Genomic DNA, 144,179 nt, shown 5'->3' on the forward strand with positions numbered 1-144,179 from the left:
ATCCATCATGAGTGTGCAAACGCTATTAGTTGGGCAGTGTTACAGCTGCATAATTAAGTGCTGGAAAGGTTATCGTTTTGTCATTTGCAGTTCCAGATATTCACCCGGGGCAGTTTAAATGCCTCCGTTCTCCTAAATAGCAACACCTACGCCAGCAGGAACATGTGACAAGAGCAAAGCTGGCTCATAAATGTAAAAATACCTGATGTGACAAAGTAAAGACATGGTAAAGGAAGTGAAACACGATGCTAGGACATAATAATATAAGCTGTGAATCTGTTTGCACAGCGAGAAGCTGCTCTGGGACTCTGTAGCTGATTTATCCATTCCAATAAAGTGAGAGATGAGTTTACCCTTAATGGGGCCTGGAGACGTGCCTTTTAGTGACAAATCGCTGATCAATTCCCCACAGGATGCAGCTTTTCAGTACAGCTGGTGGCGTTCTGTTAATCTCCTGCTTAATGTGTCATGTGGAGGCTGCACTTGCTGATTTGCAACCTTAATACAGACACTTTGATGGACCTACAGCTTCAGCTGTATTTCCAATGAAGAAACATAGATGCAATAAACTTCTCTTTGAATGAACTCTGAGATGAAAATGGGTCTCAGTTGTGACCTTATCCAACTGTTTAATCCTCACGTTGCAACACAAAGATCCCAAAACACTGTAAAAGTGTTATTATTGTTGAAAAAGCTGGTGTAGATTTCAGGAAACTAGTCCCGCTTCTACGAATTTGTTTCAAGTAACACAAACCAAATGAGCAATTTTTCATCCAACAGCAATATGAAGAAGAAAATATAAAGCAGAAACACAACTTTCCCTTATTGTACTGAGACTGCCCTGATTAAGATGTTCAGTGACAAACATACAAATTTAAACTCTGGAAGAACCTCAGTGCTGATATTGTTGGACCACAGTTTAGCATTTGATACTGTTGACCACTTGATTTTTTTAAGTTGTTTGGAAAACTGGATCAGCCTTTCTGGTATTGCACTGGACTGGTTTGAATCCTACTTGAAGGACCGGGACTGCTATGTTTCATTAGGGAACTTAAAATCAGTGCATCCTCAAGGCTCCATTCTGGGACCCCTCCTATTTAATATCTACATCCTCCCCTTGATTCAGATTATAGTAACAACAAGATCAGTTACCATAACTATGCAGACGAAAAACAGTTTTGGCTAGATGCATAGAACAGATCAACACGTAAATGTGCCATATTTTCCTCCAACTGAATAAAAACAAAACTCATGTAATAATTTTTGGACCAAAGGAGAAGGAGAAATCCAGAGTTTAGCCCACAATTTCAGCTACTACACCTAGAAACAACTGATTATGGCTAAAATCTTGGTATCAGGATGGACAAGATGGACCTGAACCTTCAGAGGCAGATAAAGACATTTACTAAGTCAGCTTTTTATCACCTGAAGATTTCTAGGATCAAAGGACTAAAGTCCAAGCAGTATCTAGAAAAACCTGTTCATGCATTTATCTTAAGATGTATGAAGTATGATCTGGTGAACTGTAAAGTGCCTTGAGATGGCATGTTCTAACTAGAACTAAGAAAGTAGAGCACATAAGCATAGTTGATGTCCTTACACTGACTCCCTGTAGCTCAGAGAATAGACTTAAAAATCCTTCTGTTAGTCTCTAAAACGGGTGCTAGAGTCCAGTCCCCAAGAGCTACCCTGTAAATTTTAGATGTAACAAACCTGAATCTAAAGGCTCAATACCCTCATTTAGCTCAGCAAAGGCATGATAACGAGCCATCATTTGATTTGGGTGTGTTAAAAATGGAGTGCATCAAAAAGTTGCAGGATAGTAGTTTTTGAGGACTGGATTTGAGCACACCTGAGGTCCATTTTAAGAAGTAGGTTTACAGAAAACTCTAACTTTTCTAAACCTGAAAAATGGGAAACTGAGTTTCACAAAGTGTTTATTTAATCTTTGTTTCAGTCACCATGGTAACGTTCTCCACAGAGCTAACCCGGTCAGCAGCAGGTTTTGTTCAGTAAACTCGGAGTGTTTGGTTTCATCAATCACACTGTTTTATTTCCTGATTCAGTGAGATTTCTGATGTAGTTTAGTGCATTAAAAATAATAAAAATTTATTCATTAGGTCCATTAAAATACATAAGGTTTTAAAAATAAACATTGCATGTCCGTTCGATGAGGACCTTATTAAAGAATGATGAATTTTTTCAGAGAAAATTTAATATTTATAGGAAGAGGATTCTTCAAAACAGTTGACAGAATATGAGATTTGTTTTTGGTTTATTTAATATGAGATGCAGATAATTATACATGAAGAACTGCTGATTTTTTTTTTAGATTTCACAAATAGATTAATTAAATCCGCAGGGAAAAAGAAATTACCTTAGGGTTAGGATTAGGGTTCACTCGGTGTTAACAATCTACTGAGGCACAATCTGTAGGTTTGATAAACTCTAATAATAGCCATTTATTGGGATGAAAACATCCGAAGCAGGTGCAAATAGCCAGTTAGTATTTATTGTGTAATGGTAGACAGAATCAACATGAGGAGGAACCCCATGAGATGATGCACAGGTTCTATCTGCTAGAAAAAATGTTTTTTATCCTTCACCTTCACCTGCTGTCAGGTGATTTTTCCTAAATAGATATATACTGACCCACTACCATTCAGGAAATCAACCCGTTGTGTCATCTTGGTCACAACAGGCTTCGGCAAGCCATATCGATGTAGGTTTACAAAATATTTATTTTTGATATCTGAAAAAAAAATATTTCCCTGTCTAAATGACCATTTCAAACAAAATGACATTCTTCACATTTAGAATAAACATGCTGGATTTCTAGAAATTAATTTCTGATCCCCATATTCCTATTTTTACTGGTCAGCATTTGTATTATTTTGACGATAAAGAAATGTATGCCATATATCATTAATATATATTAAGTCAAGCTGATAAATAAAAAAATGGCCACTTAAAATGTGTAAACATTTCTAGGTATATAAAACTTAATTCTTACTAGAATGCTGAGGCATTCTTCTTCTGTTCTGTTTAACCAACAGTTTAGGGTAGCAGATCGACATCCCCAAGATGGCGCCCGAACTTTCTGCGCAGCGATAGCTAATATTGGGGTCTACTCTTATGTCTATGGTTGAGAGTGAGGCAGCTCACCGTGGTCCATTACTGATTTGCCATGCAGGCTAATGCAGCACAACATTGGTAAAAAAGTCAAATAATGCCTTCATTCAAAATGTAAACGTTTAGTTCCTATCAGTCTGAGAAAAACTCATATAACTGGCGTTGTTGCAGCTAGATTACGTAGGGTTTTAGCTGGCAGAAAACCAGCTTAAATCTTTCTGTTGAGTAAAATAAAGAGAAGCTAATAATCCAAAAACAGATATCTCTTTCCTTTATCAGATCTCATTTGGCATCAAGCTGGTCCAGCTGGAGGCTTTTTAATAACCGTTCTTGGCAACCTGATGATAAAAAATCTATATATAATTGTTCACCCTAGAAGCAACACATTTATGAACTGTAATATTAATTTTGTAATATTTCACATGTGGGAAAACAATATAAGGAATAAAATGCTTATCATATTTTTCATAGTACTTTGTAAATGACAAACCAGAGAAATTAATGCCCCAAAATAGAGATACTTCAGTTTTTGGGGTCTCTCTACAGTTAAGTGATGTTAAACATCTTCACAATCAATTCACGATGCATTAGCCAATTGGAGAAGCAATTTTAGCATTCAGTAACAGAAATGTTAAACCTTTGCACATCACTCAGATTTAATTCCCTGTAGCTAACAAACTGTACTGCTCCTATCTGTGATGGCTCAAAGTGCTTTCATGTTTTTTTAAACTACTATGGTGATTTTAAGTTAAAGCTACAGTGTGTAATAATTACAGGGATATACAGTCAGAAATGTAATATATTATACATAACTATGTTATTTATCATCATCTACGAGCTCAGCCTTTTAACCTTAATATTTGCGTTGCCTTAGAATTCGTTATTTATAATTACATAGGAGCGGGTCTCGCAGCCATGGAGGCAGACATCTTTGCGCTACGGCAGCGCAGAGCCAACAAACTAGCGATTGCGAGATCGCCCATTACGCTCGAAAGTAACTATTTAAAGTAAATATTTATTATCTTAAGTCTACATGAAATCTATACCCTACACAGAAATACTATCTGTAAAATTATCTATGTAAACAAACCTCATCACTTGAGAAGGTAGGTGATGCGGACGTCCTGGAAGACATTTTGTCCCGTAACGCTCGCCGTACTGTTGGGGGGGAGAAGCGGTGGGGGGAGATGTTCATGTTGCTGCGGTCTGCAGTCTGGACGTTAGATGTCGCTGAAAATTACACATTGTAGCTTTAAGTATTTGTTTTATTTTATTTACTTTATTACTTATTTTTCTCTTACGGATCACTTAAGCAAATAATTTCCAGTTGGAACAAATGTAGTACAACTCCATTTTAACCTGGTCACCTTAAAGCAGGCATCCCCAAAATCGGCCCTCGAGGGCCACTGTCCTGCAGGTTTTAGAGGTTTCTCTCCTCCGGCACAGCTGATTTACATTAATAGTTGATTAACAGGCTTTTGCTGAACTGCAGTCATCTTATCTTGTTCAATTTGCAAACTGTCTCACTTACCTCCTCAATCCAATAACGAATCCACTTATTTTAAGAAAAATCTTCCTGCTTCAAAGTAATGATGATAAAAATGAAGCTTTTAGAGTTTAAATAAGAGAAAACCATTAGAAAGAGAGGAAATGCAAAACAATATATCTGATTCATTCAATTAAACCAGCACTTTTGTAACTCAATCATTCCTCTTACTGCAGAAAAGAAAAAACCTCAATTTATCCTTTCTTAATGTAACACAGTTTAGATAATGTGTCTTCAAATCCTTTATAGTTTTACTTCTAATATGGGGCACATGTTCCGCTTCATTTAATCGGATGACAAGTGGGATTAAGCCACAGCATAATGTCAGCCTGCTTAATTCAGTCCCCTAGCAGTTGTGAAGAGAGCTGTGGTTCATTTTTTTCTGAAGGAAGACCCAGCTGTCTTCATGTCTCTATACATCTTAAACATGGGAAGGCATGCAAAAGGGGAAGAAAAAAAAAACATCATATAAAGATGGGATCACTTGTATAGTCAAACACCATACAGATTACATCCAAATAAAAATAATAAAAAGCATTAAAGATAATGGCTGTGGTTTTCTGCTGTGTATGAAAATGACCATTGTGAATAAATCTTTGGTTAACACACCCTGAGTTAAGTCTGCTCAGGCACAAATCATGAAGCCGATGGACCTGAACTCCCACTGACAGATGCAGGAGTTGATGAAAGCAGGTTGGAGCAGTAATTGTGACTGTTACCTTGGGATCAGTCTGCAGCTGTGAGGCATCACTTTATGAAGGCTGAGCATGGATGTGGCTGAACACTAAAACTGCTACTGCTCTGATTTTAAGCCCTATCAAGATGCTACTCGCCTGAAAAGTATCAAGGACAAAGGAAGGCCTTAACAGTCAATTGGTTATAAAGAAAATGTAGGAAGGCAGAATACAGACTTTTAAATACAACCATGCTGCAACGGCAATGCATAGATTATTTAATTCATCCATCTATCCATTTTATGACACGCTTATGTGGGGTTGCGAGGGGTGCTGGCTGTCTACAGGCAAGTAGCGGGATCCACCCTGGACAGGGTCCATTGCGGTTATTTAATTCTATGTCCCTAAATATATTAAAAGAAGCAAACATTAAAGCCGTTTACCATTAACATGTTATGATGGTCAAAGTGGATGTTATAAAGGAAAAGACAATGATTTAAGCCAGCAGTAAAGAGTTTATCCAATTTATGATCTCTGGACCTTTAGTGCCACTATTTGAGCTGTGCTCGGTGGTTTACCATTGCCCCATTATTAGTTCACTTCAGCTTGTTTAAAGGGCTTTAAAAAAAGGAATAAAAAAGTAAAAAAAGATCATGTAAAAAACAATCTCATCTAATAATGCTTTAAGAATGAGCTGTGCGTTTTATGTAAGCACTGCATCAACTTTGCAACAATCATTCTTTCTACAATAATATCTATTAAAAATGAATTAGAAACAAGTACAAAACTAAACAAAACATGCATTTTAATGTTTTATCTTCTAAAAAATTATAAGGTAATTTGTAACTTCATGGAAACTGCCTTTATGCTTCTAAAGAGAAAGCTTTGGTTACTTCTCAGTTTAATTATTTGACTAGCTTATGAAGCCAGAAAAAATCGTTTAGAGCATGACATGTGAGTTCTTTAAAAATGATCTGAGGATCATTTCCTGAAAATCTGCCTTTTGAACAGTTTACCAGAAGCACTGCCCCCTGACAGCCATTATTGTTCAGTTCAGATCAGAATGCATTAAAAGATGGCCAGACACTTCTCTCTGCAACTGGATTAAGTCTGACGGTAGAGGACAGTCCACCAAAAACAGAACACACATTTTAGCTTAAGTTTGCTTCTCCCTACTAAGACCAAACTTTACAGAGAGTGTTGCATTGATTAAGATGTACGTTGACTCTGAAAAGTAGCTGTAAAATAGCAAACTTAGTTGAACAAAATAAGGTACCATAATAAATAACGTTAATGAACTCCTCACCCTTAAAAGGGAAAAAGTTTGTGAGCAATTCAACAAAAAAAAACCAAACAAACTATTTTTTACAGCATTAAAGGTTAAAATAATGATTTTCTAATGCTTTTCCCACATGCCTATCTTATGCCTGTCATAGCCTGTCTCTCCTTGCTGTGTATGCATTTTTGCCCAGTTAGCTTCAGTCTCTGCAGGTCATTGTACTTCCACTGCACTCACTGTATATTTCAAAATGTACTGAAAGTTAAAACAAACTAACAATTTTTCAATCTTATGAGAAAAAGAGGAAGGTCCTAGAAGAGAGAAAGACACGAGTTTATTTGGGAGATGTTTTTACAAATGGCGGAAGAAAAGGGAGGATAGTCTTGTACATGCACAGTCATTCAAAAGTGACTTTGGTGTTTCTTACCAACATTTCCAGAAGAATAACCCAATTACTGTATCTTTAAAGCAAAAGGGTCCACAATGTTCTGTTATTAATCTTCACACATCATCACTTGATAAAAACTGCTCTACCTCAACTTCAATCAAATCAAACCAAAAACAAGGCACTTAAAACCTTGGACACAGTCAGGTCTTCCTGCAGAAAAATTTTGCCAAACATACATCAAAACTAATTTAACAGGGACAAGGGTGGTGGACTTTAACTTTTAACACTTTTCAGCTTTTTATCCTATCAGGTAAGTGCCAGAAAACAAACTAATGAATAGTGAAAAGAGTGGTTAAACGTCCAACTAGTCCCGGTCATGCAAAAAAGCCTGGGGGATCGTCAGTAACAATTGAGCAATGTGACGGTCTAAATGTGTCTTCATTCTGTTTTTCTATCTACATCTACCACACACCTCATAAATTAATGTCTCAAAGATATACCATGAGGAAGATTAGATTTATCACCATACCAAACAGTATTTTTTTCATTTGCAGTAGTACGAGACCAAATAAAAAAAGTGAAAAATCTTTTTAAAAATGAACTTTAAACTACATGTATTACAGGTAAGAACGTCTTTTTTTTAACAATGTTTTATTTTCTGAAGCTATATGGTAAAGTGTATTCACAGCTAAAAAAGGTAAAGATCTCTATGCAAATGATAAAAAGCCAAAAGGTGACTGTGCAATTCTGAAAGTTGCAATTTAGGGTAATTTCCAAGAACTCATATTTTTTTCCTCTGTCAAAGCTCAAAATATGCTTTTACAGTGGAATCAACACAAGTTTTCTCTGCTGCTTATTGTAATATTCTTTGTAAGTTTCAAAGTAAACAGAAATTGGTAATAAATGGCCCAATGCTTAGACTTCCTTTAAACATATCTAGTTTACCCGTTTACTTTACTTTAACCAGGTTTGAATAAAAACATACCTTGTTAGGTGGTCTTTGCATAATTGGAGAACTATCTGAAGAAATTATATATTTGTTTAAAAAAAAAAAAAGAAAAAAGAAAATGTGCCTTGCAAACAGGAACAGTGCCATGCAAAATTATTTATAGTCTGGACTGAAACCTGAAAATTTTATAATATAAAAACCTCAATGTTTTTCATTAGGATTTTGAGTAAAAGATAAACACAAAACAGTGCATAATGTGAAGTGAAAGTAAAACTAAAGAGTTACATTATTTTCTACAAGCAAAAATCAAAAAAGTGACTTCAGTTTACAATAAATACGTGTCAAGATCCTTGCTGCAGAATTTTGTACAAGCTGCAATTGAGCTAGGCCTTTTTCATTCAGACAAGTGAACAGACTATTTCAGTAGCCCAAACGTGATGACACAAATGCATGGATGAGCATCTCATGGTCATTTTCCGAAATAAATTCCTGATTCTTGCGATGTTACATAGTTGAAAGAAACTGTTTTTTTTTTATCAATTTGTTTGTGTCCGCTTTCAGTTTGTGAACTTAAACTCAAGTTAACATAAATCATGATCCAAACTACAACTGCAAGTACTGAATGGCTCAAAATAGCAAAAATGAGAGTCCAGTGAAAGAATCAGTGGAAGTTTTTCTCAAGTCCCTTTTTTGCCTCTTAAAATAAATGAATCTTCCTCCCTCTTTGAGATTTTCCTTGTTGCAAGGGTTATAATAATTGTTTGTAGTATGTTCTTGTTCATGCTGAGGTATCACTGTGGTATTACATGATTATAATAATTCTGAAATTACTTTCTGTCATTCAATTGATTTGTGTTTAATTGCTCATCGCATGGATAACAGGGGGGCTGTTATTTATGAACAAACCAATATGCTTTAGCTGGCCTAAAAGTGGACCATTTTACTATTTCCAACATTATAGCTCGTCTTGACACTGATGAAGTCTCAATCAGTAAATGATACGTGACAAATTGGTCCCGGACATTTCCTCTGTAAATACATAGAATCTCTTGGAGCTGCGTGTGGACATGCAGCTGCAAACAGCAGGTGTCCAAAGCTGACAAAAAGCAAACACACAGTGCACTGGAATGTTGTTGTTCAAAGCCTTAATCAGCCAACATAGATGGAGTAAATCTCGACAAACAGGGAAGCGGTCAACTATGGGTTAGAGGTTAAAAGACTCACAAAAATTTGTCCTTTAAATCTGTGGACACGTCATTTGAAAGACCCACATTTAGAGCTCATATTTTTTTTTAAATTATATAAATAACAAAAATATTAGTGAATGTAAATTACTTATTTTCGGTGAAGCTTCAATAATCATCGTACTAAAAGAGAAACATCAGAAGCCCGCCTTGTTGAGCTCATAGTCTTTTACTTGCAGCAGCATAGTCTTTTACTTGCATACATAGTGTATACAAAACCTACATTTGTTTTTTTTACAGCTTTCAAGACATTTCCATTTCTTAAAGTGCAGCAGTAATCAAATGTAAACAGTGTGGGAGAAAAAACATGGTGCAAAAAAAAAAGAAGCAAAAAGCAATAGAGTACGGTCTGTACAACATTTCCCCAGATAGAGCTAAAGTTCCACCGCTTATACAACAGAATGGATCCTTTTTCTTCAATCTCCTCTCCACTTCCAGGTTCCTGGCCACGTTTAACATAAACACTCCCCGGTAGCATATAGATTAAACATCATATGGTCCTAGTAAACTGCCTTTTGAATTTATACAGAGCCAAATTTAATTAATGCATGAAGTAATATAGCATAAATGTTTAAGATTACAAAATATAAAAGATCTTAACAATATTTGTCCAACACATTTTATTTCTTAGATTAAAATATTGTATTAGACCAATTAAAACCAAATGGATAATATACGTTTGGCCTTGATGAACAAAATGTCAGCCACCTACCTAAAGGTTTTTCTTCTATGCAGGTTATTGAATGTGATGATTTGTGCATTATGTCTAATATTATCATTTGTGTTCCTGCATTCAATAAAGTACATTTAACTAAAACTGGTTAATCAAAAGCACTTTCATTGCCACATAGGGATTCGTCTGGAAAAGATATGTAAGGACCTTGAAAAGAAAATGCATACAAAATACTAAATCTAAAACCTCCAAAGGTTGCACCTTTTATTTGTGCAAAAATGTTCAAAAATATGATCATATAATAATAAGAAACTAATCTTGACAACATCAATCGTGCCACACTTTTTACTCACTATCCAACAAATGATGTAACAAAAGCATTGAGATCTTACTAAGTTGGAGAGACAAATCAATATGCAATTGATTTTAGAAGTTGTGATGAGGAAGAAAACTGGTAACAATCCAAACATAGGTGCGCTTTTCACCATGCAAAGTGAGCATTAGAAGCTATCTATGCAAATTGGCTTTTTAGGTTGTCAGGAAATGCATCCCTGTACTCCTTTATAGAATAATAAATGCAAAATTTCTTAAGGACTTCCTCTAAAATTTGGTCAAATGAGACCAAGGCTGGACTTTTCTACAACAACCAATTCAGGTGAATCTGACCTGAAATAAAGGATGAAAATATAGACAAACAGGTCTTGCCCATTGGCAAGTGTGGCAGAGGTCCTGTGGAGTCTGTTTATCATCAAAACTCTCTGAGAACAAAGTTAGATAGTTAAAGTTTGTTATTTAATAAATAGCCTGTTTTAATTTAAATTTTCAGTTGTCTGGTAGTCTGTTATTTAACTGGGAGGTAAGAGTAGGTGTCTGTGTTTGTGTTCCTGTAGCATTTAGTTTCACAGCAAAACACAAAAAGCTGTGTTTAGATCTATTGCTGCATGTTCACGTGACCTGAGTCTGCCAGAGGGAAACCTTGTGAAATGAGTGTCCTGGATCATGCGGACCTTTCTGGCCGTTGGAAGATGACTCCAGCACATCTCCTTTATTACTGAGAATCCAATGATCCATTGGCAAGCAACAAGTCGGCAATGGATCGACTGCTATAATTGTTTCCTCTGGGATCTAGTTCAGCTGGCATAACTGGCACTCTGTACATCTACAGGTCAAGAGGCTCTCTATTGTGAAGCGATAAAAGGTTTTTCAGCAAAGTGGAAGATTTGGTTGTTCATCTACAGGGTTTCCCAGGAGGAACCGACACCGGTGGATTTTTTAACGATGTGGGTGGTGTTCACAGTCCAGCTCGGGTCCACTGAAATGTTTCTGTTGATGCTTATGTCTGAGTGCAGTTATCCAGCAGTGGCAGATTTGTTATCAACTATTTCATTTTATGGCTTTGATCAGGCTTGCCAGATATAAACAAATCTTCCAACCAAAGGGGACAACATGATTATGAATCTCATTCCATCTCTGGGATTCTTGAGCTCAGTATTCATGTAGTCCGGATATAAACGGAACCCAAAGTTCTAATCACTGCATGATGTGCAGCAGAGCCCCCTCTGTTTTCTTAAGGTGGTGATGTCAGTGCTGGTGGTCGCATAGACCTGCTAAAACTGCAGTAAGTCATCACTCATACAATAACCCTCCAAAATACGCATACAATGTTGCTCTATGGGCAGCTATCCATTGTTTAATCTGTTCTGTTTGTATAAGCTGTCCTGTGCAGTGGAACAACTCACCAAAGGCATGTACCCACGTGGCACAACACATACACACATCCAAGCACCTTTAGCTTTATGTAATCTGCTTTATCTAAAATATAATCTTTGGGCCTTGTTCTGAAAAAATGAGTAGAGGGCAACTTGTTTTTTGTTTTTTTTCTTTAAAACTAAAATAATTTGCTGAATCTTACAGTATGGGGATTTAGCTACATTTTTTCCATTGATCTCTTCATCAGTCCATCCATCTATCGTTTTAAATGGTTTTATAGTTGCACATTGTTTCAACCCCTCATTCAAACTATTACAATTTAACTCCATGCACTGATTGGTACATATTTTCTTTAAAGTAGTATGGCAAGAACTGCTTTTGGAATTATAAAAACCTCCTATTCTTTCAATCACTTGGTTGAAAAACAAATAGCTCTTATAAAATAATTGACAATAGTATCTTTCTAGCTTTAAACATACTGTAACACATAGATCCTTACATCAACCAAGACCCTAACTTTCAGAATAAAGGATTTATTAACATGTTCTCTAACATTTCGTTTATATAAGATTAGCATAGCTTGCTTTTGTATCACAATCAGAGGTATAGTGTTTTTTTTCTGTTACCCAATACTTCTGCAAATAAATTAAATGTGAAACAGTGAATTAATAATATGTCTGAGCTGTTGATATTTATCAAACATTTTTTACTTTTCTTTAAACTTGAGACTTTTGAATACATTTTTGCATATGTACAGTATTTTATGAGATTTCAAGTTGATGTCTACATAGAAACGTGACCCGCTCCTATGTAATTATAAAAAGCTATTTCTATGGTAACACAGGCACAAAGATTTAGATTTTCAGTTTATAGATTAAAACATTTCTGTAAGTTAATCCCTGTAATGATTACACAATGGTGCTTTAAATGACTCATTAAGCTTAGGCATTTTACAAGCAGCATGTTTTCAATCCCAGAAAAGAAGAAAACTTTAACATTCTGACAACTCACAAATGTCAAAAAAATTGAAATATTTCTGAAATGTTATTTTCAAATTTTTAAATTATTTCCTGTTACTTATATACCGCAATAACTTAACCAGTTACAAACTGTTCCTCCTAGTAATAAGCTATAGTCGGTGGATTGAAAAAGCTATTTTAAATGCACATTCTCACTGTTTATCACTTCCTTAGATTTTTTTTAGTTTGAGTGTTTATTTTTTATTTTTATTTTTTATTATTCCTTCTTGTTCAAGGTAGGGTTATTTCCCAGCATTCAAACTAGGCTACTTGACTCCTAAATATTTATTCAGTCTGGACTCTGATGGGGTCAAACTGAAAGGAGCTCCTTGAACTTTCCTTAATATATTCCTCGTTTATCATGATTCAGTTTATGTTTTCCAAGCACATGGTTAAGAGTAAAAAAAACACATTTCCGATTCCCATCACCCAATGAAACAACCAACTCATTGTACATTTTTCTGATAAAAATTATGTTTTGGCGGCATACTCAGCAGTACAGCTGTTCCTATAAAATGGTTTGTGCAGAGGATGATCAGCTGAGTCCGTTCTGTGTTGTGTTGTAGTTTTCCATAGTTTAAAAAGTTTTAAAGGGGAACACCGTTTTTTTACACTGGCCCCTTGAATTTACGTTATTACATCATGTTCCACTCACCCATATTAGTTTTGTGTCTATTGGAGCTGTTTTGGAGATATTCCGTTTTGTAATCCAAGTAACGTCATCCGCGCACGGCGGCTACCATTTATTCATCCTGTACGCTGAACTGCTGCTAGTTTTACTCACATACCTGGAAGATGTCTAGTGCTACAACCACAGATGATCTCGCTCTCGAAATCGAATAGAACGACTCAGATTAGCTAGCCGAATTAATAGAAGGGGTAGAGCGTAGCCGCCTGTGGCTCGGGCTGCCTGTCACAACTCTAGTCCGGCGCGTGGATGATGTCATACAAGTATATGGGTGGGTGAGTAGAACATGATGTAATAACGTAAAATCAAGGGCCAATGTAAAAAAAAAAAACCGGTGTTCCCCTAGCCCCCCATCTAGCTCCGCCCCTGGACCTCTGGTCTAGAAGAACCCATTGGTCAGTTTTAAGCTATTTAAACTCAACATACAAGACTGGAAATAAGTGAAAATGTATAAACAGTCCAAAGAACAAAAATGGTTTTGATCACTTCTAAAGAATCAGACGATAAATAGCACTTTGAAAGCCGAATGATGCTTAATAGTAAGTGTTTTACAGGATTCAGCCTGTAACCCCAGCAGCTGTGGTCCTGTATCCCCACCTCCTCCTCTTCCTCCTCCTCCTCCTCCTCCTCTGTCTCCGCCTCTGAGAAGGAGAGGTGCGGAGAGTCGCTCAGCAAATTGCGGTTCTGCACCTCGCGTCATGCGGACATCCTCATATCACCCCACGCACCTTCCAGGGAGCCGCTCACCTCCAACATTTAATAGTGAAACATAGATTTAGTTAATTCAATTCTTGCACACTTATGTAAGTACTTGGACAGTTTTTTCCGCTTTATTTATTTTTTAAAGAATACTTTCAGAGGCGTCAATAATCCCCCGGGTCAGTTTGCTGATTCCTGCAGTTGGAAAAGGATGAAGAGTTTCCTTCACCTGGCTCTGCTCCTGCAGCTGGCGCTTTGGGACCAGGTGAGCAGAGGCGCCTGATTGTCATTTACTAATCTGATTACTTTATGCATGATGATTATTATTTCTCTAAGGTTAATTTCCCTGGTAGATAAAAAAAAAATATATATATTTTGGAAACACTTTCAGGAAATAAATAATTAAAATCCCAGAGGAGACGTTAATAGGAAACGTTTTATTTTTTCAGTATTTCCATTAATCACCTAATTTTTTTTGTTTTCACATTGCGAGAAACAATAGAGGGAGGCATTGCAAATCTGAGCGGTTTTTCTAAAGCTGAGATATTTCATTTAAACAGAGGATACATTTTTTTTCTCAATTATTTGTTAATTTATGGACTACCCTAAAGCACCTGTTGCCATTGCGTGTGTGTGTGTGTGTGTGTGTGTGTGTGTGTGCGTGTGTGTGTGTGTGTGTGTGTGTGTGTGTGTGTGTGCGTGGGTGTGTGTGTGTGTGTGTCAGCTTGGCTCTGATTTAGAATCACTATTTCCTCTTTTGGTGTCTCACTGTATCTCCGGAGCTGTTTCTCATGGGATCAGGACGTCTAATAAAAATGTAAAGTCTTAGACCTTGATAATATCGAACTTGTGGTATTTATGATGCGTTTGATTATTCCTGTTTTAATTGATTTGTATAAAAATCAAGATGCTTTTTTTTTTTACACACACATTTAAGAAAAAGAATGAATAATCTCCCCTGTGGCTCCATTAATGTTGGGTATTCTGCAGATAGACAGATGCAAAGGGAACTCATGAATATTTTCCCTGCTCCTCTGAAGATAAATATTCTTTTTTTTCTTGTTAAAATTGTCTTTTTTTATTATTTAGTCGTCTGAACTTCAGAGCTTTTCCTCTTAGCAGGTGTGGTCAGACTTAAACGGCAATGTCTTTTTGCATCTTGAAGGCTGATATATTTTTTATCTTTAATTTATTTTTTCTTTCACTCCCCTATATCAATCACTTTATTTCGGGATAATACATTTTTTCGGATCTTGGTGATTTGTGAGAGGATAGCTGCTAAAACAACTAAAAAAAAAACAAAAAACTTTCACACTTCCTTTTAAGGAAGTGTGAACAGTCACAAAGACATTAAGCAGTTTCAAAACTGAAATGAATATTCCAAAAACTCTAAAAGAGTCACAAGATCTTACTCAAAGTGCTAACACAAACTGAATTTCTCTGAAATATACTTAGTTGGTTATATCTCTTCTGATTCATTCCAGTGATTATTAAAGATCTCTTAAACTCTGACATCAAATTACCCGCTGCCTCTAAGCCTCAGGCATGTTGCGTCTTACAAAACAACCTGCAAAACCTTAAAATCAAACCTAAAGGCCACAGGTAGTTGGAGGCTAAAATGAGGAAATATGCTCTCCTCTTTTTTCGCTCTAACCTGACAATGCCTGCTTAATGCCAGTGTGTATTATTTCCCCACATGGAAGGAAATCGATAGATTTTTGTTGCCAAATAATGAATGCTAGCAATTTACTTTTCGGAAACAGATGCAGGAAATAATTTAGACTCAGAGGACAGATTTAGAGGGCAGTGTGTGCACAGCATCTTTCCCAAGGACGCTCTGACATGATGTTTACCCTAAAACTCAGACTTAATTGTAGAATCCAAACACATATACACACCCACACACTGCTTAGTTTTCATGACATATGAGACATTTAATCTTGCATTATTTTACATGGCCCAACCCAGACCCTTACCCTAACTATTACCAACATATACCTAAACTGAATTAACACCTTAGTCCTGCACCTAACCCCAACTTAAATAACATAACTTTACTATATGGGGACCAGTTGAATGTCCACATATGTACCAGTAAGTCCCTGCATGTAGGATATTTTACAAAATACTTCCTCCACATTGTAGTAAAAAAAAAAACACACAGCCATAGTGTGTTCCATTTCTTTTTGGGGCTTTTATTGACTTCCATTCATTTGTATGGCCTAAACCAGGGCTTTACCAAAATCCATCATTACCAACGTATACCTAACTAAAATTCAACAAACTAAAACCTTAGACCCAAACCTAACCTCAAACCCAATTAAATACGTTTTCTTCGTGGGGACCAGTTAAGGGGTTCTCACAAGTGTCTAAGTCCCCAAAATGTTGCACATTTAACAAAAATTGGCCTTACAGTAGCCCCAAAAAGGTCACAAAAAAACAACAACACAAAAACAAGATACTCATATAAAACTCTTGAAATAAAATTGAAACAGTGTGGTTTGTTTGGAGGTTTTAAAATAGGAAGACCATTCTCTTTTAAAATAGGCAGATTTAGGTAGAAACAAATAGCCATGTGAAATTATTTTGTTTGGATTGCAGAGGTAAAAATGTTTGCCCATAATGAAAAGCTAAATATTTAGAAAAACATACAGCGCATGTGTTAAGCGCGGTGGTGGAGGAGTGATAATTTGGACTAGAGTGGATCCATTGAACTTGCAGTCCTTATTTTGACTCCTTTGTAAATGCCAACCTTTGCTGAAGTGATATTGTCAGTCAGAGGGAGGCCCCAAACACACAGCAGAGGAAGAAAAACCTGTTTTGATAAAATGCAGTGAAGAGTGCTGTTTTCCAAGATATTTAATTACTTAGGGGCAAATAGAATAAGTAACAATCACTGATATTCCACTAAGAGATCTCTTATCAGTTTGACTATTAATGCCTCTTAAGGGGCATTAAAAACTTTCTGAGTGGAGTGTGTTACTCAGCTGAAATAATAATATAATGAATGCTGTACTAGTAAGAATAATCTTGCATGTATGGATATTGCATTTATCAGGCCCTTTAAAGAACGCTACATTAACAATTGTCTGCAAATCCCAATAAACTGATGCCAAGCCCGGGGGAAAAGAATTCCCTTAACATTGTGGGAAGAAAAAAAGAACTACTGAGTTACTGTTGCTAATGTTTTTATTGTCCTTTACAGACAATTTTTATGGCCCATGTTTATTCAAGCCTGTGTATTCGGTATTCAGTGGTTTTGAAATGAAATGACTGGAAACTGTAGCTATATTTTTTGAAGAAATACCCCCCAACCCCACCCCTCAAAACAAAAATAAAAAATTAAACAAGAAAACATATTAGTAGGATAAGTACGATAATTCTTTGCCCAAACACCACTGGCATCAGTTTTGATTTCAATGAGCCAACAGTTAAACTAGAGCTAGGAGAGGACTAGGAGAGTTAGACTAGGAGCCTTAATGTAATGAAATATGGTACAAGAGAATAAAACTATTCAAAGTAGGTCATACAATAACAGGAAAGCATCTCAGTGTTGTTTTATGGAATATTTTAGTTATGTTATATTTTGCAGTTGACTCTATAGACATTGTAAGCAGGTAATGTTGTAATGAAGACTTCAATTTGATTTGTTTTGCGGCTCTGGATGACAACTTTTATTAGAAATCTTGAAATTGTCAATATTTGATGAGTTAGAAGTAAGACTGTAATGAATACAGACACACTTAAATAGAAGCTAGATGTGATCGAAAGCAACAACAAACATACTCTTAACTAAAGTCTTGAGAAAACAATAATATTTTGTTTTGGGTTTGCTTTTGAAGTTGGATATGGCTGATACTAAGAAGTTGGGGGGGTGATTTCCAGAAAGGTGGGACGCAACAAGTGATGAAAAGGCTGAGGAATCTAGTGTAGGAGTAACAAGAAGATGCTTGTTAGTACTCACCTTGATTATTAATTTTGATTGAAGCCCAACTCCATGAATTCATTTTAATATACACTTTCCGGGTTTTTTTTTTGGGAAAATCCCAAACATCTGCAGAGCATGGCTGGATTAGATGACCAAAAGTTATATCACATGCTATTTCTGTATTTCAGTCAATACAAAATTATTCAGATATAAATAATTTCAAAGCCTCAGAAAAACTTCCAAGGAATCCCATGACCGTAAGCTGAACAAAATTCTCAACATTACTGTGCAAAGTCCAGTGAAAAAAATATTTTTTTTCTCTTTGTTTTTTGGATAACATATCAGATGAGATTCAAGTTTTAACAGGTGATTTTCTCTCCTTCCTCACATTCCTCAGTCTAAGGCTTCTTGTCTTTTTCAGTTTCTTCTTTTTTTGTGATTCACTTCATATGTCGAAAAAGACTCACAATTAGTTATAATAAAGTAACAAAACAGCTCATAACTAGCATTGAAAAATCTAAAGCTTCCTAATTAATTCTCAAAAATCATTTGGGGAAGATTGCTCCCCCTCTCTCTGTCATACCCTATTCTAAACCATACTTTAGTCTTGATTTATGGTGCCCTTTTTTTCTAATGAAAGCCTGATTTAGTTCGCACTTCCAATCTTTCGTAAACACAAAACAGATTCTCTATTTTGATCCTCTTTTTTTTCTTCTTTTTTTTTACCTGGACTATGTTACTATTAATGTTTGAGCCAAACCTTTATCTCAGCTAGAATCAGTTCAGTCAAAATAAAATGAATCAATTCACACATCCAATAATGTCACAGAAAGGTTTCTTGTCTGTGGTGACAAACTCATGCTGGCTTCTTTTTTAACCTCTTTGCTCACCTTTTCTACCCTGACAGTGGCTTTAAGCTGCGTGACCAGCTGATCCTTTACAAGCAAAATGATTTGTACACTGTCTGCTCACATCAATCTTTTCCTCATTTACCAGACGCTTAAGTCGGTGACATTTTCAGGGACCTGGCTTTTGTCAGCTAGAGGTAACTCAAAGCCCGACGTTTGGTGAAGTAATCATGGGTGCTCGTTTTGTAGAAAATAGTTAATGTATTGGACCACAATATACAACTGCAGAACACACAATTCCTGTCTGTTGTGTATGTCATCAATCATGTACAGTAGCCAATGTGCAGCAGCTCTTTCTGTAACTATAGTGTTTATTAAAATGACATAACATTTATATATTGCAATAGAACATTATTGAATATAATCCTTTTTGTATTGAGTAACATTCTGTTGTCATACAAATTGATATTAAATTATTATCCAGCCCTACTGCAGAGGTTTAATACAGTTTTTGTGCTGCTAGTTCCAGACTTTTATATCAAAAATAATTGGCCACCAAGAAAACTGCCCTTAAGGAATGGTTTGATAGTGGAAGTGTATTGGGTTTGTTTGAGGCTTGGTGGTCTTATTCAGTCTGCCAAGTAGACTACATTTCTTTTAGGACCATAAAGCAGAAGTGAGTGGGTTCCTGCAAGCATATGTGAGGCGAATATCACCAATACGGATTTGGCAGATTAAAATTTCTTTCCTATTTAGCTGTGTCAAAAGCTGCTAATGCTATCTAGTGCAACTATATATATATATATATATATATATATATATATATATATATATATATATATATATACACTATATTGCCAAAAGTATTTGCTCACCTGCCTTGACTCACATATGAGCTTAAGTGACATCCCGTTCCTAATCCATAGGGTTCAATATGACGTCGGTCCACCCTTTGCAGCTAGAACAGCTTCAACTCTTCTGGGAAGGCTGTCCACAAGGTTTAGGAGTGTGTTTATGGGAATTTTTGACCATTCTTCCAGAAGCGCATTTGTGAGGTCGCACACTGATGTTGGACGAGAAGGCCTGGCTCTCAGTCTCCGCTCTAATTCATCCCAAAGGTGTTCTATCGGGTTGAGGTCAGGACTCTGTGCAGGCCAGTCAAGTTCATCCACACCAGACTCTGTCATCCATGTCTTTATGGACCTTGCTTTGTGCACTGGTGCACAGTCATGTTGGAAGAGGAAGGGGCCAGCTCCAAACTGTTCCCACAAAGTTGGGAGCATGGAATTGTCCAAAATGTCTTGGTATGCTGAAGCATTCAGAGTTCCTTTCACTGGAACTAAGGGGCCAAGCCCAGCTCCTGAAAAACAACCTCACACCATAATCCCCCCTCCACCAAACTTTACACTTGGCACAATGCAGTCAGACAAGTACCGTTCTCCTGGCAACCGCCAAACCCAGACCCGTCCATCAGATTGCCAGATGGAGAAGCGCGATTCGTCACTCCAGAGAACGCGTCTCCACTGCTCTAGAGTCCAGTGGCGGCGTGCTTTACACCACCGCATCCGACGCTTTGCATTGCACTTGGTGATGTATGGCTTGGATGCAGCTGCTCGACCATGGAAACCCATTCCATGAAGCTCTCTGCGCACTGTTCTTGAGCTAATCTGAAGGCCACATGAAGTTTGGAGGTCTGTAGTGATTGACTCTGCAGAAAGTTGGCGACCTCTTCGCACTATGCGCGTCAGCATCCGCTGACCCCGCTCCGTCAGTTTACGTGGCCTACCTCTTCGTGGCTGAGTTGCTGTCGTTCCCAAACACTTCCATTTTCTTATAATACAGCTGACAGTTGACTGTGGAATATTTAGGAGCGAGGAAATTTCACGACTGGATTTGTTGCACAGGTGGCATCCTATCACAGTTCCACGCTGGAATTCACTGAGCTCCTGAGAGCGACCCATTCTTTCACAAATGTTTGTAAAAACAGTCTGCATGCCTAGGTGCTTGAATTTATACACCTGTGGCCATGGAAGTGATTGGAACACCTGATTCCAATAATTTGGATGGGTGAGCAAATACTTTTGGCAATATAGTGTATATATATATATATATATATATATATATATATATATATATATATATATATATATATATATATATATATATATATATATATATATATATATATATATATATATATATAATTTGTTTTGATAAGGACCTTCATTCTACTTTTATGTCTGAATGCTTTGGCTACTCCATGCATCCCTATTGCTCCATTCACAAAACCATATCCTTTTACCTCTCCTGTTTATTCTCCACACCAGCTTCTTGTAAATTAAATTCTTTACAGACCCATTATTGTTCTGCATTTGTACTTACTTACATACAAATTGAAGCATTCATAGAGGAGTGCAGAAACAATGCCCTGAACATCAGGTCGAAGGAAAACAGTCACCAAAATTAGACGTTATTTAACAGGCAGAATGGTCTAAGCAAGAATTACATTTGAGAGCAAAATTAAACAGAGCATTACAAGACATTTGCTCCATCTTTAAATGCCAACTAAAATTGTTCATGCCCTAGTCAGGATATCAGACACCAATCTATCCCCTGCATTGCTGTGAAACTCTGAATGCAAATGACGGCGGTTCATCGAGGAATGGCCGCAGGCTCTGGGAGCCCTGTGAAAATGACCTCATTAAGACAGTGATTGAATTTAAATGACACCACCGCTGCAAAAACGGACGCTGTTCAGGATGTAATGTAAAAATAACAAAAGTTCACTCTCAGAGGGCACTTTTCACTCTCTCGCACACAATGGGATTTCATTCTCCTGCATCTGATGATGTTATGAAAACATCTGTCAGTCTGCTGCTCATCATGTGAGCTGCTCCAGATTCACTGCATACTGATAATCTGTAAAATGACTCCTTGTGTGGCCTCAGGAGGAAAATCTTCTGCTACTATCATGTTGTATAAAGTAGGTCTGTTCCATAAACCTTTCATGATATTATTGGGCTATATGTAACCACAGATAGACTATGCTTCTAGCTTAGACCTTTAAGTAATCAGGGAGCTTTTCAGACCACCAAGGTAAATTAAATCGGGGAATTATTTAGCTTTTTTTTCTGCTTACTGATGTCACAAATGATTATGGTTAGTTGACCCAAAAGCAAAGGCAGGGAGGCAGATGTGAATTTCTTGTGGATTTAATGATTAGTAAACTGAGAACAGAGGCAGGTAATCCAAAAATCCAAATAGGAAAAACAAAGTCCAAAAACAAACAGGAATCCAGGAATCCAAAAGTGAAAAAAAGAGTCCAAACTAACTGGAAGCCAGGAGTCCAAAAATCAAAAAATTAAAACAAGAAAACAAGTCAAGACGATCCAGATATCATGGAGACATCAGGGGGATCGCTATCACAAGGAGGAAGTCTCAGAGAGATGAGTGGGAGGAAGTTTGACGAGGACTCAGCAAAGAAGAACAGAACAGAGAGAGTACCCATGGGAGAGTTAAACAAAGGGCTAATGAGCAGACTGTGAGCAGGTGTGCACAGAGCAGGAGAGGAAAAGAGCTAGGGAAAAAGGAGAACACAAGAGGGCAGCAGAGGGTAGAAAACTGAAAATAACCAGAAAACACAACAAAATAAGAATTAAACAACTAACCTCTTACACCCTAAGGGGGTATAAATAAATTTCTGCCTGACAAAAACACAAAAAGGAAATAACTTATAGCCTCAAAGCTATTAGATTTAAGAAGAAACTTTTGGTACGTCTGTAAAGGTAAGATGTCATAGAATGGTTTTCTGGTGTCAGCACCATTGTAGCTTTGACCCTGCCTGAAATATTAGGGACAAAATACAAAATATTTAGCATTTTTTGAACCTCGCCAAAATTTTCTTTGAAATAAACATTGCAAAACACTACCAAAATATTATTTATAGCACAAAAAAGTAGTACAGACTTTCAAATCTAAATGTTGTGTAAAAATATACCAAATTTGGACTCAATCAGATGAATCATATTTATTTTAGAATGGTATTAGTGAGAAATTTCTTAGGCGGAGAGGCCATTTTGGCACATTTATCCATAAATGTCACCAAACTGTGCCAAATATGTTTTTTACATCAATACTGGGGGTTTGGTAAAATTACGAGGTCACGTAGCAGCTGGACCCGCCGGTGGGTCCGTAGGGTTCAAGGGGCTAAGACTATTAAACAAGGAATAAAGCAAAACTGAACACTCAAAAGAAAACAGAACAGAACCAAGACTGAGACAGTAGACTGAGAAAAAAACAAAGAACACAACAAAATAGGACTTAAACCATAAAAAACTAGAAAATAAGGAGCAAAGCAAAACTGAACATCCAAAAGAAAAACATAACAGAACCAGAACTCTAACAACTGAATTTTGTCGGGAAGCAAAGAAGAGCAATGGAAATACACTATATTGCCAAAAGTATTTGCTCACCCATCCAAATTATTGGAATCAGGTGTTCCAATCACTTCCATGGCCACAGGTGTATAAATTCAAGCACCTAGGCATGCAGACTGTTTTTACAAACATTTGTGAAAGAATGGGTCGCTCTCAGGAGCTCAGTGAATTCCAGCGTGGAACTGTGATAGGATGCCACCTGTGCAACAAATCCAGTCGTGAAATTTCCTCGCTCCTAAATATTCCACAGTCAACTGTCAGCTGTATTATAAGAAAATGGAAGTGTTTGGGAACGACAGCAACTCAGCCACGAAGTGGTAGGCCACGTAAACTGACGGAGCGGGGTCAGCGGATGCTGACGCGCATAGTGCGAAGAGGTCGCCAACTTTCTGCAGAGTCAATCACTACAGACCTCCAAACTTCATGTGGCCTTCAGATTAGCTCAAGAACAGTGCGCAGAGAGCTTCATGGAATGGGTTTCCATGGTCGAGCAGCTGCATCCAAGCCATACATCACCAAGTGCAATGCAAAGCGTCGGATGCGGTGGTGTAAAGCACGCCGCCACTGGACTCTAGAGCAGTGGAGACGCGTTCTCTGGAGTGACGAATCGCGCTTCTCCATCTGGCAATCTGATGGACGGGTCTGGGTTTGGCGGTTGCCAGGAGAACGGTACTTGTCTGACTGCATTGTGCCAAGTGTAAAGTTTGGTGGAGGGGGGATTATGGTGTGGGGTTGTTTTTCAGGAGCTGGGGTTGGCCTCTTAGTTCCAGTGAAAGGAACTCTGAATGCTTCAGCATACCAAGACATTTTGGACAATTCCATGCTCCCAACTTTGTGGGAACAGTTTGGAGCTGGCCCCTTCCTCTTCCAACATGACTGTGCACCAGTGCACAAAGCAAGGTCCATAAAGACATGGATGACAGAGTCTGGTGTGGATGAACTTGACTGGCCTGCACAGAGTCCTGACCTCAACCCGATAGAACACCTTTGGGATGAATTAGAGCGGAGACTGAGAGCCAGGCCTTCTCGTCCAACATCAGTGTGCGACCTCACAAATGCGCTTCTGGAAGAATGGTCAAAAATTCCCATAAACACACTCCTAAACCTTGTGGACAGCCTTCCCAGAAGAGTTGAAGCTGTTCTAGCTGCAAAGGGTGGACCGACGTCATATTGAACCCTATGGATTAGGAACGGGATGTCACTTAAGCTCATATGTGAGTCAAGGCAGGTGAGCAAATACTTTTGGCAATATAGTGTATTTCATATTGATTCTAACATGTTAATCCACAGCATGCTAAAGAAATGTGTATTAATCACCTCTCTCCGAAGTGTTGTAAGTGTACAGTAACTGAATCGTTTCTGTCCTTTAGACAAAGGCCATCCACCCAGACTGCGCTGTGATAGTGCAGCATATGAAGGCTAAAGAAGACTGCTATCATATGCTCGAACAAGAGGAAAACAACAACTCTTCCAAAACAGGTTGGTGTATTTTTATTTGGCTTTTGGGAAGCAGAGCTTATTCAAAAATAATAGAGAACCTCTCATTTGTTTGTCACGTTGTAGATAAGTAACAACAAGGAAACCAAATGCAAAGTTCCCCTTTTGACTGATACACATTTAATGTAATTCAGTTCAACCAGTTGCTTTCTGTAGCTGGCTAAACCCAGACAACCTGTGGCTTTTTTGGGGGTATTTAAACAGCTGTTATATGAAAGTGTCAAAGGAAATTGGGGAACAAACAGCATCATTAAGAAAAACACCAACCATACTTTGGAGTGGGTCATGTTTTAAATACTGTATTTGGATGATTAGTAAACAAAGAAAGCTGCAATTATTCTTTGAAGCAAGATTTGATCTTACTTTGAAAAATAATATAACATCATATAATATTTCTAACATTTAGACATTTTTTTACATTCTTACAATACATAAATCCAAAATCTTTTGAATAAGAAAATATTGAGGATTTTATTTAGCATAACTTTAAATGCAATTCATAACAGATCCATATAAACCAACTGATATCTCAAAGAAAGCAACAGCTTGTCAGTTGAATGAAGTAATGAGCAGAAAGTAATTGGAACCACTACTACTTGGTAGTGGCCAGAACTATAACAATCACAGGGTGTTTTGTGAGTTTGAACAAGATGAAACAGGATATTGGTCAGATAATATAATGATGCCTGAAGTAAGGCTTGGAACTGTTAGGGAAAGGGAACCAAAATGGCAACACACGGATAATCCCCCAACCTGAGATTCCTCATGTGACCTGCATTGCTATTCACAAGCGAGCTGTTCAGTCATTTGGGACCGATTAATGGTAACGACCGCGTATAGCTGTGTGAATTTGGCTTCTTTTTGGCTTCCCCCAAAGTGATTTGGAAGTTCTCCACTGTGGGAATGCTTCAGCTTACAGCTATAACTCCCCCACCCCCCACCCCCCCAAAAAAATGTGCATTTGACCAGAATGTGTGTTTGAAGTTGAACAATGATAAATGAAAGAGTGTGATCAGCCTTTAAAAAAACAAAGAAAGTTTTAAAGAAACTTTCCACACCAGTAACTTTATACGGTGTTCTGTTTATCAGGTTATTGATTCACAGATAGATGTCTTCCTGTATACAGGGTTACAGCGTAAATATGTTTACTTGCTTTCTGCTGTCAAATTATCTTCCATCATCAGGTTTGATAGGGAAGAGAAATCATTAGACCTCTTGCTCATATCTTTTTATGATGTGCTGCTTGGGTAGGAGGTGAATTATCCAAAGCAATTCCACCTTCATATTTATAAAAATCTTCAACAGCTTTTCTATATTGGGTTGGTTGGTACTTCATTGTCCTTCTGAAAGGTTGTCTGAAAGCATGATTATTACACCTGAAATGTTCTGTTTTGGAGTGTTTCCAGTTCTGTGAAATGCTCATTCCAGTCAGTAAAGCTTGGTGCATACTAGATAAGGGTTGTCTGCTCAACAGTGGGACTTCCAGACTACACTGCAGTTGTTAATTGCATCATTTGCATTCAAGCTTAAAAAATATGTGACAATCAGGAACTAAAGTAGCAAGACAGAAGGTCTTCATGTTTGAAGAGATGAAGTAGATAAAGGTATAGTGGAGGATGTTCATTTTCCAGGTGAATCATGTATATAAGTGGTCCTCCCTTTTAATTGTCAATCATTCTGGTGAAATGTTTACGTAAGGCCGTCCTTTGTGCTCGTCTCCATTTTCATTTACCAGTGGTGAGTCTGACATATTGGAAAAATTGCAAATCTTGTTTTGTATGAGCAATGCAAACACCTTAAACAGAGCGTGCATGAGTAGAAATGGGCTCGTGCATGCTCTCACATTTGTTTAATATACGTTCCCTCTTAGGAGCAGGGTTATGCAAGTGCATTTTTTTTAAGTGGAGAGGGCAGGTCTTTTCTAAAATACCTTTAACTATTTTGGAAACAGATTTTTGTCTATTTGTGGAAATTAAATGTGTCTGATTTATCAAAGAACTATTTTATCTTAAACACATTTAAATGTAAACACAATTATAATCCACTCAAATTCTGAAGTTTATGTGAATCTCTTAATGAGATTGATGAATGAAAATGAAAATGTTTTACTGAAAAATATTGTCAAATCTGCAATTTAATATCACCATCATCTATCTATCTATCTATCTATCTATCTATCTATCTATCTATCTATCTATCTATCTATCTATCTATCTATCTATCTATCTATCTATCTATCTATCTATCTATCTATCTATCTATCTATCTATCTATCTATCTATCTATCTATCTATCTATCTATCTATCTATCTATCTATCTATCTATCTATCTATCTATCTATCTATCTATCTATCTATCTATCTATCTATCTTAAACAAGACATAAAGTTGACCTCGATTGCAAGAACTTCTCAGTCAATCCACATCACCTAATAATGTTGTCACAGTTACTTCCTTCATTCATTGTATTTCAAATTAAGTTCATAAGGAAACAACGGCTTGCTCTAAGGGGTTTAGTAAGTCCACTTGAAGTGGTATTAAAACAAATAATTGAGAACAACGACTGAACCACACAGCGGTAGGGGTTATAAAATCAATGAATATGGTCATAAGAAAGTTCACGAAACATTCAGTGGTAATGCATGGAAAGGATTTCCATGGACCAGCAGCCTCATCCAAACCTTTCATTATCAGGTGCAGCCTAAAGAGTTAAAAGCATCGTTGTAAAATGTGCTTCCATGCATTACAGTGTAGTAGGGATGTGTTGTCTGGAGTGAAAAACCAGGCCACTCTGTTGAGCAATTCAAAGGACAAGTCTGGATTTGACAGATGCCATGATGACACTTGCCAGAAGGCGTTAAGCAAAGTGCAATATTTTGTGCTAAGGGGATTATAGTGGGGGGATATTTCTAAGAAGTTCAGCTTGTCTCCAGAGTTCTAGTGAAAGAAATCTACATTCTTCAGTAGATAAAGACATTTTGAGGAATTTCCTAGGCCAGCTTTTTTCGAAACAATCTGGATTTGGCCCCTTCATGTTCCAACTTCACTGGAAGGACAGGAAGAACTTAACTAGCTTGATTAGCATCCTTATGTCAATGGGGTTAAAAAAAAACAACAACATTTTAAATGAACTGGTGCAGAGACTGTAACCCAGGAGTTCTTGTCCAACATCAGTGTCTGACCTTAGGAAATTTCTAAAGACTTTCTCGAACCTCCTGGAAAACCTTCCCAGAAGAATTCAATCTGTAATCACTATAAATAACAGCAAATTACAAAATAAATGTCTCTCATGTCCTATATCTGTGTGTGAATTTACAAGAAATGTAATTTTGGAAATAAATTATATGGTCCCGAAGCTCCTTCCCTTGAGAAAAAAGACATTTTCCACTAATCCAGATAGACACTCTGTTTTCTTGTATTAAACCATTGCCTCAAACTCAGGGAAGTTGGCTTCAATCCCTGAACCCTACACTGTGTAGCAAACAATTTTAGTGGCTGTGAAGTTCATGGCTCTGAGCTTTACAGTCCAGACAACTCTGTCATAAGATTCTATCCATTAAACTCAGAAGAGACTGGTGAAATATGGCATTCCTGTTCAGCCAAAACCAAATAAGTAAACTCTTGAACTTGTGCGAGCAATGCATTCTCAGGAGAGCTTTTATTAAATAGCCTGTAACAGCAACCCTAACGTGATTTATTCCCTCAGCACTACCCTTCAAAACATACATCGGCTCGATAATCAGAATCAGGAAATTATTTTCTTGCAGTGCAACCATTTACAGAAGAGAAATACAAATAAGATATAATAACAAAATAAGGATCACATTATATACAATCGACAGTATTTACATTTTACAATGCCATTCAGTACCAAATTACAATTATTGCACATGACCGTGTTATTGAGAAGAAATAAAACAAATAAATAATAAGTAATGAGATGAAATGACTGACAGAGAGATGAATTACACAGTTTGATGGCCACAGGTAGGAATGACTTCCTGTGGTGCTCTGAGGTGCAGCTTGATGAAATGAGTCTCTGACTGAAGGTGGGTGACCAGCACATCATGAAGAGGATGTGCAGAAATTTGAACTTGGAAGACCCCATTAGGAACATGTGTTAAGATCTACTTCTCTAGCCTAAGACCTGACTCAAAGCCACATGAAAACGATTACAAAAATAATCATTTGGTCAATTCTTTCCTTTAAGGTACCCGTCGCTACAATGTATTTGCTGAAAGGACAGAAAAAAGAATTATTGTAGGTTTTTTAAACAATCCCCTGTAGAAATGCAATAAAAGAAGCAATAAAAGAAGCAGTATTAAAGTCCTGAAAGCAAGGCCTGCAGGCAAGGCAGGTTTATTTTTATAGCACAATTCAGTACATCGACAATTTAAAGTGCCTCACATGAATTAAAGAATTAAATAGAACAAAAATAAAAGCAGAAAAAGAGCAAATAAAGATAAAAAACATGTAAAAAAAATAAACCAATTGGATCACAACCTTAAAATAATAATACATCAGTTAATAGTTAATGGGAATAGTTCATAACATTAATAGAAACATAATAAAGTATTGATACTTTGATAAATCAGGAAAGCACTGTTCTTTTGTTTTTTTTGTTTTTTTAATCTTCGCCTCCATTATTTCACTCACCAGAGCCTCAGCTACCCATCTGAATGTTTGTGTGTTACTGTCAGCTTCCATGTGGCTGTTATTGTCTGCTGCTGTCCTTTTCACGGATCATTACATAGCTTGACCGCTCTGCTCTCTTCATCTTCTCAGGTTAGTTACTGCTGCCATTTATAAGATTAATGATTAGTAGAGTTAATTATTAGTAGAAAGGGTCCCTGCTTAGAACAGAAGAAGAATGAAATAATTTTCATATTCAGTTTTTATGTTTTTTCTCCATTTGGAGTTTTATGCCACAGAGGTGTCAAGAAATGCAGATGTAAGACATATTTTGGATAAAGCATTCAATTGCTGATAAAGTGTGTTTTTGCTTTGCAAGACATACGGTGCTTAGTCTGGGACTTTCTTGTGGATGAATTTTCCTATCTGTAATAATTACACTTATTTAGATTTGCAGATCTTGATTTCTGCCCCACTATTATAAATTCCCACTGTAGCATTTCAATCAGGTTAGGACCATGCCTTGACTCACAATGCATCATGATTTACTTACTAGTAGCTGTTTTCTTGTAGATTTGATGCCATTTTTTGTATATTTGTTTAATCACCAGGTTTGTGTCAGACTTCTGCTTCACAAAACCCTGAAATCCTTTCATAATAGAAGACTTAATTATCAATTTAGTGATTGTAAGTTCCCAGGTCCTGGAGTAGCAAAAAAAAAACCCTAAATGATTATCCTGATTTTATCAGGTGTTTTAGATGCTTTCAGGTGTTTTCATTGAAATCAAAATGCAGCAGTTTTATCAATAGTGTCCCTCTTGCAAAAAACTTAATGGATTTAATGGAATGATCACCTTCACTTCATTTGGTGATTACCAAAGAGGCCCTCACTACTTAACACAACCACTGCTTATGTTTCCTTTTAAGACAGGAAAACAGATGATGAGTAATTAATGTGGTCTTTATTAGTAGCACCTAGATACAACTTTCTCTCTTACATCAAGGTCGGACAGAACTGACAGTCATTTTAGTTTCCATATGAAATTCTTTTTTTATATTTACAACACACATCATCTCACAACACACTAGATAACTAGCTCAAATAGATCATACAGACAGATCAAATTGCACAAACTGTAATTATGAAAGTACATTGTTCAATGGAAACATTGTAATTATTAATAACACATTTTTGATAAAATGTTTTTATGGTTGGATTAGGTGTTTTTTTTTCGGTCGAATAGCTATTCTTAGATTTTGCAAACCTGCAATTGAAACATTTTTCTTTTCCCATAACGAGTAAAGTTATATGCAACCGACCTTACTGCCTTGTAAAAAGACAAAGAAAAAGACCAGAAGTAGTTGGAGGATGATGACACTGTATATTTGGAGACTGAGCATGTTTTACATTTACTTTAGGATGATGAGCTTGATGAATAGTAAAGCCATGGCTGAAATATTGATATATCTTATGTCTTTACATCCACTGCTGCCATGTTGTTTTTAGTGTTATCATAGTGAACAACTGTATTGTGCAATTTTTTCTATTCACAGTTTTAATTGTATATAATAATTCATAGAAATATCAAAATTGCTTATCTTTGCATTTAAAAATTTAGCAGAAAATTAAATATTTTTGTTTGCTTTGTAATGCAAACTGTGCTATTGTTTTATCTTGTGAAAAATTTTATTGTTTTGATTTGTTAAGGAAAATAAGATTTCGAACATTCTAAAAAAACTGAACATTTTTATTAAATAAAAAATTTACGTCACTCAAGATCTGACAGATAGATTACAGAAGTGATAAATTAGATCTCTACTGAGGCTTTTTTCTTTAATACATCCCACCTATCTGTTGAGCCACTGTTTGTTTCACATAAGGGAAAGAGATTTGACTGTTTATCAATCCTAGTAAGGCTTCACTATTGTAATATTTGTAACACTGTTAGAGCTGATAGTGTACCTGTGTTTTATTTAACCAAGAATAGACTGGGAAAGGAAGCGTTAAGTCAGACAAGGGATAAACTAGTAAGACCTTGAGGAGAAAATGAGGGCCTTCCATTTAGGCTGACATTTGATCGATATAATACTTGTTCCTCCTTCATTTCTATCCCAGAGAATAACATATCTTTCTTCATAAGGTGTGGCAAATGTTTTTTTTTTCTTCTCTTTTTTTTTATCGGATACGGAAATGTCAGACAGGTGAATCCTTGAATGACACAGTAAAGCGGGTGAGACAAAGAAATTGCTTTAATACTGAGCAGCTAGGTTTGACCTTTCACAGCCATCTGAAAGAAAAACAAAACTCCAAGTCACTTCAGATGTCCTCTGTTCCTTAAAAAGACAAGGACACATCTAGGTATAGCCTGATGGCACTTGCTATTGACACCAGGCAGATGGTGGATCATTTTATTTGGATTTGAACGTAATGTGTGTTTGTGACAAATGGACTAGTCTGAGTTCAGCAGCTGCTGATTAAGAGGAAGGTTTACACATTAAAGTCTTTGTTGTACATTGGTCGGAAATGGAGAACATATAAAAAACAACAGATATGTGTAGGGCTGGGTACCGAACATTAGTTCTTTTATGGTACCGACCGAAATGCTTCGGTTCTACAGAGTATCGAAACATGCCTCGTCTTTCAGTACCAAGTTTCGGTGATTGGCTGTAACACTTAACGTGATTGCGTCATCCAGGAAAAATACATAGGTGGTCACGCCTACAGCCAGGGTTCATGTGTATCTGTTGTGAACTGGTTGCGAGCGTCGTGGAACCACTTTAAAATGCCCCCCAGGTCAAAAGTGTATATACAATACATCGTTCACGGAAACAATTTAAGAGCAGAAAGTTGCTCTGTGTTTGACTGCAAGAAGAGCGGACCGCAGCCGGCGCAACCATCCACCTCTCAGCAGCCTATGGGCAGTGCAAAGCCAGAGCGGAGTGAGTAATGCTGCTTTCACACCGGACGCAGCAAGAGCAGCAAAATCGCATCTGCTGCTTCCTTTTTGCTGCTTGTACCAGCTTCTGACGCGAGGCTGAATCAGCTTTGCTGCTCTGGCTGTGCGGTCGAAAAGTGGCTCTGAAGCGCGTATGATGGAGCAACTCTATCCTTTATTTGCCTTGCAGCTATATTTGCTGTGATCAGTGGGAATAAAACTTAAAAAACTTAATCAGTGCAGTCATTTCATCCAGATTACCATCCTGCCTTCCAATATTATTTCTGTCGGAGCCGCTCAGACCCCCACATACCGGCGGTGCGCTGTCAGTAGGATTCCCATTCAACGGGCTTGTTTGTCTCCTGAGAAAGCAGACATGTTAATTTTTCTAAAGAAGAACTGCTAAGTAAAAAGGTCCTCACACTGTAACAGTGAATATTAGACACTGTCTTCTTTGCAACTGTTCTTCTTCACTGAAATTTTTTTTTATGTAAGAGTAAAAGTGTAAGATTTGTACCAAGATTTGTACTTTATTATGTTGTGTAATTTTCTTTTTCTTTGAATTGATATTATAAAACTGGTATCCAAAAAAGTATCGTTTAGGAACCGGTATCGAAGTGAAGGTATCGTAATCGGTACCGGCACCGAAAATTTTTTAACGATACCCAGCCCTAGATATGTGAATTAAAATGTTTTGGAGAGTGGAAAAACGGTTCAAGATGATGGTTGACAACGGAATCACACTGAGGTGAAGAAAATGGACTGCAGCAGCAGACGGCCACACCAGGCATTAAGACTGTCAGCTAAGATTCTGCAAACTAGATTATGATAGATTGGAACATGTTTTCTGGCTCAATGGGCTTTGATTTTCCAGTGTGGCATGCAGCTGGCAGGGTCTGAACTTGTAAAAGGGAAACTACTAATTTACTGTGCTTTTGTCATGTTGATAAGTAACTTGCAGAATCAGAATGTTAATGTTTTATTTTAAAAAGCAGCAAGAATCTGGAAGCAGAGAACTGCAGTAAGTCAGTTGAACTTTCTGGTTGGTCTGAGGGGAGAAAGACTGATTGGGAAGGAGTTGGTTGATGACAACTGATGCCTGATTGATTTGCTTGCTTGAGAGATAAAGGGGAGGAAGCGTGGATGGATCTGTAGGGGTTTGATTCAGCTGGCTTTGCAGTCTGTGCCCCAGAGGTGCAGCAGAATTTCAGTAAGATCTGAGCGTGTTGGTACCTGCTGGAGACATTGTGCTGGAGAGCGGACAGGCAGGTGATGGAGATTGAAGAAAAACGGCAAAACCCCAGAAACCCTAACAGCTTTTGAATGGTTTAAGCTACTGAATATGGTGCGCCTTCCCATTATTTGCTTTCACAAGGCTTTCAAAAAATGTTTGTGAGCTAATTCTGTTCCAGCTGCCTGTTTTGCAGTGCTTATTTTGTTCACCAAAGTAAAAAAAAGCATATTTCAGTAATATTCTTAAAAACTCATTTAGAATTATGACTATGATGTTTTGTCAATTAAAAAAAAAACAAGTTTAATGCTCTTTAACGATCGATGCAAACAGTTGCACATGTCTAAAAGAGATGAGCAGACATGTTGGAACAATTCTCCCAACTTGCTGCTTTAGGGGTGGAATGTAACAGAACATTTAAAAAATATTTACAGTCAATATTTTCTCTATTTCCTTTTTGTCAGTGATATCTGCTTAAACCAACATAATGCCACCAGGAATAAGCAAGGCAAGGCTCCCACCCTCACCCATCATGCATGGTATCTGACCCTGTCATTCCTCTTTACAACTGCTACTCCCACAAAGCAGCAACCTCCAGTAGCTCTTTCAGGCTGAGGCCAGCTCGGGAGTCAAAGCTTAACCAAACCATCGCCAGGCGGCCACATGAGTAAGAATTGATATCTGAGACATAAGCATTCTGAGAGTCCTTCTTTACAATTTGGGAGAGTCCCACAGGAGGGAAATCCTTACAGCAATCTAAGGACTTCCTGCAGCAGTTTTAGCCAATATCAGGCTTGTATCAAGACCGAGAAGCTGCAAAAGCTGATGTTTTGGGTAATTTTATAAAGTTACTGAAATAAAAAAAATAATTATTGGACCTAAAAGCTTGTAAAAGTTCATTCATGCTGAGGTCAGCCCATAATAGACAAATTAGGAAAGAATCCATTTCCAATAGGATCCTTCATGCAAGATTTTCATGTATGTTTAAACAGTCATTTCCATTCAGAAAACTGCGTTATGTTCAGATCACTGATTGTCAGCATTGTGCCTCCTGCAGTAAAATTGAATGCCACTTTGCTCAGGTATATTCAAGGCTAAAAAAAACTAGTATGACTATATTATGAGATGCACGAGACCATTCACTCATTGTTAAATCCCACTGCAGTGTTTTTTCCTGTTTATCATCAGCCCCCTACACTGTTATACAGCATTCTACAGTCCTAGCTACTGTATTCATTTAAAAATGATGTCTCAGTTTGACAACATTGCAATACTTAACCATATAAAATGACTACATCGTAAGGTAGTGTAGCACATTCAGTAATAAATTAAGATGTCATCTGCAGCAATGATGGAGAAAAAAACTAATAAATGAAAAAAAATGTGTTCAAAGCCTCATTTATCCTGTGAGATGTCTTCCTCCTCACATCTCTGGCAGGCGAACCTGCCTCTGCAGCCAAACTCTGTGTTTCATTATGAATGAGTGCAGCTGCATCTCTCCGTGCGGCCGTTTTTAATTGACGCAGGACCAAGGAGCTTTGAAGTATGAGACGATGAGATGTCGGATTGAGTCCGGCGCCTCATTAACACCATCTCTTATCACAAACACACTCTCGACCCGAACTCCAGAGTCCGCAGGGAGAAGCTCCGTTGGCCATGTGATACGGGAAGTAGCGGAAAGAGAGCGTAGGCTGAGAGGAGGGCTAACAACGTCACAAAATCAAACAGCCTTTTCCAGACTGAGGGAAACCCCTTGAAAACTAACATCAGAGAACTAAGTTTCTCATCCAGGAAAATGATTTATTAGTTGGTACTGCAGGATTAAGATGCATTCAAAGTCAAAAAAGTATGTTGCTTACAGTATTTTAAATGGGTTGTTAGATTGACCAGGCAGACCTTTACTGGAGTACACCACATACAGTTACTTGCTAAAGTTTTCACCCTTGAACTTATTTATCATTTACCTTTTACAAGGCTTCAAAATATAAAATTGTATTTTTTGTAAAAAATTAAGAAACAAGTGGGGCATAATCATGAGGTGGAACGAAATTTTTGCATATTATAAACTTTTTTTTGTGTATTTTGTGCATTGGTTATAAATAAGCTAAATCCTTTGGTTTAAATCCAAAGGGTAGTTTGGTTGGTCTCCCAAAACCAGAATATTGAGGAATGTTCCGAAAAGGGTTAATCCCACCAAAAAGCAGAAATTTACCTAAGTAGCTGATTAAAAAAAAACCCCACATACATTTAGCTGATGTTTTGCTTTAAGAATAACAAATAAAATGTCTTTAAGAAGAGAAAATGAAACCATGTGCAAGTTTTCATTTGGGAAAATCCCTGTTAATTTGTTAATTATTTTTATAAAGAAAGTACTGTGGTACAACAGTTTTGTAACCCCTGCTTTTAGCCTAATGTCAACAGCTCTGATTTTGAATAAGACTGAAACCTTTATAAAGTAGGATTTATATAATTCTCTCCTATCCTTTAATGTATAAAACAACATGTACCACTCTATTATTCTGTTTTTTTATCCGAATACTCACATTTTTGAGCCACTTGTTGAGAGTAAAGATGAATCTTAGGGCACGTAAAAATCCCCTTTTCCTAATTGGGCTAGTAATAACATGCATAGCTGTGGCTTAGATCAAAATGTCCTCAACTTTTTGTCCTGTTTAATTTAATGAGAGGAACTTGAACTCTTAGATCAAACAAAAAAATGCAGAAAACACAAGTGAACAAACTGGAGCTGTCTATAATTCTAAGCTGTTTTTTAAAAATCTTTTTTATAATGTCCTTTTAATTAAATCTGTCCTTATTTATAAGCCAATGCTAACCCACATGTCTTCAGCGATTTATCTTGAGCATCATACTCTAGATTTATAGCTTGAAGCTCCTTTTCTCTGCAGCGATACAATATGAGTGGTATGTAGTAGTATGTCGATTCTGAACACATTGGTGGAGTTATTTGGTAAATGTGTTGCTTTGTTTTGACAGGTTGCCCAACCTCATGGGATCATATGTACTGCTGGCACCAGGCTCAGGTGGGAGAGGTGGTCAGGATCTTATGTGCTGACATCACTCAGCTGTTTGCTGACAACCAAGGTAAATCATTTCCTTAAAACTTCAGCTCTAACATAGAAACCTTAGCTAACATTCTACTATTGGTCAAAGTTTAGCTTTTTTAAATGCTGTAAAATAAGTTTTGATTATGTTTAATCAGTAGAGAGCAATGGCGTTGTGTTTTTTGTTTGTTTGCAATGGTGCTGTGTGTGTTGTATTATAAGGTTATTGTTTTTTTTTTGTCTTTTTTTTTTTGCTCCAAAACAAATTATTTAAGCAGAAAAAAGCAGCTTTTTTCTGCTTCAGTTCTGAGTCCTGCAGAAATGCAGCAGTTCAAAGTTCAAATGGATATTAATGCCAGAAGCTGTGCTGATCTTTTTATCCTCCTGTTTTTCTTTTTGTTTTGTTTTTTTGCCTTCATGATTATCTTAAGTCCATACTGTATTTTATCCTAAAGCCACAAAGATTTGTCATTGCTCAAGATAATATAATATCTATAAAAAAAGAAGAAAAAAAAAAGTAAAATGAGAATCCAGTTTAAAATTTACATTATGGTGAGTTCTTATCGTTCATTCACCAGAGCAAAAGCCCGGAACAGTGGAACATGTTGTTTTGAAGGTCCCCCAGGACTATGTTGTGTTTTTGTTGGGTGGTTTATGAAGACTACTCTGATGTTTTTTTATGCACTTCTGCCTTTCTGTTTGCACAGACTATTTAGATTATCCCTCCTGTCTCCCACTGACCCCTCTCTCAGCTATGGTTTGTTTAATCAAAACTATAAATGAAGTTGTGCAACATGAGGGAACCAAAGTATTTTAAATAAGGGGGAAACAAATATCAAAATATACGAGTGTCACAATTTGGTTATGGTTAGTTGACCCGAAAGCAGAGGCAGGGAAGCAGAGGTGAATTTCTTGTGGATTTAATAATGAGTTTACTGAAAAAACAGAGGCAGGTAATCCAAAGATCCAAAAACGAAAACAGAGCCAAAAATTAACAGGAAACCAGGAATCCAAAAATCCAAAAAGAAAACAAAGTCCAAACTAACATGAAACCAGGAGTCCAAAAATCAAAAACAGGAAAACTAGTCAAAACGTACCAGAACACATGGAGACATCATGGGAATCCCTATCATAAGGAGGAAGGCTCAGAGTGAAGGAGTTGGAGCAAGTTTGATGAGGACCGAGCAAAGAAGAGCAGAACAGAGAGGGTATATATAGAAGACTGAAACAAAGAGAGGGCTAATGAGCAGACTAGGAGCAGGTGTGCACAGAGCAGGAGAGGAAAAGAGCTAGGGAAAAAGGAGAACACAAGAGGGCAGCAGAGGGCAAAATAAAAAACCTAGAAAGCTGAAAATAACCAGAAAACACAACAAAAGAATTAAACCACTAAGATTATTAAACTAGGAGTAAAGCAAAACTGAACACTCAAAAGAAAACATAACAGAACCAAGACTAAGACATTAATTGAGAAAAAAACCAAAGAACACAATAAAATAAGAATTAAACCATAAAAAAAACTAGAAAACAAGAAGCAAAGCAAAACTAAACATCCAAAAGAAAAACATAACAAAACCAGATTTCTAACAATAAGGATTGATGAAAAAACATGTTGAGGATATTGCTACATTATCCTTTAACTGATAATCAACTGTGGGTCAAGTTTACAGTAAAAAACAGTTTTTGGTTTCAATGGAAATGAACAACTTTATACATTTATTTGCTCACCTGATGGACTGAAGTAGTGTGGACTCATGCGTAAACTGGAAATGAGGATGATTGTTGCCGCGGAGGAGAACGGCTATGTTTAAATAAGTTTCACTTCTTTATACCCCTTTTAGACATGAAGACTAAATGACACATACTATAAGGGCTTGACATTAGCACTGCTATACCGCCAAATGATGGTAAATTTCAGCTACAACACTAGCCACTTTGATGGGTTAGATTCTATTTACTTTTTTAATTGTGGTTTTCTCAAACGTCCTCTGAAATAATAAGCAAATCTAAATCTGACTACAAAACTGCATCTCCCATGAGCACCAATGAGTTTGCTCATTGATCTGTTAGTGATCGATGTCACTTTAGAAAGGTGGTCTCAGTGGGAACAACGGTGTAGCTGTTAAAGCAAATTCAAACCAGCAGTCCACAAAGTAATGAGTTACGCATCCACAAAGCTTCAACTAACCCCACTTAAATTAAAAAGTAAGACCTAAATATAATATTTATCTTTGAAACTGTTGCATCGCCTCATCCACTGTTTGCCTCTCCTGTTTTTGATTTGGATTTCATAAAATAAGATTGATTTATGCAGTTTGGTTCAGGTGAAATATTACTGAATGCTTAATTATTTTTATAGAATCATCTTTAGTTTTAAACCTATTTTGGGTGTTTTTAATCACTGTATTGCTAACATTGACATTTCTCTCTTATTTGGATGAAAGTATCACATACCACGTTCAGGACATAACAATAGTCATCTTTAATCATATAAAACATCATTTTCTAACAACAAAATAGTGACTAGTAAAAAATGCTGAGTGGCTAGTCACTTTGGAAATCCCTCGGCCTCAGTGGGCTGTGAGCAAAACGTTCATATCAAGTCTTGCATACAATGTAATGCAATTATCCATTATAATATCATGAATTATACATTAGAGTCCTGCACGGGTCGAGTTTTACCAACCCGCACCAGCCCGAACCTGTTAGGATGACTACCGAACCCGACCCGTCACCCGCGGATATCTTCAATTCAAATCCGAACCCGACCCGACCCGTTGATATTTAACCCGCAACCCGACCCGTTAACACATCAAGTAATAGGCTATAGTACGCTGCGCTGCAGAACAGCGCCATTAACACTGCAGCAGACGTGTATGCACTGACTGTGGCCTTTTTGGAGGGAAGCCCACACTGCCGGCAGGGCTTTAAGCTACAACAAGGGTGACCCCAGTGCCTGATTAATATAACATTTCTGATGTCCATAACAACACACATGCATAAAAAAAAAATCACCAACTACCCGCCCGCACTAAAGAAATATCCGCCCGACCCCCGACCCGTTTATTTTTATTTATGTATTTTTCACCCGCAAAAGAGCATTTTAGCGGGTGACCCGTCGGGGACCCACGGGTACCCGACTCGTTGCAGGACTCTATTATACATGTTTATGTGTGTTAAATTTCATTACATTAGATACTCTGAAATAAAGTTATTTATTCATTGTAAATCTACCTAGATACATGGTACCCAGCTGTGATTTTGGTTTAAAAACACAGCTGTCTGTTATATATTGGCACCACACTGAGTATACCGTGTTTATGCCTGAATAGTTTATAGACCAGGTTTAAGCATCTTAACAATTAACAATGACAACATTTCTGAATACAGTTAGAAACAAGAATAGTAATAGTGTAAAGATATGCCATAGTGAAAATAAAAAAAATAAATAAAACTTTCCTGAAACAGGAAAAACCTTTAAATAAAATTTTACAAGAATGCCACGCTAATTATATGTAACCGAATGTTAGTTGACTAAGAACCTTTCCCTTTCATCACTTTGGTGATTTTGCACATTTTAATTGTACTGAAACATAACATTTCTATCACGTCATATAACAGATAGCTATCAAAGAAGAAACAGTGGAATGATCAGAGTGTTTGCTAAAAATACACTGACATTTCCTGTAGGAAAAAAAAAACTAAACTGATTATGAGTAAATGTTAAGATAAGGCTATGCATAGAGGCATCAGGAGGTGAAGGTTGTGGTAAATGACCTCATAACTCAATGTTAGTCAGTTCCAGGACCTTGCTGGATTTCCTCCTCCACAGGTTGGTCCAGCCTTTCCAATGGGACCCTGCAGAAAAAAAAAATAATGAAATGAAAAATCAAAGAGTGTAGTAAAGAACCAAGAGCATGAGTAGGGAGCTGACACTGCTTGTTAAAAGCCACGGTATCAGTTTTAGCATTGTCCCAGGAGCCGCAACCTTCAAACCTCAAATCGCATCCAAGCATTTCTTGCGGCTGCAGGGTCTACTTGCTGCACTGTACTGCAGTTGGATATCGGTAAATCCACCCACGACTCAAACCCCCACACTTTACTGTGCTGAGAAGCTGGACAGCATTTTCACTTCATGAAACCTGACATTTTACTGCAAACTTTGTCTTCTGTAGAGAGTAGGATTTGATTCTGAGTACCTGAAAACCTTTCCATGTACTGTAACATGAAACTTCAAGAAGTTTTAATCTCATCTCTATCTGTGTAACTCCAAGCCATGGTGGGAAAACAGAACTGTACAGGAATTCAACTCATTTGAAATTACCACTTAGATTTCTACAGTAGCTATCCCAGCTACATTCAGACTTCAAGATTTTTGTTTTTATGTGCATATATTTTTGTTTATCCTTGATAATTCATGTTTTGAAATATTTTTTAGAAAAAATGTTTTGTTCAACAATACAGAGGCAAGAAACAAGCACATCGTTTATGGACTAAATCTGTGATTACCTTTAGCTTCTACACACATTTAATGTTCTTTCATGTGAAGAACAGTGTAAAGAAGCTAATGGAAAACAGCTGATAAAAGACACCAAGTATATTAATGCATTTTTAAAAATTATTATTATTGTCACCAATGTCACTAACGTTGGAGTTTTGATAGATTTGAATGGTTTTCTACTGTTAGGTCTTATTTGGTTTATGTTTGTGCTTTAGTTTGACCTACGTTCTTTATCTCTCTGTACCTGAGAGTCTTTTTTATACTGTATATAAACATCAGTGCTTTATGATTTACATTGTTTGCTTATCATGATCTTCTGATTTATAAGGTTTTCTTATTCCCTAATTGTCAGAGTTTGTCACCAATTGCCACCCACAGACTTTGTTCACCAGTAATTACATCTATATTTCTTAATAAGCTGTCAAACCAGCATTTTATTACAGTTTGTAATAATTTTTTTTTACAATTTTTTTAATTAATTTCATGGTTATTAGTTTTCCTCCTACACTTTTTTTACTAACCTTTTGATTTGACATTTGATCCATTATAATCACACCTAAAATTTTTGCTCGCTCTCTCAACTGCTGCTTGTTAATAAAATGTAGTAACTGTGCACTATTTGCTGTCTCGCCTGGACCTAGTCTAGAAACTGCAACATGTTTTAACAGTTTACTAAAGCACACATCCACGGTGAACCAGGGGTTTAAATACATAAATTCACAGCATATGTGAAAATTCCTGCAAAACACAAAAACGAGACTAAAACACTTGCAAAGGGAAACTTCCGCAAAGGAAAATGCTGTAATCAGAGAAAATAGAGGGATGCAAAGTGAAAAGATGCAGCAAACACAAAAATGTTGCTAACACACAAATGAAACACATGTAAAGAAAACTTTCTGCAAGTGGCAAAAACAACTGCAAGTTAAGACAAGCTGAGAAGAACCTCTGCACAGCAGAAGTGCTCCAGACCAATGGGGGAGACGTTAATATAAGCTGGTTTTGTGCTTGCAGGCCGTTTCATTTTGCCATCTTTTTTTAATGCAGCAATTTCCTTGGGCATGTTTTTAGTGTTAAGTCTATTTCTTTGGGTTTGTCCAGGGTTTCAGCTGGTCATTAAAAATCATTAAATGTCATTAAATTATTATTTTTTAATTTAAGGCCTTAATTGGCATTAAAATTCATTAAATGTTATTATTGTGGCATTTAAAATGCTTTCTTTAAAAAAATTTGTATCAATTTCGTCAGATAAATTATAGCCGTACGTTCAGAAAAGAACCTCGAGGAAGAGAAAAAAGGGGAATTCGGGACGTTTCAGATAATTCAAGTTTTTTGTTCTCCCTAAACTGGGCGACTTATACTGTATGCCCAAACATCTTACCAAATACTTTCAGTATTTTAATACAATAAGTTTATTACGCTGTTATTTGCGTTAGTTGCTGTTGTAACATAATTCTCAGTTCAGATGAATGGCTGATGATTATCCAGGGTCTCACTAACCCAGTGATGTAAAACTGATCGTTTAGTCTGAAAATTGCACCTTTCTTCATTAATCGTGGTAATCAATATCATTACGGACAAATAAAGACAAATAAGATTTATCAAAGGTTTCATTTAAATAACTTAAATAAAAACAGTGTATCTACATTTACAATTATTATTATTATTATTAATTGCAGAGGTAGTATGCTTAATACATTTGACCACATATTTGTTTTTCTTTGGCAAAGGCTGCCCTCATTCACAGTAGTCAGACAGGAAATGAGTAAAAAAAAGATGGAGGTGAGACATGCAGCCAAGGTCTCCAGGTCGGCTGAGTCTAGGACCAATGGCCTCTGAAAATGGCGCACCTGCTCTGCTGCTACGACACACAGCCCCCACCTCCACAGCCTATTATTACATGATAACACACACAAATCTCACCCTGTACAGCTTGTTCTTATGGGTTCCTGACTACCTCCTGAGGTGGATCTGTAGCTGAATAACAGTGAATTGGCTTTAACCTTTCATTTCATGTTGGGGGTTTTTAGCAATCATCGAGTAAAGACCCCTTTCAGGAGTTTTTGACATTGATTTCATTACAGTACTTCCTTTTTTTTTTTCAAAGCTTTATATTCATACCCTCAGTTCAGAATCTCCAATTTCAGAGCAACAATTGTGAATGCAGAATGCTGCTGCACAGCTTTTACCTGGATTTCTTAGATTTGACTATGATCTCCAATCCAATATTCCAAAGGCTTATTTACTTCCTGTTTAAAAATCTCTTAAAAAAAGGACACTTTAAATCCAGGGTGAGTTGTCTGAGTATTAGATTTTTTTGTGTGTCTATGTTAATTTATCTTTGGATTCTTTAAATTGTTATTTGTAATATTTATATATTTTTTACGGATTTTTTCTTTTATCAGAACTTAAGTAATAAAAATGAACTTTACAAAAACAATTTGGTTGACTTGAAAAAATTGCTTTTTTTTTTTAAGTAACCATATCTACATATATATCTACATATATATTGTAGATGTAAATACATTTACATATATTTTTATATAAAAGTATTTCCATTTTATAGATATATATAACAGTAGTCTGGAACGTCTCTTTATAGAGTACCCGGATGAGCATTGACGTTCGTCTTAGTCTATTTGCAAACCTGCCAGTTGATGTTTTAAAGGTTGCTTTTTTCCCCAAAGCATTTTCACTCCCTTCAGTCCAAGTCATTAAATGCTCTGCCTCTCTTAGGTTTTGTTTCTAGAAACTGCACTGAGGAGGGTTGGTCTGAGCTCAATCCGCACTACGAAGATGCCTGTGAGTTTAAAGATGATGAAACGGCAGAACCAGAGGTAGGTCAATCTTATCATGTTGGCAGCATTGTTATACTTAGGAAAAATCCTTCGGTTTTCTTTTCATTTAATTTGGTGGGTCACTGTTCTCTATATAACTTTTTTTATTCTATCGCTTTTTGTTTCCCTTTAAGTTCTGACCATTTTTATTTTGAAATTATCTGACACCTTTTAGAGAAACTGTTGTGTAGCTGTGGAGTGCTGACTTATTATTCACTGCACTTCTACAATTACAACCTGCTGTTTCCGATTAAATTACTGGTTATAAAGGTCCGGGTCTTATTATGGTCATAATTAGAACAAGTAGATGACATATGTCAAAAACATGACCTTTTTTTTGCAGCAATCCGAGCCTTTATAGAAAAAAATAAGCGCTTCTATTTTACATTATAATTAAGCCCCCGCTGTCAACTCAACATTTGTCAAAACTGAACTTAGAAAAAAATAAATATGATTCATGGAATATGGACTGTGCAAGATGATTCTGGTGAGGTTGTAAGTTTTAAAAGTTCCCTCAAACTATGAGACAAAATATATATTCTTTCAAAACTTAGCTAAATAATAAAACCTATCTTTAAAAAAAAATTAGGTACACCAAGTGATCCTTGCTGTGGCAACTTTTAATTTACCTTCGGTATTTGGTGTTCCGAAATAGAACTACTATGTCAGAATGCACATCTTATTCTGCTATTATTTGCAATTTTTGTTTTGCCATTTGTTCCTAAACTGAAGTTGTGAGGTCACTTATCTAATGTCTAAAGTCTGGTACAGTTATTCTACTTCAACACACCAAACCCCAGAGGTGAATAGTAACTAGTAACATTTCCTCAGTTACAATCAATTACAGTAAGTAACTCTTTTTTAAGTACTTTTAGGAGCAGTGTAGTGTAATATATTTTACCAATCATCACTACTCTGCCTTGAATAAAAATTGGATCAAGTATTCTTTCTTCAACGAAAGCTTTAATGTTTGGTAACATCTACTGTATTGGTTGAGGCCATTGGAGCAAGGGCATAGCTAGAATGGGGGTCAACCGTTCTTCGTTAAATGAGAGGGCAACAATGGCAATAGTCTCAGATCATATGTTGTAGCCGGCTGCACGGTGTTACAGAAATTATAACAGAGTAACAGAAACAAATGGATGCAAATTAGTAGCCTGAGCATGCGTAATGAAGCAGCGTAGCAAGCCCCGTTTACCGAAAGCGTTGCTGCACTTGGAAAAAACTGACAACTTAAGACTTGATAAGACTCAGTTGGAGTTAATGACATAGAAGCGACTTTGCCTCCAATAATAATTTAACTTTTATTGACCTCACATAGGAGAAATGTACCTCTGTATTTAACCAATCCCCTTGGGGAGCAGTGGGCTGCCATTGTGCAGCTCCTGGGGAGCAGTGTGGGGTTAAGTGTCTCGCTCAGAGACCCAGACTGGCATTCTGTAGGAGTGGGACTCGAACTCAGAACCTCAGCATTCCAAGCTCTATGCCCCAACCACTAGGCCGCCACTCTCCTGGGTGTTGTGGCCTAGTGGTCCAAGTGATTCCACTCTGCCATTTTATATATTTTCACAATAACATATAAAAAAATAAACTATTCTTGACTATTCATCAAATAAGTTTCAGCTTTCTGAAAATAAAGAAAAGTTGCATATCTGAGAAGATCCAATGAGTTAGTGAAGAGTTGGTCTGATGTGCTAATTTTATTTATCTCTTTCAGACGACATATTTCTCCAACTTTAAGCAATTGTATACTGCTGGCTATGCTACCTCACTCATCTCACTTATAACAGCTATTTTTGTCTTCACTGCTTTCAGGTATCTATTTCCAATTTTCTGCTGTCTTAAGTTATGCACAGACATGCTGTGGGGGAACACAAGGTGTTTTAAGCAGCTTTTTATTTTTGTCTTTGCAGGAAGTTTCACTGCACCAGGAACTACATCCACATCAATTTATTTTTCTCCTTCATCCTGAGAGCCAGTGCTGTCTTTATCAAAGATCTGGTTCTTTTTAATGATGAAAATATGGACCACTGCTTTATGTCCACAGTGAGTGTTGCTTTTTTAAAATAAGTGCATCAACTGACCAGTAGTGAGTTTTAGAGAATAAGCATCAGCTAAAAATGCAGGTATAACTCCTGCAAAAAAAAAAGAAAAACTAACTGATACAAATTGTATGCCTTGTTTGAATGTAATAAGAAGGAAAGGGGTAAAATCCAGAGAATGTCTTGGTTACTGATGAGGGTTCCCGTCCTGCTTTTCTGCTGACAAAGCTGCTGTGAGACGTGTAAGAGTCCCCCGCTGATTGTCAGTGAGGAATAAGAAGCACTCTCTGTGACTAATCTGGTGGGGAAGTAAGGCTTAAAACCTCAGGGTAGAAGTAGGACCAATTTTAGTTCTACTAGTTCATTGGGTGTAGTAATGAAACATGGAATTTGCTAGTGATATAATCCCTGTCTACATAAGAATGGAAATATAGAAAAAGGCATAAAAGGACAGTCATAGCCACACTGAAAGCCCCAGGATTTGTGTTGCCCAGGTAATAGGAAGCGTAGCTTGCTTTCCCATTACTCTGCAAGCTCATACACAATCCACACGAATGAAGTTGCACTGCACCTTTAATCCAGCGGTTAGCATTAATGACAATATACAGGTGCTGGTCATAAAATTAGAATATCATGAAAAAGTAGATTGATTTCAGTAATTCCATTTAAAAAGTGAAACTTGTATATTATATTCATACATTACATACAAACTCATATATTTCAGATGTTTATTTTGTTTAATTTTGATGATTACAAATGACAACAAATGAAAATCTCAAATTCATCATATCAGAAAATTAGAATATTACTGAAGACCAATAAAAACAAAGGATTTATAGAAATGTTGGCCAACTGAAAAGTATGAACATGAAAAGTATGAGCATGTACAGCACTCAGTATTTAGTTGGGCCTCCTTTGGCCTGTATTACTGCAGCAATGCGGCGTGGCATGGAGTCGATCAGTCTGTGGCACTGCTCAGGTGTTATGATAGCCCAGGTTGCTCTAATAGTGGCTTTTAGCTCTTCTGAATTGTTGGGTCTGGTGTATTGCATCTTCTTCTTCACAATACCCCATAGATTTTCTATGGGGTTAAGGTCAGGAGAGTTTGCTGGCCAATTAAGAACAGGGATACCATGGTCCTTCAACCAGGTACTGGTAGCTTTGGCACTGTGTGCAGGTGCCAAGCCCTGTTGGAAAATGAAATCTGCATCTCCAAAAAGTTGGTCAGCTGCAGGAAGCATGAAGTGCTCTAAAACTTCCTGGTATGTGGCTGCGTTGACCCTGGACCTCAGAAAACACAATGGACCAACACCAGCAGATGACATGGCACCCCAAACCGTCACTGACTGTGGAAACTTTACACTGGACTTCAAGCAACGTGGATGAAGTGCCTCTCTTCTTTTCCTCCAGACTCTGGGACCTTGATTTCCAAAGGAAATGCAAAATTTACTTTCATCAGAGAACATGACTTTGGACCACTCACCAGCAGTCCAGTCCTGTTTCTCTTTAGCCCAGGCAAGACGCTTCTGACGCTGTCTGTGGTTCAAGAGTGGCTTGACACAAGGAATGCGACAGCAGAAACCCATGTCTTTCATACGTCTGTGTGTGGTGGTTCTTGAAGCACTCACTCCAGCTGCAGTCCACTCTTTGTGAATCTCCCCCACATTTTTGAATGGGTTTTGTTTCACAATCCTCTCCAGGGTGCGGTTATCTCTCTTGCTTGTACACTTTTTTCGACCACATCTTTTCCTTCCCTTCGCCTCTCTATTAATGTGCTTGGACACTGAGCTCTGTGAACAGCCAGCCTCTTTAGCGATGACCTTTTGTGTCTTGCCCTCCTTGTGCAAGGTGTCGATGGTCGTCTTTTGGACAACTGTCAAGTCAGCAGTCTTTCCCATGATTGTGTAGCCTATAGAACTAGACTGAAAGACCATTTAAAGGCTTTTGCAGGTGGTTTGAGTTAATTAGCTGATTAGAGTGTGGTACCAGGGGCCATCAATTTTGAACCTTTTCACAATATTCTAATTTTCTGATATGATGAATTTGAGATTTTCATTTGTTGTCATTTGTAATCATCAAAATTAAACAAAATAAACATCTGAAATATATGAGTTTGTATGTAATGTATGAATATAATATACAAGTTTCACTTTTTAAATGGAATTACTGAAATCAATCCACTTTTTCATGATATTCTAATTTTATGACCAGCACCTGTATAAGTAAATTCTTAAGTTTAAAAAGTTTATTTGACATTTAACTTGTTGATCAACCTGCATCTGGCCAGAGCTGTTTGTAAACTGTACAATGTGTTTAAAATAGCCACTATTTTAGGCTATGTCTTTTTTTTTGTTTTTATAATTTAAATTAATTTATCTCACATTGGAGCCCATCCCCTTGGGGACCAGTTGGCTGCCATTGTGGGGCGCCTGCGGAGCAGGTTCAGGGTCTTGCTCAGAGAGCCAGACTGGCATTCTGTAGGAGTGGGACTCGAACTCAGAACCTCAGGATTCCAAGATGCATGCGCTAACCACTAGGCCGTTTTTTTTTTTTTTTTTGCTTAAAAGGATCTTGAAATGTAGTTTGTGACAAGTGTAAGCTATGAAAAGCAAGATAAACAAAGTAAAGCCATTGGTTACTGCTGCTGCTGGTGGAATAAAGCACTTCAGCTGTAACCCCCTAATAAACCAGCCCTTAAAAGACTAAAAGTACTGGGTCTCAAGAAGGTACCAAGCCCCAGGAAAGTAAAGCCCTGGGAAAGTGAATTTACCTGATAAATGTGTATGGAGATGCTACCCAGGCTTTCAAAAGCTCCATGAGTTTGAGGGGTCCTACCAGGACTTTGACTGGAAAAGTATTCTTAGATCAAGTTAGCTAAATGCTGTAAATTATCTGACATGCTCTTGACCTGTTAAAAAGTATGCTATGAATGGGATCATGATCTCTAAAACAGCAGGATATTTTGAATAACAATATGGTCTCTGCCAAACAGCTGAAAATGGATCGGCATTGTGTCTTAGCCGTATGAATATGCAAAACATATGACTAATTAGCATGAAATTTAAAACTCAGTTGTCAATATACCATTAAAAAAGAAAACACAAAATTCTGATGTACTCAACTATAGCCACTGAATGATAAATTAAGTTAATGCATGAAAGCCACCGTAGCAAAAGAGATTTGCATGTATGGATTTAATACTTCACTAGCTATTATGTGCAGTAGAAGTTAATGAAATAAAGAATGTCTTGCCCATTAACGCTAACAGACTTTAGTCATTTTAATGAGCTATTTTAGTCAGAATGAATAATATGAATAGCTTTAGGGTTGAAGCTGTCCCGAAATGCTCTATCTATTGTGATGGATGTGTTACATTTTCCTGAGCAGGTATTCAGCCAGGTGGTGGGCAGGATAGAGCGAGTCTGTGAGAATATTGCTAGCTCTCTGCAGGCAATGTGAGTTGATGAATTGTCCACAGTAGGAAGCTGTCGCTCAATTATTTTCTTGGGAGTTTTTATAATTTTCTGTAGAAATTTAAATTTTGTTGCAGAGCAATAACATGCCAAAATACTTTGAGAGAAGATGCTTTCTGTAAGGCAACTATAGAAAGACATAATGAACCATTGTAACAAGTTAACTCCCCAGAGCATTTTAAGAAAATACAGCTACTCCTGAGATTTTTTTCAGATAGTACTATGGTTTTTGTTGCAGATGAAAGATTCATAACATCACTTAACAAACTCTTCAACCAGAGGGCTGTGACAAGTCTCTGATCTATTAAGCTGAATAAAAACGATTAAATCATCTGCATACTTTAAAATAGATCCCTCATTTCATATGATATGACATATGCTTGTATTTAACATGTAAAGAAAAGGTGACAGAACACATCCCTGTGGGAAACCGATGGAGCAGCAGACCTGTTCAGACACCGAGCCAATAATTCTTAATTTTTGAATTTGGAAACCCATCGCAGTGTGTGTAGCAGTGTGAACATACACTTAATTTCATCATGTTTTTATGTGGTATTTTCAAATTAAGAGTAATCTATATCCCTTTATTGTTACTCAAAGAAAATACTATGATAAGATTTACACATAAAAAAGTTCTCAAGGTAAATTTCAACCTATGGAATCACATTTATTTTTACAATTACAAAAATTAACGGATGTATAGCTTTACTGCGTATTTAATTTGCTTCTGTAATGTGTCCCTTAGTTAAATGTTCTTCTTTCCTATTTTCGATCGCTTTCTCATCACTTAATGATGCTCATCTGCAATGATGTTACAAACAGTAAATATCAGTGTGTTAGGCTTTGACAACACTGAGTTTGGGCATTGCTTTATACTGTAAAACCAATTAAGTTGGTGATGCACCTGCAGCATTTTTTCCTGATATACAATTTTAGTATTGGGTTTGTTGAGCAAACATGGTAATTATAAAAACAGAATCCGCCTTATATTAATACATAAGCTTTAAGATTAGGTATAGCTCAGTTGAATTGATTTTATGTTTCTGCTCTTAGCTTTTCCATAGTGACAGCAATTATTCCTCCTGGCTCTGCTTTTTATGGCATTAAATCAAGCTGGATTTATTTTTCATCTTAATTCAGTCTGTGATCTTAGGGCACTTCTTAGGAAACAAGATATACACAGTATCATTCATCTTGTACTTTATTAGTATATTAATTCATTAAGAAATCCTTGCCCGCTTTGAGGTGAAGTTTGTATGAGGGATACTGGGTGCAGCTGCTGCTGCGATCATGCAAGTCACCACTTTGAAGAATCAAAGCGTCTAAAGTGTCATGACAACAACATGGTATTTGTAAAGTATGTATTTTGTAGATTACCTGGTGGAGTCTAACATCACTGGCATAGTGACAACTTTAAATATAAAGTCACACAAATGTTCAATACCATGATGACTACTGTAGTGCAAAAAAAGTATTCAACTATTTGCTCCAGTTAAATAAACGGAGATCAATGGATTTCACTCAGTCGGCACATTTATTTTATCTCTTTGCAAAGAGAGAACAGTTCATCATACAGCCCTTATTGCCTGATAATCCGCCCTGTTCTGCATGGGCAGCGTTCGTTCCAACCTTACTTGCAATAATGGAAAGTTGTCAGAGTCAAAACAAATTACAGACACTTTGGTTAAACAGTAACAGGTTATGAACCTTATGAAAGAATCTGGTTTGTTATGAAAAGAAGGTATGTCTTGTCTAAAAAACACCCTCATATAGGGGAATTGTGTGGCCTTGCAGGTGAAATAGGCTGAGTGAAAAGTTTTATAGTGAGTAAATAGCATAAGTTAATATATGAAACAATAAAACAATGCAAGGATTTCGCAGTTTAGCATAAATTTTATGTTTTAGAACGGAGATCTTCAACAGGGGTCCGCGACCCCTTGGGGGTCCACAGAGGTACTGCATGGGGGTCATGAAAGTTTTGGTTGATTAAACTTTTACTTATATACCCTCCTGCAATTTTTCCCACTAATTGAAATGTCTTTAAATACACATTAACATGAATTCAACAGACTGTAGTAACCAGATAAAATGAGGCATGAGATGTCTTTCAGTCATCAATGTACACATTCAGCGGCACACAGGAGCTCTTTCAAGCTGGGCACCGTTTCATTCACAACACCTCTCCCATCAAACAGGAATAAGAATCAGAAATACTTTAATAATCCCAGGACGAAATTACTTTTGTTACATTCCTCCATCTGTTATAGAGTGACTATAGGACCAGTTTGATATAACACAATTTCATACAATATATATAATAAGGGGGTCCCGGCTCCATCTCCCCATCAGTTTGGGGGTCCTTGGCCTGGAAAATGTTGAAGACCCATGTTTTAGAACCAAAGCTTATCTTTAGGAGTTTGTAATGAGGTAAAATTAGCGTTTAAACACAATTAGAGTTGTGTTTAAACACAACTAATTAATTTAGAATATTTTCAAACCATTTCACAATGCAAATCCAAGAGCTGAATAAAACATTAAAATTGTACAATTTCTTTTTTTATTATTAATCAATATTGTTAAAGATTTGCCCAATTCAAAAGTCTGAATTGCAACTTGGAGTTTGGAAAGAAAAACCTACAGGAAAATTGTTCCACCAATGTTAAAAGTGTATATAATAGCTTATGGCACTATAAACCACTGTTGTGGCATCCACCCACAAAGCTTGCAGCAAAACACACAATTTTTTTTTCTTTTGCATGCATCCTACACCATCAACACTATTCTGGCATAGATAAACCCTAGGCAGATGCTTGTGATGGTCTTTATTATGAAGCATAAAGCAGGCTTTCAGGGCCATTTCTACTAACCAAACTGAAGTGCACATTGAGATTTGGTTAATCCAGCCAACCTTTTATTTAAATATGTCTAGTTATATATATATATATATATATATATATATAACTAGACATATATTTATTTAATTTTTTTCCTTTTTAAAATCTAACGCAAATCAAAGTTTTATTTCTGGTCTAATTTCGAGCTTTTTCTTTAAATCATCTACTTTTAGCCTTCAAAAATACTTTAAACCCAGTTCTTTATTTACTTGACTTAAAGGAATAGTACACCCAAAACATGATTAGCCTTCATTTTCTACTCACCCCCATGCTGAACAACACCCTGGAGTACTTTTTTGATATCTCAAATGCATCTGGAGATCTGGGAGGCTTCTTGCTGTCTGCTGACATTCAAATAATGGAGGTCTATGGTGCCCGAGACAGAAAGGTAAAAGTCTAAATGACTTCGTTTCGAGTAAATTCTGGATGCTACCCACTTAGGACACTTGGAATACATTGGACGAGCAGTATGGAGGAATATTGAAACGTTTTTTGTGGACTTTTATGGACCTTTCTGTCTCGGGCGCCATGGACCTCCATTATTTGAATGTCAGCAGACAGCAAGAAGCCTCCCAGATCTCCAGATGCATTTGAGATATCAAAAAAGTACTCCAGAGTGTTGTTCAGCATGGGGGTGAGTAGAAAATGAAGGCTAATCATGTTTTGGGTGTACTATTCCTTTAAGCTAAGGTGAATGGATTTTATCTGACTTCAAAAAATTCCTGCAGAGACTGACTTCCAGCAGTTGGTACCAACGTCTAGCAATTCCATTAAACTTCAATGTCTACCTCCACCATTGGTTGTAAAAAAGTCTGTTGCAACCAATATAACTCTTAGCAATTTGCTAAATTGTCTGATAGTTGTTCTTGTTCTCTTCTGGCAGACAGCCTGCAAGTCCGCCGTGGCCTTTTTCCAGTTCAGCATCCTGGCAAACTACTTCTGGCTTCTTGTGGAGGGAATGTACCTACAGACGCTCCTTGCACTCACCTTCGTCTTTCAAAAAAAATACTTTTGGTGGTATATACTAATCGGCTGGGGTGGGTGTCTTTGTTACTTTATCAGAGTTTCTTGTTAGCAAGGTATCATTACTCTTTTTCTAATGTTTTTGCTCCCGTGGTCTTCCATCTTTTCTTCCCAGGATTACCAACTATAATCATAACAGCCTGGATTCTGTCCCGAAACTTTTATAATAATAAAGGGTGAGTTCCTGCTGTTTTTAAAAACAAAGAATTAGGCTTCCTTTTTTTCTAAGAATAAACAGGCACACTAAAACATAAAATCAGGGTTTATATAAAAAAAAAAAAATTTCTTTGTGTATCCCATCAAAAGGAACATAAATAATATATTTAGCTGTAAATTTTTTTTTTGTAGGAGTGTGATGCATTTGCATGCAATTCAGAATAAAGACTTTTTTCATCAAAGCATTTTATTCCAATACGGAGTTCTTAAAATTCTAAACTGCTTGGACAATTTCTAAGGATTAAAAAAGTCAGATTTAGAGAGATACCAATTAGTATTTTCTGACGTCACCTATGGCCGGGGGAAGTGGGCGTGCTGGGGGTGCTGCAGCGATAGAAAGATTTTTAAAAAATGTATTAAAAATAATTTACACAATTTATACATTATTAATATTGGGAAATGATTTTTCCTTTTTTATTTTACTATTGCATGTATTAGAATTTTAATTTCATTATTTTGAGTCCTAATCAACACATGTTCACAAAATCTTAATTAATTGATTATTGTATAATTGTCAATTGATTTAGTAATCGATTAATCGTTAACTGGAGTGTAGAGACTGCTAAATATGCCTTTAGGTGACAAATCAACAACCTTTAATCAGCAATTATACCAAATTTCTAAAAGAAATATATAAACATTTTGCATTTAAGATCAAAAAGCTTTTTCATCTGTCAATATGCTTTATCCTGAACTCCGCAAGTGGAATTATTTTACTTTCACCTGGTTTAATTTTGTACAAAATCTTCTTTAAGGAACCTTTTGCTTTCCGATTTTTAATCGATTTATCGAAAAAGTATCTACAGATTAATCGATTTGCGAAATAATCATTAGTTGCAGCCCTAGTTGTTATAGTGTTATTTTAAAGTTTGATTATTAGCGCCAATATTCACCTGAGAACTGATGACATCTGTGTGTTACAGAACCTGGTTGTGTGCACTGAAGTGTAAACGTTGAGAAAATGTTCCCCTCCATGTCTCTTTACACCCTGTGATGGCTTTTAATATTGTATTTTCTTTTTATAAACATGACAAAATATTTTAAACAAGCTATTTTCTTATTCCAGCTGTAAATGTATAATTTTAATATGTGTTGATCTGTATGTATATATATATATATATATATATATATATATATATATATATATATATATATATATATATATATATATATATATATATATATACTGAATTTGTAAAAGCAAATCACTTTGAGTCCACTTTAAAGATCTGCACTGCACATACAAACACAATTTCATGTGTTCTAATACAGAAAAACCCTGTGAAGATCAGACCCTTGGGGTTGAATTTCTAGCATTAAGATTCTGGTAACATATTGCATATTTTGTAATGAGACAAACTAGTGTGGGTTTTGAAATTGTTCTGTTTATTATATCACTGACTGTTATGTATCCCAGGTGCTGGGATGACACAGATGTTGCCTTCATCTGGTGGATCATAAAGGGTCCAATAACTGCCTCCCTACTGGTGAGTACACTGCTGGTACAGCACTTGCTATTGAGGGGTGATAAAAGTCCTCAGCCTTAGACCTTGGTTGATATTTAACTCTAAACTGTCACTGTTTGTTGGAGGTTTTTGAGGACCAAATGCAGAGATAAAGGCAGGAGGCAGAGTTTTGCTGATTTAACTGAAATCCCACAGGCAACAGAAGCAAAGTCAAAAAACAAAAAAATCCTGAAAACCACAAATGTAGGACAAAATACTGATAATTAAAAAAATCCAGGAAATCAACATGAAACCAGCAATGAGGAACTGCAGAGGTGGTGTATATATGAGGAACAGAACAAAGAATGTACTAATGAGCTGATATGGAGCAGGTGTGAATAGAGCTAACTAGAAGGGAGCCAAGGGGAAAGCAAACAGGCACAAGGGACAACAGAGAGTGACTCAGTAAATACAAAACTGCATACATATAACAAAATAGAAAAACAAATGAACTAGAAAACGCAGATGAACATAAATCAAAGTGGAACTGAAAACTTAAAAAGAAACTCAAACAGAAGTCCACAAGGGGAGAACCATAACATAAACCTGTGTCAGTGAGTGGCAACAATAATTAGTCCCAACAAATGGTTTAATTTCTCCTACCGAAATGATATCTTATGAGAGAAAATAATAGAGAATGTTTGAAACAACTTTTGATATTTTGTCTTATTTGTAGGCAGGGTTACAATTTTATTGGATTTTCCCGTTTTTCCACTCTCATTTTTTTTCAAATTTGTCGTCTGTTAGATAACTTCATTTTGGGTGGATGCTTACTATTTGCATCATGATTAGGAATTTGCTGTAAGCAACTGAATAGTTGCTTACAGCACCGTCTTTCGTTTATAGGGCATACCAGGGGTTCCTAAGAGTGATAAGTGTCTGTCTCAACCGTATTTAAAGGAAAAAGTGAAGCCAAGAACTGGATTCATAGATTTTTGCTGGTTGGATAACATCTATGAAAGCTAGGGCCTACTGTAAGTATGCTGCTCTGGACCATACTGCCTTGTGTTAGCGCTATGCCAGGGTGGAAAAAGAACCAGCTATAATCTTGTGAAAAGTAAACATTGCTACCAATCAAGCTGGGAAGAGTCTCAAGGTATTTTCCAAACTATTTGAGTGGTAAACATTTAAGGCTGTGTCCAAGATTTCAAGGCATGGATGTCCAAGCAAATCTCCCCCTTGGGTAAGATTGGGTACTTCTCAGTTGAATAACTTAAATCCCAAGGGCTCCATCTCAGACTCTGCGGTACTGGCAAATAAAAGTATTTTACAACTGTGACTTGAAGCATCAGATCCTATAGCTGCACGATGGCAGCCCTCTGCTCCCCAAGGGGATGGGTCAAAATGCAGAGAACAAATTTCCCATTGAGGGACAATAAAGGGATTTACATTGTTTATTGTTTTTTTCTTATGTAGGTTAACTTCATCATCTTTCTGAACGTGATCCGTATTCTGGTTCAGAAGTTGACTTCTCCTGGAGTCAGCGGTAACGATACAAGTCATTTTAAGTAAGAGAGAACAAATCCTTTTCTATGAGCATCTAAAACGACACATGGCTGTATACCCATGTAATCTTTTTGAGCTGCATGTGTCTGCAGGCGACTGGCCAAATCCACACTGCTGCTCATCCCACTGTTTGGGATGCACTATATGGTGTTTGCCTTCCTGCCAGAACATACAGGAGCAGAAGCTCGGCTCTTCATTGAGCTCGGCCTGGGATCCTTCCAGGTACAACTAGAAGCACACTTTGAAAAATAGATTAAAAAAATAATGTTTAACAACTGATATGATGATTTTCTATTACAAAGGGGTTTGTGGTTGCCTTGCTGTACTGTTTCCTAAACGGAGAGGTGAGTGCTCATCATCCACTTTCTATTTTAAATCTGTCAATCACTTAAAAATAAGTCATGTTTTACATAGAGTGAACTAAATCTCTTTTTTAAAATAATTGCAAAAACGATGTTGGAATAAATGTTCTAATATCAGGACAAGTTTGATCATTCATTGAATAGGGTGTTATTGCCATCTAGAGGAGATCCTTTGAAATTGGTTTGATGTTCAGTATTTTTTATCTTATGCATAGCCTTACAGTTTGTATGTTTTGTGTAGTCTGACTCGTGGAATTTTTGGTTTTAAAATATGCTCATACACTGTATGCACATTTATTATTTAGGTTGTATTTTTACCATATCATCATTGTTATGCATGAATAAGAAGGCTGCTAATTGCTGTTGAAAGAATTAAAAGGAAGAACACTTTTTTTGGTTTAGTTTATTGTCAAAAGTTTTCTTGTAAATTTTTTTTTTATTGTTTTTAGGGGTCATAGAATGATTCTATAGGGTATTTGTTTCTGGTCCTTAAAAGGTCTCAGAATAGGGTGTGTAACATTGGTTGGGCTGAAAATGGCATATTTGCTGTTCTATCAGCCCTAATTCAAGACTGGTTAAAAGTCCTAAAATGAAATGACAGGTTTTCTTCCTTTTATGGTATGCTCATGAATAGTTAGATGAGCTGTGTGCTGATTGGTTGGTTTACAACGAGCGAAGCTGCTGAGCAAAGAAGTATCATAGCAACAAGCACTCAATCACTGAAACATCAGATTGTTGATAGGGTAGGGTGACCAGATGTCCTCTCTTTCGCGGATTTTTCATACCTAAAAATTTCAAAATCGTCCGGGATTGACTACAGTGCAGCATGTAGTTGAAACACACCGGGCACTCATACTGCGACACGACCCAGTGACGGTAGCCTGGACACAGACAGCCCAGTGCTTCCCCTCTGCCTGCCTTAGCGGCCCCCAGCCTCCGGGCGGCTCATGACTCTCTACTGAGGTCCGGTCCAGTCAGCGGCCCAGCAGTCAACACTTCATACCCACTCACCAACCCACCCCTCCCTTGGGGCAGTGAACCAGTGAGCTGGTCTGTATGTACATTTCGGGGCGTGACAAAAGTACAGGCCAAAACCAAATAAGACAACATCCCCGAGTTGACGTCTATTCGGTGCTTCGTTTGGATTCGCCCATTTTATGGTGGAAGTTTAGAATAGTGAGATCTGCAGGGAAAGGAGGAGTTGATTGGGTTTGACCTTCTCTGTCCGTCCATTTCACCCACTGAACTATCGTTATTCATCTATGATAATGTAAACTCGGTTTTGCGTTCTATGACCCCTTTTATATTCTCACTTTAGCTGATAGAAATAAACTGGTAAAATGTATTTTTTTGTTTGATAATAATACAAATAATAATTTCAAATAAAAAATCTCGCTTTTACTTTGCTAATTATTCAGGTTTTAGGTAGCTGCAGTTGTTCAAAATGACGATTAATCCTGAAAAATACAATTTTCATAATAATTGTTCCCACTCTACACGATTATGTTTAAAGATTGAAATGTTTACTGAACTCTTTATATTAGTTTTAATTTGTAAGACTTTCTTTTTATTCTTTAAAACCTTAAGTTTCTTTTTTTAAGGTCTTTTACAATTTTTAGGGAACCTTTGTTTTTGTAGCTGAGATCTCTGGATCGTTGTCAAATCAAATGTATCCAGAAATATTCTCCAAAACCATGTTTATATAATAAACTTTAAGTGCTTTACTTTAAAAAAAATAAATCTGTATTTCTTTTTTTAGGTCCAGGCTGAGATGAAGAAGCGATTTTGGAAGTGGCAGACTCAGAGTTACCTTAGCTACAGTAAACAACGGCGTACGCTGTTAAACGAAAGCAGTACAGTCACACAAACATCTGTCCTGGACAAATCCAGTCCCTTAGAGCAGCCGGGCTCAGAAGGAACCGCCCTTACACCCAACAATGCGTCTTAAGTGTGAAACCATCAGAGAAGCCCAGCAGATTGCTGTTTTTCTTTTGCCTCCTTCAACGTACCATTCTGGTACATCACAATGTGTAGAGACTAAACATCAGAGTCTGATCGTTGGAGGTTGTTTTTATTCTGAACAAATGTTGACCTCTTCTCTGTGAGAAGTCAGCATTATCCCACACACTTTTAAAGCACATTCAGATTTCCCCACAGACACCAGAGTTTACAATGTTGGTGGGAAAACATGTCATTGTTTGAATATTTGCTTTGGGGCTACTCCTCCACATCTTACATTTATACCTTGATAAAAACACATTCAAGCAAACTTTTATACAAAATAATGAAGGATTATTTATTACATAATGGAAGTTGGAATATGAATGGAAATATTTACACATCATTGCAACACAGTTCCCAAAGTGTAGCCTCCCCAGACCGATTTTTAAAGACACAATATTTACTGAAAAATACCGGTATCTATAAAAATAGCCTTTTTATTTGGCCCTTTATGACTAAAACATTATTTGATGAGCAGATTGGCACTTTAGTAGTTCACCACCACTACATCTACAAACCTGTAGCCTATTGTGCTGAATTTACTTCGAGTCGGAGGTTCCTGCGCTGTTGGATGGATGTGACGTCAAGCGCGTCCATGTTAAATTGCTCCAACCTAGCAAAAAATTGAAGCGTTATTTTCCAAATGGATTTTGTGGCTTCTCAGAAGCGACCAACATCCAGCTCAACTCAGACACCAATGGCAACTCCATGTTAGGTGAAAAAGTAAAACCCTGTTAAAGGTATAGAGGAGGATGTACTTTTTCTAGGTGGATCATCTCAATAAGTGGTCCTCCTAACTGTCAATCATTCTGGTGATGTGTTTACGTAAGGCCGTCCTACATGCTCGTTACCATTTCACTTAGCTGTGGTGAGTCTGACATAGTGGAAAAATTGCAAATCTTCTTTTGGATATTAAGCTTGCAGGAGCCATGCACATAGCAACTTTTAAACAGAGCGTGCATGAGGAGAAATGGGCTTCTGCATGCTCTTGCGCACGTTTAATAGGCGTTCCTTCTCTGGATCGGGTACAGGGTTGTGTATGTGCATTTTTTTTTTAAGTAAAGAAGGGGGGTTTTTTCAAAAATTCGCAAAAATCCTCCACTATATCTTTAAGTGTGACTGTGAGCTACAAGAACAAGTACAGTAGTGTTGCAGTTATGTATTTTGGCCCCCAGGTGGCAGTATCATTAGGAATTTCCATAATGCCTTGTTAATATAGCTGTAATCTTATCACACAGAAATTTTACTTTACAAAAGAACATCTTATAAAACTCCACAAGAAGCTGACAAACTAGACTCATGAAAAATTTTGGGATTTTGTAAACAAAAAATAATTTTATGTCAGAAGTTTACATTTAAATAAGAGATACACATGTCATACAGGCATTAGGAAAAAGCTTGTTGCATAATCTAATCCCATTATAAAGTGCAATTGTTATGTATCCTCATGTAAATTTTCTAGGTCCATACTAACCAACGATAGAAAATGGAACCCTGGGCATTCGACAAACAGCCATCTCACTTGTCTGCATTCTGCTTTAATACACGTCAAGCCTAAACTACCTAGTAAGACCCCTTGAAATTGGTTTTAGGAGCGGATGGAATTTGAAGGGTTTCTGTTCCTCTTTTAGTATTTTCAGCCTCCCTGCAAAGAAGAAAATACCCCAGATATTTTTTTATCCTACCTTTAACTTAAGTGGAAGGTGAATGTCATTTGTGAGCAAAGCCTTACTTACCATGTCATTATGTGCAATAATATTAACTTAATGTATTTGTCCGTGATAAAATTATGGGTGTGGTAAAATCATGCTTGCACAAAAGGATTATAGATTTTAATTTTTTTTATTTACCATTCAAAAATTGCATAATCATATATAACTAACTAAATGTATGAGCTACTGTTCTTCAAACAATGTTGCATATTTAGCATTTTATTCTGTTGTGGGACATCTGAACCCTGCTGACACTCAGGAAGAATTCTGACTTGGATTTACTCAAACAGCATTTTCAGGCTTAATTGCTTTTACTTTCACGATTACCTGAGTCGGTAAATTATTGTGACAATAGCAATGTACTTAGATAGCCCGTTTCCAAGATGATTACCTTATTGCCACACTATATGAAACCCTCAAAACCTGACTTTGCACCCTTTAAACAGTAGGGGAACATTCATGTTAACAATGAGTGCCTGGATTTGGAAAGTGTTATGGAAAATGACACAGTTCTGAATAGAACAGCTTGAAAAAGGTTCACCATCAGCCATTATGGGTTATTTATAGAATATAATAGGATATTTTGTGATACCCGTCTTACTCCACTTATTAGCTTTGTACTTCCCACTACAGCATGGGAATCACTTTTAATTATGGCCCAGATGACCTTCTTTAGGCTAGCCTTTTTTTTTTTTTTACAGTTGCCCCACTTTTTATGTAAAAAATACCTCTTTGCCACCTGTAGTCTTAAAGATCCAGGCTCACTTTTTTCTTTAACTTTTGTTATTACCGTGTTACAGCACCTGTCTATTGAGGGGATAAAAATCCATGATTCAATCCATGGCTATGTCTGCAACACATTGCACAGTGCATTGGCACACATCTGGAGCACAAGACTGTAAACCCTGTTTGTCTTTACGAATATAAATATATATATATATATATATATTGGTTGGGGGTATTGTTGATGTTCAGCCATACAGTGCTTTTTTTGTAACATGTTACATGTTGCTGTTGTGTGAAAATTTGAAGTAAAGTTAGGTTGCCATTCACAATATGAGTCACTGGATAGGATCGTTCTATGTTATTAATTTGTATCAGTGTAAAATGTTGCGTGTTTTGACACTATATATATTTTGCAAACTTGTATAGACCATAGATGCACATTGTGTGTATATTCATACTCTACACAAACACATGTATGTCTATATCCCTCCATATAACTATTTATTACACATAGACTAATGGTCGGTAATTGAGTCAATTTATATATATATGTATATATATTAATATATACATATATATTTGAAACCCTCTCAGTTTGTCTTTTAGAAGGATATATGCCTCTATTACAGACCACAACTGTACCTTTTCCACAGTTTATCTTAGTTTATCATCAGTGCAGGTAAATCAGTCATTTATTTATCTGATACATATTTTCATGCTGAACAAATCTGCCTCCGTGTTCTTTTGGAATTTTAGATAAGATAAGGATAAGAATATTGTGATTTTGTGTCATTTTTGTTCTTGTAATACTGCCATGACAAGTGTGTGTACTCTTCTGTTACTGTATGGTGATAAAAGGATCATATATGTATTAATATTAACATGCTGAAATACTTCTTCACTTTATTTATAAAATGTAGATAATTGTAGAGTATTGGAAAAAATACTCTGTGAACTTGTTAGAACATGTTAGAAACATAGTAAAATACATATTAGTATACAAAAAGAATAAAACAAAATAAAACCTCTCAAATTGTGCCAAAAGCCAAGGAAAAAAGATAAGTCTTAAGAAGGGACTTAAAAACAGCAAGAGAAGAGGCCTGTCTTATGCTCAGAGGCAGATCATTCCACAGCTTAGGAGCTGCCACAGCATGGTATGAACTTAAGTTTAGCAGCGTAATAGTACAGAATTTTTGGAACACCTGGTTCATGTTGGCATCTGTGGCATCTAAAGGAGATGAACCCTGAAAAACAGTTCTGGTGGTTTCTTCTGACCTCAGTGATATCAATAAACCATGTGTCACATGAAGTTGGTGTCTGTCTGATAGGGTATGACATTATGTGATGTCCAATCCCTGCGTTATAAGTGGCCTACATCACATATGTCATCTTTTATAAATGCTGGCCTTTTAGAGGAGTAACTGTATTATTACTAATATCTATATAAGCTATTATATCTGTATAGACTCTCCCGTGTTTTCCCATTCTTTTATCCTAACCTTGCGATGAAATAAAAAAAATACAATTTATATATTATACAGTGGGAAGGAAAAACAATCTATACTGTAGTTAGTGTAAATAGTATTAAGCAACTCTTTTTATGAATTATAAACAATATTCCTCCTGACACAAGCTTTAGATATTTCCCAGAGCTCTATCCATTATTAAGCATTTAAAAACCTACCAAAGCATGACCAGCTTTACAGTGGACCGCTGACCAATTACAACAGCAGATAAGAGGCCTGCAGAAATTACCCCTAGAAAGAAGCAAATTGGTCATAGTCGTAGGTATGTTAAACGTTATGGCTGTAGCATCATGCTGTGGTCATTTTTATCTGCACAGACCAGACAAAACCTGCAAGAAGATTCAGAAGACTGGAGATTGAGGCTTATTTTCACAGGCAAAATGACTAAACATGCAGCCAAAGCTACACAGTAATGGTTTGAATCAAAGCATATTTACGTTAGAGAAATCACAACCCTAAATTCAATTAAGATTAAGGACAAGACTTGTAACTTTAGTTATTTATGCTGCTCTGCCTTCTAAGGTACAAAATCTGAATCAGTTATAGCTTTACGGTTACAAAGGAATGAAATGTAAAATAATATCATTTTAGGTTTGGTAGGGATTGTAATGTGGTCGTTTATATGAGACATTTGTAAACAATAAATAAATCAACACATTAGAAAATAAATGAGTGCCACCAAAGTGAGCCAACAAGTTAAACATTTATTCATATATATTTTTTATAATATAGAAAAAACACTTGATATTCACAAAAAAAGATGATACAGTGAAAATTGAAGAGCAATACGAAGATGCTCATAGTATACATTCAGCCACCTAGAATCAAAATGCTAAACCAAATTCAGTTATTTAAAGTGATTAAATTAATAGTGTTAAGCATATCAATAAAAAACAATCAAAACAACTAAGAAAAAATATGGCCATGCTTCACAGTAAAAACAAAGAGTCTTGCAGCTTTTATGGCACTGTACTTTCCCGTATGTCTGTTAAGATTCAAAGGAAAAGCATCGTAAAAAGTGAGAGTGAAGATCCACGGTACTGTAACTGTAACTGAACAGAAACCGCAACCCTGCAAAGCACTCCTGTTATCTTTTTTACGGCCTCATGCAATTATTATAGCTGCTTCAACACATCTCAGATTCCTCTCTGAAAAAAAAGGAACCTTTATCTTACAAAAAAAATACATCAGCCTTTCTTAGCAAAGGGGAATGGCAGCTTTTTTGTTAAATAACAAGATCACATTTTAAGAAATAATTTTAAAATCACGTGAGCACTCAGCATTAAGTATTTAGATAGCAGCTATTCACAGAAAACCTCTTTTACATTTACAAAGTACAACATTTGCAGCTTGTTTCTGTTTTGCACATTTAAACTGCAATTTAAGTCACAGCTTTCAGCTACAGGAGACTTCACCGAACAACTTCATATTTCAGAACAAGTTCATAAACAGATACGGTGTACAGTAATAATGGCAACTCCTTTGTCTAACATCAACATAGTACTGGCGATGTAAGGCTCCAGCTCCTTTATTTGACAGCTGAAGGAAATAAAGCATTAGGGATTGTCTTTATTGTTTGTGATGAATGTTTGTTTAGCTGAACCAGAACAGAGGTGATGTGTGATTGTCCAGCCCTTTCCCCAGACTGAACTGGGCCCCCTTGTAGCTTATAGCTGCAGCTGGATCTGAGCTGCTATTACCGCAGCTTAGAGTAAACACACAGCACAGCAGGACGGCACAGTTTCTGATCAGCCCTTCCCTCCTTACATGAATGGGGTTTATGCAAGATTTAACCTGGCAGGTGCTCAAAGTTGAATGAGGCAATTACTCATATGTAAGGAGTAATGGTTTAAGAATACTATGAAGTTTTAAAACATTGGTCTTGATTAATTTTGTCACTCTTTAGGCTCTGAGGGAAAGTGCCATTTAGCCGGAAAATTAAACAAAGTATGTATAGTCAACACTCAAAACAATACCATTCTAAACGGTCATTATCTGGTGTAAATACAAATTACTAACAACGAAAACCTCACTAAGATTATATTATTAAACAGAGTCCATTGCAGCTCATGGAAAGTGGAAAAATTCACTGAAATATATACATATAATGGAGGGAATACTCTGCCTTTCTGCAATCTTAGGACAAAGTGCTGATTTTATTTAACACAATTAAATTGTCATACTTTAGACTCATTCTTAAAGATGTTTAAAGTACTCTGAAGGCCTCCATGTTTAAATTACTTGGGTTTTGCTTCAAGCAACAAAAATGTGCATTAAACCCTTGTATCACTTTGCAGCTCTGTTTTAAAAGAAAAAAAGAAACTGGTAAATTATCAACAGAAGTAAAAATCAGGGGTTTGTGCTTGAAGGCACTTCTGGAGACACAAAGGAAAGCCGAGTGTTTAGATTCTGAGGACAAAAATACAAGGCTGCAGTGTTTCTGTAAAACAGAAACTCAAAGAGGAATCAAACAACTCACTTTTTGAATGAGAGGATTACTCCAGTACATAAAATCATCATTTAACAATCATGGTAAACAAAAAAAAAATGATAGTCCACCTGCTCCTATTTTGGAAGGCTTTATGTATCTGATAATACAAATGATGATACCATGTTGTCAAAATGATGATCTAACAGAATTCCAAAACACAAGAGATTTATTATATTTATTTGTCAAACAAGGATAAAAAAAACTACACCCTTTTAAATTCAAAATGATATAAGGTAGAGAGTGGTGGGCAGGTCTTGCTTGTTATGTGATAAAATTATTAATTTATGAAATTAAAACAGCAAATTGCTGGTGTAGAGTTTGAAGGGGAAAATAACATAATGACAAGGCAGAAAGACATCAGCATTTACCTAAGAATGGCAATAGATGTATTTCATCTATCTGAAAATCCTCATATGCCCAAAGTGTAAAGCTTGAAGTTGAATGACTTCTAAATGGTTGGGGGAGGGTTAATGCATTCTCTCTCTTTAAAGGAATGGGAGACACAATTTAGTTTTGCAAAGGTTCATTTAAACTTTCATGCAAAGTGGTGGAGATTTAATGGTTCGTTTTTTTGTTTTTTGCAAGCACAGGACAACTGAGCAAGCACAGAAACTACAAAATAATGGCAGAAAAAGCAAAGATTAAATATGTTTTATGGCCTAGTCAAAGTCTAGATATCAATTGTACTGAAAGACTATGCAGAACCTGAGTCTGTCTGCATGCTCTCACACTGCTTCTGCTCTGAAGTAATTACTATTATTCAATGCCAATGTGAAACACCTTGTCAAGAGCAAGAAAATGTATCCCTTTCACTACTTCCACTGCATTTATATTATGGATTCCAGCAGACAGACAGTGCCAGATTATTGAAAGCCATGGGTTACTGGATGTCCAGCATTCCTCGTCTCCCTGTTGCTGACTGCCTAGTTTTGATCCACACCTATTTCAACAGATATGATTCTAGTCTCCTTCATCACGCCAGTCAGCTCCTGCTTTTAGTTTGTTGTTGTGAGCAGCCAACTCGTCACTGTCTGGCTCTTCTGAAATTTTGCAGCTGAGGGTCTCCTGCTTGTGCCAAGTGTCAGGTAATGTTATTCAATGAAGCTGTTAAGTCTTTCACGTAATAACTCCTTAAGTATGTGAAGGAATAATTCATATGGACAGAAATTGACAAATTTGTCTCAGAAGCAGCTATACTTAGTTGTTAACACATCAAATCTGTTTTACTTCTTCTTTCCCACTACTAACCATGTGGAATCAGTTGTGTTTATGATTAAAGACAGATATAAAGATTTAAAACAGAATGTGTTTTTTTGAACCATGACTATATAAACTTACACGTGCTTTTTCAAGCATCTAGACAAAGAATACCTCGAGATACGTAAACTACAAACTGATTGAGGTTTCAGAGGGTCAAGACCTTTCATCTAAGACCTGTACAATATCTCTGCTAGAGACTTCACAAGTGACAGTAATATATATTACAAAGCTCTGTCTTTACAGCAGCGCATTCAACACACACACAAAAACTAGCATCCAGGTAAAGCACTGAACTCTCACAAAGAAACTGCGTGGCAGCAGTTAATTAAAGTTCATGCAAATAGGTTAAGTCACAATGTTTCTATTGACATTTTCTGTACTAGCGGCTGAGAAGCGCTGAGGTTTGGAAAAGAGGTGCTTGTGGTCGTATAAGACAAACCTCAGTGTGGCACAAACATCTTTAAACCAGGATCTAAACCCTGTGTCTGTTTTGGCTTGTCACACAACAATAGAAAACATTTTTCTTTTACAAAATAACACTGGTTAGTTCTGTTCCTAGCATTCCTTTGTCTGCTAGGATTTCAACACTCATGTTTCTTACATAACAGTCACAGCTTAATCAGTAAAGAATAATACTAATGCAGTCAGTTTATATCATTTGGGCAGCAGAAGTCTGCACAAATATGTTGTCGCAGAACCCAACAGACAGCCCCTCATTCATTAACAGAGGTGAGAGGCTTCGGTCTTCCAAATAATGTCTTCCTTGTGGTTCTTTGTCCTGCAAAGGAGTACTTTATGAATTTAGTCTTGCCCTTTGTGTAGCTATAGAAACCTATGCTATGAAATCTGTGCAACACAGGCAGATTAAACCTGAACATCAACCACAGCCTAAACATGGTCTTCAAACATAAATTACATTTCCCTTTATGCAACATAGACACAATAAGGTTTTTTTCTCTTCACTAAAGTTGCAACCATATTTGCAACACAACATTTGGGTTAAAAATGTACAAGATATGCTGACAGTAAGTAAAACAGCCTCTGCAAGCCACTGAAACTGTCATACAATTCTATCGTTTTTTTTGCAAGATAAATATATCCCAATGTGTAAAGAAAAGCAATCTCCAACTCTCCTTATATATTTACAACTGAGTGATTAGTGTCTTTTTGCAGCTAAGACCTAAATAGGAATGCTAAGAAACATTTTGACAGAATGTAAAAGTCATTGGACACGTCGAACTAATGGGTTTATCCCTTCATGTTGTTCAGCAGCACCACACAACTTTGAAAACTAACACATTATATAGAGACAGAAGCGGCTACTTCTTAATGTTTCGGCCATGAAACAGCATAGTCCAGCCTACAACAGGATTAGCTGCTCCTAGATCAGTAAGTCCTTATTTGGCACATTCACGTTTACACAAGAGGCTGTTTGGGGTCGCTGGAGTTCAGTTGGGTTTCCATGGTGGATTCATCAGGTTCCGTGTTGAAGAATGGCTCGGTGAGGTTCGTCATCTCGACGAGGGTGGGTGGGTTGGGGTTGGTATTGGCAGGTTTAGTCGAGGCATCCCCACAGGGGCCACTCAGGTGGCTGGGGTCTCTGCCTGCAGGCTGGACATCCGGATCTGTGAGCTGCTCTTGCTGAGTATGGACAGCTGCGTCCCCCCGTTCACCCCACTGCTCGCCAGCGAAGGATGCCGGTGCTTCAGGTCCACAGCAAAGTACCTGTTCACCGTCCAGCTGCGCCATTTCCTCTTGATCTCCGATTGCACCTTGAGGGATATACTTCACAAGGTCATTATTAATGGACCGCGCTGGAAAGAGATGAGTTCATTGCCTCTCATTTTCTACAACAGACTGGGAATAATCTTGGCTAAAAAGGTCCAAAAATCATCTGAATGCCAACTTAATTCATATTAATGTAATAATAATTTAATAATTAATTTTCTCAACTTAATTCTAACACTAGATAGTCTAAATTGCACCTCTAAAAATGATTGAAAGTAAAAACAGGAAACAATATAAAAACAAGCAAAATTATTACCAAAATGATCTCCCTATTACTGTAAGTAATACTGCTTATAGTCAAATTTTGCTTACTTTAATTGTAGTCAATTTACTTAGCCTTTTTGCATCTTTAAATACCTACTGCTATCTAACTGTAAGTAATATGTTATGCTTTAGTATGATGGGGATATTCTTCCTGATTGTTAATTCAGTTTCTAAACAAACAGATTTCCATGCACATATGTTAGCCTGCAATAGCTCTTTACAATTATGATAATGTTCAGAACATCCTAAAAGTTACTCACTAAGACATATTGTTTTGGGATTAATTATAGAAAACTCAAAGATTGAAATCCCAAAGTAAAAAAAAAAAAGAAACTTGCCATTTTTAGCTTTGTGTTTTTTTTTTTTTATTAGATAATGCTTTCTTTTTTTACATTTTCATTAAACCAGATATCAGAATGTTTAAGTTGAGACTTACCTCTCCATTCAGAAAGCAGTAGAGGACAGCCACCACAAAACCCTGCAGAAACACAAGAGACCATTGACCGTTGGAGCATTCAGAGCAGTTCATGAGCACTCAAAGCTTTTAAATCAGTCATTCTTCTTCAGAAAAATACAATACAATACTATTTTTAGGTCTCTTAAGAGTCACCAGGTATTGAATTCTTTAACTAATCCTAAAATTCTTTCTGTGAGATTTAGGCTAGGAACAGAATTTCATGAATGTGTTGTTGTTGTCATATGTCTTGGGATCCTTATCCTGCTAAATAACCAGTTATAACTCTAGTGTCACCTCCTTGGAAGTTCAACATATTTATGTTAAGAGATGTTCCTGTGATGACGCCATGCACTCCAACAAGGTTCCTTTAAAGATAAACAGACTGACAGCATATTAGTAAGTTGCAGAAAACCTCAATCTAAATCTCGGCTGATGTACAGCTCAACTTTAAGTCACATCAGTATTTTGCAAGCTCTGAATGTTTAGGTTCACAATGAAAGGGGATAAAATATTTTTTCCAACCATTTCTCATAAAAACAGCTGCAAATTGCATGTGTAAAATAGTTTTCTTCTCAGCTACAGTTGTGTAAACTTTCTAGATTTCTTAATTCCCTATAATATAAGCAAGTTTAGTCTACTAGCTATTTTTCCAGCATTTTCTTTATCAATTTTTAAAAGAGGCTTAGAGACCTGGCCTTCTGTGTAATATCTTGCCCAAGGTTACATGAAGTATTGGTCCAAAATGTAAATAAGTTAAATGCTTAATTCATTATTATGTATAATAGTAGTTAAAGATAGAATCAAGTGTGCACTAGTTTTTTTTTTAGGTGTGACATTAAGCTACTGTCATAAAAGTCAAACTCAGGCATATTAACAATGGGAGATATAATTCTGAAAAGGGAATGTAAAGACATGTCCAAAAAGATCTAAAAATACATTAAATTCAGATAATTATCTATATTAAATCAGAGCACAAATATTCAGCATTTGAGGATTTTTATAGAGCTAAGAGCAAAGTCCACGAGTCAAATCTCATTATTGTGTGAAAAGACTTGATCAATAAGCTAATTCTGATTGTATATTACTTTTATCTTAGTGTATATCTTAGTTTCAAAGGAAAATATGTTTAGGAGTTTAATTCTAATTTATTAGGCTCATCCCTTGCTTTTGTGCATAAAGAATTTAAACAGCATTAAAGCCAACAAAGAAAAATCATAGCAACAGAGAAATAACATCTTTAGCAGTCATTAGAGTAAATACAATTATATGATGATACCTCCGAAAAATTAAAACTTTGCCAAAACGAAAAAGAAAGTATAAAATCGGGTAAGAAAAAGTAAAACATTTTTATGTTTTAATACATTATGTGCATATTATCAAATTCAGTACAAAGATTCAAGTCAAGGCTTAGTTAATGTAAAAACTGACTAAATACATTTAAACAGGAGGTTATTTAGGGGGTGGGAGGTTTCACCTGAAAAGATCCCAGGCCAAGTTCAAATACAAGACGTTCTCTCTTGCTGACGTTCTCCGAGAAGAAGGCGAACACAGTGTAGTGGATCCCAAAAAGGGGGATCAGCAGCAGGGTGGAACGCGCCAATCTCCTGCAATACAGCATATCAATATTTGTGTGTGCGGGTGTGTTTGGGCAATTTATTAGTCCTTTTTTTATAGTTGCTTCAAAAAGTGAATGCAAGCATACTTAAAGAACTAACATTAAAATTACGAGCTTCACGCGTAGAACAGCAAATGTCAGACAGAAAGGGAAATATGAAAAACTCACAGGTAAATACTGGACTCATTCCCACCAATGTCTGGGGACTGCAGCTTCTGGACGAGGATGACGATGATACCAATGAAAAGCACAAAGTTGATCTGCAATAAACACAGAAACCTAATTATCCTGTAGCATGACTAGAGCTACTGTGGCTTTGTTTCTGAAACCAGAAAAAGTTTGAAGTTATTTTTTCCAATTTCAGATCTAAAATGGCTGAAAACCAGACTCTCAAATGATGCATGCCATCTCTTCCACTTAAAACACATTTAAATAACTGATGTTTTGCCTAATTTACAAATAAAGTTTAAATGCTTACATGCTCGACTTTAAATAGCTGCTATTACCAAGGTTGTAAATGCATTAAACATGTGTGGCTTTTATTTTAAAGCCCCAGAAAAGTTAATATCATGGCACTAGCTTGACTATTAGAAAATAAGATGACAGAGTAAAATTTGGTTTCATTTTGAAGTTAAACATTTGTTTAGAAATGACCCAAAGCCATTTAGTGCAGCTTTTTATTCAGGAGATGGCCGAGTTGTTACTATCATGATATTACAGCCAACAGGAACAGGTTGCTACGAGCCACTGGTTGCCCAGAGTCAGCAATCAACACATTTCAATAAAACAAATTTTCTGGTACAATTCAAGCATTTTTTAAGTGGAGACAGTGTAAGAATATGAATACTTTGTCATGACAATGAGTATGTTTGGTGTTTTGAAGACCATTTCTTACCATTATTGAAGCCAGAACAGGTCCCTTTATGACCCACCAGATGGCAGCATTGTCATTCATGTCCCAACACCTGACAAAACAGTAAGTATTCAAAACATGCATAGAAAAACCTCAGTAGATGATTTTTCTTATCTTCATTGATAATAAACCAACCCTATGTCTTCATACTGCAGCCTTAGGACCGCCCAGATGGTAACACACACTGTTGGCATTCCTGTTGAAACAGAGACACAATGATGTAATCACTGCAGAGAGAGCTTTACACGCTCATTCAGGCCACGTTTGATCATCTCACCCCAGCCAATGACGATGTACCAGTAGAAGTATCTCTTCTCAGGGAAGAAGGTCTCTACCAGTAAAGTGAAAAGGTACAGACCCTCGATGAAGAGCCAGAAGTAGTTGGTGAGGACGCAGTAGTGGAAGAATATCATCACAGCTCGACACTCCAGCTTAAGACATTATAAAAGGCAAGGAGTTAAGCATCAATGAGAGGAAGAAAAGACTGGCATGTGCTTTCTGTGACCTACAGTGTGTATGAAGCAGTGGTCGCTGTCCTCCTCTGCGTAAAGCACGCTGTCTTTGATGAAGACAGAAATGGCTCTCAGCATGAACGACACAAAAAGGTTCATGTGGATGAAGTTCCTTGTGCAATGTAGCTTCCTGTGTAAAAACCAAAGAAGAGACTTGCATGCTGAAGATGTTCATAACATTTATATCTTCTCTACTGAGGAACCTTACCAAAAGTTTTAAAGAAGCATCTATATGGAAACCTGGTTTACAACATAATCTTAGTTTTGGGAGGTCATATTCTGTTTCTGCATTTTTTGAATTTCGCTGCCTTGCAAATGATTTTCTAACTTTTCTCAGGTTTCTGTGGCAACTTGGATCAATTTTACTACAGTATTTGAGACCATGGCTCGAAAGTGGTGCAGCATTTTAAATTAAAAAAAGTGATACATTACTTTCATTATATAATAAAAAGAAAAATCTGAAAGGCTTCATTCTAATCACCTCTCTTTCATCCGCTACTGCAAAAAATAATGCTACCACGTTTGGCATTCACTTCATCATATTTGGTTACTTTAACACAATTGTTTCATGTTAGCAGGTTAGGACATAAAGCAATTATGTTAAAATAACAAAATATGATTAAGTAAATGCCAAAATCGGTTGTGTCAGGATTCCTGTCCGTGTGTGTGTTTTTCTGTGTTTCTCTCTGTGTGTCTCCCTTCCTTCACCAGGAGACGCCTGGTTCTGGTCCGCCTCCCTACACACCTGCTGAGAGTTACCTCGTTAACAGAGTGCTCTTAAGTTGCTGACTGCCACTACCTCGACGCCAGAGTGTTTGCCAGTTTTGGGTACTCTAGCCAAGCTGAGTTTTGCTGAGTCAAACTGAGTTCTTTTCAACCTGAGTTTTAATCTTGTTTTTGTCTTTGCCTCTCAGCAGGAGGTCATCCTGCAAACTGGATGTTTCGGACCTTCTCTTCCTGGAAGGATCATCTAAGCTTCAAACTGAGCTGAGGATTTAAACTGGAGGTTTGAATCCACTTTCCCTCAAGAGATCGTTTGAGCTTCACACTGAGCAAGGGACTCATCTCCACTACGACCCGTTCAAGTACCGCAGGAAATCTGAGTGACAGTCAGTTTCTCCGTTCTCCTTCAAACAACCGCATTCTGGGAAAAACCCTGTCCGCCCTCCACCGAATCAGACTAACACTGGAACTACCGCACACAGACTGGAGTCTAAGAGTCAACAACTTCTCTGGAAACGTGAGTCAGCTACCAAATTCTTCTCTTCAAGTTCGAGAATCAAATTTCCCACTGAGCCTGAACTAACGGCAGTGTCTTCCCCTCATCTTTCAGTTCCGGTTGAGCAGTGTTCAGAGCAACTCTGGATTCTTCACAATCTCCTAAATAAACCTGTTAAACCTTTCCCCTGGTCTCTCTGTATTGGTTTACTGCTCTTGGGTCTGATCATAGTTAAAACCATGACAGATTGCATTATTTTTTTTTCAATGTATGAAATTGTATTCCAAGTAGAGTTGTTAGAACAGTCAATATGTATACTACGTAGAAAGTTATAAGGCTAAGCAACTATATTTTCCTAAATATTTGCAACTGGGATTAAGTGTTTTGAGATTTGGATTAGGAAGCCCTTTTCTGTTTTACAATTTAGCTGAATAATTCAAAAGACACCAGTCCTGTTTTCTGACATATTTAAATCTTAAAACTTCACCTACTAAACAGTTCAAATTTTGTTTTGTATTCTAATCTGTAACAGATCTAAAACCCATCAACTGCAGATTTTGTTTTACGTCCCTCTGAAAGTCTCACCTGAACCTGCACAGGATGACCATGGCTGTGGTGAGGGACACTAGAGAGGTGCTGTAGCCAACTGTGTAGAGAGCCTTCACTGACACATAATACATGTCCTGAAACAGAAACATGACCACAATAAGGACTGAGGACAGAGGCTGTGATATGAAGCTCTGAACCTGAAAGCAGGTGGTAAACTCACAGGGTGTGTACCATTTCCTTCCTCATACAGGCAAGCATCAATATAATGAGGGAAGGTCTCTGACCAGCCAAACTCAGTGCAGTTGCGACTCACTTTCCCCAATTCTGTCAGCCAGGAAATAAAAAAAACAGTTTATACCATTGAAAGTTATTTCTCATCTGAACTCAGAAAAAAACAGACAAAATTCTGTGATTCCAAAAAAAGAAAATTGAAAACAATCCAAAGAACTTTGTTTTCAAGTTTGAAGACATTTTCCTTCCCATCCAGGAAGTTTTTTCAATTCAAATTCGTCTTTTTCAATTTGTATGTTTTAAAAACAATGGCTACTGTATAAAACCTTGAACTCTACATGATTCTTGAAATTTTGAATAGAAAAAGCTTCCTGGATGGGAAGCGAAACATCTTCAAACTTGAAAACAAGTTTTTGGAATGACTATGACCTGGATGACTGAGAATCTTCACCAGCACAAAATTCTGTGCTTTTGCTCAATAAATGGTGCAGGCCATCAGCTATACCTTTTCTTTACTGGTTGGATCTGACAAACTGTACATTAAACTGGATGAATAGAAGTGTGTGGAAAGACTTGTTAGGTCAAGATGGATGCATATGAGGAGTTAAAAGGCACTGACCGAAGTCTTCCTCGCTGATGAATTGAGAGAACAATTCTGGACAATTGACCTGGATCACCTCCCCGATCTTGGCTGGCTGCCAACATGTCAGGTTATCCCAGAACCAGAGGCAGTCTGGGGGGGGAAGCAGGAGCAAAAAACACCTTGTTCACTTTTAAAAGGCCAAACCACATCCACAACTACTCTACAAATCCTCCTTTGAAAGATCAGTGCAGAGTTGCGTGCATCTGTAATAAGTTGCAATCAAGACATTTTAAAATCAGACAAAGGTTTTTAATTAAATAAAAGAAAATACTGTCTTGTCATTTTTACTTTAAATGTGTTTTTTGTTTGTTTTTATAAAAGCTGATTGCAATGAATATTACATTTGGACTTCAATATGCCTATATATACACATATATATACATATATATATACATATATATATATATATATATATATATATATATATATATATATATATATATATATATATATATATATATATATATATATATAGAGTTATATGTGTATATATTTATATTTACGTTATTTTGTGTGGTTTGTTGTAAATGTTGTAAATGTTTAATAACCCCTCTGGGATTATTAAAGTATGTCTGATTCTAATTTTATGTGGAAAAATTAGAAATATAATGTATTCAAATTTATGTTCTATGGAAAACAATTAAAGTTTTTATGGAAAATGTAAGAATTATTATTTTTTTCTATTTAGCTATTTCTCCTTATTTATCAATAATTACATTGTTATTTACTTCATTCAGTCCAGAGCTACAATCCTCCAACTTTAAGATCAACCCCTGCTCAAATACACCTAAATGTCATAAATGGTTCATTTGCAGCCTCTGCCAAGCTGAATAAGATGCTAATGAGTCAATAGAGCCATTTGATTTCTGGATGTTGGCTGGATAAAATTTCACATATGGCTTTTACTTCAGGAATACATAGGTAGAGTATTGTTATTCTGTATTTTAAGGGAAGCATTCCCAGTTTCAAACCGTACATATCCAAAAGCTTTAGAGAGAAAATTTTGAACGTAGCCATCAGTAAACTTACTACGGCTGGTTATCATCACCACATTCATTCATTATTCATTCAGTCCTGTTTGCCTAAATTCTCTGATCTGGTATAGTTTTAAACTTCACAACTATTGTGTAAAGCTGGAATTTAACGGCTACCAGACAGCATACACAATCTGTTGTGAAAAGGAAGGTTTGTTTATAGGGATATTAGAACTTTCCAAACCATATATGCTCAAACAAACATTAAAATAATGTGCTTTTCAGTAAATGGAGTGAAAGTATGGAACAAACTCAGTGCCAAATTAAAGCAATATCCAAACAGGAAGAAGAAAGATTCAAACTGGTTTTCTTAAAAAGACATAAGATGGAGGACGGGTGGTGAATATCAATAGGTACTTAGTTACTGACAGTGGGTATATACATATTTTACAATGGTTCTGGTCGTGTAGGCTATTGGTAGTCACTGTATGAATAAAGATGAGTGTAGGCACACATTGATATATAAATGAACAGGAATACACATATTTTAACTTTTACAGTAGTATGGACTCATAAGTTGAATAGAAATTTGGTGGATTGAATTTATGATTTCAGCCTGAGGAAGCAAACTTCTTTCAGTCTTTCTCTGGTAATAATAATGTCTTCCATTAATGTTAAAATGTAAAACCTGTGTGTAAATACATTCCTTAAAACAGCAAACTTAAAAAGACTCCGTACACATTTCAGGAGAAATTTGCAAGGAGGAAACAGTATTACCAACTCATGATTTCCAGAAAAAAAGTGCAGCACCCCTAAAATATTTTTATTGTACAAATGAGTGTTAAATTCTGAGTGACCTATTTGGAAAGAATTTTGCAACATTTTAAAGCAGGTTATCCAAGGTACTGTTACAGAACTCTTTAGGGTCCAACGTATTTCAAGCTTCCAAAAACCTTTCTGTTACCTCCGCAGCATGTCACCAATCTCTATAGAAGATGCTGCATTTTTATTTTTGCACTGTTCTTTTTAATCAAAGCATTAATGGGATCAATTCTGACCTGTAAATTATTTAGGCATTTAAATGTACGTTCATATATGTAATGTCTTTCTTCATTAGTTATTTAAGCCAGAATCTCCTAAAACGCTGGCATACGGTGAACCTTCTATTTTGACCATATATAGTATTCATAACGAGTCAAGAACTCATGTCCAACGACAGCCTAACTTATGTTTAATGCACAGCAGCGTATGCCCATGAAATTATACACAAGCCAGTGTCCTGAGGGGGGCAGCGATGCGCCCAGAAGCGTCTGACCTGCATAGAAAGATTTCTTTGATCCGGAGATTAACCTCGCAGCTGTTTACCGTCCATCAAAAAAAAAGAAGAAAGAAAAAAAAAAAGAAAAAAAAAGGTTTGCAGTGACAGCAGGTTCAAAATCATGACTGCTAGAAAGTTTGCTGGTCATGGACGTGGGCGTGAATGCCAGGTGGATCCATCACACGGACCCTATGATGGGGATATAGTAATGCGGAGTACCGACGGTTTCCTCCTGTGAACCCCCTTTTATACCAAAACGCTGCCAATACGCCATTATACAGTAGCTGTAAGATAGAAACACATTCAGCTGTCGTCTGGAACACTGGATCAGATATGTTGATATGTGTTGGAGATAAGTTCCTGATAAGTTATGCATAAGTTAGGGTTTGGATAAGCTGCACACCACGACTTATGAGTAACTTACACGCTCAACATTTCTCAAAGTACTTGCCGTATGCCAATGTATGCCAGCGTTTTTGACGGATTTTTCAGTTTTACGCTGGCTAAATCCTTAAGGTGTGAAATGGGCTTTAGAAATCCTGGACTTCAGCCCCAAGAGCCAAAATGTTGTGTTTTTCACCGAATTCTCCAAAAAATACATGCATCATTTAACAATTCTGTAATTCTGTTTTCAGGTCAAGCTATAGAGCTTTTGGCATAATACACTAAACTTTTGTTCTTCTCGTTTCTTAAATGTCCAAACCAACAATAATATGCAAAAGGGATTAAATTCTGTCTCTTATGTCTCACCATGTCATTTAGAAAGCATTAAAGAAAGCCTGTGAGTGTAATATTTTATATCCTTCATCCATCATCATTACACATGGAGAGATGCCTGTCAGTCACTAATCAGCTTTCATTTTCATCATAGTTATCACCATGAGACATTAACGCCTCAAAATCATCAAGATCTCTGCAAAACAAAAACATGGCGATTGAAAGAGATTTCCTTTTTTTTCATGCACTGAAGCAGACATACAGAGAAGGTGATCTGTGGAGGATTTTAAGATCTGTGTGCAAAACAAGAATAGCCACAGCCAGCAGACATATCTGCTGCTCATTGCTCATTAGTATGATGACCCTCCAGGTGTTTAAATAATTGATCTCGGTGTTATTTTATTTTAATTAGAGCCTTATTGATAACTATTAAAGAGCGATTAGCTTTTGGAGGGGGGGGGGGGGGGGGATTAAAATCCTACCAAATTCAGAGTCAGAATCTTCCAGAGCCATCATCTCCATACATTTCTCCTGCTCCCTCTTGATGACACAGTTAGAGGGGACCTGTTGCCTTGAACCCTGTAAAACAGAACCATGAAAAAAAAAACTAAATGAAACACAAATGGCAGAGGTTTTTGCTCAGGAAACTGTTAAAAAAAACAGTTCAATAAATCACTGAAGCGCTGCTGGCAGCCTCCCCTCGTGAGATGACCCTTGGATAGCAGCTTTATTCCGGAAAAGATACAAGCTTTCAGGCGTGTACTTTTTCATTCTGGACCCCATCAGGACTGCTCCTTTTCATCAAACACATACACAAAGACATGTTTGCTGCACAAAGACGTCATAGTTCTGAGATACGAGCACAGAGGTCAAGTTCACTCTCACCATTTTATAGCTCCTTTGGGAGATGACGCCAAGAGGGAGGAAGGTTTATCAGGATATCAGTGGGTGTTTTAATATGAATTTATCTCTGAGAGCGGGTGCTAGTCAGAAACATATCACATCAAAGCTTTATAGTGGGTCAGGAGAGCATTGAAACATCGAATCTGGGCAGCTAAAAGACTTTTGCTGTTTCCCCATAAGACATGTTACTTATGAAACGGTGTATCACTTCAAGAAATGATGAAAAGCTATGGCTCCAGGTACAGTGGTGTGCATCACATTTTATTCTAACAGTTAGCTTAACTACACTACCTGTAAATTAGAACTTTAATCAAGAATTTATGACTTCAGCCTGAGTAAACAAACATCTTTCAGTCCTTCTCTTGTAATAATAATGTCTTCCATTAATGTTTAAATGTAAAACCTGTGTGTAAATACATTGCTTAAAACAGCAGTTGGTTTTATTTTCAAAATTTCAAATTTTAATTTAAGTTAAAACACTTTAAATGGCACAATATTTAGACAGAGAATTTGTTAGACCTAACTCACCCCTTAAAATAAATAAAAAGAAAAGCTGTGTCAAATTTAATTTTTCTTCAACCTTTAGTTAGGAACAGTTTAAGTTTGTGACATAAAAGATTTTTTTCTCAATAATGCAGTAGATCGGTTGCCCATGGTTTTAGCACAGCCCACTGCATGAAGTGTAATGTTGCATAAGAGCTGGTTAAGAGTGATTCAACAACTTTCATTTTTTTCTTATATCACCGCCAGGTACGAAGACTCAATCTCAGAGCTGTTCACTTGTAGCTGAAATCTCCAGAAGCAAAATCTGAACAGGGAATTCACATCAAGTTTTTATGTAGTATTGCAAAGCACTGATAGAGCTCAGCTGCATTATGCTGAAACAGAGTTCTTCACATTAAAGACAAATGTCCTGCAGTCCATGCATTAAAACATTCATTGGACCTTTTCATGGCAGATCAGGGATGTTGAAGTTTCTCTTTGTCACACCGTTAAGAGACAGGAACACTGCTGAACAAACACTGAATAAAAGATGAGCGAGGATCCTTATCCATTGTTCAACCCACATGCTGATCAATGAATTATTGATACAGACACTCCATATGGTTACTTTAAGTGTGTGAAAATCAATCCTTGCTTGCTAAATTTATTCAAGTGGATCCTGCACCTGGAGCGGAGTGTGTTGTCTTTTTTTCCTTATACGTCTAAAAACCGATGACTCATAGTGACAGAAGAGAGCCGATGTGTCAGCAGTGTGCCGTGCACCATGGTAACCACAATTAATCTCCACTAGTATAAAATGTGCCCTCATTTTGCCGCATCTTGACCAAAGATGACATTTTCTGAATAACAAAAATATATAAATATTGGTTTGATGTATGCTATCACAAAAAAACTTCACAGTGGCCATAACAGTTTAGCAGAGTCAACTGCACTGATAAGTGAGCAATTATAAAAAGGCTTAAAAAATACAGTTTTAAGAATTAGATCATATCTAACAAAGGGCTCATTCTGAAAACATTTCAGTACATGTGGTGTGAGAGCGGATCCCAAATCATTTAAATCAGTGTGTACAGTCATATCAGCCACGGTGGAGTGTAAGCCATAGAGTGTTTTTGGTCCACTCTATAAAGCCTCAAGCTTAATGCTATTTCTGAAATTTTGAATTGAAAAACTTTCCTGGATGGCAAGTGAAACATCTTCAAACTTTGAAAAAATGTCCAGTGGATTTTTTCTTTTTTTTTTTTTTTTTATTACTTTTTTGGAATGACTATGATCTGGATGACTGAAAATCTTCAACAGCATATTGCACTCCGATGACAATCAGACATGTTCAAAATTCAGCCAGTATTATGAGAGCATCCTGCTGTTGAAGCACAGCTAAGAGCATTTATGAGCTAATTTACCTAAACCTCATGCACTGCCCATTTGCAAACATGGGAATTCTTCTTCCTTTCTGACTTTACCTACAGCTAGACATGTCTGACTAGTGCCATCTCTCTACAGGGCTGAGTTCGATGTGTGGCATTCTAATAATTTCAACATTGTTACACAAGATCCAGTCAGAAACACTGCATGAAAAGTGAGATTTTCGTCCCCGTAAACCCCCGTAAACCAGTGGCGGCTGGTGAAAAATATTTTTGGTGGGGCTGATATAGCCTAGTGTATGTCTCCAACTAATCCGGAATAAGAATTCAAATAAACAATTGGACAATACATACAATTTAACAGTAATGATTTAATTTACTATATAATAACAGTAACAGTGATGATTTGGGTCACTGTGACGGGGTTCTTTGGCCTCCAAGAATCCAGTCTCAGTTACCGGTGTTGGTGATTTATTGAGCTCAAAAACTCAAAACAGGGTGCAAAAGAAACTAAACATACAAGATACTCTGGGCCTCAGCCTCCCTCCAGTTACCAGCAATGTAACAAAGAAACAGAAAACAAAAATTGCCACTTTTCTTCCCACAGCCCTCATTAAATAGTTTAAGCCCCTCGCCTCAGGCTCTCTTATTTCTGATTTCTTCTCATTAATCAGTTTTGTCCATATATTACCTCCACAAACAATTAATGTACAAAAACAAATAATTTTTACAACTTAATTCTTTTACACAGATTCATTGACTTATTCAATTACACCAAACTGGGTTTGAACCCAGCAAAGACGCAGCCAGACTGAAGATGACAAGTCCCCGTAGCATAAACACGTACACACCCACCCCCCCCCACCCCACCCCCACACACACACACACGGCTAACCCCACTGAAATATTAAGTGTGCACCCTCAATATGCCAGCAGGTAACCAGGAACAGCTTGTGTGTTTTAAGTTCATGGAGCTACTGGGCTCAGCGCGAGTGTATTGGTCCTCACAAACACAGTATAACAGGAATGTGTGTGTGGCGCGCAAAGTTAGAGAGGTTGTTTTAAGCGACGAGGTGGATTCGTCACAGTCACAATAACCATGACATGAAATGTTCATATCCTACAACAGGGATGTTCTTCTGGCAAACGGGTAGATAAATAAGGATCTCACAGAATTTGGTGGAAGCTGCATCTCGGTCGTTACATTCGCCATCTTCCCTCTAATTGTCTGCACCTGCGCTTGGGTGCAGAAGCCTGTTAAAGTGCAGTATTTTCAGCGCCCCAAGACCATAAAGTTCCGAGACGCTGATTGGCCATTAAATTCACCTAGCAATAGTACATGATTGACAGATTCTCTGCAAATGTGGGTCAGTCTGATCAGCGCCCCCAGAACAGAGACGGTAGGAGTCTGTCTGTGGAAATCCACAAATGAATGACAGTAGATAGGGAAATGTAGTTTATATAATTTGTTTTGCTTATAGGTACACAGTCTAGAGAGTAAAACTGACATTTATGAGTTAATTTCTAAAAATATATTTTACGTTTCTCTCTTCTTATCAGGGAGGGCGGTGCCCCAGCGCCCCCTATGGGCCGGCCGCCACTGCCGTAAACTCCCGCAGATCTGCCTGATTTTCGTCAGTTTCCGACAATTTGCAACCCGTGCTTGTCCGCGTTTGTCGTGCCACAAATTGTCGGAAACGGACTCTGACGTATGTGGAGAGCGATCAGCTGTACTAATGGCCCTAATTAGCATATGAATGCAGCAAACCCGCGCGGCTGGCCAGGTCTGGCTTGAATAACCTTCTCAGTATTGGCTGAAACCACTATTCTCAAACAAGTGAAATCGCTCGTGATTGGCAGCAAAACCACACGTGGCCACGCCAGGCTTTAATTTTCTTACTGAGTATTGGACGGAACCGCTTCCTTTTAAACAAGTAAAGTCGCTCGTGATTGGTTGGCATATATATATATATTTACATATATATTTATTCATATATATATTTATTCATTCATATATATATATATATATATATTCATATATTTATTCATTCATATATTTATTCATTCATATGATTTGTATTTATGTTATCCTACACTACTACACAATTATTATGCTACCATCAAGGACATGAATGAATTTATACAGGAAATGAAGATTTGCCAGGAAGCTGTTTATGCAAAGAAAGAGCTTTATTAAAACACACACAACTATATACAACGCGTATCCAAACACATGCGTATCTAAAAATTACAACTCCGTGAACGGTCCGTTTGCTTCCTCGGGGTTGGAGGTAACAGGCAGCATTCCCTCCGAGGCAGGTCCGATGTGCAGACGCCTACTGTGCGTGGCCCTGTACTTCAGCATCGCTTCTAACCGGGACTGCAGCTTAACACAGAATTCAGTGAGATCCGGCCTACGAAATGGCGGCGACCGTACAATCCATCCAGAGACACCGCCGACGACGCCATCTTCTTCGTCGGACATGAGGTCGACGGTGGCGGACTTACAGAGTTCCACTTCCTCATCTGATAGCACACTCTGCCTCGCCTTCAGCAGCTGAAAAAAAAACAATGAATCAGCGCACTGCATATGGACACAATACATCTATCAATGCACCTGAAAAATAGTCACCAAATAAAGTCTTACCCTCTTTCTTCTGGCCCGACTCTGAGCAGATAGCCTGGCGGCCTCCGCACGCAGCGTGCTGGCTAGCAGCGTGTATCTGAAGCTCCTGCATACCGTCTCATAATACGTCTTACAGGCAGCTGGAAAACAATTAAATGAGAGTGGTATGAATAAAAAAAAAAATCAAACGCAAGTCACAGTAACAAGGAAGGAGAAAACATTAAAACAAGTCACTTACACACAATGTCGTCTTTATCAACATCGTGCAAATCCGAGCAAATAGGAGGTCACCGCCTCATTGTGAGGCGACTGTAGTCTGTGAAAAAAAAAAAAAAGTACAGCTATGGTCGGTATCAATCCGTATCCATGTCCTTTTACCGCATATTCTTTAAACCTTACCCCTGCTCCGGTTCATAGCGCCTGCAATTAGTTTCCGAGTTGTTAAGACGGCATATTGTTTCCTGTGAATCACAAAAAATACACTTTAATAAAGCTTTAGGCTAGGCTGCTTTTAGCTTACCTAGCTAGGCTAGGTTGTCTTTAGCTTGCCTAGCTAAGCTAGGCTGCTTTTAGCATAGCTACCAGTAATCGAACATATATTTACCGCTAGCGTGGCGTTGTGCACCCGTCTTCTCTTCCTCGAGTTCGTATATCCTGCAAAGTTGCTCGACTGCAGAGCCGCCATCTTGTCCTCTATGGACTACAACCTGGAGCGCATCGAATTCTCCAGCTGAGTGAGGCGTTCATTCTTGTCGGCAGTATGTTGGGCAAGCTGACGAGACAGTCCGCTGATAGCAATCAGCAGTTTCTTCTCGTCAGTCTGCGGGCTGGCCGAAAGTTGTGGACTAAGAGCAGTTGGAGGCGAGTTGAACGCGAGACGTCGTGCAGCCATTGTTCACGTAACAACAAAATACAAACACGGTAAATGGAGATGAAGTTCTTCTAAGTGTAGTAACACAAACATGTCTGCTAATATGCTGGTCTCGCGAGAAGTCGTAGTGCACAAAAGCTCACACGTGATTGGACGATGGGGCCGAAGGCTCATCAGGCTCCTCCAATCACATACGACGTCATTGTTATACGGAAGGACTCGCGAGAAGAGCTCGCGTCGCTCCATTCTGGAAGGTGGCGGTAATGCACCTATAAATTGTTTGCAATTGCAATTGTTTGTCTCCATAAGATTGAATTTGAGCAGGTGGACATTAGAGATAATAAATGCAACAACAAGTTTTTGAATCAATATTCTATAAATAATATGTACCCAGGAAGAACAAAAAGCACAGCTCTCTAACAAAATTTTAAGAAATCTATGATAGTCAAAATTAGGAAAAATTATTTGAAATTCCCAATTCCTCCTAAATATAAAGAATTACAATTTAAAATAATAAATAACATATATCCTTCAAATGAGTTTTTAAGAGAGAGATTTAAGTTTAATGTTGAGAATTGTGGCTTTTGTACAACTCAATTGGAAACAACTAAACATCTTTTTTATGAATGTAAAGAAGTATTAAACTTATGGGATCAACTTCGAACCTTTCTGTCTTCTAAAACAATAAATTTAGATTTTATTTCCTGGCAAAACATTCAATTCGGTTTATCCATTAAAGAAAAAAAATTTGGAATTTTTAATCAATATTCTAATAATTGTAACAAAGTATTATATCCATAAATGTCGCTATGCAAAATGCTCCGTCTCAATCTCTGCGCTCAAAAATGAACTTTCCCTTTTCAAAAGATGTCTGAGAAAGATGCAGAATTTAAATGCAATTAAATTGTTTGAGTTAATTGAAGAATTTCAGTTGGTAGTCCCCACTGATTAATTTACTTTAACTACTATTATTATTTTATTTATTTTTATTTATTTTATTTTATACTTTGTTCCAGCCTGTGCATTTAATTTTATTTTTCAAAAGCAGGAGTTGTGATATTTCTTCTTGTATTGAAATATTTGTTATTGACTTGTTGTTTGAGATTGTTATTGTTTTCTTATATATTCAATAAAAAAAAAAAAAAAGTGGAAATCTAAAAAAAAAAATTAACCATTACAGCCAACCGATTCTGATTAAAACTAATTTTTGAAGTAAATTATTTTGTGTATTTTCTTTTACATAACATTTGCATACACAGTAATCTAGCGTACTTTAATTAAATAAATCAATTCAAGCTAAAATGTAAGAGTCTATAATTAGGCTATACTGGGCCTGATCTATTTCTACCATCTATTTGGAGGATATTTATTGCCACACTTTGGGCCACTTAAAACCAATTTAGCATGCTGACCTATGACCTTATGACCACAGTGTACCAATCTTCTGATGGCTACTTCCAACAGGATAATGCGCCATGTTATAAAGTGAATCATCTCAGAATCATTTCTTGAAACTTTTCCACTTAAGTAATTGTGAATTGAGCATATTGACAGACAACATTTTATTTTTTATCTTAAATGCAAATTTAAAAAAAAATAATTACTGCTCTAAATGTATTGCTCTGTCAGCTAAAGATCTGTTTTGATCTCTATACTTTAATTAAATAAATCAATTCAAGCTAAAATGTAAGAGGCTATACCTGATCTCTTTGTATCAGAGATTTTCTTACCCAGGGTTGCAGGGGGGGTAAAACCCCCCCTGCAACCCTGGTTTGCATTTGTATATCTCACAGCATGTTCATTTACATGTTAAAGCCTCCCCTAGAATTCCATGGGGGGGAGGCATGGGGGGAACACTGCCTAAGAAATTCCACGTCAATTTCTGACAATTTACGGGAGTTTACAGCAAGGCCTGCAAATTGCCGTAAACTGCCGCTAACCTGAAGTTCCACGACAATCTACAGTGCCGTATATTGACGAAAATCCCACTTTTCATGCAGTGAAACACTGATCTCTATTATTTTGCTATGAATGAACTTAAGACTTTGTTTACAGTAGACCTCACTACTCTAGTAATTGCAAACATCTCCACTTACACTTTAACACCATAATGCAAGTTAGATCTAGATGTTCCTAAGATTATTAAATATATGTCAGGACTTACCGAAGGCAAAAGTAGGAGAAGGGCGAGGGTGAGGAAGTTGATTTTAAACGCATACATTTTGTTCCCCATTGGATTCCAAGTTTCAGCAGCAGCATAGACATCAGGGTACCAGTTCACCTTAGGATCTGAAAGCAGAGTGGGAAAAAAACTATGACCACCATTTTATTATACAGTTACATCATTTCCTCTATGATTACAGATCCTCTGTTCCAAACCGCCTCTCTGAGTCAAAGAAAAGCCAATCTATCGGCGGTAACTAAGTGGAGCCCTGGTTGAAGTCCCCTGGAGCTCGAAGAGAGCATGTGACAGAGGTCAAGCTGGAGTCATACGGAACAAAATGGAGTTATTCCGTAATTTGATGGTGAATGAACAGGTCTGTTGATGATAATGCTTGAAGTAGGTTGGATGGGAACAAAACAGAGCAAATATAGAGGATACAGAATCTGAGGATTTTTTTGTACAAAAGCAGAAAATATTACTAGATGTATCTAACCTCATGTCAAACTTAAGCAGGCATTAAATATAAATGTTTATTTAGCCTAAACATTGTAACAAAAATGTTAATTATTAAATTAAAATATTTTAACTGTTCTCTTTTAATATATCAAACACTGTCTTTCCAGAATTTTTAAGCAGACATACATTATAGATTATAAATATTCGTAGGCTTTGAAAACATTGTTCATAAGTTTTTTGCCAGTAGTGACCTTTCATATAATTATCATCTGATTCTCTGCTGCTGCATCAGCACCTGTGCCACACCTCTGTCGTGGCAGAGCATTCCCAAGGACCTTGCTTTTCAGAAACTATTCTTTCTTGGCTCTGATTGCTTTTTTAAGCTCTAACCCCCTCCACCCCATCTCAACCATCAGCTGCTCAAGCATAACATTGTGGTTCTCTATGCTTATATCTTCCACTGGGATTGAGAGCCCAAAGCTACATTTCTAATGTCAGTAAATATCCCTATTGTAGTCCATATGTGCATATTTTATCATTTGTCCTTGCTGGACATAGAGATATATGAAACTTGAGTAGGCAACAATGGAAATCCTATAAACAAAAAGTCAATGAGAGCTAAGTTTGATTTACAGTCTAGCAAAACTGAAAAAAAGGCTTATTTTTGGCCTACATTGTGTTTGAATCTTTTTGGTATTAGCCTCAAACCCTTTCCTATACTGTACATCTTCTATAGCTGAAAAGGGTCCGATTGGGTTCCAGGTAAGCTTTAACATTCATTTAGATACAACAACAGGTGCAACCTTTACAGCTGTGGCAATGTGTTCCAAATTTCTGTTTTTAAAATTCGTGATACAAAAAAATGACTGCTCACTAATGTAAAATCTGGATTGGTGTATAGCAATGAAAACAAAATGTTTTTCAAAGAATTTTTTGTAAGTTTAATTTAAGTGACTCTTAAAAGCTTTGATTTTGTACATAAGTAATACAGATAAAAAATGAAGTTAACTAATAGGTGTAACCTTTTATGTAAGCTCTGCTTTGTTTTTTTGTAAAATTGATGCTCTCTAATGAAAATGGTCAAGTGACAGCCACGTGAATTAAAGTGTTTAATAGGCTCTGCTGCTTGCGGCATGACGATTCAGGCCAGCAGGGTTTGCTGAACACAGCCAAGTAGCAGGACCAGGCGGTCAGGCCTTGTCCCGCAGGGAGATCTTGGCAGCTTGGCATTCCTGCTCCACCTAACTCTGCCAGCAGCACGCGTTGTCAACGGCAACGACTGAGAGAGCTGCTGAGTTTGGATCTGAAGTTGAGCACGTGGATCTGGAGCCTCCTCCTGCTTCCTCTTCTGCTGAACTGGAAATAGACTCTTTGGATTTAAATATATTTCATTTTAGGGGAGCAGTAATAAACATTTTCTGAAATATTACATGTAAAAAAAAAGAAAAAAAATCTCGAAAAAAATTAGATGCATTAAAAAGTTATCATCAATTAGACCACATTTGCCTGTATCATTGCAAACAGTCTATGTCCTGATGCTTTTCCAAAGAAATGCTCTCATACTCATTTCTGGAGAAAACCACTAAAAGACAATTTACTTTTCTCTCAAAGACGAAAGAAGAAAACAAAGAACACACAGACACATTAATTAGATTTAAATATATAAAACCTAATTTTAGTGAAATTCTATGGAGCCACACATTATCAGAACATTTCCATGAAGTCAAAAATTACTGGTTGTCAGTTAACCATAGACAACTACAAGGCACGTTTAAATTGGAGGCAATCAGACTTTTGCTGTTTTTTTTCTGTAAACATTTTAACACAGATCCAGGAGTCTGTCATTTCTGGCGGCTCACACTACAGTAAGCTGCATTTTGAGCTCTGATGCTTTTCTGTACCAGGATACAGATCCTGCTATGCTCATCAGTGACCCCCTCCCCATCCCCTGTTATATTATATTGTTTTGTATGAGGGCGTCAAATTAAGCAAATCAAAATGGTGGATTTACTTTTCAATTCAAAACCAAAGTAATCAATGATGTGCTGGAGAATCAGTCCCTTAGAACTTTATGATTATATTAAGTGAGTGCAACAGGGCAGTAATCATTAATCCTGGATATTTTTGAATTGGGATGATTGAAGCACACTTCAGGCAGGTGCGGTTCACTGCTCGGGTCATGGAAGGGTTGAAAATCCTATTGAACATGTAGGACAGTTGGTTGGCACAAGCTCTGAGTATGTTTTCCAGTACTCCATATGGACGAATTATTTTATGAGTATGATATTGGCTTTACTGGTACCTTAAGTTCATATTTTATTTCCTTTTATTGTATTATTGTTTTCTCCTTATGGTGAAACTTATTATAATATATATTTTTTCAACTGTCAAACATCAGTTACTATATTCTCCTGAAGTACAAAGTCCTGCAGTTTAGTTGTGTCAGGACTCCTGTTTTTGTGTTTGTGCTTCTGTGTTTGTCTCCCTTCATCCACCAGGATGCGCCTGGTTCTGGTCCGCCTCCTCAAACACCTGCTGATGGTTTCCTCGTTAAACGGAGTGTTCTTAAGCTGCTGACTGCCACTACTTCGACGCCAGAGTGTTTGCCAGTTTAGGGTACTCTAGTCAAGCTGAGTTGTTGCTGAGTCAAGCTGAGCTTTTGTCAACCTGAGTTTAACTTTGTTTTTGTCTTTGCTTCTCGGCAGGAATTCATCCTGCAAACTGGATTTCTCGGACCTTCACTCCCTGGAAGGATCAACTGAGCTTCAAACTGAGCTGGGGTTCAAACAGGAGGTTTGGATCCACTTTCCCCAAGAGATCGTTTGAGCCTCTCACTGAGAAAGGAATAATTCTCCACTACGACCCGTTCAAGTACCGCAGGAAATCTGAGTGGCAGTCAGCTTCTCTGTTCACCAACTATCAAACTCTGTTCCGCCTTCCACCGAATCAGACAAACACGGGAACCACGGCCAACAGACAGGAGTCAAGGATTCAACAACTTCTCTGGAAACGTGAGTCAGCAACCAAATCCTCTTCTCCAAGTTCACGAGTCAAATTCCCCACTGAGCCTGAACTAACCGCTGTGTCTTCCCCTCACTTTACAGTTCCGGTTGAGCAGTGTTCAGAGCAACACTTCTCCCTCTGTTTAACTTCAATAAAACCCGTTAAACCTTTCCCGTGGTCTCTCTGTTCGGTTTTCTGTAATTTGGGTCTGAACTTTGTAACATCATGACAAGTTGCTCTTTAGCCAAATTCTTGGAAAAGTAACAGAGCCTGGGTGTCCTGCAGTGTCCTTGTCACAGTCTATCAAGAAGAAGTGCTCATCATTCACACGTTGATGATTTTGTTGATGGGGTTGCTAGTTCTCTGCGTACTGCCTTAGACAACGCAGCTCCTTTGAAAATGAAAACCGTTAAAAATAGAAAGCTTGCTCCTTGGTTTAATGCAGAGCTGCGTACTTTGAAGCAAAATGCTAGGAAACTGGAGAGAAAATATCGCTCCACAGGCCTGCGGGAGTCCTTCCAAGTCTGGAAAAATGGTTTACTGCTGTATAAGAGGACCCTTTGTAAAGCAAGAGCAGCATACTTCTCCTCATTAATAGAGGAGAATAAGAATAATCCTAGATTTCTTTTTAATACAGTTGCCAAACTCACCCAGAGCCATAGCTCTGTTGAACCGTCCATTCCACCTGCTCTTAGCAGCAATGATTTTATGGGATTCTTTATAAATAAGATTGATCTTATTAAAATTAAGATCATAAGCACTCCTCTATCCGCGATTGTACCTGAGGTAGTCATGGAATCTGAACCGGGTTTAGACTGCTTTGATCCAGTTGAACTTTCTGAATTAGCAAAATTATTGTCTTCATCTAAGCCTTCAACTTGTATGTTAGATCCAGTTCCAACCAGGTTATTTAAGGAGGTATTCCCTTTGATCTCCTCCTCCATTTTAGATGTGATTAATCTATCTCTGTTACAGGGATATGTACCTAAAGCTTTTAAGGTTGCTGTAATTAAACCTCTGCTTAAGAAACCGTCCCTTGACCCAGATGACTTGGTTAATTATAGACCTATATCCAATCTTCCTTTCTTATCCAAAATTCTTGAGAAAGTAGTTGCCAAACAAGTTTGCGATCACTTACACCATAATGAACTTTTTGAAGAGTTTCAGTCTGGCTTTAGAGCTCATTATAGCACTGAAACAGCTCTGGTGAAAGTCACTAATGATATTCTCATGGCCTCAGATAATGGACTTGTATCTGTGCTCGTCCTGTTAGATCTTAGTGCTGCATTTGATACAGTTGACCATAATATTCTTTTAGAAAGACTTGAATATTTTGTTGGAATTAAAGGAACAGCACTAGACTGGTTTAAAACTTATCTATCTGATCGAATTCAGTTTGTTCATGTTAATGACAAATCTTCCACATGCTCACAGGTTACCTGTGGAGTACCACAGGGATCAGTGCTAGGACCAATTCTCTTTACTTTATACATGCTCCCAATTGGTAGAGTTATTAGACAGCATGGGATTAATTTCCACTGTTATGCTGATGATACCCAGCTATATCTGTCTATAAATCCAGATGAAGCTAACCCATTACATAGATTACAGGCATGTCTTGAAGACATAAAAACTTGGATGACTCTTAACTTTCTGCTTCTGAATGCAGACAAAACAGAAGTTATAGTCTTTGGACCAGAGTCTCTGAAAAAGAAGCTGATTAGCCAGTCACTTCATTTGGATGGGATTAAACTGATTTCAGATAATAAAGTAAAAACTCTTGGTGTTATTTTTGATCAGGACCTGTCATTTAAATCCCATATCAAAGAGGTTTCTAGAATATCCTTCTTTCATCTGAGGAACATTGCAAAAATTAGAAATATCCTGTCCAGGGGTGATGCTGAGAAACTAGTCCATGCATTTGTTACTTCAAGGCTGGACTATTGTAATTCTTTACTATCAGGAAGTCCACAAACTGTAGTTAAAAGCCTTCAGCTGATCCAAAATGCTGCAGCCAGAGTTCTGATGAAAATTAAAAAGAGAGATCATATCTCGCCTATCCTGGCTTCTCTTCATTGGCTTCCTGTTAAATCAAGAATAGAATTTAAAATCCTCCTTCTCACATATAAAGCCTTAAATGGCCAAGCTCCATCTTATATCAGAGATCTGATTGTTCCTTATGTTCCTAACAGAGCACTTCGCTCTCAATCTGCAGGTTTACTAGTGGTTCCTAGAATTTCTAAAAGTAGAATGGGAGGCAGATCTTTTAGTCATCAGGCTCCTCTCCTGTGGAACCAACTACCAGTTTTAGTCCGTGAGGCAGACACTCTGTCTACTTTTAAGGCTAGGCTTAAAACTTTCCTTTTTGATAAAGCTTATAGTTAGGGTGACTCAGGTTATCCTGAGCTATCTCTATAGTTATGCTGCTATAGGATTAGACTTTTGGAGGACATAGGGACCCCCATTTCATCATTCTGCTTCATTCTCACTCTGTTCTCCTATTCTGCAGAATCTGTTAGTTCAATCTCTAACCTTCTGCTCTCTCTGCTTTTCCTCAGAGTAGCTTTGCCTCGTCTGTTCCTGTTTGGCTGTGACGTCATCCTGGAAAGAAACATCAGCTGTGCTGCTTCCATCAACACCCTTGTTTATAGATGTTGGAGATCGGCTTGTTTTCCAGTGTGGTCCTGTTTCTCTGACCGTGACTGAGTGGAAGTGCTCTCTTCGTCCTCTGGAATGGGAGCTGGCTCGGAGCTCGTCTGCCTGGCTGTGTGTTTCCTGGACGGGGCCGCCTTTTACAGCTGCTTTTTGTGTCTCTGCTTCCGTCTCCTTGAACCCCAGTCGGCCTCGGCAGATAGCCGCTCACGCTGAGCCTGGTTCTGCTGGAGGTTTCTTCCTGTTAAAAGGGAGTTTTTCCTCTCCACTGTCGCTACAAGCATGCTTAGTGTGAGGGATTGTATTTGAGTCAATGCAATCAACTGGTTTTCCTTAGACAGAAAACTTTGTATCAATTCGACTGTATGATCTGGTTGAACTGTAAAGTGCCTTGAGATGACATGTGTTGTGAATTTGGCGCTATATAAATAAACTGAATTGAATTGAATTGTAGGATAAAATTTAGAAATTTCAATTGCAAGGGAATGCTTGGATGCACTCTTTAGTTAAAATGCAAACACCATGCATTCAAATTCTTCCTGTGAAAAAAACCTATTTGGTCAGTAAGATGAGCTTCATTCATCCTTGAGACCCGCACTGGTGAGGACACCATAATAATGGGAAATAAGGCAGACGGCTAAATGTTGGTTAATCCAACTTATACTATTATTGAAATAGCAAAAAATTGTTTTAGTTGCACGGGCTCTAAAATATGAACAAAACCTATTTTCATGAGGACTGATTACAAATTCAAAATATATGGCTGAGATCCAAATACTTGCTTATGAATTATAAGAAGCCATAATGTGAGCTCAGTCAGCCCGAGGAGAGTGCAGACATCCATACATGTTTGTCTTTAGGAGAGGACAAGCCATGTGCACAGCCGCAATCTTAAAACCATTATCTTAAATGCCATGAAGAAAAGAACACTGCAAAGAACAGTGCGAAGACACCAAGTCGATAGAAACCATTTCATCAGACAGGAGACCAGAGAACAAAATGGAAGAGAAGCGAGTATTGGATCTGATTTGCATTGATCCTTAAGATCATTGGTCCAACTCTGCCCAGCAAACTCACAAACTCCTCCACACTGAGCCGAAAATAGACCTAGAAACTGTGAAAATGGAGCTCTTGAACAAGCCAGTGCTCCCCAAGCTGCTCCTTGGACCTGAGGGTTTCATGCACCCACAACTCCTTCTCTCTTGCTGCTCTTTTTTTTCAAGTGGTAACGCTTGCTTCTTGGCAAGGGAGAAATGTGCTTTTCCAGCTGACAAACATATAAGTGACCGCCAAGCCAGCCAGCAAAGTGCCAATCCAGAACTGTATGAGAAGCATCTAAAAAGCTCATTGTGTAGTTTAACTTCATACAGTACTTATAAACATGGCTAACATTTGATTAGTCTTCAAAATGATAGTGTAACACTTTTGTGTGGGTCCAAATAAAGTTGTTCTCTTAAGTGTTTAAAGGTTTGTTAGAGAACATTAAGAGGATAAAGAACAAGGAAAACAAACAAAAAGCTGTGTCTGCATTTAACACAGGTTTTGGTTTTTAAATTTTTAATTTTAAGTTCCAAATAGGATTCTATGCTTTGGGCATCCAACTGTTAAATTAAGGTGGAAATGTGACCGAAGGGCTCTGCTTCCAGTCTACCATGACGTTGATGTCAGGCCAGGTAAGAAGATAAAGCAGCAGAGGCCCATGTTAACTCTGGAGGAGCTGAATATATCTAGACCTAACTTAGGAGACTGTGACCATGATTTATTATGATGATGATAAATTATCCTCCCCAAAAATCATGGTTAAAATTTAAACAATGTTGCACTACTGTACACAGACATTCGCCAGGCACTAGGACCAAGCGGAAAACCGCAGCTCAAGCTGAATTCCGCTTCTCTGAGTTTAGACTGCCCACAAGCTCCTGACTGGCCCACTGTCTTTTCTTGTGTGATTGGCTGTCAAACACATTGCAAATCAAAATTTCGTCCATGATCGGAGAGATGCATGATGAGAACAACCCGTTGTCTTCCAAACCATGTCTGTGCCTATTGGCCAATGCTCTGACCAATGAGTGCAACTGACTGTAATGTAGTAAGAGCGACAGAAAGCTGGTGGGGGAGTGTAAACAAACAGCCTGTCAGTAAAAATACGTCCTTAAAAATTAATGAGCATAGAGCCTCTTCCTGCTCACGTTTCAACGAAAACCACAAGTCTAATCCTTCCAAAACTGATTCCAAAGCTGAGTCAAACGAGAACTGTTCAATAATTGTTGCCATCTTCCTTTGTCGTCCTTTGTCGTCACGCCCTCAAAACCCTGCCCGCTTTGCATCTGGAAATTCAAAACACATCTCTGCGTTGTGATTGGCCCGCCAGTTCTAGGGCTTGGGGCATTGATCGAGGCTAGACCACTCGCAGGCAAAAATAATTTTAGCCGCTGGTGGGATGGGCTAGTTTACTAGGCTATCATGAAATAGCAAATGTTTGGGTTTGAAACTGAAAATGAAAAAATTAAACAGGCCAAAACATTAAATTATATCTGTGGTGAAAAAATAAAGAGAAAAAAAATAGTGGACTTCCCCCTAAACACACCATTGGTTATGGTAAATTATGGTGGTGGTGGTAGCATCATTCTAAGGGAATCCTTTTCTTCAGCAAGGACCAAGAACCAGGTTAGACCTGATGTTGATTTGTGGATAAATTGAGCTACATTCGTGGTAATCCTAAAAACCTGTGAAAGGCTTCAACAGCCCTGAGAGGGGGCAGAACGCAAATCTTCCAGCACATAAACAAGCTCAAACATACAAGCTGGTTTTTAATTAAAGAGGTTTTAGGCACTTTTTCCGCTCCTATTTGGGATAATTCTGAAATCCATATATTTGCTTTCTTCTAGTTCCCATTGTGAGTTTCTATTAATTTTATCTTGCCATGAAATAAAAAGGTTACTTGTCAGAGTTTATAGAGGGGCTTTATAAAGTTATAGTCCTACTTCTTGTTCCTGTATATGCTGAAAGATACAATGACCATTTTAGCGCCCAAGGCCAAACTGAATGTTTCACTGAGACTTAAGAAGGCTAGAAGCAGCTGTGTAAGCAGCTCAGCAAAACACACATAATGTTTAACGTTGGTTAAAAATGGAAATCAGAATGTGTGGGTGTGTTTTTCGTCCGTGACTGTGAGTTCAGCAGCTGCTCACGACCGTTCTTTCCGAGCTGTAATCAGCAGTTTAATGAGTCTCAGAAGCTTTCATGTTCAGCTCACTCAGCTCGAGTGTGTGCAATGTTTAAAACTCTTTGTAAAAAAAATACCTGCTTCAAACAACACGCAAACAGACATGTCCATCCTCCGGATTAATTACAGACACATATTTCACACTGGGCTCCACTAGTGTGAGACGAAAACAAAACCAAAGAGGAGAAAATAAGTTTGAGAATGTGAGTGGGTGTCTGTCTTCGCTGAGATGAATCCTCTCAGCGAAGGCGTTATTTCCCTCTGGAATAAACAGGAAACATGGTGATGATCAATCACCTGTGCTGCTGCAGAGCTGTTGGTAGAAATACTTTGAAAACTCTGAGATGAGGCAAAGTGCTGGAAAGAAAAGGAAGATGGAAAGGAAAGGCAGGATAACCCACTTTCGATTTAAATAGCAGCAGTTTTGCCCTTCAGGACACGTTTGTCGGGATTTAAAAGCCATCCCGAATTCATCCTCTAAAATTCCTCCCTTTATCTGTCATTGAGACAATTAAATATACTCTCTGCTTCAAGATTCATAATCTAATGTGTTAATCCAGCTTCAGACTATCTAATTCCCTATGAATATTTCTGCAAGTCACTCAAGTCCCTGCCTCTAAATTTAGCAAAATGGATTATAGAAGGAATTAATACACCCAGACATGACTTGGTGCTCGTTAATTTGTGAACAGAGAGGGGTGGACATGGGAGGAAAATGAAAACTGGCCTGGTTTCTTGTTCCCATTAGGTGACATCTTTCCCACAATTCAGTTGGGGATTGAGAGAGTACTGTATGAGTCTGAGAAGAAGACACTTTGAAGCAAAAATAAAAAGGACACATCAAATAATATCCTGAGAGACAAGAAAGCAGGCATCCATTAAACAGGCAGTGTCCCACCACAGCAGAGCAGTAATTAAACACATTTTATTAAATGAGTAAATATGGATAAACACCTTTTTGGGGGTGATAGCTACACTAAATAAGTTAGTTTATTCTGCTATTTATTTACATGACAGCTGAAAAATAGCGCTTAAGTTGAAACATGTTTTTTTGTGTGTTTTTTTTTTTTTGGCTTTATAGAGTGGAACAAAATCAAAGCCTTGTTGATCCACTCGTTGTTGTGGACTTGTTATAAGGCATCAACTCTATCGCTGCATTGTAGGTTTTTTTAAAGCTGAAACCGGAGTTCACGCACTCAGCTTTCAAAAACCTACAATACAGCGATAGAGTTCATTAATCTGCATGTTTTGTAAGCGGAAACAAGGCTTTGTTTTTGGTCCACACTAATAAAGTCTTGAACTCAATGCTTTTTCTGACATTTTGAATTAAAAAAATCTTCCTGGATGGGAAGCGAAACATCTTTAAACTTGGAAACAAAGTCCAGGGGATTTTTTTTGTTGTTGTTTGTAATCACTTGAATGACTGAGAATCTTCACCAGCATAATGTTACTTTTCGTCTGGTGACAACTTCTTCTTGGTTGAGCTTTTCACATTAGATCTAGTAAAACATAGATATAGAGTCTACCCTCAAGGTCCTCCTTTGTAAGATATCAGGCCCTCTGATATATTTCTTCAGCAAACTCAATTGTTTCTTGTTCGAGGCAACTTGCCAAAAAATGTTACGATTATGACAGACTCTACTCGGTCCTATCAGTCCAGCTGTAGTTTAATCCTTTCAGTTTTACAACTCCTTTCCAGGCAGCACTTATCATCTTCACTGCAGAAAAGTAGTGCAAATTGATATCTGGTGTCACAATATTCCTGAAACCAAGCAGTAATGGGTAATTTTACCAGAATAACTCTAGTTTTGCGCAGCACATGTCATCTATATTTCAGATGACATATGTTGTGAAGTGGCTCTATATAAATAAACTGAAATTAATACTAAGATAAATGTATGGGTGAGTTGTATTTATACCCAAACATGGGGCTATGGTAACAAATGGGACATGATGTCTGTACCTGTAATATAGGCATATACCAGCATGTATAGTTTGAACTAATAGGAAAATTCAAGTTCAACTTTCAACCAATTAGGGCAGCACTAACACATATTTTAGACAAACATTGTAGAACTAAAAAAAGCATTAACATGCAGATAAATGCTCAAGGACATTAAAATAGCACCCTGTAGACCTGGTTTATACTGCAAAAAAAAAAAAAAAAGAAGGTGTTTTGGGGTGAGTTACACTTCAACAATCACCCACACACAGTCTAAAGATGAAGAACGGGTGTAATATTTACTTAATTGTGTAACTTAACTGAGATTAAATAAAAAAACATGCTGCTGTTATATGAAAAGGCAACTACTGCTGGCTTGGGTGAAGTCCACTTCCAAACAACATCTGCCTGGGTTGTGCTTTTGTTTTTCTATGGCCTCTTTTCAATCACTTTGCACCATTCAATTTTCTGCATGGACCTGTGATATACATTAAGTGTAATTTTAAGTGAGTATTGCTGTGTTCAATTCACAGTCATCCTCAGAGTGAATGACCAAGTGTCCTCTTTCTTTGGGCTGCAAAAGACTTTTTATCTCTTGACCCATAAAATGACACAGTGTCCCAGATTTTGACTGGCTCCAGTTTAAAACAAACAAAATATATATGATGCAAAAGAAGCATGAGAACTATTCATTACTTCTCTACAATTATGTCCACAGATATCTTTATCACTCTAGTACTACTTTACTACTTGGAGTAATTGGTCAGGAAATGAGGGAAAAAAAGGATGCTTTTGTTGTGTTGCTATTGAACACTTTGATAAGGTTGAAGGCAAATTTTTATTATTTGTTTCAAGTAGTAACATTTCATTTGAACCCATTTGGTGAAGATTAGGTTTAGACTTGTAAAAGACTAGGATTAGTAGTATTTCTATTGCCCAGGAAGTCTTGTACTAAAAACAAAAACATATTCTGATAAACAGCAGCTGAGTTCAATCTCAGGTCAAAATAACAATGGTATAAAATTATAAGAAAATATATAATAATATTTCTTTAATAAATCAAACATTCAGTAAGTAAATACTTGGTGCAAGAGATGTGATTGACTATGTTGCTAGGGGCAACGTCAGAGCTGGAGGATTTAAATGCTGTAATCAAAATACTGAATAAATAAATATTCCATAAATAATACCTTACTCAACTGCACACTTTAGTTTAATTAAGCAATTTTTGACAGCAAGCAACAGTCAAGTATTTCATTTTATGTTAAGTTGCACATTTGCCTTTACCAAAAAGCCTTTTTTTTTTCTTTAATTTTTTGTTGTTGCTGTCTTTACCCTGGTGTAGATCTATATACTTGCATTTTCGTTTCACTTGCTACCAGGACAAGTGACTTTCCAAACAAAGGCTAGGTCTTTTTCGAATACAGTAAATATAAAGAAGATGGAATTAACTATTTAAAAAAAAAAGTTTTCAGCATGGGAAATAATCATGTTAGAAAAGTCAATGTTTTTATGAACAGATAACACTCAGCATCGAGAACTTGTTTTCTATTACAATCTTCGCCAACCTCTGTCATTCTTTCATCAATTAAACATGGACATCAGGCACAGGCATTAAGGGCAAATAGATGCCATCCAGCTACTTATATTCTATGCATGAATGCCTTAAATTTAAAAATAATGCCACACTGAATATTGCATCTAAGTAGTCCTTTGTGGCTGCAATCTGGCAGACACTGATATTGCTGTGAGGATTGTAATTTGATAAACCATGCAGCTCTGCACTCAGAAAATGGTTTAAACAAGCTTGACTTCTTAGCATCTTTATTTGGCTGTATCTGGCCACAAACAATGTTTTTATAGGACATCATGGGTTTGGAGGAAAACATTTTTTTTAGTTATTGTCTTTACCCTGTTACAGATTTAAGTATAAGAGACAAAAACACACATTTAAACAATAATGCAAGTTATTAGTAAAAAACAAAAAATCTGCATTTCAATTGCCAACATAGCTCATAGCTAATTACCTAAATTTGTTTATTCATACTTAGAGACCTCTAATTTTCCGCATGACACATGGAGCAGTAAGACAGGCTTGTCTTTTGCATGGATGCACCAAAACGCTCGAGGCAGAGAGTCTCAGGTTCAAGGGTGCAGAACATGTTAGATGTTGTAGTTCTCCACAGAGACTTTCAGGGTTATAGGAGCTTCTTTCCCTAAAACCTTTCATTGGATTTTTTCGGGCATTCATCTGCAAAATAACGGTTTCTCCTTTATCTTTGCTTCACCAGCTACAATTTATTTTAAACAATGAAAAAAATGCTAAGGCATTTTAACAGTTCTGTCAAATTAGTTATCATCAAGGTAAAATTTTCAACAGAACAATAAATACACACATCTGAACTTAACAGTTGAAGACCAGATATAACAAATAACAGAGGGTCTCTCGCTGTGTAAGCCAAACTGGTAATGATGTTTGATAATGAAAATGGGCAAGCATGAAATAACATGAAAAAGGCCACTGATGTTTATATCTCACAGGCTAACTGACTGCAGCTAGATGTTTCAGAAATATCATGGCAAAGTACTTGCTTTATTTGGTAAGCCACTTCACACTGTCCTGAAATTAGAGCAACATTTTCATACATTTTAAACTTTGTCATACTTTGCCACATTTAAGCCACAAACCAGAATGCATTTATTTTGGTTATATGTAATAAACTAAATGGGATGCATTATTCTGAACTGGGGGCAAATGATCCATTGTTTTAAATGTAGTTTTCATACATAAAATCCCACAAGATTGCAATACAAATGGTTTCATTTAAGACTTCTAAAAAAAAAACTAACAACAGTGAATTGCTTTTAAAAGTCACCTATTAGGGTTAACAGAATCTAATTCTAAATGTCTAAACTGTATCACCTCAGCTTCTCCATCATAAAAAAAACGAACGCAAAAAATAGTTCAGGCAGAAGTTCTGAGCTTTATAGAAGAAGGGAAATGAAAAGCAGTTGTTAAACGAAAGTCATCCTGCTTGCAGTTTTACACAAGCCAAGTACAGCAAACTGGAAAACACTTAAGAGGTTCTCTCTCTAGCTTCCTGGTCCAATTGCATAACACTGTGTGAGGCAAACAATAACATAAAACATCACTCAGCATTGTGCTGTGGTGATGATTTTCTTTGGCCGGGACAGGGACAATGGTTAGAATTTAAAGAGAGGTGGGTGAAGCTAAATTTGGGGGAATCCTAGGAAAAGAAAAAGTGTCGGAGTGCAGCAGACTTGAGGTTTGGGATAAGCTTCACCTCTCTGTGAAACAACTGTCCAAACCATACAAACAACAGTGGAATGGATCAGGTTTAAGTAACTCTCCTTCTAAATAACAACAACTTTATTTGCAGCAGCAAGCATTCAAGTTGCATGCATGTACAACGTAAACTTTAGAATATGCGATTTCTGTGTTTTTGAATTCACTTTAGTGTATTCAGTTTCTGGGAAATTGTCAACAAAGAACATTAAAAATTCCCTATTTGTGTTTTTTTTTCATATGTTATTGGTCTTGCAACATTTAGGTTATTCTGTTAAGCAACAGACAGCAGTACCCTTAAAAGGCTTATGCTTTAGGTCTTGCAGCTCTTTGCATCAGCATCCACATTTTGATTTGACGTTTTTGCACACACTGATCGGGCCATAAGCCTGGGCCCTACGCCCCTTATGTTCTCAACTCCCTTTTTTTTTTTGTCTCTCTTCTGCTGTGCAGACTAGCCAGCACAAAGCTAATTGGATCATTTAAATGTCAGCAACAGTGAGATCTACGAGGGAGAAAAAGAAATCTTTTCCATCACAGCTGTGTCCTTCTAGTCTCCAAAGGTTTTTATCATCAGTGTCCAAATTGTGCATTTGGATGTATTTACCTGTCCTTCTTTTCAGCAATTCTAAACAACATTTTGTGGTTTCTGGAACCAGATGGGAACAGTATATTTAAACACAGAGGAAATGCAAACACTGTGTTGTCTTTCAGTATAAACAAGTCATCTACACAACATTTCTCACAGATTATTCCCTGCTGTTTCTTAAGTTTTGGATTTATATTTCGGACATAAGTAAACTTGTAGCACCTGTTTGGCACAAGGATGCAGGGTGGACCCGAGGCTCATTCATCACTCTTTATGAATGAGGCTGCAGCTGAGCACTCAAAGCAAACAAATAGCTCAGCAATGTTTCGTTTTTTTAACTATGTAATCAAACCAGACGGATGCTGGATATTACCAACAAACTGTAGTACACCCACACTCTTTCTCTTTTTAACTGAACAGTCAGAGGCGTTGGGGTGATGAAAGAAAGCAGACACAAGGAAGCTGCAGAGGGAGAATATAACCACCCATATTATTAATAAAAATACAGAAAGCCCTGGAATTGGGGTGAAATGAAAGCAGGATGCACGGCAAGGTAAAACAGAGCATACATGCAAAGTTTTATGTTATACAAACTACGTTCAATCAGCAAAATTGTAAATGCACGTTTAATGGGTGAATTCCTGAAGGGATGTTTCATATGCACCTGTAATAACACTGCACAGGACGAGGTCTGTGGTATTTCCCAGGCATTTTTCAAATGATGCAGAGAGGGTGCAAAATAAAAAAGAAAACATCTTAATCCAGAGGTTATCGGCTGTATCTGTTTTATCCGTCTCCATAATTATCTCCGGTGACACCCTGTAGAGGATCAACGCGCAAACTGCGCTCTCTGTGGAAACCCGCCTGACACATGGCGCAATATCCCAGTAGATTCATTCCCATCCATCCCTGACATGCACCATCTCCTATCAAGCAGAGCTGCAGTACTCAGCTCTATACGATGCACTTCTAATTCATCATTTTCGAAAATATCTTACCATTTTCTCCACATGTTTCTAATGGAACTGCTGCGCGCTGGAGATGAATCCACCCTCCCTGGGCTGTGACTGAATAGGATTCCTGGCGACACAACTTAATAAAAACAATGGGAAATAAAATAAAATATTTATGTTCGCAGACTGAGTTAGAGTTTCTTTCAGCGCAGATCTTAAAATAAGGAAATACTGTCTCGGTGTCTATTTCGAAGGATGCATCTGCCCCGCTGATCGCTTCGCCCTCCACGCAAGAATGCGCTGCGCATTTCAACTAAGTCCCTCTGTCTCCTTCTCTCAGCCTCCCTCTCTCCCTTCATCCACACAAACAAACTCTCTCTCACACAGAGACACAGACACCTTCTCACATGCGCGCAAAGGAGGCAGAAGCACAGAGCAATACTGATAGATGAATGGATGATTCAAGCGCAGCGGGTTCGATTATCTATTTTCAGCAGATTTATAATGCAGAGCTGACTGTGTGTGGTCCCGGTGATCACCAAATCACGGCCCATAAAAGATAATCATAAGGATTTGAAGGGCGCCTTGCAGGGAAAGTTGAAAGTATGTGGCAGGGGAGATGTTTTACTAAAGATGACCAGGTGCATCTAAATTATATCCACTTAAATTCTCTATATATGTATAAGTATATATATGATATATGGTTATGGTTTGTGCAGAAAACTGGGAAACTGACCTACTTTGTATACATATATATATATATATATATATATATATATATATATATATATATATATATATATATATATATATATATATATATATATATATATATATATATATATATATATATACATATACATTATGTCAGTTTCCCAGTTTTCTGCACACACCATAACCTGTTCACAGAGAGCTGTCTATGGAAGAGCTGTTTGTAACGTTGAGTAGAAGAAAAAACTGTGGCTGATGGTCTAGTAGTAGAGATACAGCGATGAAAATAAGTGCTTAGGCACCCTGCTATTTTTGCAAGTTCTCCCAATTAGAAATCATGTAGGGGTCTGTGCATGTCCACTGTGAGAGACATAATCTAAAAAAGAAAAATCAGAAATCACAAAGTATTATTTAAAACTATTTATCTGTATGATACAGCTGCAGATAAGTATTTGAACACCTGAGAAAATCAATGTTATTATTTGGTTTATGGCCTTAGTTTGCAATTACAGAGGTCAAATGTTTCTTGTAGTTTTTCCACGAGGTTTGCACACACTGCAGGAGGGATTTTGGCCCGCTATACTCCACAGTACTCTCAACAGCTGTCGCTGAGAAACATAGAGTTTCAGCTCCCTCCAAAGATCCTCTATTGGGTTTAGGTCTGGAGACTGCCAAGGCCATGCCAAAACCTCGACATGCTTCTTACAGTGTGCTTAGTGTCATTGTCACATCACTCACACACACACATTATATATATATATATATATATATATATATATATATATATATATATATATATATATATATATATATATATATATATATATATATATATATATATAAAGACTGGGCAATCAAATACCATAAAGATACTCGAAACATGACAAACAAGCATACAAGAAGGACTTCTAATGCAAGCAAAAAAAGCTAGGAGAATGATAAGTAAGGTGACAAATGGTCACACTTAGAGGTCTGCAGGAAAGAGAGGCCTGGGCCTGAATGTTATAAATCAAATATTACACTGCACTTATTTACCTAATGGCATACAAAGGAAATGCCTTTTGAGGCACGTCATTACAGAAATAATTAAGTCCCAATCAATAGCTCATTTTTCATTGAAGAGTTTCTTTTCTATTCTGTCTTGTTGTTTCCGTTTTTGTTTTAAAATTTTGCATACATAATGTATATGTGTGCCTACTAAAGAAAATGTGTTATGCTAAATGATGAATATAAAGATCCTTTGTTTTTTTGTAAATATTCAGAATTTTCTTTGTAGATGTTCAATTGCAAATTCTGCAAATTTGTGCTTAAGTTCAACTTTATTATGAAACCCTCGAGCTCCTGCCAGTAATTGGATCAACTACAAACATGAACTATGAAAGTGTTTTGGTCAAATAAACTGACAGCTTTGGCAACAAACCCTGTGGAATACTTCAAAAAGGACTTATATCGGGTAAAAGGCAGTATAACCACTTTTAGGAAAGTTGTAGGTTCTTGGGACCTTGTTAGAGTGTGATATAAGATGAACTGAATAAAATTAAACATTTTATAACAGATTTTTATGGCCTTTGTTAGAAAATTTAAAAATGTCTCATTATGGGTGATCAGCACGATAATGATTCCCACTATTTGACCGAATCAAATGAGAAATTGTATATTAGACATAAAATTAACTTATGTAGAAACAGGTAAACAGGAAAAAACAAGCCCATAGAAGAGGACCCATATATCCAAATGATGGGCAGACAAAAAAAAAAACAATAATAAACAATAAATAATAGTATTCCGAATATATTTAATTTTGATTTTCAATCTGATATTTATCTTCTATAGTAAATTAACCCTGTCGCATCTTGGGTCCCAACAGTCACTAGACCTTGTTGACCAGATGCATCAAGTAATTTTCACTGCGGAGAACTGTATGGCTTAACTTTCCTAATTAAAATCATGATTAACGGATTTGAAATAAGAAATGGAAATGATTATTATGACTTAAAAACTTTCCAGTCTTCTCAGTTTAAACCTACGTTAACCTGTACTTCATCCACACTGCCAGTCTATACTCAGTAGCATATTGCTTGTTTTAGAGAACTTCCCAACATTGCTGTAATGTTTAAGCAGGATTATGGGAAGCAATAAATAAAATGTCAGTAGATCAGGAAATGCGTATCTATTTCCAACAGGGAAGTAAAATGAGTTTCAAAGCTCTGGTGTGACAAAGAGTCTGTCACTTTTCTGCTCTTTAACCTTTTTGTAGAGAAGCTTAGAAGACAAAACAGAGGAAACTTCTAGCAGGTTTTCAGGAGTAGAAGCCCGGGTATTTTACAAATTTATACAGTATACTAATGCATTTCGTGTGTAGTAATTTTATTTACAGAGAGTTTGCTCTAACTTCAAACTAGCGGTCTAACTAACTACACTCCAGGCACTAAAAAAATCCACAATCTGTCTTCTGTTTCTTTTTTTTAATTTTCAACCACAGTAAAAGCTGTGAATTCAATTTTAATTTTAGTTCCAATTCTACAGTCATCCAGTCCTCCTACACAGCGTGGAGGGCTGACTCAAACACCTCAGGTGTGCCTTTATCTCCCACCCTGAGCTGAACAGCAAAAGAACAAATATTCTGTTCTTTAAAAAAAATTAATAAAATACATACAAACAGCTGCAACTGATTGCTTTTGATTCTATTGTGATCTATTTGACACAGTGACATCATCTGTAATCTATCCATGTTTGATATCTAAAAAAAAGAGTAGAAATGAGCTGTATGGGGTTGCCATGGCAACTGAGCAAGGGGATGTGGAGTGTTGCTTGAGGCAAGGGGTGATTGGGGATGCTGGGGCGGAGGTAGTGGGTGTAAGGATGTATGTGTACGTACCGGGTGAGAGGTGGGGGCTGGTGGTCAGCTGGGGGGTGGATTAGCTGACCAATAAGAAGAGAGCAGAGTAAGAAAAAAAAAACTATTAATAGTAAGAGTCAAAAAGACATACAAACCATAATTGACACAAAGTCTTACTCAGCTAGGAGGATTCCTAGAAAAAAGAAAAGATAAACAGGAAAGGGGACCCTGTCGGGGGGGGGGGGGGGGGGGGGGTGAGCATGTTCAAAACAGGAATTAAGAGAATAACTATAAACTATTGAGATCTAGATCATTCAGAATGGCTGTTTCCAGATATTGACAAGATTCAAATACGCTGATCAATAACCACAGGAGGGCCATGAGTGGAAAAACAACAAGAAAAACACAGAAGAAAGTGTGATAAATGAATACTCTAATTGGTTGTTCTTCATAGGTTTAGCTGCAGACTGGGGTATCTCAAAGGGAAGAAGCAATAAAAGGCTGAGTGAAATCTAGGGAAGTGGTGAAGCAATATAAACATAAATTCTGGGATAAAAAAGGTAAAATGCAATTGAGTTTTAACAAAAGCGTCAAAGTTATTCATCCCTGCTGTTCATTTTTCTGACATTAATGCAAGCTACTAAGAGATTTCTTTTTTATGGTAATACCTTGACTTGTTCCAAGTTGCTTTGTGGCCAAACCATCCAAACAGCACAAAAGCCCACACAGGAAACCATTATCTCACAGTTAGTCCATCATTTATAACCAAGTATATGCCAAGTCTTCTCTGTAGAAACACCAATCCCAGCTTCTCGGTTGAAATACACTAGTTTAATATAAATGCTCAATATGCACACTGTTGTTAGTCAGTGGGTGGCATCTTTCATAATTTTTCTGTTACCACAGAAAATGGTGTGGCTTTATATGCTTCAAACAAAATAAACAAAACCAGAATTTATCTTAAAGCCTCCTACACACTCTAAAAAGGAAATGCTGAAAATAAAAATTAAGTGGGGCAAAATTAATCCTCTTAGTTTTTACCATTTGTAATAATTAATTTAAGTTCGAGCTGCATTTTCTTGATGCTTCACTTTCCTTACAATCTGTATGAATGTCAAGAATGAGAACGAACATCCCCAAAAAGAACTGCTTATCAGAGCAAAAAATTAGAGATGATAGATCAATAGTCATGGGTGACAGCGGGAACATATAAACAATACAATATAATTCCAAATGAATCAAACTTCTAAGAAATGACACTGTCCACTAATGAAGCAGCACTGATTCACCATCAGTTTAGCAAGTTGTTGTGCAAATGGAATAGACAACAGGTGCAAATTATTGGCAATTAGCTAAACCAGCTCAACAAAAGCAGTGGTACTGTAGGTGGGGACCACAGACCACTTATCTGTACCCAGGCTGTCTGGCTGATGTTCTAGTCACTTTTTAATGTTGGTAGTGCTTTCACACTCGTGGTAGCATGAGACATATACTACCACCCACACAAGTGGCTCAGGTAGGGGCTCTCATCCAGGATGGCACATCAATGTCAGCTGTCGTAAGAAGCTTTGCTGATGAAGGTTCTCAGTCATCCAGGTCATAGTCATTCCGTAAAAATTCAAAAAAATTCAAAAAATATCCACTGGACTTGGTTTTCAAGATTTCAAGCTTTGCTGTGTCTGTCAGCGTAGTATCTAGTGGCTGTAGACGCTACCGGAAGACAGGCCAGTATGCTAGGAGACGTGGAGGAGGCTATAGGAGGGCAAAAACTCAGCAACAGGACAGCTACCTCCGCCTTTGTGTAAGGAGGAACAGGAGGAGCACTGCCAGAGCCCTGCAAAATGACATGCAGCAGGCCACATATGTGCATGTCTCTGCAGAAAAGGTTAGAAACTGACTCCATGAGGATGAGTATGTGGCCCAGACGTCCACTGATGGGGGTTGTGCTCGCAGCCCAATACCGTGACGGACACTTGGCATTTACCAAGGAAAATAAAGTCGTTACTGGCACCCTGTGCTTTTTTTACAGATGAAAGCAGGTTCACACTGAGGACATGTGAAAGAGTGTGGAGACACCATGGAGAGCGATCTGCTGCCTGCAACATCCTTCAGCACGACTGGTTTGGCAGTGGGTCCGTAATGGTGTGGGATTGCATTTCTTTGGAGGGATGTACAGCCCTCCATATTTTGCCACAGGTATCCTGACTGCCATTAGATACCAAGATGAAAACTTCAGACCTCTTTTGAGACCATATACTTGTGTGGTTGGCCCTTTGTTCCTCCTAATGCAGGAAAATGCTAGGCCTCATGTGGTTGGAGTGTGTCAGCAGTTGCTGCAAAAAGAAGGCATTGAAGCTAGAGACTGGCCCGCCCATTCCCTAGACCTGAATCCGATTGACCACATCTGAGACATCATGTCTTGAACCATTCACCAACACCATGCTACACCACAGACAGTCCAGGAATTAGTTGATATTTTAGTCCAGGCACTTGACAGAAAAGCAGTGGGACGCCTGTCATTTAAACCTGCCCTGAAGTACATTTTTGACATTTCAAAAACCCTTCGACCATTTGGTTTATGTGGTGAATTTGTTGTGAAATTAAGAAATAAGGTGAAACAGTGCATTTTTAATTGTTACAAGTATATGTAGTAGGTGATATGGTTGAGCGTTGTATAAATCTTTTAGTGAAAAGAAACATTTGCTTGAGAATTCATATGTGAAATATAATAAACTGTATATTTAACAATACCCACTTAAATACCACTTAAAGCATACTGAAACCTCTTCCATGAATTACTCTCCAGGAGTCTCTTATTTCAGGTATAAAATTTTTTCTATAAAAAAATAGTGAAAGTTATGTTTTTTTTTTTCTTTTACAGTAGAACAACCACAGCAGTCCTGGATCTGCTTACTGTATTGTAATTTTAGATTTTCAAAATCACAAATTCATATACAGTCAGAAGATATCCTGCTATTTGCGCTTGGTCATTCTCATCAATCTTTGTAGCAGAATAAGGAGGAAACCAGAGACACCTTTCAGTGTTAATACTGTAGCTCCCACAAGCCACTAATGTGACTAATATGCAAATCCTTCATCCTACGCTGTTGATTACACGGTCTATAACAGAATCATAGTGTGTCTGCATATACATCCTGTTTGGGCAATAACAGCAGCCACAAATGTCCATGGGGAATATAAATATAACATTTCTTTTTTTTTTCTGCGATAAAGTCTAACATGCAGGAATGAACAATATTACCATGACAACAGTTTCTACTTGGAAGCAAACATGTAGAGAGGTTGAAGAGAGATGGAGGGAATGAAAAAAATGCTAATTGATTTATGAAATGTATTTATACTTTTAAAAGACAAGGTAATGCCTGGCTGGCCTTGATAATGCCTCAGGTATTTGGAAACAACAGCTATAAATCACTTTTAAACAAATATATCCTTTTTTATTACAATATGAATAATTAGTAGTGTTTGCTGAATGTCTCTTAAATTTATTTTCTCTTTTAGTATTTCCTGATAACTCACCAAGAATTAATAAAATACCATTTTTGAGCTACTGATAAAGCCACTGTCACACCTTGACAATTTAGACCAGCATATGCCTGACGTACAAAATATCTGGCAAAAAAGCTGGCATGCATTGGATAAGTTATGGATACATTTTGTATAAGTTTTGTAAAAGTTATGAGCACGCTGGAACATGCTGGAACAACTGGCACATGTCGACATACGTCCCAGCGTATGCAGCGCATGATCGTACGTGGGCCATAACTTAAAGGTAAGTTATATGATTGTTGACGTACGTTAAGTGTAAGTTACTCATAAGTCGTTTTGTCTAGCTTATCCAAAACCTATGAGTAACTTGTGCATAACTTATCAAAAACTTATCTCCAACACATATCAATGTATTTGACGTGTTCCAGAAGATCGCTGAACGTGTTTCTAACTTACAGGTACTGTATAATGGCATATTGGCAGTGTTTTGCTCTCATCCAGGCCTGTTCCCCATAATAGGATGGATGTGAAGGTGAGCATGAAGGATCCTCCCTGCAACGAAAAAGAAGACAAAAGAGAGATATTGACAAAACATCAATCTGCTTCATCACCTGCAAAGAGAGATGCAAAAAGAACAGCACAACTAACTGATATAGAACTACACATACTGTACAATACAACAACAAACAGTATTAATCAATACGGAATGCATAAAGTGGTAGCTGAAGATAAAAACTGGTGAGTACGTAAGAAACCAGATCCAAGCACCTGTAAGTGTTTTTGAGATTGTGTTTGTGTGTGTTATGTTTATCCATAGGGAAAATGGTTAAAAGTGGTTGTGAAGAGTCAAAGAATGAATGAAATTATTTTACCTTTGATGGCAAAGGCAAATTTATTTATATAGCACAATTCAATACAAAGACAATGCAAAGTGCTTTATATGAATACAATATAGGAAAATATAACTGAATCAGAGCAAGTAGAAGAAAAACTAAAAAAAAAAATATTAAAAAAAAATGCAGAAACAAGACTCATGATTGTTTTTTCTTGCTTCCCAGAGGATAGATGCTGATGTTCCTGGTAAATCATTGTACTTCAAGTATGGAGCCCACTTCATCTTTAAGCAGGGATGGATTAAGTCTCCAGCTTTTGTTTTGTGGGGTCATTTTCTTATTTATTACGGTCAAAGAGACATGAGCATGATCACTGACAGTGATAGGATGTATTACTGCATCTGAAACATTAGACAGCAGCAGGCTGCTGATTAGGAAATAGTCCAAAGAGAGTAGGAAGAATGGAGATTTAAAAAGAAGGTATATTTGTTACTTTTAGGAGGAAGAGATCGCCATACATCACAAAGACCAAAGTCGCTCATGTATTGTTTGACTACATTTAATGATTGACAACTGCGCGTCCCAACAGAGTCCCTTTTGTATTCAACCTGTCTATTTCCTCATTCAGACTAAAGTTGAGGTCCCAATAATTAGAGAATAATCCCCATGTTTTGAAAGTGCATGGAAAAGTTTGTGGAAGAATGAGGGGACATCAACGTTTTGGCCACATATGCTGACAATACATAACTTTTGGTTATGAATACATATTTTTTATTATTATGAATCTACCGTCAGGATCTATAATTTTGTCTAATACTGTAAAACTAATGTTTACCTAGAATTATAGCCGGCAGAAAACACATCAGGGAACCCATTTGCAGTTGTAGCTGAATGTACCTGCTGATTTCATTGTAAAGAAAAGACCAAATATACAACTTAAAAATGAAGAACTGATGATGACCAGCAGACTTCCAAAACATTATGTAAATAAAGTAACCAGAAAAATTGAGACTTGACTTTGATACGTTGGAAATAATTTTGAATGCGTCACTGGAGGGCCCTATTATACAGTACAGCGTTTATCTCTGGCCCTTCACCCCACACAATAGTAATTTTGGAGAAAATGTTGCATTCAATATTTGTCCATGTGAGTCCCTCCAGGATTAAATAAATCTATGCTATCTGATTTATTAATTTTTGTTTAAGTTTAACACAAGAAAATAAATATGATTATCATTAAATGCACCAAAAATATAAATCTCTATAACTCAGTGTACTAACACAAATTAGTCCAGAAATCATGAAAACATCTGGATGCAAAACAAAAGAAAAAAACAGTCAAGCAAGGATAACATTTTTTTTTACATCAATCTCCCCCAGAATGGTTTGTTCTTTGTATTATTTAGTTTATTATGGTTTGCATGTAACTTAAAGGAGACCTGTTATGCATAGCTTGTTTTTTTTGTCATTTATTTTGGGCCACTTCTGCTTCTTGAAACAGGCCAATCGCTTAGAAGTAACAACTGGGCAATTTTTGGGGATTGATAAATATTTTGGTGGTGTATGGAAAAATTTGCCATTTTAGAATTAGTCCATCTTACTCAGCGAGCCCTTAACTAAAAACTTAAGCAATGTATGTCCTACTTTATTATAATTTTAATTATATAACCACTTGTCACATGCTTGTCAGGAGGCCAAGCAGTCTTGGAGGTGGGACCCAAACTGGTTGAAAGAAGAACATGCTTTGTAGAGTTTTCAGCAGACAAAATTTTAATTTCTTCTTGTGCAGGACATCAACCAAACCACACCAACCAAGAACAATGGCAGACATGTTTCTTAAATAGAGGAGGAACTAAATTGGAAGAAACCATTTTTAAAAAGACTGTTCAGCTTCACAATAAGAAGAAAAGGAAATTTTGGTTTAAACAAACAACTACTTAAGAAATACTTTTACCAATAAATACAGAAACAAATAAATTAATTCAATCCAAACAAATACTCAAACTCAATAAAGAAAATACCATACATCAGATCAACCTCCTCCCTCTTCAATTATCTAATGGTACAGTCCTGTACACACCTGCTTGGAGAGTGAAACAGCAGAGGTGAGTATTTCAAAATATTTTAAATATTTAATGTCCCTTTTATAAATAAACAAAAATATATATATATTTTAAAGTGAAATCAATTTACCTTTTTACAAAAATAAAAACAAGATGTGGCCAACCAAAGAACCAAAACCCAAACAAATATAAACCAATGTAGAAAACCAGATCCTGTGTTTAGCTGCTACTATGGCCAATATACAATTAACAATGGCTCATTGTTACATCTCCTCCCCCCTTCTCCCAAGAATAAAGTACTTCAATTTTCATGTACCCGGGAAAGACAGTCTGCCACCAGGTTTGCCTTTCCTGACCTATAGTGAATAGTGAAGTCATAAGGCTGAAGTGACAAATACCACCCTGTGAGACGAGTGTTCGATTCTTTCATCCTCTTGAGCCACTGCAGAGCCCGATGGTCAGTTTCCAGGTAGAAGTGACGTCCTAAGAGGTAGTACTTCAGGGAACTAATTGCCCACTTCATGGCCAAGCACTCCTTTTCCACAGTCGAGTAACGTGTCTCTCGATCCAAAAGTTTCCGGCTCAGGAACAGTACTGGCTTTCTTTGTCCATCCACGTCCTGCAAAAGCACAGCTCCCAGGCCAACTGCTGAAGCATCAGTTTGAAGAATGAATGAATTATTGAAATCAGGGGTGTGAAGAACAGACTCACTTGTTATGGCCATCTTCAGGTCTTTAAAGGCCCTGTCACAGTCCTCGGTCCATTTCACTTTCGTTGGTGCTGAAGCCTTTGTGAGATTAGTTAACGCCGCTGCTCTGTCAGCAAAATGTGGAATAAATTTGCTGTACCAACCTACCAGTCCTAGGAATGCTCGAACCCTCTTTTTGGTGCTTGGAACAGGATAGGAGTGGATGGCATCCACCTTTCCAACTCGAGGCTTTATAACACCTTGACCAACAATATGGCCCAGATAGTCCACTTCACTTTTTGCTAAGGAGCATTTGCCAGGATTGATTGTAAGCCCAGCATTTTTTAGCAGCCGAAGAACCTGCTGAAGGTGAGTAACATGGTCCTCCCATGTCTGGCTAAAGATGACCACATCATCCAAATAGGCAGCAGCAAATTGTGGTACATCTCGAAGAATCTGGTCCACGAGTCTCTGAAATGTTGCTGGTGCCCCCTGTAGACCAAACGGCATCACCTTGAACTGGTACAAACCAAATGGTGTGGTGAAAGCTGTCAGTTCTTTAGTTTCTTGTGCCAAGGAGAGTTGCCAATAACCTTTGCTCAAGTCAATAGTGCTGATGAACTTTGAATTGCCAACCTTCTCCAACAACTCATCTATTCTTGGCATTGGGTATGACTGACACTTTGACATTGAGTTAAGATATCTGAAGTCAATACAGAATCTTAGAGAACCATCTTTTTTTGGAACCAAAACAATAGGACTACACCACTCACTTGTAGATTGTTCTATTACGTCCAGCTGCAACATCAGCTCGACTTCCTCTTTGAGTTTCGGCAGCAGACGTTCAGGGATCCGATAGGACCTTCGGCGTGGTATAGCATCAGCTTTGAGATGAACTTTATGCTCAACCAGAGTAGTAAAACCCGGCCGTTCTGTGAAAAGGTCTGGGTCAAGCAATGCCTGGATCTCTCTCTGCTTACCAGGCTGAAGATGTGACAGATCCACTGTCATGGATTTCTGGTCTTTTCTTGGGAACTCCTGTTCTCTGTCCTCTTCCGCTTCACAAATGAAGAGATGTGGCTGAGGTGAGTCCTGTTTCAACAGTTGGACCTGCTTGGATGAAGGACAGTGAAACTCCTTCAAAAGATTCACATGAAAACACTGATGTTTCTTCTGTTTATCTGGTGTGTGGAGTTCATACGTGACCTTACTCACACATCTTGTGATCTCATAGGGGCCATGCCATTTGGCCAGCAGCTTGTTGTCACTGGTGGGTAGAAGAAGCAAGACCTGCTGTCCAACCTGAAAAGTTCTCTGTCTGGCCTTTTTGTCATACCAGAACTTCTGGTTAGCTTGTGCGGTCTTCATATGCTCCTGTGCTAGTGTCGTCATCCGCTCCAACCTGTCTCTCATCTGAAGAACATAGGCAACCACGTTGTCCTGTTGAGATGTCGGAGTCTCCCAGTGATCTTTCAAAAGATCCAGTGGTCCTCTGACTTGGCGACCATAGAGAAGTTCGAAAGGAGAGAAACCTGTGGATGCTTGTGGAACCTCCCGGTATGCGAACAAAAGATATGGCAGCCACTGGTCCCAGTCAGAGCCTGTTTGGGAGACAAACTTCCGCAGCATGTTTTTTAGAGTCTGATTGAATCTCTCCACCAGCCCATCCGTCTGGGGATGATATGGGCTGGACCTAATACCCTTAATACCTAACAGCCCATAAACCTGCTGCAGCAGTTTTGATAAAAAGTTTGTGCCACAGTCAGTCAGGATTTCTCTGGGTATGCCCACTCTCGAAAACAGCTGGACCAAACAGTTAGCCACATGCCTAGCAGTGATAGATCTAAGAGGAAATGCTTCAGGGTAACGAGTGGCATAATCACAAATAACGAGGATATATCTATGGCCAGATGAGCTTTTCTCAAGGGGCCCTACTATATCCATTCCAATTCTGTCAAATGGAGTAGCAATTAGCGGCAATGGCTGAAGTTGGGCCCGTGGTACCCCCAAAGGTGATGTTAGCTGGCAAGTTTGACATGTAGCACAAAACTCTTTCAGTTGTATGTACATACCAGGCCAAACAAACCTACTGGCTATCCTTCTGAGGGATTTCTGAAATGCTAGATGACCTGCCCATGGAACAGAATGACCAAGCTCCATTACTTTCTGTGTTAAACATTGTGGTAATGCCAAAGCCTCAATCATGCCCTGTCTTTGATAGAGAATGCCATTTTTAATTATATATGTAGTATCTGCTAGACAATCTGCTGTGTGTAGTTTGTCACCCTCTACCTCTGTAACCTTATCAAACCAAACTTTTAGTTTTGGATCAGCCCTTTGAAGTGCAGCAACATCTGAGGGAATTTCACATTTGATCACCTTAGGGAAAACACTTTTTTTGCTGTTTTTTTGCAAAAACACTTTGACTAAAGAAAAAGGAAATGTATTCATTTTACTCACTGAATACATTTTTTATTTTATTTTTTTATTTTTTTTTTAATACAGAAGAGTGTGAACCCAGCTTCTTGGAGATGTCAGTGCTACCATGTTATCAGTGCTGTTTTCTTCATGAGAGAAGCTACAGCAAATTGGCAAGCAGTAAAACTAATGTATTTCAAAATTTGCATTGATATTTTTGGCTTTGTATTAGAAATATCTCTATAAATATTTTGCCCTCGTACCTAGAAACATACACACAGATAACTCTGAACAACATTTTGATAACACATTTCTGAATTACTTTCCAGTCTGAAAAGAAAACTCTCAAATGTTGTGTTGAATTTGATGGTGAAAGGGATTTTGGAGTTTTTCTATGAAAGCTTGGCCCTCTTAGATGTCCTTATGTTCTCACTTCTCTGTGTTCTTGTTTTCTCAGCTAAGCAAGTGAATCATTAGCCTGGGTGCCAGTCCGAACTTAGTCCCGCCCACAAGGTTTGAGTTCGGGGAAGTTCGGTCTGGCTCTGCTCCATAGTAGCGCGAGTATTATCGCCCACTGTCAGGCGATCCAATCAAATTGTCAGGGCGGGCTTTATACGATGATGGACAGATGATCAAGTGTAACGTAATCAACCACGTGACCAAAGCGTGCTTGGGTGACAACAATAATGGCTGCCGCTGGAGAGTTTGGGTGAGTAGATTCTGCTATTAGGTCTGTTCTAGAAGATATCGACAGCAAATTAATTTTAAAAGAGGAACAGAGAAACGCGATCAAGTCTCATCTTCTTATTCTAGGCGTGAAACTGCACGCTTTGATTTTTGTGGACAACAACTATGCCTCGCTTAACATACGTCACGCACTCCGTTGCTCTTATTGGTTGTAGATCTATCCAATTGAGTGCAGAGGCATTTTCTTTCCTGGTTCGTTCGAAACACGCCCCATAATCACAGCTCTATGGAGCAGTATCAGACTCATACTCTGACTAGAATTGAGTCGGACTACGTCAGGCTAGTGAATCATCCCTCCAGCTAGAGTCTCATCCAGATCAATGGAGTTCTCCATATGGGTCCTCACAAAAATACCTCGATCTTTTACTTTGCTTTGCCATTGCCATGGAGACTCGAGCTAGTGGCCTTGCAACAACACAGACACAGAGCTTTGTACTAGAAACACATGCAACAGTATTGCTATAAAAAATTAAAGATATTCTTCATTCCCCTGACTGTTACCTAACTGTTCTACAGCTTCCTCCCAATCAGACTGTTTAAATTTAATTCCCGAATTTGTGCCAAGAAAAAGGTTTCTAACTCGTTCACAATGTGACGGTGAAAAACGTACAATGAGAAGTGGGTGTTGACAAGGCTAAGGGCATGCAGAACAAGCAAAGGAAGGTCTGCTTTGAGTAATGTTTGCCTAACTCTTAATATAAGCTCTTGTACATTTTAAAAGCACAGCTTAAAAAAACTAAAAGAAATGTTAAAAAAAGAAGTTATTTTTGATACATTCAAAAAAATTATATATAAAGCATGTGAGCAAAAACAAACAAAAAAAAGAAAAGAAAAACTGTATAACACAATTTAACTTCCAGCTCGCCCATAAATATCAGCCTGAATGCTTTCATTCAGGGTTTTATAAATATTTGGTTGAATATTTGATCAATTTTACTGACAGAATTTGTGGAATTTATTATTATTGATTGGTTTTGTAGACACAAAACTGCTCGAATAGATTAATTATGCTAACTCAGAAACACACAAAACTCAAGCAAAGGGAAAATGATGCCATTAGCAAAACACTGCAAGTTAAGAAAAGCTGCACACTAGCTCAGAAAATTGAATACCTTGAATTAGAATGCTCTAGACCACAAGAGTCTGACTTAAGTTATTATTCAGTGCTCCATCAACATAACAACTCTATTGGAGGTAGAAAGTTTATTAATTTTCTTTTTTAGGTATTTACATTTGATTGAGCATGGATGACTATCAAAAGCTTTGGGAATTTCTAATAGCTATGCTTTTGTTCATTGAGCAATAACAGCAAATGTATGAGGATTTTATAAGCATTCAAGATAACCTTTTTTCATCAGCAGACAGTGATGAAAACAACGTTTCTGAAATTTAGGTAAACCAGGTCAAATCAGTTGCTCTAACCATGAAGGATTTAGCTAGTCTGATTGAAAGGTCAAGTCTAGTGTGCTTAAGGGAATGAATATGGAAAAATTTGGAAAAACATGGTAAGGAGGTATTATATAATTAAATAATACATAGGTTTGGTGCTTCAACATATATTTGCCTCTAACATGTTTTTTTTTATGTTTTTTGTCACACCTAAATCTTTCAAATTAAATCATTTTTGATCATCTGCAAAGATAGAGAGTAATTATTAGAAGACCTCATTCAAAGCATACTAGCAAGTTTACCTCAGAATGCCTAAAGAAAAAAATAATGTTTTGAATTGGCATGACCAAAGTAAGTCCATTCTTGAAAACCATCCAGTGTGTCCAAACTAAAATAATTTAGCAAAGTTTGCTTTTTCTTTTTACAATTACAAAACTCTAAGAGATATATACATGCAAAAGACAACAAGGAGCAGACAGTTAGCTGAAGGAGAAAAGAATTCTGTTCGAAAGTCCTAAATCAGTTGTGACTGTAGTCACAAGAATCTTTTTTATGCATTCAGACAGAACAGCTAACTGGTGCATCTAAATTATGTACAGAACACCTTTCCAGACATGATCCGACCTGAGAGAAAAAGCTTAAGGCAAATAGCAGCGAAGAAAAACAAGGTTTCTATAAATAGAGAAGCTAAACAGCAGTACTCACCGCATGGGAACCATATAAACAATGTAAATGAACATTCCAGGGTTTTTATTTTGTCTCATCACCAAAAGCTCAGAAGCATATATGAAACATGAGGATTGGCAGTAAGTGAATTTCTTTGTGACTCTTTTATTATTTTTTGTGGGTGTGTCAGCTCTTTCCTCCTGAAGCAAAGTAATTTATTAACTCTTACAGAACAGGGAATTGAAGTCTTTTCGAATACAGTCATAAACCTAGGGGGCAATTTTGAAGATTGTATCCCCTTTTCAAAAGCACTTAGTTTTAGTCAGTGCATGTTTCATTTTTCTCTTTGTGTAAAATATATATATGGACAAAAATACAGCTTGTGTTTATGTCGAGACGTAACATAATAACTGTATATGTGCTGGTCCCTCATAGGAATTGCTGTTTTCCTTTAGGCAAAATTTTACAGTTTTGTCCACTGGGCTGAGCCAAAATCAACTAAAACTGAAGGTTTTTAGAACTGCTTTAATTTTAGGTAACTGTTTTTGGATAAAAGTCTATCTTGAAAATTATCTTATTGGGGATCAATCCCAATAAGATCAGTGTTGTTTTACGTAGAAGAATGTCAGGTATAGGTTGCTGTTTACATGTATAAATGGGAAGGTCTTGGGGGCCATTTAAGCAAAGACTTGTGGTGCTGTCCAATACACACTCACCCCCCTTCCTAAAATGTTTAACTCTGTATGAATATGAGTGTAATGTACCAGACAAAGGACCCAATATTTAAAAAGACACAATCTTTTGTGTTTAATAAATTTACTAATATGTACCAAAAAATCAGAGGGAATACTTTCTTAAATCTGTTGGTTAGAACTTGATCTAACTTAGTAGTTGGAGGCTTAGCTAATTTAGTAGTTTTGCTAACTGTGCAAGCTTAACTGGATCAAAACAGTCTAAACCCAGTTCAGGCTCTTTAGTTATCTTATATGCACCTTTCAGAGATTATATTTAGAGGGCTGTCAATTATCTTTCTTTTTTTCAATCATTTATTTATCAAGATTTATCAATCTTGTTTATTAAGAATCCCATAAAATCACATAATGCTAAGAGCATGGGGAATGGATGGTTTAACAGAACTTTGCTTTCTGCGAATTAGGGAAATGTATTACAAAGAAAACTAGTATTATGCTTATTCTCCTCCTCCTGCAGACATTTTGAGTGCCATTTTATCTCATGTTTCCTAAAATTATGCTTCACGGTGAACAGCTCTGTATCAAACCAAATGATCCAAAGCAGGATCTAGAGAAGTAGTAACCCTATCAATCATCAGCAATTGGTGAAGGGAAATAAATTAAATAGTTACCCTCTGGAGTATTGTTAAGTGACACAGAGGAGAAAAAGTGGAACAGATTATTCAAAATGTTTACTGCATTACCCAATAATTATCTGCTAAAGGGAAACCTTTTGGGGAAGGAGAACTTTGTTAGAGTAAGTTTGAAAGTTACTAAAAAGTGTTCAGATTAGATAGGGTTGTAAGGAATTGTATATCTTCACAATAAGCCATATGTAAACAAAGTTCAAAGTATGAATATAAGAATGTGTGGGACTATGTACATTTTGAACAAAGCCAACTGAGTCTGAGATAGCATTAAATGCAGCATTTAAGCTGTCACCTTCAAAATCAGCATGAATGTTAAAGCGCCCCACTATAATGACATTGTCAGTAATTAAAAATAATTCAGATAGGAACTCTAAAAACTGATCTAAAAATTGAATGTAAAGACCTGGTAGATGATACAAAGTTGCAAACAGAAGAGGTTTTGTCGATTTACAATTTTGATGAGGGGAACTAATGAATAAATGTTCAAAAGATTTGTAACTAATGACTGGCTTTCGGCTAACCAATAAGTCAGACTGAAAGAATGTTGCAAATTCTCATCCAGTATTTATGGGCATATGAAAATTTAAGTTGATGAAAAGACAGAAATCTACTAGCTGAGAGGCTTTAAAATAATCTGGCAACAGTAACTGGTTTAAGGTCTGTTTAAATAATTAGGGGTAGAAGGTTGCAGGCATGAGAAGCGCATAGAAGGACTTGAGCTGCTCACATTACGAGATAATATCTTCTTGAAATCTTAGAAAAATATGTTTACTTCACACACATCTCAAGAACATCTCAAGTCTCTGCTAATTAGGGAGCCCATTCCCCACATCCTGCCCTCCCTCCGCGGGCTGGCGCCTGGGCTCGCCGGTGCACTGATGGTGCTCGGTGTTTGAGGGTGGATGCCCAGGCCGGTATTGGCTTATTCCTGGCGGCTGCTCCACGAGTCCTGCCCACCCCGGGGCCCGGCCAGGGCTCCCTCTGGGGGATGGGGCTTCCCTAGCTACCACGTCGGGGTAGCTAGCCGCCAGTGGGGCCCACTGATTTGTCCCCACGGCTACCAGGGGCTCCGGTGTTACGCTTGCTGGGGTTTCCTCAAGGTCGTCTCTCCTCCTCCCTTGGTTTCCTGGGTTGGCCCCTCCTGGGAGCCTGCTCTTGGGATCCATTTGGGCATCTGGGGGTTTGGGTCCCCCAGCGCTCACCTCGGTGCTCTCGAGGGGCGCTTCTTCGGCTCTTGACAACCACTATTTAGTATTTCTCCTTTGGATAAACTTTACATGCACAAGTGCACTCTCACAAACAACTACAAGGGCTTGGCTCCAGGTACTTAGAGATTCACTTCCATACAGGAAGCCCATAATTTGATCTTCAGCTATCACAGTATACATGTCAGATTAAATAATACAACTTAGTAATAGTATTAGTATTAAAGGGTTGCTTTATTGTATCTCTTATACTATATGCATTGGTTATGTTCTTCTTTTTACATCTCTTTGCAGGTGAAAAAGTAGACTGTGTGATAAAACTAATGTTTTATCGTTATCTCCCATTTATCTCCCCTTATATCTCCTCTTTCTTTCATCTTTTCTCCTTTTTCTGTTTTTCCTTTCCTGTTCTATTTACATTGCAGTGTCCATATAATCTCTAATACTCCCTGCATGAATTATAATAAAGGTATTTATATGCCTAAATCAAGCGGAACACTATTGTGTTAGCAGTACTGCTCCACTTGTGAAAGCAAAATCTGTTGGGCTCTTTTTGGCATCAAGATAATTATTCTTATTGCCCCATTGCCAGTCAGGACACTGTAAAAAAAAAAAAAAAAAAAAAAAAAAAGGAAGGAAAAAAAAAAACAATTGTATAGATCAACTGATAACTCGTGAACTTTTTATTTGGAAATAGGTCTAGATCTGAATACCTTGTCACATTATCCCTCACTACAGTATTTAGAAACATGCCTTTACAAAAAAACAACTGGTGGTTGTGAAGCACAAGTCTTTGCCAAGAAAAAAACACCATTAGCTCCTGCCTACAGCAATGAAATTACTGCCTTTATCAGAGTGTAATCACTGGTATTGAGCAGTCTACTCTTTCACTGTCAAGCAGCCAGAGGAAATGGCTGCAAGTCTATTTTCAGGCTCCCTACAGATGGCAGCTAGGCTGCTCTGTTTGTACAACCTGACATGTAATATCCCTCTAATGTACATGCTAACACCCAAAAAAAATAGCTCTTCAAAAAATTGATATATGAAACTGCTGCTGTTGTGTTTTGGGGTCATAGATCAAATTACACCAAAATGTATTTTCTTCGGTAAACTGAATGGGCAATATGTAGATCAAAATTCTACATTCTTTACAAATTCTATATCGTTACCATGTTATTCAATAAAGTTATCGTTCTCCATTTCAAGCAGCATAACAGTGACTGATGAGATTATATTCAGAGCCAGACATTGAGAAGGACATGGACCTCAGTTTATTTAAATTGTAGATTCTGAGTCTGTTGTGCTTTCATCTTGTCCATGAAAAATGCATGCTGTGATCTCATTACCCTGCTCTCCTCATGGAATGCTACATAAAATCAATCCAGGGCTGGAGATGGGTGAGAACTCTACAGATTCTTCTTCTCCTTTCATGATAAGGGAAAAGAGGCCCTACAAGTTGGCAGGATGGGAGTGGTGTGTGTGTGGGTGTGCGTGTTTGTGTTGTGTGTGGTGGGAGGGGGGTTGTTGTTGAGGTAGAAGGAATGTGCAATAAAGTGGTGCTCTACTCTGTCTACCTCATTGACTATGGGCTTTTTAAAATTATTTATTTGGTGGTTGAGATTTATTTATTTTTTTACCAAGGTGATGTGTGATACTGAAATGAAGGTTGGTGACTTGTTGCTAAACAGTGTAAAATGAGTCCAAAAATATTAATAAAATAAAATACTGAAATTATTTTTTTGGATGAATCGTGGCAGCCAAATAATTTCACACAGTTGGAAAATGGTACTGTATGATACAGGGCCATTAAAAAGAGATTAATGATTTAATTGTAATTATTAACTCTGCATCCTAAAAAAATAAATTGATTCAAGAATATCTAGATAACATTATTTTTTTAAGCAACAAGGCAAAGCTTCTTCGGCTAATTTACAGCTGTCAATCTGTAATTGGTAGAGTTATTAGACAGCATGGGATTAATTTTCACTGTTATGCTGATGATACCCAGCCATATCTGTCTATAAATCCAGATGAAGCTAACCCATTACATAAATTACAGGCATGTCTTGAAGACATAAAAACCTGGATGACTCTTAACTTTCTGCTTTTGAATGCAGACAAAACAGAAGTTCTAGTCTTTGGACCAGAGTCTTTGAAAAAGAAGCTGATTAGCCAGTCACTTCATTTGGATGGGATTAAACTGATTTCAGATAATAAAGTAAAAAATCTTGGTGTTATTTTCGATCAGGACCTGTCATTTAAATCCCATATCAAAGAGGTTTCTAGAATATCCTTCTTTCATCTGAGGAACATTGCAAAAATTAGAACTGTCCAGGGGTGATGCTGAGAAACTAGTCCATGCATTTGTTACTTCAAGGCTGGAATATTGTAATTCTTTACTATCAGGAAGTCCACAAACTGTAGTTAAAAGCCTTCAACTGATCCAAAATGCTGCAGCCAGAGTTCTGATTAATATTAAAAAGAGAGATCATATCTCTCCTATCATGGCTTCTCTTCATTGGCTTCCTGTTAAATCCAGAATAGAATTTAAAATCCTCCTTCTCACATATAAAGCCTTAAATGGCCAAGCTCCATCTGATATCAGAGATCTGATTGTTCCTTGTGTTCCTAACAAAGCACTTCGCTCTCAATCTGCAGGTTTACTAGTGGTTCCTAGAATTTCTAAAAATAGAATGGGAGGCAGATCTTTTAGTTATCAGGGTCCTCTCCTGTGGAAACAACTACCAGTTTTAGTCCGTGAGGCAGACACCCTGTCTACTTTTAAGGCTAGGCTTAAAACTTTCCTTTTTGATAAAGCTTATAGTTAGGGTGGCTCAGGTTATCCTAAGCTATCTCTATAGTTATGCTGCTATAGGCTTAGACTTTTGGAGGACATAGGGACCCCCATTTCATCATTCTGCTTCATTCTCTCTCTATTCTCCTATTCTGCAGAATCTGTTAGTTCAATCTCTAACCTTCTGCTCTCTCTGCTTTTCCTCAGAGTAGCTTTGCCTCGTCTGTTCCTGTTTGGCTGTGACGCCATCCTGGAAAGAAACATCAGCTGTGCTGCTTCCATCAACACCCTTGTTTATAGATGCTGGAGATCGGCCTGTTTTCCAGTGTGGTCCTGTTTCTCTGACCGTGACTGAGTGGATGTGCTCTCTTCGTCCTCTGGCATGGGAGCTGGCTCGGAGCTCGTCTGCCTGGCTGTGTGTTTCCTGGACAGGGCCGCCTTTTACAGCTGCTTTTTGTGTCTCTGCTTCTGTCTCCTTGAACCCCAGTCGGCCTCGGCAGATGGCCGCTCACGCTGAGCCTGGTTCTGCTGGAGGTTTCTTCCTGTTAAAAGGGAGTTTTTCCTCTCCACTGTCGCTACAAGCATGCTTAGTGTGAGGGATTGTATTTGAGTCAATGAGTCAATGCAATCAACTGGTTTTCCTTAGATAGAAAACTTTGTATCAATTTGACTGTATGATCTGGTTGAACTGTAAAGTGCCTTGAGATGACATGTGTTGTGAATTTGGCGCTATATAAATAAACTGAATTGAATTGAATTGTAAGCGCAGTGCGCACTGTATGTGAAGTGAGGCAATGATCTTTACTGCCTCTGTTCTTATAAATGTCTGAGTATAACACTTTTTGATCATGGGTTGGGTCACTGATTATTATTTACAGGTCTGTGCAGTCCCAGCCGGGTTCAAATAGGGATAATTGCAGGTAACGGGTCGGGTCTCTGTTCTGAGCTCTACAGGTGCGGGGGAAACAGTTTTCCATGGATTGGAAAATCAGACCTTAATTTTCCAGGACAGATCTTTTAATATTAGAAAAAAAAATTATCAGCATTAGGAAAAATAGAAAAGGAACAACAACAAAGAAGAATATTTATAACTTCGTCAAAGTCAAAGCAAGACTTTGTGGCACCAACAAAGTGGCTGCTTCCAGGTATTTCTCAGGCTGATTAGAGAGCAATTTGATGTGATAAAGAGTTTCACTGAGTTAGAGTTAGAACAAGATTGGCTGGTTTAATTTCTGCGCTGCACAAAACAAGTTACTGAGAGAAAATGCCAGGATTAAACAGAGCATAGGATAAGAAAACCTAAACCTAAAGATTTCTTACATGCTGATTACCAAAGGGTTTGTTCTGCACAAAATGCACCAGGAGAATTTTTCCATCCAAAAAAAAAGAAAACATTAAACGTCCTAAAAAATAAATAAATAAATATATTGTTCTAATAGATGAGAACATTCGGGATTTTATCTACTTTAATTATATGTAGGTTATCTAATGTTAATAACATCTGTTGCTCTGGGCACCATGAGTTAAGGGATGGGTGGGAATTTAGGATCTTCCTTCATTAGGTAAATACAAACTAAGAAAACCAAACAGGTCAACCATCCTTTTTTTTGCACCACAAAAGGCTCCAAGAACTCAAATATAACCAGAAAAAAAACATAAAATGAAAATGAAACCAATGAAACTCAAAAACAAAAAATTAAACAGAACCTAAACCTTGTCTAATCTTTACGTTTTTCTGAAAGAAAAACATCAGCAGTGAGTTGAGCGGTAACTGCTGCTTTCCATTAGATGCAACATGGTTCAGTGGCATTGAGATCACGCATGGGCGTAGGTTTGCATAGGGACCATATAATTGGATTTGAGCAACATGTTTATAATTTACAGCAGTAGTTGTTGCAGCAGAGGCTTCTTTTCTTCTCGCAGCTCCTCTGCCTTGTCTCTCCTGTCCCTTTCATGTAGCAGCGCATGGAACTGTGCTGCGCTGTTTAACTCCACTCTCATTGGTTGTTCTGCCTTAAGTTCCGCCTTCTCTCTCTCCGATTGGCTGTTTTCTAGTCCGCGTGTGCTTGGAGCACAACATTGAAAATGTATTCACACTAGAATGCAGCGGTTACTACAATTAATATTAGGCTACAAAACTAGTCCCAATAAAAAAATGAATATCATGTGCACTAAAAAACAAAAACCTTTTTTTTTCTTTTATAAAACGAAATATTCTGGGTCAGCCAGGAGTTCTGAAGACTGCTGGAAAAATGGGCAAATAAAGGCTGTAAGCATGAACATTTCTGATTCTTAGCCACAGCCAACTAAAAAAGAAAATGTGAGGGTTTCCTTTTTACCGATATTTAGTTGATATTACTGTTTTCATTTTTTTGTTTTTATTTTTACAATTTTGATATAATAACTGATCTAAGTGGGTTGCTCTGTGGGGAAAGGCACATTTTACATTTATATTACTGTATGTTTTAAAGTCTCTATTCTCCAGTTAATGATGAATCACTTACTAAATTAGTTGACGATTATTGAAATAATCAATTAATATGGTTCATTTTTTTCAGCTCCAGATGAAATACATGAAATTGGCTACACAGAGTAACTACAGCCCAGATGTTCAACTTTTATAGTGAAGTTAATATTTTAATGAATGTATTATTTTGCTTGATACAGAGAGAGAATAGTAGGTAAAAATTTAAGAGTGGGGTTTAACTCTGCACAATTCTATATCTTCAAAAGAAAATCCTGTATTTAACTTCTCTCTTAGTCGTTCAAATGAAAATGTTTTCAAAGTGGAAAACAGACCTAATTCCACATTCATCAGAGCCGCTGATACTTCAAACATTGATAAACAGCATCTAATGAGTGTAGAGCTTATAACATTTTTATTAATGGAGCAAAATGTTGCTTTTCTCTTTTAACAATGAATTCGTCTTATCAGTGCGGATGCTCACATCGAGCATAAAAAAGGGCATATTGCATAGCACCAATGACACCAGAGTGTCCCTACCAAAGTTCAAATCAAACCTACGCCCTTGAGTTCACGTCTTCGGCCCTAAATGGGGGCAACATTTGAGTAATTACAGGCAGTTCAAGAATATCCAACAGTTTTTAAAGCTTTACAAATTCTATTGAAGGCAACATATGGGGTAGACAAATAGGAACAAATAGGAATTTGTAGGCTGCACCGTACTCTTCTTATTTTTTTTTCTTACTTAATCACAAGCAGCTCTTTATGGATCATATATTATCATTCTGTTCTGTTACTCGCCTGTTTCATATTGATTTGTTCTCTGCTGTAATTGTGTTGGAATAATGGAGTCAGAAGAAATCCTTCAGTCTATTTTCAACCCGAGACTTATTAAATCATTCTTCTATGGAACTCGATTTGCAAAGATTTGTTACCATCACCTTTAGAATTGCTGTTAATAGTACTGAAAAGGCTCAAGCTTAATCTGTATAGACTGATTCAAGTAGAGTTTTGGAGATATTTGTATATTATTAAGACAGAGAAAATGTGTCTTATCTGCAATGGCCTATCAACAATTGCCAAGGAAATACTCAAATTCTAGTTTGGCAAATCTTCCCCTTAAAGTCAACAGAGGCTTTCCTAGAAAGCTAACATCACTGTGAACACCACTGAATTTGGACTGCTTAGGGGGGCCAGTGAAACGTCAAACTAATCTTTTATAAACATTGGGGCTGCCAGGAGTTAAATATACATTAACATTAAACTTTAAATTAACATCCTATCAAAATAATAACAGCTTATTTAAAACATAAAGCACAACTGTATCTGTGACCACATAAATAGATAATAGGTTTTGGATTGCGAAAATATTCTTGTTAGGTTTCCCTATTACTTTATTAAAGGACAGATTATTTTTATGCTCTGAGAGCCCTTTTTTCATACATCTATATGTGTAAAGACATTAAAACATATATCTTTTTATTTCGCAGCGTCAGGCTGCTCATGAGACTGATCCAGATTTATAGATTTATCTTTTAATGGTTGTAATTTGATCTGAATATAAAAATCTAACTAAACTGTTTTGATAGTGACACAGATTGCTGGCTGCTGGAGACCACTGCACTGCAGCTGTCCAGGTTACAAATAGAAACAACCAGAGGACATTTCATTATATAGTTTGCATTTCTTTTTTTCTTTTTTTATCCTGTGTTTTAATTTTTTTTTTTTACAGTGTCCTGTCTGGCAATTTGGCAATAAGAATAAATGTCTTGATGCCAAATAGTGAGCCCAACAGATTTTGCTTTCACAAGTGGAGCAGTACGGCTATTGCCATAGTGTTTCACTTGATTTATGCATATAAATAGCTTTATTAAATTTCATGCAGGGATTATTACAGATTATATGGACACTGCAATGTAAGTATAACAGGAAAGGAGAAACAAAAAAAAGGAGAAAAGATGAGAGAGGAAATAATAGGAGATAACGATAAAACATCTTCAGTCTGCTTCATCACCTGCAAAGAGATGTAAAAAGAACAGCACAACCATAGGCGTAACTTCCTTAAGGACTGGTGTGGACATGTCCCCACCAATCTTGACCGGTAGGGGGACAGTCCCCACCAATATTTTGTACACGTATTTTGCTTTCGGTGCTGTGTATATCTGATTAAAACCCCATTCATGCTCCTCAGAAAGAAAATAAAAAAAGTTCTCCCCGCTGCTCACCGTCCACAAACCCCGACAAAAAACTCAGAAAAAAGAATCTGTTGCCTCTCGCTTTCTCCCCATCACCCCCCTCCGCCCTCTCCCCATAACACCTGTCGCTTCCCTCCAAAAATGCTAAGAACAAGAGTGGACTCAGACTTGCAGGTGAGAGGGACTTGGGGAAATATTAAGACCTAATTTTAGTCAGGAGAGACTTAAAGTAGTAAAAGAATAGAGAATAGTGTAAAAATAAGTTAATACCGTATTTAAAATATAACTGAACCGTTGGAAAAAAACTCAAACCACTCTTTTCCGGCCCTGTTATGTCAGCTACACTAGAGTCCTGCAACGGGTCGGGTCGGGTTCGGATTTGAATTGAAGATATCCGCGGGTGACGGGTCGGGTTCGGGCGGGTGCGGGTTGGTAAAACTCGACCCATGCAGGTCTCTAAGCTACACTACATTCAGTATCGTTGCCATAGAAACAGACAACAGCGCCAATATATCAGAATTATACTAAAACACACGCAAATAATTTCCCACATAAAAAACAGGACTTTCAGTCCATTACAGTTTTCCGTTTTTAGAGGGTTGTTTATTTTGCGTTTATTAAGTGATGGCTGTGGTATATTAGCTTTCACTGCTATAAGCTTTCGCAGCAGTGATTGGTTAATTTAAACACCTGCTCTACTGATGGTCTATCGGAGTAAGAACACCTTTTATTTGAAGCTTCTTGTAGCTACTGTTTTAATCCCGGCTTTACTTAAAACTTTTTCCTGACTTTGATAGTGTTGCCATTCAGTAGCAAGCACTGCGCCCCTTTTTCTTTTATATGTACACGTACATTTAAGATTTAGCTGTGTTAAGTTGACAACTCATGAGCAAGCTGCTTTTTGCAATCTAGCAGAAAGGTAAGGATAGGATCTTGCAGGTGTGACGTCACTCTGCAGGGGGTCCAAAGATAAAAGATTTAAACAATTTTGGCATTGGAATTTCAGATTTAAGGGAGTTAGAAAGTTCACTTAGTAAAAGTGCAAATAATAAATCTGATTACCGATTACTTTTAAGCTGGTTGAACATACTGCGACAGACTGGTGACCTGTCCAGGGTGATCCCACCTCTCACCCAGAACGTGGCTAGAGATATGCACCAGCACCTCCTGATCCCACTGAGGGATAAGGTTAAAGAAAATGGATGGTTGAACATAGTCCGCTCTCCCAGATTCTATCAAATCAGTATTGATACCCTCAGGGGCGGATTTAGGAAATTTGGGGCCCTAGGCAAAGACAGGCAGGGGGCCCCCTGAGAAGAAAACCCATAAAACAGACCCATTCTACAGATAGAGAAATGTTAATAGAATAGACATCCATTATTTGTTCTAGGTTTTGTCCCTCTCTTCTTGTCCCTTTTTCCTCTCTATTTATCAGCGTTCTGATGGCATTTTAGCCAAAGGATTTTTATCAAAAACATAATTAATGTGCACAAATAAGGATTAGTTGTATTAACCATACATGGAAACAGAGTTTTATGGGGCCCCCAGGAACTTGGGGCCCTAGGCAACTGCCTAGTATTGCCTAATGGTAAATCCCCCCCTGGATACCCTGCTGGTGGAGGTTCTTGATGTTGCTTAATCATATTCTGCTTAAAGCTGCAGTCTGTAACATTGAGGAGAGAGCAGACTTCGACTGAAAATTTGAAGAAAAACAGGTTTCACGCCACTCCCCCACCATCTCTGCTTCACTCATGCCCCACCTCCAAGCTCCACCCCTCTCACAGCATCTGCGCGGCTACCGCATGTGACCAGAAGGGGGGGGCGGGATTCAGCGTGTGTGAGCTGTGATTGACACTCCATCAGACGCTCCTCTGGCTGTGATTGGTTGTTTTGACTCCCCCCGAATTATTCTTTCCAGATTGAAATACAGGCAGTAGGGGGGACCAATTGAAGCAGTTTTTTTCACAGGTTACATATCACATGTACTGCTGTCTGGGCATAGGGACAGTTTTAGCCAATATGACAAAAAAGGGATTTTTAAAAACTTACAGACTTCAGCTTTAAGGCCCCATAAGATCTTGTCCGAGTCCTGGTTTAAAAGTAAATTAATTTTAAAAAGTGACCCAAAATTGACTGTCAATAAATGTTCTACAAAATTGATATATTTATTTGATTTCTTTGATTTGTACTGTCTGTTTAGATTTATGTGATATTTTTTGCACAAAATATATAAGTGAATATTGTAACAGTTATGTTTTCAACTGTAAGCATTAAATTGATAAATGTTATTCGCATTTTTTTGGCTTTATCCTTTCCAACAAAAAAAAAAAAGGCGTCGCGCAGGTAGCTCCCTTTCCTTATGAGCCGTCCCCACCAACTTTCAACACAAAGTTACACCCTTGAGCACAACCAACGGATATAGTATAAGAGATACAATAAAGTAACACCTTGATACTGTCGCTGAAGTATTGGTAGTACTGTATTATTTAATCTGACATTTATACTGTGGTAGCTGAAATCAGAATATGAGCTTTCTGTATAGAAGTAAATCTCTAAGTACCTGGAGCCAAGCAGCTGTAGTTGTTTGTGAGAGTGCATGTGTGCATCTGCAGTTTATTCAAAGGAAAAATGCTCAATAGTGGTTGTGAAGAGCTGAAGAGACGCCCCTCCAGAGCACCGAGGCGAGCGCCGGGGGACCCAAATCAAGATGTGTACTGACGCAAACTGGCCTGTCCCTGAACACAATGTAGCTCACCTATAATCAGCGTTTAGCTGATGTCAACCCTGTCATGGTGTTTTCTGTTGCCTGGTCTGGTTGATAAAGGTTAACTCTCTGCTATGGAGTTTTATGGCTGCTTGGCCTCTATGTTATTTACAGACACACAAAAGGCTCATTAAATGCTGGATTAATCCGGTTTATTTCTTTAAAACTAAAAACGAAACAAAATAATAAAAAACTTGCAGTCATGCTCCATTTCAGACGCACCCAGGTGGTCAACATCATTAATGATGTGATTCCCCTCCGACATTGAGAAAGATAAACTGAGTATTTGTATCCAGCAGATCTTATTTTACACAACAGATAAATAATCTATTGTTAATTTGAACTATTCGGTAGCAAAGCTTTCTGGAAAAAACAAAAGGGGGGAAAAACTGGGTCTAGGTATGGGACGCCCTCTTCCTCTCTCCTCTTTTTCCTTCCATTCTTTTTTTCAAACCCAGACTTTGGGGCGCTGCATTTTTCAGCCACTGACGGTTTTACCGCCCTGATGCTTAATTACACAGTTTCTTTTAAATTTTTTCTTTGGTTGTCACTACATCAAATGACGCGTGCATGGCATTTAAGCCCTGGAATGAGAAAACTGCCGGTGACAGATGGAAAGACCTGATGCAATGAAGGACCTGAGGACCAAACCATTTATTGCAATTTCACTGGAGTGGGGGTGTCAATATATACATGCATTATTTCACTTTTTAACCCTGGAAAATTAGGGAGAATATGAAGATTACTGATTTTACTACTTCTTTTTATATTTGAAAAATACTGTGGGACAATCTTTTCTTCTTCTGTTGACCCCCCACCCCACGGCGCCCCTGCTTATAAAGAAGAAGCTCTTTGCAGAAGATCTTCTTTGCCCTCTAAAAAGGATTCATGGCATGTATTGTTACTGCAGAAGGAAAAAGTACAAATTATAAGAAGTGGAAACTCTACACCTTACCGGTATATCTATGAAACCACTTATTGGTTTGATAATAACAGTGAGGATCTGTTGAAACAGCAAGAGGGATTTTAAGTATAGACTTATAATTACTGTATCATTGAAGGCTTAAGAGGCAGGATTAATCTATAATACTTAGAAGAGTTTTTTTGTCTATTATAGTAGAATACAGGTTAGGTAAAAAAAAAAAAAAAACATAAATATATATATATATATATATATATATATATATATATAGAGAGAGAGAGAGAGAGAGAGAGAGAGAGAGAGATTCAGATTTACTCATTTTTTTCTGCTCTTATCTATCAATCCATTGGATCCAACTTTCAAAAGAGTTCTAAACCATATAAAAGAGCAATACAAACTGAACAGCTCTCTTTATAAGCACACATTCCCAAAGCAATCAAGACTAAGCGTTTGTTCCCATGACAGCCAGAGGAGGGGCAGTATGAGGATGAAGAGGACTCTAACTACATTGAAACTCTTCTGATGAGGCTGATATGCACCAAATGTGCCACATGGCTTATTACATAACTACAGAGAGAATATTGTTGGTGCATTGAATGATGTCATTTGGTTTATACTCAAGTTCATAATGTAAAAAGTATCTGCCAGATTTCCAGAGAAAGAATTTTCTAATAAGTGTGACTGAATTACCAGATTAAAAATGAGGACGGTGGAAAAAATCTTAATGGAAAGGAAGGGAAATCCTGACATCTGGGTGGCAACATTCCTGGAGTGTGTTTTGGTTGACACTGGTTGTTAAAATTCAGATCTCACACCGTCCTCCAACCCTTGCTTTTGACAGAGAGAGAAGGAGAAAACAGACGAGGTAAATGTGCAGCAAAGCAGGGGCACAAATGGAGATAAAGCTTTTATTTCAAGGGAATAAAGTGCTGCTAAAAAAAACATGCGTAGAAACAACTGATATCCAGTAAAATCCACCCATGACTTCATAACAAACTTATCAGTACAGTATATTATACAGCATATGTTTTCACATTTCTGAAGTTGGTAACAACCTTTTCAGAAACTGAGCAGAAACACATCTTGTTTGGTGATGATGAAACTGGGAGTCAAACCCCAGAGCTTCTATTGATGATAGAAAAGTATAATTCAACTTAGATGTGGGAGGCTTTGTTTCAGTTTCACAGTAGGAATCATGGGAGACCCTTTTAGGGTGTAATACTGTAAATCCATCATAATTTCAACTGGTGTCAGGGACTCAGAAACAAAAGAAGTTAACATTATTAATTTTCTGAAATCAAAGCTTAAAAGTTTATTTCACTTGTAGGATTAATATATTCTTAGGAAATACACAAACAAATAAAGATTAGTCAATTAACCCTTAAGACTCAAGACTACTTAAGACAATCTTTACTTTATATTCCAAGGGCGTAGGTTTGATTTCAACTATGGTAGGGACACTATTGTTCTTCAGTTTCATTGGTCTGATGTCATTGGTCCTATGCAGAAATATGCATGCTCCTTTTTTATGCTTAATGTGAGCATCAGGGTGCATTTTGTTTAAAGAGAACAGCAGCATTTCTGCCTACATTAATACAAATCTTATAAGCACTACACACACTAGATGCTGTTTATCAATGTTTAGAGCATCACTGGCTCTGATGAATGTGGAATTAGGACTTTTTTCCACTTTGAAAAGGTTTGCATTTAAATTTACCAGCTACTAAATCAGTGCCTATTTAACCAAATATAGTCTAAATATGTCTGTTATATTTGGATTTATCCTGTGTTTTCTACTGATGACATAGAATTGTGCAGAGGTAAGCCCCATTCTTACTTTTTTTTATCTAATATGCTCTCTCTGTATCATGCAAAATAATACATTAAAGAGATGGCAAATAAATGTACTGTATTTACATGAGCACTGGAACTATAAGAGGAACTGACACTGAGCATTTAAAATATTAACTTCACTATACAAGTTGTACATCTGGGCTGTAATTATGCTGTGGAGATAAAAGCTCAGCTAGGAAGTCCACCTGATGTCACCTCCTGTAATGTTTGGTTTTACCTGTAAAGGCATTAATTTACTCTTTACTCTCAGTGGATGTTTTTAAACTTTTACGGAACCACTGTGTAACCTTTAGCCACTAAACCCTCTTTCCCAATGTAATTAGCGGCTTAACAAAGGTTTTTCAAACAAGGCCAGCTAACAAACGGCTGAAGAATTTATGGATTTGATGCTGTGATCCATGATCTGTGATCGGCACTCGGTAGATACTGATTTTTGTGATCAGTGATAGCTCCGAAAATCCTGTTCGGTGCAGATCTATTGATACGTTTGTTCTCAGTCCTCAAGTTTTTTTTCAGTGTTGCTCCATATTGTACTGTGTTATGCTGTGTATGTTGTATGAAGAGCCAAAATGTAATCAAGAACTTGGAATGAGCATGAAAACACAGAAAATGTAGAGAACTGCTACAAAGATAACAATATATGGGGCACCGTCAGGGTTACATGAGGAACCAAAAAAGAAACTATGAAAACCAGTGCCTTTGTATACCTAGAACATAGTGAAGAGTGACTTGGAATGCAGGTAAATTACTTAAGGAGTTAGAAACAGCTATGAATTAGGGGAAAATAGGGAGATGGAGGAAAGATTAATAACTATCAAAAAGGAAGCAGAGCTCAAAGAAACAGGAAACTACCGTGAAAAAGACTAACATCATCTTAGACACAACAATCCTATTTCACAAAGAACAGGACTCAGTGGACTTTACTAGTTTGTCAATTTGCTCCTTGAAATAAGGGATGCTGTTCCCCAGACTGCAGAACACTTATGGTGACTGAGCCATAAGAGTAGCTCTGGATTCTTGAACAGCCCACAGCCCCTTCTCTGTGGCCTTAAGGTATACTGATGAACTGTCCAGGGTGTACCTTGTTTCTTTCTCCTTGTTTTCCTCAGATAGGCACCAACATATCTTGTAGAAGGCTGTAGAAGAGATAAATAGTGCATAGATGGATAAATGATCAACCTAGAGGTAAATTTGTGCAAAAGGGACTATTTAGATTTAAGTATGAAGGGCACTATTTTATTTAGTAAAGATAAATATTACTTATTTTATTCTTTCATTAAACTTTATTCTTATGTATGATGTGTGTATCATGCTTTTATATGTCTTTCTACTGTATGACGTCTGATGCATACTTTGTCTGAAATAGTTGGAAAAGCTAAAATGATGAATTAGCCTTTTCTATTGTTTATCTTTAAAGCAAACACAGTTTTGACCATTGTTTTTTTCTGCAGCACCTTCGGCTTATAAATCCCTATAGCAACTGAAATTCTTTCCCAGCCTCGTATTAAATATCAACAATGTCACAGCATCGCTCTCTGTTAAACATTTTAGTCTGAGAAAATGTGTTACAAGATTTGAAGTGGCCCACATATCCCAGTATTTCTGACACTGTGTTCTGCTTCATGTCTGTCATCTAGTAAAGCGCTGCTATTCATAGAGGCAATCAATGCCAGCCAGCAGGAAGAGTGACAAAACAAAGCCCAATGACGTCTGAGGATTCTTTTGATAGCTTAGAACAGCACACTGCAGCTCACCGGTGAGACCATCCAAAACAATTAAACAGTGATAAGATGGAGAGGGGACTTTAAACGATGGCTGTCTCTACCTGACCATCCTCATTGAGTTTATGAAATGATTCCTGCTAAACTTTGTGAAAAGGCTAAGTGAGCAAAGGTAATTTGCAATGCCTGTCCCTAGTTAGGCTTCAGATTATATACAAACAAAACTGTTAGGCTTGAAATACAAATAAAAAAAAAACACACCTTATTAAGATCAAATAATGTATGGTATGCAAAGCAGCAAATAGTAAAAGTTCTTTAGGTATATGACACTTTTACAATTCAAGAGTCTTGACCAAAGCGCTTTACACTACATTCAATCATTCACCCATTAACCCACGCACTCACACACTGATGGTGGCTCACACAGCTTCCCTGGGGCTCACTGAAAGCGAGGCTGCCATATACAGGCCTCTGGCCACCATCAGTAGGCAATGCAGGTGAAGTGTCTAGCCCAAAGACACAATGGCATTAGAAGCCAGAACTGGGACTTGAACCATCAACCCTTCAACTGCATGGCAAACTCTGGCATCTGACGCCGCTGTCGCCCCAACAGTGCAATCAACTAAATAAAAAAATGCAAAACTGTGGCACTTATTCAACACTACAAAACTGGTTCTTCTTAAGAGACTACTTCAGTCAAGATTTGAAACAAGGCCATGAGAAGTTCAGTTCTGGTTCTGCCACTGTGGGGTTCCATGTGTTAAAACCAAATGTCATACAGAAAGAGTAAAGCCCCTGTCGCACCGTGACAAATCTGGCAAAAACACTGGCATGTGTTGGATAAGTTATGGGTATGTTTTGTATAAGTTATGAGTGCGCTGAAACATGCTGAAATATGCTGAAACATGCTGAAACACACGTCGACATACAGTGAGTACATCGAGAGGTATGCCAGCGTATGCTCATACATGGGGCATAAGTTATGGGTAAGTTATTTGACATACATAAGTTGTGGTCTCTGGCTTATCCAAAACTTATAAGTAACTTGTGCATAATGTTGTCAGGACTCCAGTCTGTGTGTCTGGTTTTTTTTGTGTTGTTCTCCCTTCCATCAGCAGGAGGCACCTGGTTCTGGTCCGCCTCCTCACACACCTCGTTAACGGAGTGCTCTTAAGCTGCTGATTGCAACTATCTCGACGCCAGAGTGTTGCCAGAGTGACGCCAATTTTGGGAAGTTCTCCTGCAACTCGACCTTTTCGGACCTTCTCTCCCTGGAGGAACCAACTGAATCTCAAACCGAGCTGGGGATTCAAACTGGAGGTTTGGATCCAGTTTCCTTGATAGGACCACTACGACCCGTTCAAGTACTGCAGGAAATCTGAGTGGCAGTCAGTTTCTCCGTTCACCAACAACCATCCGAGTTCTGGGTAAACCCTGTTCCGCTCTCCACCGAATCAGAATAACACTGGAAACAGCACACAGATTGGAGTCAAAGATTCTACAACTTCTCTGGAAACGTGAGTCAACAACCAGATCCTCTTCTCCAAATCCACGAATGAAATTTCCCACTGAGCCTGAACTAATCATTTGTCTTCCCTTCACCTTCCAGTTCCGGTCGAACTGAGTTCAGAGCAACTCTGCACCGAGCCTTATCTCTTCAATAAACCTGTTAAACCTTTCCCCTGGTGTCTCTCTGAATTGGTTCTCTGCATATGGGTCCGAGCTTTAGATAAAATCATGACAAATGTATGCGTAACTTATCAAGAACTTATCACCAACCCATATCAACGTATCTGGTGTGTTCCAGACGTGTGTGATGGATCCTACCTGCGTTACTCCCCCACAGCCAAGACCAACAAACTTCGTGGGTGGTAAACAGCAGTTAGGTTAATACCATGATCAAATAAATCTTTTTATGCAGGTGGATTGCGAAGAGCAGTTTCTGCTGAAACTGAAATATTGATTGCAATGTAAATTGTAGTTGACTTAAAGTTGATTGATTGAAAATTGATTGAAAATATAATGAACAAACTAGTGTAAAGATTCCCAAATTTCAAAACTCTGCTCAACATCTTGCCATGTTTGTTATTTTGAGTCAGAATCCACAATGACGCCAGGAAATTTCACTTTTGAGACTTATTTTGCCATTAAGACCAATGAAGGTGTATTATTCTGTTTTCATTTAGAGAGAGACATGATAATTCAATCTTTGCTGCAACAGGTTTCAGAAAAGAGTTATTTGGAAACAGATGGCAGGTCCTTAATATAAAGCTATCATTAGCATACCTTATTACATGAAAATAGTACTTTGTGATATAACATCTAACTTGAAAAGAACCAAAACAGATAGAGGCTTCATTCCATTTTTAAAATCGACAATCTCCCTTTGATAATCAAATGTTCATTAATAGGTTGTTATTTAAAGTACTTTTAAAGTAGTCTAAAAAAAATTTTTTTTATTAGAACACAGTGTTTTAATACAGAGGTCTTAGGTCTCCAGAGAGAGACCAGTATGTGCATGGAGGTAAGTCAGGATATGTCTAGTCTAATTTCTATCTCTTTCCAGGCATGTCTCATAGGGAGGCCAACACCTTAATCTTTGCTCAGAAGAGAGGTGTCTGGGTAGAGAAAAGTTTGGACATCTCTTCTGTATTCTCTTCAAGTATTTTCTTTAACAAGAAATACCTTTGCAGTTGGGTTTTATTTTTTTGGTTCTGCCTTGCTATGCTTTGGATAGAAATAACTGAAACAATTAAAATGTTCATAAGCTTATCTCAAAGTGACAGATTTAATGAAGGTTTTAAATTCTATTAGTATGTGACTCATTTTGTCTGGGCTTTTTTTTTTTACACCATTGAGAAACATAATCAGAAGTGACGTGTCCAGTTTTATGGCAGCGGAAACACCTTCTTTCCTTTTTCTTTGCACCAGGGGATTCTTATTATCTGGTGAGTCAGCAGTGTTTGTGTGACTATTTTTAGGGGGAAAAAATATCCCTAATATACTGGTGTGCAACTGTGTATCATCTCCCCCGGAAGAATAAAGCTATTAACTTTTGCCTAGCTCTGATTATCAAAATAAATGTAATTTCTCTGTGTAAAGCCAACATAGTTTTTACCAACAAATTTCCTCTGATTCCCATGGCTACTTTCACACTGCAGATAAAGGTGGCCAAAATCCAACTTTTTTTTAGCCTGAAGTGTCTAAGGTGAGATTCTTTAATGATTGTGTGAACAGGCCAATCTGACTTTTTCCAATACAATCTGAGCCAAATTTGTATGTGCTTTTAATTCTGAAACAGGTTGGCTCTTTTGGAATCTGACTGCAGTCTGAATAGCCAAGTGACCCTGATTGAATTATATGACCATGATGTCACTCTGTACTGATTAAAACACAACAGAACAAACATGGAGGACTGCAAACACAGAAATGACCAGTGGAGGGACAAAAACATTTTGAATTTAATAAATATTTGGACAGATACAACAATCCCAAAAAAACTTGAAGGGGCATACCATAACAGGTCAGCTGACTACAACACCGCACCCTCAAATTTCTCCTCAGAGATGTCGGTGCCCCTGCTCCTTCAAAAGCCGTAATCAATAGTTAAGCCCTCACTCTCCTCTGTATCATTTTTTGCACTGCTGTATCAACCGGCAACTTCCACTGCTTAACAGCTTTAAATCCTTAGACTTAGACAACATTTATTGTTATTTTGTTTACACAGAGTGTATTCAAAACTAAATTTCTTTTTGTACAGCTCTCATGTCATTCGCATTTTCATCAAGTGCAGCAGTGATGAAATGTAAACGTGGGAGAAAAAACATGGTGTAAAATACAAAAAGAGAAAACAGAAAACAAAAACGTACTGATATGGTCAGTTTGATGCAGAGTCTGTGACATGATTTAGAATTTTTTTCACCATTCAGCACCCTGATGGCAGTGAGGAAGAAGCAGTTGCAAAACCTGCTGGACCTACAGCTGATGCTTCAAAGTCTCCTCCCAGAGGGCAGCAGGAAGAACAGTTCACAGTGAGGGTGTGAGGGGTCATTGATAATGTTACAGACTTGGGACATGCAGAACTGGGATGACATGTCTTTAATGGAAAGAAGAGGAGCCCAAATTATCCTCTCTGCTTTTCTCACCACTCTTCTCCCCTTCTTGCAGTCTGAGGCGCTGCAGCCTCCTCACCACAAAGTGAAACAAACGGTCAGAATGCTCTCTATGGTGCTTCTATAGAAGGTGGTGAGGATGGGTGGGGGCAGGTGGGCTCTCCTCATCCTCCGCAGGAACTACAAGTGCTTCTGTGCTTTTGTCCTTTTGACCAGTGAAGTGGTGTTCACATTCCAGGTGAGGTTGTGATGAGTAGTGGCGCTCCGTTAGGCCAGTTCTTTCTGAAGTTGATGATGATATCCTTTGTTTTCTCAATGTTCAGGAGCAGGTTGTTGTCTCTGCACCAGTCTGCCAGCTGGTCCCCCTCCTCTCTGTAGTCCATGTTGTTGTCGTCTCTGATGAGGCCCACCACTGTGGTGTTGTCTTAAAACTTCTTAATGTGATTGGTGGTGAACCTGGGAACGCAGTCCTGTGTTATCATGGTGAACAGCAGGGTGCTCACGACGCAGCCCTGAGGGGAGCCTGTGCTTAGGGTGATGACATCAGAGGTGTTCTGTCCAACCTGGACTGACGGAGGTCATGTTCCTGAAGAAGTCTAGCAGCCAATTACAGAGGGGCGTATGGAAGCCCAGACGTTCTAGTTTTCCTATCAGATGCTGTGGGATGATGGTGTTGAAAGCTGAACTGAAGTCCAGGAACAGACTCTGCACGTAGGTGTTCTTCTCCTCCAGGTATGCTAGGCTGGAAAAAGAATCCAAAGTAATGTCTAGGCAATATGTTGTTATTGCATGATAAATGAAGGCTTTGAAAACAGTAAAACCTGAGCATTTTAGCTCCTTCGCCCAGACCTAAAGTGATGGATTATTAGGGGAGTGGTAGCCTAGTGGTTGGGGCATTGCGCTTGGAGCCCAGAAGTTCTGAGTTAAAGCCCCACTCCCACAGACTGCCATTCTTGGTCCCTGAGCAAAGACCCTTAACCCCACTCTGCTCCCAGGTGCCGCACAGTAGCAGCCCACTGCTTCCCAAGGGGATGGGTTAAATGCAGACAGCTCATTCCGTTGCTCTGTACTTGTGACATTGTGATGACAATAAAAAAAAATAAAAATGAAATTTAAAAAGCTGGAAGCTGGACTGCTCACTCCTCTCTGGCTTCAAGCATCAGCTACTGTACAAAGCAGTAAAATCAATTATTTGTTTATCATTCCAAGTATTTGTTCCCCTTATCTTTTACCCCTTCCAGAAGGCTTCCATATAACATTACAGCTTTTCTATTCATACCAACTCGCCTGAATAATCCAAGTCAAAATTACAATGCACACATTTATAGGTTCACATCCACATGGTCTGAAAAATGCTTTTAAATGCTATTTATAATCAAAGGTCTACTTTGATTAGATATTATTAAGTTGGAACTTTTTTGTGGTTAGAAAACTTTCCAGAACTAAAGCCTTATCCAGCATGAAAGGAAAGCTCTTTGGGATTTTTTTTGCTTTAGATTTCTTTGTGGTTGCAGGCTAATATAGGTCCATGTAGTGTGAGGAAAGCTGCCACACAAGACCCCTCAATAATCCCTTTTCACAACCAATTAAATAAATACTGTAGGGAAATAATGGCTGTGTCCTCTCAGTGCTACGCAGAGAAGAGCACTTACTTGATGAGTCAGTAACTATGCTTTATATCTGGGGGTGTGTGTTTTTTTCTTTATTCATGGTGCAGGTAAAAATAACCATCTGCCAGCATCATTGTTGTTCACTAAAGCACTTTTCTATGTGTGGCTTATTTCAAGCAATAATTTTGTTTGACCATATTTATTCAAGCTATTATTTTAAAGTCAAGTACAATGTCCAAACAGAAGAGAACCATTTTTAACTCTCAACCTCACAGGTAACAGTTAGGGTGAGTCTGCAACTCAGGGCTGGGGAACTAATGAGGTAGAAATATATGAAGCCTAAAACAACCCTTAGGAGACATTAAGGGAAACCAACACCATTTTATCTGAAGACATGGGGCACAATGGTTGAAAAATACAATAAATACAGTCTGGGAACTCCACCTTAACTGTAATTGGTTAGACTGTGTGATGATTTAATTTGCATTGGATAGCTCAATTACTGGAATTTATTAGAGGTCGTGTTTTGGGGCCTTCATCAAGCAAGGGGGTCATTCAGTGGAACTCTTTACAACCTCTAGTTTGAAAATGTAACATTAAAGTCTAGTTGCATCCAGAATTGGAACACTTTGACTGTGTGGACACACCCAAATCCTAGTGTCCACAACAATAACATACAACAAATATTTAATGATATTAGTCATGTAGGCTTTAAAACCAACAAGAAAGATCCTTATGAGAGAGATTAGATCCCTGTCTGTCTCTGTTATATGATCTACTCTGTGAAAGCACAGAAATACTCACAGCATGATCAAGGTTAAGGAAAGAGAAAGACTTGTTGGTCAGTTTAACAGAATTACAAGCATTACACTACCCTCACAGAGGTGGCAAAAATTTCAGTAAGAATTTGATGACTTGGCACATCAAACACTAGAGTGATTTTTTACTTTTCCCATAAATCTTTTAGAACATGGATTTTGTAACTTTCCTAAAGTATTTACATATGAAAAGATCATGTTTATGTTGTAGTTACTCAGATGGGAGACAAAAAAAAAATCCAGATTAGGACATTAATTCTAGCATTTGTATTCAAAGTATGAATAAACTTTTCTATTTCCATTTACACAATTATGTCTCTGACATAATTGTGTCCAATTATGTCTCTGAGAGGTATTAACAAAAAACATAGAATGACTCATTTTGTTGCTAATGATGGATCTTCTTATCCTGCATGGCTGAACAGATGCTTCCTGCTTATCATCCTTGTGGTATGAAATTATAGATTTAGCTACAGTAACCTAAATAAAAACTGTATTAGTGCAGTGGTTTGTTCAGAAAAGTGAATAATTCAGGTGCCAAATCACAGAGAGCAATAGTCCCAGAAAGGTAATTGTACTTGTTCTTTTGTAAGGATTAAAAAAAAAAAAAAAAAATATATATATATATACACTATATTGCCAAAAGTATTTGCTCACCCATCCAAATTATTGGAATCAGGTGTTCCAATCACTTCCATGGCCACAGGTGTATAAATTCAAGCACCTAGGCATGCAGACTGTTTTTACAAACATTTGTGAAAGAATGGGTCGCTCTCAGGAGCTCAGTGAATTCCAGCGTGGAACTGTGATAGGATGCCACCTGTGCAACAAATCCAGTCGTGAAATTTCCTCGCTCCTAAATATTCCACAGTCAACTGTCAGCTGTATTATAAGAAAATGGAAGTGTTTGGGAACGACAGCAACTCAGCCACGAAGAGGTAGGCCACGTAAACTGACGGAGCGGGGTCAGCGGATGCTGACGCGCATAGTGCGAAGAGGTCGCCAACTTTCTGCAGAGTCAATCACTACAGACCTCCAAACTTCATGTGGCCTTCAGATTAGCTCAAGAACAGTGCGCAGAGAGCTTCATGGAATGGGTTTCCATGGTCGAGCAGCTGCATCCAAGCCATACATCACCAAGTGCAATGCAAAGCGTCGGATGCGGTGGTGTAAAGCACGCCGCCACTGGACTCTAGAGCAGTGGAGACGCGTTCTCTGGAGTGACGAATCGCGCTTCTCCATCTGGCAATCTGATGGACGGGTCTGGGTTTGGCGGTTGCCAGGAGAACGGTACTTGTCTGACTGCATTGTGCCAAGTGTAAAGTTTGGTGGAGGGGGGATTATGGTGTGAGGTTGTTTTTCAGGAGCTGGGCTTGGCCCCTTAGTTCCAGTGAAAGGAACTCTGAATGCTTCAGCATACCAAGACATTTTGGACAATTCCATGCTCCCAACTTTGTGGGAACAGTTTGGAGCTGGCCCCTTCCTCTTCCAACATGACTGTGCACCAGTGCACAAAGCAAGGTCCATAAAGACATGGATGACAGAGTCTGGTGTGGATGAATTTGACTGGCCTGCACAGAGTCCTGACCTCAACCCGATAGAACACCTTTGGGATGAATTAGAGCGGAGACTGAGAGCCAGGCCTTCTCGTCCAACATCAGTGTGCGACCTCACAAATGCGCTTCTGGAAGAATGGTCAAAAATTCCCATAAACACACTCCTAAACCTTGTGGACAGCCTTCCCAGAAGAGTTGAAGCTGTTCTAGCTGCAAAGGGTGGACCGACGTCATATTGAACCCTATGGATTAGGAACGGGATGTCACTTAAGCTCATATGTTGATTCAAGGCAGGTGAGCAAATACTTTTGGCAATATAGTGTATATATATATATATATATATATATATATATATATTTGTGGTACCAATATTGTAACTTTGAGTATTGACCAAAACCAAAATTGACTCAAATTTATCAAAGTGAATCTTTCATTTATGATTTTGTAGCTTGTCATGGTTTTCTGAAGTTCTTTTAGCCACATACAGAACACTCAGGAAACAAGAGAAAGTTAAGCAGT

At 37.6% G+C, this 144,179-nt stretch overlaps 2 protein-coding genes across 3 annotated transcripts; one reads left to right on the forward strand and one right to left on the reverse strand.

The window, feature by feature from the left end:
• Positions 1–13,927: 13,927 nt before the first annotated feature.
• On the forward strand, positions 13,928–59,654 carry ghrhrb (growth hormone releasing hormone receptor b). Its single transcript, XM_038291606.1, has 13 exons — positions 13,928–14,266; positions 24,584–24,692; positions 36,504–36,611; positions 43,803–43,903; positions 45,621–45,718; positions 45,817–45,949; positions 53,196–53,349; positions 53,451–53,511; positions 54,969–55,038; positions 56,473–56,564; positions 56,655–56,784; positions 56,865–56,906; positions 58,684–59,654. Exons 1-13 carry the CDS (start codon positions 14,213–14,215, stop codon positions 58,870–58,872), a joined length of 1,341 nt encoding a protein of 446 aa, XP_038147534.1. The 5' UTR covers positions 13,928–14,212; the 3' UTR covers positions 58,873–59,654.
• A 6,300-nt stretch (positions 59,655–65,954) lies between these two features.
• adcyap1r1b (adenylate cyclase activating polypeptide 1b (pituitary) receptor type I) lies at positions 65,955–102,523 on the reverse strand. Of its 2 annotated transcripts, none has more exons than XM_038291667.1 (14): positions 102,446–102,523; positions 86,273–86,397; positions 78,323–78,419; positions 74,808–74,921; positions 74,178–74,281; positions 73,994–74,091; positions 72,187–72,319; positions 71,955–72,108; positions 71,813–71,873; positions 71,660–71,729; positions 70,933–71,024; positions 70,624–70,753; positions 69,129–69,170; positions 65,955–68,425 (listed from the first exon to the last, which is right to left on the reverse strand). In XM_038291667.1, exons 2-14 carry the CDS (start codon positions 86,339–86,341, stop codon positions 68,057–68,059), a joined length of 1,533 nt encoding a protein of 510 aa, XP_038147595.1. In that variant the 5' UTR covers positions 86,342–86,397; positions 102,446–102,523; the 3' UTR covers positions 65,955–68,056. The 2 variants fall into 2 exon arrangements, with proteins under 2 accessions (XP_038147595.1, XP_038147596.1); XM_038291668.1 differs by having other exon boundaries at positions 68,078–68,412.
• Positions 102,524–144,179: the final 41,656 nt, after the last annotated feature.

This window comes from Cyprinodon tularosa, unplaced genomic scaffold, assembly GCF_016077235.1.
Source record: "Cyprinodon tularosa strain WSP-4 unplaced genomic scaffold, ASM1607723v1 ctg30, whole genome shotgun sequence".
NCBI classification, from domain to species: Eukaryota; Metazoa; Chordata; class Actinopteri; order Cyprinodontiformes; family Cyprinodontidae; genus Cyprinodon; species Cyprinodon tularosa.

What these genes read in the sequence shown, in the direction of transcription:
- ghrhrb (XM_038291606.1), top strand. Translation starts at nt 14,213, where the DNA reads ATGAAGAGTTTCCTTCACCTGGCTCTGCTCCTGCAGCTGGCGCTTTGG. An exon ending in ACCACTGCTTTATGTCCACA is followed by an intron (nt 45,950 to 53,195) that starts GTGAGTGTTGCT and finishes CTCTTCTGGCAG; the next exon opens with ACAGCCTGCAAGTCCGCCGT. An exon ending in ACTGTTTCCTAAACGGAGAG is followed by an intron (nt 56,907 to 58,683) that starts GTGAGTGCTCAT and finishes TTCTTTTTTTAG; the next exon opens with GTCCAGGCTGAGATGAAGAA.
- adcyap1r1b (XM_038291667.1), bottom strand. Translation starts at nt 86,341, where the DNA reads ATGGGGAACAAAATGTATGCGTTTAAAATCAACTTCCTCACCCTCGCC. An exon ending in CATCAGCGAGGAAGACTTCG is followed by an intron (nt 74,282 to 74,807) that starts GTCAGTGCCTTT and finishes CCTGGCTGACAG; the next exon opens with AATTGGGGAAAGTGAGTCGC. An exon ending in TTGGCCTGGGATCTTTTCAG is followed by an intron (nt 69,171 to 70,623) that starts GTGAAACCTCCC and finishes GTGTTTCTGCAG; the next exon opens with GGTTTTGTGGTGGCTGTCCT.